General features: G+C 40.1%; 1 protein-coding gene across 2 annotated transcripts; it reads left to right on the forward strand.

Annotated features, from left to right (window-relative positions):
- The first annotated feature begins 23,631 nt into the window (after positions 1-23,631).
- On the forward strand, positions 23,632-97,250 carry LOC127581643 (protein tyrosine phosphatase type IVA 2-like). Of its 2 annotated transcripts, none has more exons than XM_052036202.1 (6): positions 23,632-24,422; positions 72,238-72,806; positions 76,376-76,468; positions 89,166-89,296; positions 90,627-90,701; positions 92,134-97,250. In XM_052036202.1, exons 2-6 carry the CDS (start codon positions 72,711-72,713, stop codon positions 92,243-92,245), a joined length of 507 nt encoding a protein of 168 aa, XP_051892162.1. In that variant the 5' UTR covers positions 23,632-24,422; positions 72,238-72,710; the 3' UTR covers positions 92,246-97,250. The 2 variants fall into 2 exon arrangements, with proteins under 2 accessions (XP_051892162.1, XP_051892163.1); XM_052036203.1 differs by lacking the exon at positions 23,632-24,422 and adding an exon at positions 68,222-68,308.
- The last annotated feature ends 46,929 nt before the right edge of the window (positions 97,251-144,179 follow it).

The raw sequence follows: 144,179 nt of genomic DNA on the forward strand, positions 1-144,179 counted from the left end.
ACCAAAGTTCCAAATGCCTGGCTTTTTAATTCTCCATCCCACTCTCACCACAAGCCCTCTGGCCTCAGTCTCCTATACTGGTTCAAGCTCATGATAAGCTCAGGGAACAGCACCTCATCTTTCTATTAGATATCTTACAGTATTATACATTAAAATTTAAGTTAAATGTTTTTCTGGATAGGAGCTGTTGGTTTTGATTCTCACTTTCATGCAGTTGACATTGTTTTTCCTTACCTGTCCATTTGTCTTGCACAATCACTTCTGTTACACATCTCCCCTTGTGTTTTATTGACCTTCCCCCATTCCCAGTCTTTGTGCTTGCGTTACTACTTTCATACAGTTCCGATGAAATGTTGTCTGCCCGCAGTATTAACTCAGACTCTTCCTCCGCAAGTGCTGTCTGATCTGACGCGTATTTCCAGCATTTCCCGTTTATTTAACAGATTCCCAGCACCTACAGGGCATTGCCCTTGTAGAACAATCCTCACCTGATCATAGTCTGATCACCACTGCAGGAGTGCTGCTGTCAATCCCAGTGTTCCAGGTCAAGCCAGCAACTGCTCCTTACTGGTGATCACTGGTTCCTGCTAATGGAATGAAATGTTACTATCAGTTGAACTTGGCTATTACTTCCATTGCCTTGCATGACACTTGTGGACCAACACAGCATGTGACAGATAACTTTCTGGGTGAGTTTGACAGAAAATGTACCTCAGCAAATCTCACTGCCTTTGGAAGAAAAGTAATTGGGGAACAGAAATCACATTTGTATTTCTTTAAGTTGCAGATCACTCCACTGCTGGGAACTATGCTGTCATTTTCCCCGTTCCATCCCTTTATAGTCAATAACATACCATATTCCAAGATGTTCAAACAAAAAAGCCCAACTTAACGGTCTGTTTTTAAGTTGTGGGTGCCTTGATTCAAGTATAATGTTGTTTAAAATGGATCATCCAATTATCAACAACAATGAAGTTTTATTTAAATGTGTGAGAACTGGAGGTGGTGAACGTATTCTTCCTTACATTGCAATATTAATAATGTGCTCTCTCTGATCACCAAAGAGGTGACTTTGACACCATAGAAATTTTTTGCGTAAGTAGTCTTGGAATTTCTTCCATCGCCTCTAAGATGCTCTTTAAAATCTGTCACTTTACCAAACTTCCAGCTACCTGTTATAATACATCATTATGACTCAGTGTCAAATATTATTTGATAATGTTCCTGTGAAATTCCATGGGATGTATTTGTAACTTAAAAATGCTCTATAAATGCAAGCAGTTATTGAACTAAACAGGGTTCTTGTCAACAAATAGGTTTTAGGGGTTGTTGGAAATGCAGGAAGAAAATAATTTGGATCAACGGTTAGAGATCCTCTTCCCAAAACTATCCAGTGAACAAAATTATGGCCAGAATTTTCCATTGCCCAGTTTTTATTGCCAGCTTCTGGCATGCCGTTTTGGGGCTTGGACAAGGATTTTATTTGTCTCAGGCCAGATTACATCACATTACAGGTACATTGGGACAAACACCACAAACTCTGAGCCCCAGGTACAGAACACATCTGGATTGCCAATGCCAGCACATTGTTGCCTTAAAGACAATCAGATGGCCTGCACCACATTTCCAAAGCCTCTCTTCTAACAAGATATTCTGGTATACCTATAAGTAGGTTTTCTTCAAATAGTACCATGGAATCCAACTGAAGGGAAAACACAAGGCTTCCGTGTAATTGGACGCAGGAACAGCAGTAAGTCATTCAATCGATGATCTGCACCTGATGCCTTAGCTCTTTGTCATCAAAGATGTGCACCTTTGACCTTTGGTAAAGTAGGGGCCCCGGCATTTTGGGGTCCCGCTAACCACAAAGTCCCTTTAAATGGTTTATAACGGTGATGGAATCAGTCAAAACAAACCTGATGCTAACTGACAAATTTCAACATTTAAATACTTGGGATATTTTACCATGATGTCATAAATAAAATGAAATTGTTACTGATATTTTTCCTTTGAGTTTTTGGGGTTGTATTTCTCCATGGCGTTTAATGCTGCAGATAAGTCCTGAAGAATAGCCATAGTTTTAAATTTTCCAATAAAAGTTTAATTTTCTCATCATTGGATTTCCTTGGTCATGTTGGACCTCTGACAGACCCTTCATTATGAACCCATGAAGTCGACATGGTGCTTTCACCACTCCTGCGTAAACAGCGGAAGGAGAACATCACCTCACAAACTACCCAACCAGCCACTCCATCAGGCACCTCCAGTCTCTCCAACAGAAGAGTCTGCTTTCCACCTTACGACCCACAAAACCGGAGCCTCAATCCTGAGGGGCTGCCTGAGATGAAGCAACTCTGCCCAGCCTCTGTGTACTTGTGCATTGGGCCACGAGGTGGCACCAAAGTAATAAATGTTCAAACTAACACACATCACAAAATACATCAGGGAGTAGAACTGAGAAGGTGCAATGGGAATGGGCATCATTGCATAGTTAGCATTAAAGCCATTGGAATTTGATCATATATGAAATGACCTGAGATTATCAACTGTAGCTAAGTGGTAGATTCGAATCAGAAAGTCGTGCATTTAAGTCTCACAGCCAAGACTTGAACACAAAATCTAGGTTGCAGCCTTGAGGGAGCATTGCACTTCCTCAGGTGGGCGTAAGAAATCCCATGCCGTTATTGAAATAAACTCAGGGCAGGTAAAAGTGTTTTGCAACTCATTAAAATGAATTTGAAAACTTGTCGCTGCTGTAAAGTAGGGAATGCAGACGTCCCTCTGCATAGCACGAGTAGTGAGACTCAATCGCCCTACCTGTGCTCACCATCTACAAATCTACTGCAGCCCCACTTTCACAGCTCTGCAGGTCCAGCTGTTCACAAGTCCCGGTACTGTGGCCATCTCACAGGGTGGCACAGTCTGCAGGTGTCAACTTGCCCAAGGTGGTTTTTGGTGAGGCTCTGATACCCAGACACCCTGATGGCCTTTTGACAGACCTCTGGTGATCAGACATATCCAAAAACTGTCCAGGTGGTTTTAAATATTTAAAAATATAGTAGATTCTAAAAAACATTGAAGTGCTAACAATTAATTTAAAATATTCAGTAAGATTATAGAAAAGACATCATTAAGCTGGAAAGAGCACAGAGAAGATTTACAGGGATGCTGACAAGACTCAAGTTATAGGGAGAAGTTGGACAGGATAGGACTTTATCCCTTGGAGCGTAGGAGACTGAGGGGTGACCTTATGGAGGTGTATAAAATCGTGAGGGGTATGGATAGAGAAAACACACACAATCTTTTTTGCAGGGAAGGAGAATTTAAAAACTGGAGGGCATAGGTTTAAGGTGAGAGGGGAAAAATTTAAAAGGGACCCGAGGGGCAGTGACTTCATGCAGAGGGTGGTGTGTATATGGATTGAGTTGCCAGAGAAAGTGGTTGAGGCAGGTACAATAACAACATTCAAAAGACATTTGGATAGGTACATGGATAGGAGGGGTTTAGTGGGATATGGGATAACTGCAGGTAAATGGGACTAGCTTGGTGGGCACCATGGTTGGCATGGACGAATTGAGCCGAAGGGACTGTTTCCATGCTGTATTACTCTGACTCTATTAACAAAACAAGGTCAGTGATCCCACGAATTATGCCATCCACAGCTGGTGTACAACCCCTCAAGGAACAGTACAGTTGTGCTCCACCCCAGGACCCGGTGCTGAATCCAGAGGCGGAGTGGGAGGTCAGCAGCTGGGTGTCCCTGACTTCCATGTCGCAAAGCTTAGGCATGGAAGTCAGGATCCACTGACCCACCGGAGCTACGGACTAAAAAGTTCGTATTTTCTGAGCAATAAACACCATTCTTTTAGTATTGTCGTTGAGGTGTAGGTATAGGCTAGAACTCCTGGAAGAACTTCACTTCTTTAAATAGAATCTAGGAATTTGTAATATCGAACTAAGAGGTTACATAGAGTTTTGGTTTAAGTCTGATTAAAGTATGGCACCTGCAACACTGCAGCACCCCCTCAGGTCTGCACTGGAAGGTCAACCGAGATTCCCTATTCTAGATGGAGACACAAGAAACTGCCAGAATCTGGAGCAAAAAAACAAACCGCTGGAGGAACTCAGCAGGTCGAGCAGCATCTGTGGAGGCAAAGGGGTGATAGACATTTCGGGATGGGACCCTACATCAGGACTGAATATAAGGAGGTGGGAGAGAGGGGTGAGGTAGGGGCTGGCCGGCGAAAGGTGGAACCAGGTGAGGAGGGAGATGATAGGCAGATGGAGCCACTGGAGTTGGGAGACAACAGCTAATGGGTGATGTGGAAACACAAGAGGCTGCAGATGCTGGAATCTCTTGTAAGGAAGGTGACAGGTGGAACCAGATAAGGGAGGGATAAGGAGCAGGTGGAACCAGTGGGTGGGTGGTGGGGAAAATAGGGAAACCGGAAGGCGTTGTGCGTGGGCGATCGGCAGATGGAATCACTGGTGGAAAGTGAGAGTCCAGCCAGGAAATCACTGGAATTAAATTTTTTTAAAAATTTTATTTACAGGGTGGTAACAGGCCCTTCCGGCCCAACGAGTCCGCGCCGCCCATTTTAAACCCCCATATTAACCTACCCGTACGTCTTTAGAACGTGGGAGGAAACCGGAGCACCCGGAGGAAACCCATGCAGACACGAGAGAACGTACAAACTCCCTACAGACAGCAATGGGAATCGAACCCCGATCGCTGGCGCTGTAATAGCGTCGCACTAACCACTACACTACTGTGCCGTTACTATTACTGTGGCTGTTTTGCTGAGATGAGCAGGTGTCCTCACCACTCTCAGGCTTGAGGTACAGGTAAACAGTGTTTCTCTTTCTGCCTCCTTTACCCAGGTCATTCTGGCATTGAGAGCAGCACCTCCATTTCGCAAGCTTAACCTAGTCATTTCTGAGCCCAGAGTTAAGAGTTAACAAAAATTCTACTGCACCCAATATCCCTAAGGAGCTTCCAGACTTTTCTATTTCTTGCCTTTACAGCATAAGGTCTGCTTAGTTCAGGCCAGGTGCATACATGCCAAGCAGCAGAGATCACAGTGTCACTAGATCCACACCAAGTTATTGACTTGATTGAATGAATGCATAGACTGAACCTCCAGACAGGCTAATAACATAGAATTTTATGTAATTATTTGATCTAGGTGCTAACACTATATGGTAATTATATGGTATGGAGACAGTGATGGGGGGCAAAAGCTCTCACTATTAATTAGGAAACTTGCTAGTTGCTATATAATGTGAGTAAAAACCTTTCTGGGTACCCATTCTAACCTGACCCAACTTGGAAAAAGCTCCCATCACATAATTACTTAGAACTGAGAGTTAATAAACCTGTCAGTGAAATTCTGACATCTTATTCTAGTAAGTGTGTACCCTGCCCATACATTATCATGGTTATGATACCATACTTAATTCTGAGAATGAGTTCAAATCCCATTATGCGTGTTTGAGTAGTTAAATTCAGTTTATAAAAAAAGCTGGTAAAAGTGTCCTTGAAGTGTCAAAAGTCAAAGTCGAGTTTATTGTCACATGCACAGATGCAATGAAAATCTTACTTGCAGCAGCATCACAACCACATAGCATAATTTAAGCAACAGTCACAAGAAAAACAATTTATACACAATTTTTGCAAGAAAAAAAAACACAATTAGAACAGAAAAAAACAAAGTCCATTGCAGTACAAGGTGGTCGTAGTGTTGCTATACTGAGGTAGTGATTAGGGTTTTGCCGGTTGGTTCAAGAACCAAATGGTTGAAAGGAAGTAGTTATTCTTGAACCTAGTTGTGTGGGACTTCAGGCTTCTGTACCTCCTGCCCGATGGTGGTTGCGAGAAGATGGCATGGCCCAGATGGTGGGGATCTTTGATGATGGATGCTGCCTTCTTGAGGCAGCGTCCCCTGTAGATACTGTTGATGGTGGAGAGGTATGTGCCCGTGATGTATTGGGCAGAGTTCACTATTCTCTGCAGCTTCTTGCATGGAGGTATAGTAAACTGAGGAGGATATAGAGTTTAAAGAGGTTTGATAGGCTTGTAGCATGGGTGAATAGGTGGTAGGTGAAATTTATTGCTGAGAAATATGAAATGTTACATATAAATTAGAGGACACATTTTTATCAAGCGTACTTGAAAGAGATTAATTCTACGTGTTTTGCCAATTTATTCTATCCTTTAACCCTCTTTCTACCCTCCTTTTCCCCCAACACAGGGAAAAGGCACAGCCTGTCACCCAGAAGAATCTTCATCTGCACAATTTGATAGATGCAGGTAACAAATTCAAGGATGGAACACGTTGCATGGATAAGATTAAACCAGTGTGGGGACTAGAGGCCAGGCACTTGCTGACAGGAAGGCCAGTGTGGTCTAGGTGACAGGACCTTAAAGTTTACAAATGTGGCTGGTTTTTTTGGCAGGATTGCCCACATTGGTCTTCTGTTCATAAATAAAAGGTACCAGATATTTTAAGTGTCCAAGAGCAAATAGTTGGAGATCTGAAATAAAAACTGGAAATGCTGGAAATACTCAGCAGATCAAACAGCATCTGGGGAAAATGCAAGAAGAGTTAATATTTTATCAGACTAGAAAGAGTTAGAAATTAAACAGGTTTCAAACTGTAAAAGGGTGGAAAGATCAAAAGAGAAAGTCAGTGACAGGCCGGAAACCAGGAATGATTTAATCTGATATTGAATCTATACTGGTAGAGCTAATTAATTTCAAGGACTAGCTTTATGAATGTATTTGATATTGATTTTGTTTTTTTTCAGGATGTGGGCCTCAATGGTAACCCTAGTTACGATGAGAAGGTGGGAGTGGGTCTTTGTTCTAAGGACTGTAATTCATTTCAGAGGAAAGTTGGGAATTGTGTTGGTATCAGACTGGAGTTATATATAGACACTGGCAACAGGAGGTTTCCTAAAGGGGATTCGTGAATCAGTTTGACAATCTGACAATTTCATGGATCAACAAACAATCTGCTGAAGGAACTCTGCAGGACAAGCAACATCTGTGGGAGGAAAGGAATTGTCGACATTTCGGGTTAAAACCCTGATTCGGGATATTTTTCTACACAAGTAACGGTAGTGCTGCTGAAAGAGGGTGGTGAAGGTATGTCAAGAGCATGCATGAACACATGAAATGTGAAATATTAGAAGAGAAAGCATAGCTAGCCACATATTTCAGTTTCTAGAGTGAATCTTTGAGATATTGATTTCAAATTTTGCATACCATTCAGTTTTGTGGAGAAATATTGTTTAAAATTATACTTTGCCTAATTTACCATGAGGAATCTATGATATAATGTTAGAAATAAAAATCAAAAAACTCCTGAATTCTGTTTTTTTTTTATCTGGCTCAATGGAAGGTAACAATTGTGAATACCCAAATTCCAACCTTTCATTCTTTAATCAAAAGAAGCATAAAGTGTACATCATAACACTGATCCGCCAACCACTGAACCTTGCAATTACTTTTAAAAGTGTTAATTTCAGTTCAGCTACAGAAAACAAATGGTTTTGAGCACAGTTTCTCCTCCCTTTTTCAAGGAACTGGGGAATGCAATAACATCTACGCCGGATCATATAGTATACAAAATACTTCATCACCTGAGTGTCAAGCAAGGTAATATTGACTACAAACTTATTTTCTGCATATCAATCCATGAATGTTGGCAAGTCATTATCAGCAGTCAAACAATGACACATCACAATTATAACTTGGTTTTTCACTATATTGAGATAAAGTTGTTTTCCAAGAACTATTTCTTTGTCAAAGCTGACAGTCATTGATCAGAATCTGTTTGATCAGTTGTCACACTGTTATTTGCCTGCTACCAAGGAAAGGGATCCTTCTTTTATTGGGTGAGTTAATCTAGGAAGATATTTAATATGTCTCTCAGAGTGTTTTAGATTGTGTTGTACAAAGGAAAATTGCAAAGGAAATCTCTTTTGATAGGAATCAAATGTTCACCTGTCAGTCAAATGATGAACATGATCAAAAAGCACAATAAAAACACAAAAATCTAAGGATCTTTGAAACTAATACTTGCATGAGTGAAACACTACACGAGTGAGATTGCTTCACATCTAGTTTTATAATTACCAGTACTGCTTCTATTATCTTCTTACAAATTTCTCCCCTTTCCTTTGAGTCCCCTGCTTTTGCTGGGGCTTAGTTCCACACTTAATGGACATTACTGTCTACCTACCTAACCCGAGGATTCGTTGTTCATGTAGAGCTGAGAGCTGGAAGTCTTTATGACTGTTAAACTGTGATTCTCTTTTAACCTAACAGCCGTATGTGCAAACATAAGAACTATTAGGCAAAGAAAAGTCCATCTTTTGCACCTTCTGCAACCCAGGCAGTTGCACAATAATAGTTATTGAATAATAATTGAAAAGAATCACCACCAGGCAGTCTTCAACAGGTCCTTAGAGAGGTGAAGAACTCTTCAGTGTTGGAGAGCATGAGTAGATCCAAAGTCACTTTTTTCTCACATGCACACAATGTTACAGGCCTTGTGCAGATATATATCATTGATAAGGAAACAGAGTAGGAACAAATCAATCTTTTTCCAGATGGCAGGCACAGGGATCAGTGCCTGGGCTCCAGCTTATTCACAATACACATATAGCAATGACTTTGATGAGGAAACTAGATGTAACATTTCCAAGTTTTAGGCAGAATGTAAGCTGTGAGAAGGATGCAAAGGCTCCAATGTGATTTGGACAAGTTGGGTAAGTTGGGCAAGTTGGGCAAGTGCATGGCAGATGCAGTACAATATGAGGTTCTCTGTTTTGGTTCTAAAAACAGAAAGGCAGATTATTATCCCAAAGGTGATAGATTGGGACAGAGGAAGATGCCACAGGAAATTGAGTATCCTTCTATACAAGTGGCTAAAAGCATGTGTTCACATGAAACATGTAGTTAGTATGCTAGCCTTCACTGCAATAGTTGTACACAGGAACAAGCATGTCATGATGCAGCTTCAAAGGGCCTTGGTGAAACCCCAACCAGCTTTTTGTGTGCAGTTTGGAGAAGAATTTCCCTTATTTGGAGAAGAATGTTCTTGCCATGGAGGGAGTGTAAGGAAGGTTTACTGGACTGATCCCTGGTATAGTAGTGCCGATGTATGAGAACAGACTGGGTCAATTAGGCTTATATTTATTGGAGTTAGAATGTGAGGGGATCTATAAAATTCCAACTGGAGCAGATAGACCAGGTCCATTAGGATGTTCCAAACGGTTGGAGAATCCAGAACCCAGGGTCACAGCATATAGGGATGCCACTTAGAATGGAGATCAGGTTAAATTTCTCCATCCAAAGGGTGTTGAATTTGTGGAATTCTCCACCTAAGAAGGCAGTGGAGGCCAAGTCATTAAATATATTCAAGAAGGAGCTGACACATTTCCTAATGCTAAAGGGATCAAGGGGTGTGGAGAGAAGGGGAGAGATGAGAAGGAGTACTGATGGTCAGCCATGATCACATTGAATTGTAAGCAGATTCAGAGATGAATGGCCTACTTCTCTTATTTCCCATGTTTGTAGAGAAGAAAATTATGCTGAGATGCAAAACAAGAAGATACTGGAAATTTGTAATAAAAGAGAATGCTGGAAATACTCAGCAGATTAAGTAGTGTCTATGAGAGGGGAAAACGGAGTTAATATTACAGCTAGATGATCCTACATCAAGCCCAACACAAGCTTAAGGAACAGCACCTCTTTTTCTGTCTTGGCACGTTGCAGCCTTCTGGACTTAATATTGAATTCTGCAACTTCAGGTAAGTTGATTTCCATCTGTGATATTCGCTCAGCTTATTTCTCCTTTTTCTCCTGTTTTTTTCTTTTCTCTCTCTGGGAGTGGAGGACATGCTCAGCCTGACCTGCTGGGCACATCTCCCTGCTCTGCATTTCACAACTCCTACAGTCTTTTGTACTTCTCTCACTCTCTAACTCACTCATTGACCAGATAACCTTGTTTACAGTTTATCCCAATGGCCAACCCAGTTTTACCCTATCAGATACATCCCCCTCCCCACAGCATGACAAGCTGCTTTTGTCTTCTTCCCAGGTCTGATGAAGGATCTTTGTCCTGAAATGTTAGCTCTGTTCCTCTTCCCACAGATTCAGCCTGACCCACTGAGTATTTGCAGCATTTTATGTTTTTAATTTCAGATTACAGTTCTCTGAAATTGTTGGATTCAGTATTGTCCCAAGGGTTGCAACATACCTGGAAGTATTATGAGATGCTGTTCCTCAAGTCTATGTTTAGTTTTGTTGGATGGTGTAGGAGCCCAAATGTAGAAAAGTCACAGTGCAAGTGGATTGAAGAATAAAGTGAAAGACAACTGGAGGCTCCCAGTAGATCTCACACACTGAATAGAAGGGATTCAAAGTGGTCACTCAATTTGATATTATTGTCAGTTACTTCAGCCATTACTCAACATGACCCTCTGCTAAGAGAAATGGGTCCTTCCTATTTATACCTCTTTATAACCTCAGGGAAATCTCTCCATAGCCCACTGTTCCAAAGAAGACAACCTCAACCTAACCTATATCTTTACTAGACACATGGAGAATCGAGACTGGCCAGGCTGAGTGGAAGCAGCAAGGACAGCCACCAGCCATTCTTTGCACAGTCACATCATGGCAGCCATAGGTCTGAAGTCATATAGGAGTCTCCTCATCACAACACAGGTAGCGAACACCACAGCTGCATCCTCTTGCAAGGACATGTGGCAGGTACAAACTGGATATTTTGGCTTTGCTGTCAACATGCATTATGCCCCTGGGCAGCTCCCTGGCAATATAAGAGGGTTCAGCCACTTGAAAGCACTAAACCAGCTCTGTTCCTAAGTCAGCACATTAACTGACATGGCAAAATGGAAATACTCCAGCAGACCCGAGACATGTGCCCACAGCAAGAGGCAGACCACACAATATCTTTTCACTTTCCCTCTGCTTGAGAATGGCCCCTGCATGATGCCAGATCATCCCAGGGTCAAATTACAAGCATTAAATGTATTTGCCGTTGGAAAGAAATATGATTTTGCTGGATGGAAATGGAAGAGTCTATGCAATGTGACACGGATAAGTTGTGCAATGTTAAAAAGGCACCAGACTTGCAGCTTTACAGGCACCATGGACTCGGTTTTAGAGGCACTAGACACACATTATGAAAATCCAGCAAAGTTACAGGCATGGTGTATACGATGGTCCAGATATTAGTCTGAAGGTGATATTCATACTGCTGTGCTGGTGTAAGGGGTGGGAAGAATACTGTCTGAGGAATGGTAGTGGCAAAGGTCTGGTGATGGAATTTCATTGGCAAAACTAGGTCAGAATCTGTAAGCTCAATTATATCAATTAATTTTCATTCACGTTTCATATCTTTAAACCATGCAGCAAATATGAAACAGTTATATTTAAGAGGAGCCTTCATAAACAAGTATTGAATATTTCCACACCGAATGGTAGATACAGATCAAGGCCAGCACCCATTTCTTGTTGCAGTTAAAGCTGACTGATTTTGCTGGCAAGAAAAGTTACTTCAGCCATTACTCAACATGACCTCACCTCCTGATGGGTGAATCAGGACTTGTGTATCCATGACCTCTCGGTTTTCTTCTGAATGTCTAGTGGCTACAAGCCTAACTTGTCCAACCTTTCCTCATAAGGCAATCTGTCCATTCCAGGTATCAGTCGGGTAAACCTTCTCTGAACTGCCTTCAACATACCGTACTTATACAGTTCCTTAAATAAGGATATCAATATTGTACACAGTACTCCAAATGCTATCCCACCATTATCCTATATAACTGAAGCATGAGACCCCTATTTTTTGTATTCAAAGGGGCAGGGAAGTGTGTGTGTGTGTGTGTGTGTGTGTGTGTGTGTGTGTGTGTGTGTGTGTGTGTGTGTGTGTGTGTGTGTGTGTGTGTGTGTGTGTGTGTGTACGCGCGCGCATGCATGCGTGTGTGTGAGAGTGAGTGAGTGTCAGAGGGAGTAAAGGATTCAGAGAGAGGATAAGAGATAATGGAAAGTGGAAGAGAGTGAAAGGCAGTATGAGAGAAAGCAAGTAACAAGAGGAAGGGAGAGAGAGGAAAAGCAGTAGACAGAGTGGGAGAGTAACAGAGAGAGGCAGGGAGGAGAAGAAAGCAACAAAGAGTCTCCCTCTTGGTCAACTTCTGAACCAGTACAGAGTTCACTAACAGAAATGAACATGAAAATGAACAGAAAGCACGAGGAAGAGGAGGATGACTCCGTTAACTTCTTTGGCAGTTGGGGCCAGACTGAAATGGATGGACCCTTTGGTGAGCTGTTTTCCAACAGCAGCAGCAGTGAGAATCTCCCATACAAATGTCAACTTTGCAGCAAGCATTTGGCAGATTTTGAAAATGATTTGCAATGCATTGCAAGTACACTGAGTAATGAAAGAAAGACATTAATTACCCTTGATGAAAGCTCTGAAGTAAATGGCAAACCAGCTGCACAAAAATGGGAAGAATGCTGTAACAAGCATCATGGAAATTATACAAGTATATAACTCCCTCTCTTCAGCAATACTGCTAGGACAAGTTCTCAACACTTACAAAATGTTGTGGACTAATGCCATATGTGTGCGTTAATTCTGCAAGCTAAATGCTGAAGCTCTTCTCTGATTTGAAAGAATTGAAAAAAGGCTGAAGGTTTGGCTGTGTTTTTTAACAAATAAAACTAACGTATGTTGCTCAATACTGCTAAAAATGGAAAAGCACTCTGAACTGAACTAAAAATAAAAAGATGAAAATTAAAGAACAATGATAAATGTCTTGAGTTTAAATTTTCGATGAGCAGGGAGACTTTGGTATTCACTTACATAAATTTTTCATGGTGACAGAACAAGCCGATGGTTCAAAATCTAAGAGTTTACAAATAATGGGCAAGATATCCAGAAAATGGATCATTGCTAAGTAGAAGGAGTACTTCTATGCTGGATTGTTAACCAGTGCCTGCTAATGCACGTGCAGCTTGGATACACTTCTAGCCTGCAACTGTGTTGAAAACTTGGGGACACAAACCCCTTCTCATGTGGCTGTTTGCACAAGTCCTGGCAATGACAGTTAAACTTAGTGCAGTTCATACTTTCTTGCACTAATTCACACTGTTCCCAATCCTTAGAGGGCACTCTCCCTTAAACCACATCACCACTGCACATGTTTGCTTTTAGCTCTGACCAAAAGCCTGAGAGAAGGATTGGGGAGTCTGCTTCACTGACCATCACCTAACCATTGTGGTGGATGAGTTGGAGTGGAAAAGGGATGTCATCCACACCAGGGTTGTCAGGTGGCCAATCAGGGCCAATATCAAGCAGGGCAGGCAGAAAGTGGCAACTGAACTATTCAAATGCAGAGGCTTCACCTTGGAGCATGGCAGAAAATGGTTACGCAATCTGAAAAGATACATCATGATAAATACTTTTCACTCCTCACTTATGCTAGTTTCAACTACAATATTCAAAACCCCTCAGATAACATACACAGGCACAGAAATCCATTAGAACAGGCATATCATTGTGGCACTTTCGAAATATTATTTCCCAATGTCTCCCTGGATCACCAAAGACTGGTACCTTGCCCAGTGTGAAAGGACACTGACCCACCACATAGGCCCATCAGGTTGGATAAGGATGTCCTCCTCCTGATATGCCATGGCACTACGCAAATCTGCATGCCCGCTCAATTGAAGGAAAAGTAGAACAGGCAATCTTAGGGATAACATGCATATATGGTTCAAAGGACATCATTAGCCCAGATACAGTCTGACCAGTTAGAGATGAAAGAGATAAGAAAGCTATCTATTTTATTCTCCCAGTGATTCAGTTTGGGACAGAGAGAAATACCTCATCGTCATCACTGGAACTCGATCTTGCAGATAAGTAACCATGTACAAAAAGCAACTGGAGACCAAAGAGACTGCAAATGCTGAAATTTGGAGCAACAAACAATCTGCTGGAAAAACTCAGTGGGTCGAGCAGCACCTGTGGGGGGGAAGGGAATTGTCGATGTTTTGGGTTGAAAACCTGCATCAGAACCCTGCTTGACCTGCTGAGTTTCTCCAGCAGATTGCTTGTTACGAGAAACAATTGACTATTTTTAGGAAAATGTGGTATTAATGCAAAGCCTGATCTTGCACTTGGATGAGCAATTTTCCCTCAGTGCAAGTGAGTGCTGGCATGTCAGGTATGTGGTAGATTTAATGTCCTTGTGCAGGAACCAGGATACAACACTGAGTATCTAATGTATGCGTACACACTTCTAACCGTGACCCTGAGGCATCTTGTAAATTTCCACAATACAAATAGTTTATTTACGATTGTAACCACAGGAATGGAACTTGTTGGAAGCTGTTCTACCTAAATGTTTGATCAACCGCATTTGGTAAGTGTTGTCATGGTGAATAATCATAAAGCCCCATTTGACCCATATTCTTACATTTCCCACATTACTGAAGCTGCTGTGTGGTTAAAACTGACAAGGCAAAAGTCATAAACAACAACCTGCATTATTAATCAGGCTACTTAAAATCTCACTGTTAATCTAAATGCAAGTTTATGTGCGAAACCTAACATTTCAGGATTATTCACAATTAATTTTCAAACTTGAAGTCTCGCTTTGTTGAGTCTGAGTTACTTGTGTGTAGTTTACAGATTATACAAGTGTCGGTAATGTGGTAAACACACAAGAGAGTGGTTGCAGACATCAGGAAACAAAAAACCTGAGGAAAAATGTGGATACATGGCAGATAAAAATTTAATGCAGCACTGCATGAATTGATATATTTTGGAAGGAAAATTAAGGAAAGTAAATATAAATTGAATATTATACTTTTAAGAGAAATATCACAATATAATTTAACATTCAATTTGAGAAGAGCACAGTTCAATTGAAAACTAGAGTCTTGAACTTAAATAAGGTTAAATTGGCTAAGACAGATTGGAAAATTAGATTAAAAGCTTTGCCATTAAATGAACAATGACAAATCTTTAAAGAAACATTTCATAATTGTCAGCAAATGTAAATTTCACTGAGAACTAAGAACTTCAGAAGTGTCTATGGCTAACTACAAGGTACTATGGGGACTAAAATCAGTGTATAATGTGCTCTACTGGATTGGGAGAATTTTAGGAACCACAACATATAACCAAAAAAGTGATAATAAATCAGAAGATTAAAGTAACCTAGCAAGAAATATTTTGTAAAGGATTTTCAGAGTTCCTGCAAGTATATAAAAAGGAATGAAGTGCCAAAGGTAAGAGGCAAGAGAAGTTATTATGGGGAATAAAGAAATGATTGGGGAATTAAACAATTATTTTGTATTTGTCTTCACTGAAAAAGGGGAATTAAGGGTCGATAATAATAAAGAATTCAAAAGTAATAAATTAGCAAATGGAAATTACTGGAGAAATTGAAAGGAATAAAAGCCAACAAATTCTGAACTTGATAGCCAGCAGCCTAGGGTTCTAGAAGTGGTAGATGCACGAGTGGTGATCTTCCTGCATTCCAGAACAACACTAGCAGATTAGAAGAAAATAAATATAAAGTTCCTACTCCAGAAAGGAGAGAGAAATAACAAAATAAAGAACCGGATTAGTGTGCAGAGGCCTGGATTATTGATCTGGAGACATGAATTCAAATCCCATAACAAAAGTTGAGGAAGTTATATTCACATACTTGAATAGATCAGGAATAAAAAGCTACATCAGTTATGATGAAAGTTTTCAACTGTTTCACTGATGACCTTAAGGGAAAAAAATCTGCCATTTTTTACCTAGTCTAGCCGAGGTGTGATCCTCAACCTACCAATGTGGTCGACTCTGAAGCAGCCATTTGTTTAGGTGGCAATTAGAGATGGATAATTATGCTAGCCTTGCCAGTGTTGCCCACATCTCATGAATGATTACAGACCAGATACCTGTCTGGAAAATGCTAGATTCCATTGTTAAGGATATGAATCCTAGAATCATACATGGAAATAGCCCATTTAGCCCACTGAATCCACTCCATCAAGCACCCATTTTCACTGATCTTATTCTCCCCACATTCCCATCAACATCCCGATTCTACAACTCCCCTACGCACTGGGGGCAACTTACAGTGGCCAATTAACCTACCAACTCATTCATCTTTGGGATGTGGAAGGAAACCAGAGCATCCAGAGGAAACCCATGAGGTCACAGGGAGAACGTGATAACTCCATACAGCATCTGAGGCTGCGATTGAACCAAGGTCACTGGAGCTGTGAGGCAGCAGCTCTACAAGCAGTGCTACTGTGCGGGGAGTTGCCAGAGTTTTAACATGATTTTATGAAAGAAAGATCAATTGACAAATGTAATAGAATTCTTTAGCAAGAACATTTGAGAAAACCTGTGGACATAGTAAATCTGGATTTTCAAAAGACATCTGTTAAATAAAAGACTGTTACATAAATTAAGAGCTCACAGGATTGACAAAATCAGACCAGAGAAATCTAGGATGTAAATAGAGGATCTTTAGAGCAGGTAAGGTTAAAATCCAGAGGGGACATTAGGTGGTCTCTTTTATGCAGTGAATTGTTATAAACTAGAAAGGACTGTCTGAAAAGGTGCCAGTGATTAACCTTCTAGAAGTAAATGGATATATAACTGCAAAAGAGAAAGCTGCATTGCTGTGAGATAACAGCGAGGATGCAGCACTAATTGGAGACCACCATCATATGGTCAGAATATGCACAATGGGATGAAGGCTTCTTTTCTGTGGTGAATGGTTCAATATATCTGGTACCAGCCAGATTATGTATGCAGCATAAGTTCACTAAATTGATTTCTGTGATGAGGGAGCCACTCTATGAAGAGAAATTGTGTAAGGTTTGCCTATACTCACTAGTTTAAAAGAATAAGAGGTGATCTCATCAAGAATCCGAGAGAGCTGACACAGTAGTTGGTATTGAGTATCTAGAATGGGGAGACATCATCTCACTGTAAGAGTCAACTATTTAGGACTGAGATGAGGAGAAATTTCTTTTGAAAATGGTTGTAAATCTTTTGAATTCTATACCACAGAAAGCTCTTAGTGATCTCTGCTTTCATACATTCAGTGCTGAGATTGACAAAGTTTTGAGGAATAATAAAATCAAAAGATATGGGCATCAGATGGTAGGTGTGTTTAAGTGAAAGAGTAGGCCAAGGGGCCATACAGCCTGCTCTTGTTTCTGTATTTTGTATCTTCTTGCTAGTTTATCGTTAACTGAAGACAAGGTGCTCTCCTGTAGGGAGTAATTCCAATGACTAAATATAGTCAAAGCTATCATGTATAATTGTCCCTCCTGGAATCTTCTTGAGGGTCTGGGAAATAAAATCCGCAAGCTATCAGCCCACTGATTTGAGTGATTATTTAGATGTGACAACAGGGAATTTTCAGCTGAGGATAAGCAAATACATAAAAACATAAAAAATAGTGGCCTTTCATCAGGATCATGGCTGAGCTTCTACTTCAACACCATTTTGTTGCACTATCCCCATATCCCTTGTTTCTTCCATGAACAAATATCTTCTCATCTCAGACCTAAATAACCCCATGCCTTATTCTGAGACAAGGATCCTTATTCTAGACTCCCCAGCCAGGGCAATCATCTTCACAGCCTGTCAACCCCAAGTGTATTGGTGCAAGGCATTTGGGGGGGGGGGAGGGGGGGTGGAGAGAGAGAGTGAGAGAGAGTGAGAGAGAGAGAGAGAGAGAGAGAGAGAGAGAGAGAGAGAGAGAGAGAGAGAGAGAGAGAGAGAGAGAGAGAAATGGTATTATTACCAAGAGGATAAAAACAATAAAGTTTCAGGTTTATCTTTAACAAGATACATAGTAACTACAAGATATAAGATATTTATTTATTAGTTACATGTACATCAAAACATACTGTGAAATACATCTTTTTGCATTGCTAAGAGTGTGCTGGGGGCAGCCCGCAAGTATCGCCACTCTTCTAGCACCAACATAGCATGCCCACAACTCCTAACCTGTACATCTTTGGAATGTGGGAGGAAACTGGAGCACCCGGAGGAAATCCACACAGACACGGGGGGAACGTACAAACTCCTTACAGACAGCGGCTGGAATTAAACTCAGGTCGCTGGCGCTGTAATAGCGTTACGCTAACCGCCATGCTACCGTGCCTTCTTCTACCTATAGCTCTGTTCTGTATAGTGTATGCAGCATCATTCATTAAAATTATGCAATTACCACTCATCTTACATTTCTCATGATAAAAGGAGGCCATTTGGCCCTTTACATCTCTACTAGCTTTCAGAGCATTCATATCAGCCCCATTCACCCATTTATTTTCCTGTAATCTATTCCCTCTCATGTACCCATGAACTCCCACCTAATTCTACAACTCCCCACCTGCACAATGGGTAATTTATAGTAACTAATTAACCTACCAACCAGCACAATTTTGGGATGTGGGAGGAAACCGGAGCACTTGGGGGTAACCCATGTGGTCACAGGGAGAACGTGTAAAATCCATACAGGCAATAGCAGAGATCAGGATGGAACCATGGTCAGTGGAGCTCTGAGGCTAACTGCAGTACCACCTTAAGCTGTACAAGCATTCCATTAATTTACAACTGTGCGATAATCCAAGAATTGATTTTTGCATTTTGTTTATATACTAAGACTATAATAGTTTAAAGAGAAAATAACAGATTTATCTAACCGAAGAACTTCACTGAGGGTTGCACTAGAAAATCCAGATATACCTTCTTTGAAAAATAATTTCTTCTCTACCAACCTTTGGTTCTTATTTTTCATTTGACCTCCTCCATAGCATCAGCATCAACATCACAAAAATCAACTTGAAACTTGTTGATTGCAAAATCTGGTTGTGAATCTATGAATATATTCTGGAGTAAGAAAACCATTTAGTTTATCAAGTCTGTTCCTTCATCTTTCATATACTGTGGATGTTTCTATCATGACAGGCTACTCATACCTTTAGATAAGCAGGGAAAAAAAAATCTCAGTATTATATCCTGTGATTTGCTAGATTTCACAGCATTTAGAAAAGCTGCATTCTTGTCAAAATATTCATTCATACCACAGTATAAACAAAGAAATTCTAACCAACTACTCTGCTAATATTTTTTAAATATGATCAATGGCAACTTTGAACTAGTTTATGGCCAAAAATTGTATAATTTTCCAGCGAACTCTCTAATTGTACTCAAGTGTCACAACTACTTCGAATCCTAGAGCTTAGTGTGATTCTTCCGAACATTACTGCCACTCTTTAGCAATCTTATTGTCTAAAAGCACACTTTTAATCTTTCTTTACTTGCTTCCATCTCTCCACTACTTTAATTAATTTAATAGCCAGTTTTATTACATCAGCTTTTCTTTCAGTTTAGCTTGCTCTGTTTATTTGCTTTAGGGAATGCAAAATGTATGTTTTATGTTGAAAGCCTGAAATGTAATTAGCAATATTTTGGCAAAGGTAGAATGAGCTCTTGATCCAAACCATAAATACAGCAGCTCAACTAGAGCTGGTAAAATAAAAAAAATTATCTTGTTTTAGAACTTGCTATAAATTTTCTAGATAATAGGTTCCACGTACTAATTTACCTTCTGGCTTCAAAGCATAGTTTAATCAACATCTCAACCTGCACAAAACTCAGCTGCTGCGACATGACATAATGAGCAATTATACAAGTTATTAACTTATGCCAATTGGAAACTGGCCAATCTAAAGTTATTTTTTGGTCATTGTACCTTATGTTGAAAAGTATTAAACATTTAGACATATCTCATCATTCCAGTTCTTCAATTCCCTGTCTTGTTAATGTTTAGATTGTCATTTCAATACCAATACTGTTTGAATCAGATGAATTATTTTTAAATGTGATTTTTTATTTTTACTTCATGCTTGGTGAAGAGGGTAATACTTATACCTCTTAATAATGTACATTTCATTTTTAGATAAAAAGATAATTACTTTGTGTTCAATAAGCTAACTCACACTGAGCACTCACTATACTCACAAATGAATACCAAAGGAAATCTCAGAATGTATTGGTCCTTCTATAAGAATATTACATACTTGAGTATGAGGGATGAGTTTGTTTACAAACTAGAAGCTCCATGTCAAAAGATTCAAAAAAAATATGGAGGTGCTATCACAGAAGTCCAGAGGGCAAATATGTAAGTTAGAACTCTTACTAACAGATCCCTTTCATTCAAGCAAAATGAAGTGTGGGATTGAAATGGCCAAGAAATATAAACAAAGAATATATATTTTGCACACCTATATTTTTAGAACAAACTGAATTTAGACCAGGATTAATTGTCAGAGCTGATGGCAAAAGAGAACACAGCCTATGACAGGAATCCTTGATCAGGGTGAAACCAAACATCAAAGTTACTGTGAAATACTTGTTTGCCTTCAATTAGACAACCATGTGAGGAGCAGAAATATAGGGAAGATTTGAGTTACGTAAAGGCATACAGATATTAATCTCTGATTGTACAGGAGGGTTATCCAGCAGCAAAATGTACTGTTGTGTGATCATACCATCTACTACTAGCCCATTGTTTTTATTATACAAACTACTTCAAAATGATGGAGGGTTTTCAATGTGACACCTCTGTTCAAAGTAGAGATTAAATTGTAATTACAGATCAGTTGGCCTAATGCTAGTTGTTGGTAACATCTCAAGAATCCATGATTTGAGATCATTTAGAGATGAAAAGAATAATCAAAGATGGCCAGAGTGGGTCTGTTAAATGCAAATCAAATTTCTGGAAAGTTTATGCTGTTATTAAAAGAAGTGACTAGTTATATAGATAAAGGGAATACTAGAGACATGGTACAGAGAATAACTTCTCTACCATTGATGTTAGACTCACCTGCTTGTAATTATCTGGCTTACTCCAGCTGTCCTTCTTGAATAAGGGTATATCATATTTGCTATCCTCTGGTGATCTGGTACCTCACCTGCGGCCAGCAAAGATTTCAAAATCTCTAAGGGACCCATCAATTTCCTCCAAAGCATCCTAGAGCAACCTGGGATACATGTCATCAGGCCCTGGGGATTTATCCACCTTTAAGGCTGCTAAGATATCTAATACCTCCTTTTTAATTATAGAAAGTTCTAGAATTTCAGTGCCCCTTTCCTGAATTCTTCATTACAATATCCTCTTTAGTGAATATACATGAGAAGTATTCATTCAAAACCTCACCTATGTCCTCTGGCTACACACACACACCATTTTTCATACCTAACGGGCCCTACTTTTTCCCCTGGTTATCCTCTTGCCCTCAGTATACTTATAAAATGTTTTGAGAACATAAATTACATCTGTGGAAAGAGAAACAGAGTTAAGTTTCAAGTCCACAGTTCTTAATCAGAAATGGAAAAGAAAGAAATCAGATTAGTGTTAAGTTGCAGAGGGGGTGGAGGAAAGATGGATAGGACCAAGGGAATATCTTTGAAAGGCTAGTCCAGGATTGTCAAGGTGACAAGCTGTTGATGAAACCAACTGGTTAGATAGAAAGGTGATTGACAAATAGGAATCATGGGGCTAGTATGGGGCTAGAGGAAAATAGAGGGATATGGGCATTCTGTAGGTAGGAGGGAATAGCTATGTCGGCACAACATTGAGGGCCGAAGGGCCTGTTCTGTGCTGTACTGTTCTATGTTTAGTATCAATGTACATTACTCAAAATAGGCAATTATTGGAGGGGGTATGGCACAGATCTCAATGTTGAACCTACTTTTGATCTGTATAATGTGTAAAGATATTTGATTTACATAAAGGGAATATGATATACAAATCTACTGATGACACAGGTACTGGCTGAGCCAAATACTTCAGAAGCAACTAGGAGATAAATAAAGTTTATCCCTGTGGAACATTACAAACATAGAGATGTAGACTGGAATGATGCCCAACAAATGTTAAGCAGACCAACAAAATGGGCCAAGGGTACAATATGGAGAAGTGAGGTAGTGTGTTTTGGGAGCAAAAACGAAGATGTGGAAAACGATGGTGTGGAAAAATAGAGGCACAGATCTAATTCCTGCAATGCCCACTCACTGGTGGATAAAGCATTAGAAAGGCTTTTCCTATGTGTTTTCCTTAGTAGGGACCAGAAAGAGGCTATAATAAAACAGCAAAATAGAACAGAATACACCATAACTTTAATGCAATTTTATAATGATCTCATTATAAAATAACATCAAAGTCATAAAGTGTTGATTCAGTTTGATTACACTTGGGATGAGAAATTATGGTTGTAAAGAGAGAATTGTGATACTGGGACCATTTATTGTGAAATAAAGAAAAATAAGATGAGATTTATTTTTAAAGTTATAAAGTCTTTATTAGATACATAGGGTTTTATATTAGATATGTTACTTTCATTTGGTTTAAGAATCAATGAAGAAAGGTTACTAGGGTAACGGAAGTGTCAAGATGTTTTGGGAAATTTAGATGAATGCACTCAGTATTTTTCCCAGGGTTGGGGAATCAAGAACCAGAGGGCATAGGTTTAAGATGAGAGGGGGAATATTTAAAAGGAACTATAGAGGGGCAATTTTTTTTTTACACAGAGGATGGTACGTATATGAAATGAGCTGCCAGTGGAAGCTGTTGAGGCAGGTACAATACAATTTTTAAAAGACAGTGGACAGGTACGTGGATAGTAAAGGTCTATAAGGATATGGGCCAGACAAACAAATGGAACTGGCCTGGATGGGCATTTAGGTCAGCATGACCCAGTTGGGCCACAGGACCTGTTTCCAGGCTGTCTAACTCTAAATTCCTTTGTATAGAAAGTTGTTAAAGTATGGAAGGCTTTGCCAAATGGAGTGGCTGATCAGAGTGATTCACCCATGGAATGGACTTCAGAAAGAGTTCCAGAATTATTTTTTTAAAAAATGATCCTTCAATGGGAAAATATGTTTTCCAAATGGATAAACTAAAGACAAATCAGATGGTTCTCCTAATCCTTAATGTATTGTGCTAATATTACTTTGCAAGAAAAGGTGGACTGCAAGTGAATCAAATGCAGGTTAAATAAAGTTGTGTTTGTGCAGCATCTATCACAATTATTCCAAATGATGTTACAGTCAATTGAGTATACTTGAGGTGTAGTCATTGCTGTAATGTATGAAAAAAAGTAAATTTTTCACAGTGAAGTTCCACAAACATCAATGAAATTATGACTGGACATGTTGAAAGATTTGGCTGAGAGATAAATGTTGACCCATACACGGATGAAAATTTCCCTAATGTCTGGAAGTATCTGTGTTCACCTGAGAGGATACACAAGAACTATGGTTCAAAGTTTTACTTCTACGACAAAACTTTGACAGTGCTTTTGAGAGCGTTAAACTCCACTTACATGGGTGATGTACATATTTTGAGCCAGAGGCTTGAGTGCAGTACTTTCTGACTTAAAGTTAGTATTATATACTGAGCCAATGCTGACACTTAACCCAATTCTCTTTGCCACTCAGGTGGAGTACTTAACTGAAGCATCACTTAAATTATATGTATTATTTAGCTAAAAATCAGCAATTATTTATACCTGATTGGAATTGGGAGCGTGTTTGCAGAGACGCAAAAGTGGAATGGTAGGTGATGGTGAGGAATGAGGGTCTGTCAATCCCGAATGTAAAGTATTACTGTAGATGGTCAAGGGGAAGCGAGAAGCCGCAGAGATGAAATGGAGGTGAACTTCGTGCAAAGAATTGGAAACCATGGGAGGCCGCAAACCTACATTAAGTATAGAGATTTCTGATTTCCTTCTTTTCAGTGGAAAGGAGCTTGAATAAATTGAAACATGATCTCGGGCCATCCGCTGCAGATGTAGACGTCTACAATCAATGAAATAAAATTGGCTCCTGCACGGTAACGGGCGGGAAAACTTGCCTTTCCCTCCGGCCAGGATCACCGGGGCCATTCGACTGGAGCCCGGGGTCGGTTACACACCTTCTCTCGGTACAACCTCATCTTTTATGCCAACCGGCATTACGATTGAAGGAACTGAAATGAGGATTTAGTAATTAATCTCCTTGGCTTTGAGCTCGATGCAAGGTTGGGTGGAGCCGTTCGACGACGCTCGGAATCGACGAGGCCCGCACGAACACCGCATCCGTTCGGTTCGGCAGCGTTGGCGTTCGGAAGGCGTCGGAAGACGCTCGGCGTGGTTCGGCAACACTCGGCAACCTTCGGGCCCAGTCGTGGACTTTCGGAGATCTGGACCCGCCAGCCGCTCTGAAACCGTGTGACGCTGCGTACGAGGCGGTCTGTGTCGGAATCGCTGCTCGGAACCGCACGGCTTTTAGTAGTTTTCAATGAACGGGCTGGTCGCTGTAAGTATGTTAACCCTACATGCGGTGATTAAGCTGGATTGGAGTGAAGGCGGAATCGCCATTTCCCCTCAGGGAGGCCGGCCCGTGCGCCGGTCAGTCGCTGGCCCAAACCCTCTGAAGCGAGTTGTGGGGCAGGCGGCGGCGTGGCTCTCACCATGCTCATGGTCGCAGCTGGCCGGGAGGATGAGGCTTGGGAGACTGCGCTGGGTTGCGGGGCCTGGTTTAATGGAAGGGAGAGAGGGAGAAGAGTTAGTGGAGAATGGGTCAGCACGACGGACAGGCCTACAAAGGCACCGGGCGGCAGCTGGGCCGAGCAGAGACGGGCAAGGCACCGACCACATCAGAGCCGGTCTGAGCTGGGAGTAAAATACGAGGGAGTGACTCCTGGATTGTTTCCGGGTTACTAAGGGAGTTAACACAAGCTGTGGCTTGGCCGTGGAAGAGGAAAGGGATGCGGGCTGTTGCTTGGTTAAATTTTTGTGGGTCTTTGAATTCTTTTGTGGAGTGGGATGGAGTTATGATAGAGCAAAGTTCATCAGATTGTCTTGATTAGACGTATAGGGCAGAAAGATATAACATGCTTGGGCGGAACGAACTACTTCGGGTCTCTTTCCAAAAACTCACGGAACTTTTTCTGTCTGTCTGAGCCATTTATACACAAACTGACAGATTTATTTTTATGCAACTACCATAATGTTGGATGATTAAACATTTCTTAGTGTCTGTATGTGTATGGTATAGGTAAAGCTTTGTGGAAGAAATGGAATATGGTGGGTCTGGAGGCAAAGTAAGAAAGATGCACACATATGGCTTTCTTGTAGACTTGGTTCATTAAAATTATAAATCTATAGAATAATAGAAATGTGTCTGTGGAGGAGGGGAACCATTTGACCCATCAATCCAATGCCAATTTGTAGAACAATTCAGTTTTATTTTCCTCTTTGTAGATGTGCAAATTTTCCCCCAAGTGCTTGTCAAATTCCACCTTGACAGCCCTAATTGTCTTTGTTTCCACCACTTTTCTAGATAGTTCCATATAACAACAGTTAACTAAATAAAGTAAGTTCTCCTTCACCTTTTGTCCCCAACTCTCCAGCCTTTGTCTTCTTTCCTTTCATGCCTCCCTCATACTTTCACTTAAAACTGTTCCCCATTGGTACTTGAACCAACCTGTAATTGGAATGGCTTCTATCTATTTGCTGTATCTGAAGTCTATCAAATTTCCTTTGCTCCAAGAACAACCACACTCTTTCCAGTCTAACCTTGTAGCTGAAATCCTCTGAGTCATTCTAGTCAATCTTTTCCTCACTCCCTTTACAACCATCACAAACTTCCTATAGTGTTATGACCAGAAATGGATAAAGTACCCCAGCTATGATCTAATCATTGTTTTTCTAACATGAGAGAAGTAGGATTTTGGATTAAAGACTGATGGAAGGAAGAAGGGTCACAATTATGCTCTGATCCTGGGAGGGCATGTGTATGGTTTGAGGGTTCCTGTATCATGACAAATGCCAGATAAACATATTACTAGAAAGAAAATTATTCACTGAATGATGGCCTGGAATAGAATAGGCAATGTTTCTACGAAAAAGTTTGGATATAGTTTGACTATCATTTTACTGTATCTAGCTGAACCTTTACACTGACAGCATTTAAGAGACGGGTCAGAACATAAGGCAAGTAGAGGGATAGTTAAGAGGTGGCAGTGTCACTAGATCATCTTTCTCACAAAGAAATAAGTACATTTTTACAGTACCATGATATTTTTAAATTTTAAAATTTATTTAGCTACATATTTCAAAGAAATGGTGATTGTGGTGTAATTTCCTGAACTTTTCTCTGAAACTGCTGTTTTGACATTATGCAGATGAAAGTATTTTTAGCCATGAAAGTTGCTTAAATTGTTGCTGCTAGTATGGTTGGGTTACTGAAATTTAGTACGTTTAAAGGTGCTAATGATTTCTGCAATAAAACAGGATACAGTAAGCACTTTCTTGTGAAAAGTAAATGTCCACAAAACCAAGTGTCATATAAATTCATGCTTTCAGTATTTTAAGGGTATGTGCCTTTGGACATACTGTCATTTGCAATTCAGTGCTTGAATGTGTTTCATGGTATAGATTGGAAACTCCTAACTGCAATCCATTGTTTCTGACCACTGGAATGCAATCCTAGTTCTTGTCAGATAATAGGGTTTATAGTCTTTCATCCTGGTGGCATTTGAAATGAGGCATGCCTACTAGAATGAGATGCTAGATAGACCTTTCTGAGAAATGATATGCCAGAACTGGACTTGTTTAAAAATGAAGATGGTAGGGTGAAGAACAAGAATTACTGAGAAGTAAAAACAGAAATTGCTGCTTAAGAGGTTTCTTCATGCTGTCTGGTGAGAGCAGAAACAAAGAATATAATAATTAGTTTTGGGTGATTGTAAAATAGTGGTTTATGGAGCATGACCATAAAAGATCAACAGTTTTAGTGAAAGGTACGCACTTGTATAACTTTCACATCCAGGGAACTTCCCAGTGACTATGGAGACAACAAAAGTTTAAAAAAAACCAAAATTTTGAAACCCCTCAGCTACTTGGACAGCATCTGTGAAAAGAGAAACTGAGGTAGAAATGGTTAATATTTCAGATCCAAGATCCTTTATCACTTCTGATGAGGGATCTTCAACCTTAAGAGTTAACCCTTTTTCTCTATCCACAGATGCTGCCTGACCTGAGTGTTTCCAGGATCCGCTTTTATTTCAGGTTTCCAGCATCTGCAGTTTTTAATTTTTCGTATGCAGGCAACAAAATGCTTTTTGATGTGTAGATGAGGCCGTGATTTGTTTCCTAAGATTCCATTGCTGCCATCTTTTTCATTGTATGCTGTAAACTTTGATCAACCAACAGAATGTTATATGGAATAGCATAGTCATAGGAAGACTGATGTTTGTTGATATTCTAAATTTATCAAACAAAAATGTATGGTTGTCTACCAAGAATGGTTAGTAAATGAGCTTCAGTGACTCAAGGAATAATCAACCTCATTAAAACACTATTATCAACATTAAGAATCTCTGAATTTTTTGCTCTGATTGTCCATCAAATCATGAGAAAGAGAAAATTGTTGTAATGTGACTATTCAGGATAAATCTGAAGAAAGTACGACTATTCTAAAATACAGGATGCATTTAGCACATTGAACTGCTTTTATTACATTCAGTTCACTGATTTGATCAGTGTTGTACTGAAATACAAACATAGAAGACTTTTCAATCTGATGGTGGTATTTGTAAATTACTTAGACTTGTACATTAAAGAGTACGTTCGTTGAAAGATGCAAATTATAACATTGCCTTTCGTTTTAGCTTCAGTTAAGTATGCTTAAACCTGAATAACCAAGTTGGGATTATTGGTAGGGCTGCATATTTGACATACCTTGTGCTCCTAATGCTTGGATCTCAGTGGGACATTGCAGTTTTATGGATTACTCCTATAACAAAAGTGAAGTATATTTTTATTTCTGTCTTAAAAATTCAGGAACTATTTGCAAAACAGTTCCAAGACTGAATGAATTATACAGGCTTACAGATTCAATTATTAAGTTCCATATGAAACAGATATGTTTTTCCATAGGACATAGTTGAACCTTCTAAACGTGACCTACATTTTGGGAAGTATTTTTCCTGCTTTCACTCTTCAGGTGGATCTTTTGTTGCCATTTGGATTTCAGTAAATTTGTCAGGTGAAACTTCAAACCATACTTTTTTTTCAAAAATCTTCCAGCCCTGAAGGATTTTGTCATTCCAAACTGGAGTACAATTGATCTATAACACCAGTATAATGAATTGCACTAGTTGAATGTAATATATGATGAATTTGGAATATCGCAACAAGAACATACTTGATGTCTTGAGCTTAATTTTTCCTGAGAGAATATTAGCACTGGAACTCTGTTACCCCAGTAAGAAAATTTGAGTAATTTAGTGATTCTTTTCTACTGTTTTTACATTTGACAATACTAAATGGCAAACTGTAACTGAATAATGTAAGCTTTGAACATATCGTATCTGTTTGTTGACTATGTTCTATAGGAGATTTCTGTCTGCTTTCTGTTCACATGGTCTCTTTTTCCTAAAGCTGAACACTTCATGTGCCGGATATGTTAGGGCAAGTGTTCAGCACTCAGTACTGTTTGGCAAAGGATCTGGGAAGCTCTTGAGTTAATGAACAAAAGTTAGAGGATAAGCTATTACTTATACAACAGCTAAAGATACAAAATAAGAGAGTTGAAGCGTATCTTTGTTGGATGAGCACTCTGCGTTCACTTGCATAAGAGCAACACAGTATCAGTGTCAGAAACTTTGGGTATGTCCAAGCTAATAACGTCATAAGTCAAAATGTTTAAATACATAATGCATGACATGTGTTTGGAATTCCTAAACAGCGAGGCTTGGGTTTGGAAACTTCTAGGTCACTTCTCTGCTTTAAAAAGTTGTGCTGCTGTCCCAACTAATAATGAGATGGAAATAATTCAGAAATCTATTCCGTGTGATAAACACTTGCAGCATTTAAATGGGGCATTTACCAGTGCTTTCACTGCCTAGGTTTGTTAATACAGTATCCTGGTTAGCCATCAATGGGAAAAATTACTTGCCTTTTTCTGAATCTGGGGGATTAAATTGAAGTGGGCACGTTTCAAAGTTTAAGTTTTTACTGCTTTGTGTTCATAGTGAAAATGTATTTTCTATAAAAGATTTGATTTCCTCAGAGGGAAAAGTAAGCATGTTGTCAAAATGATTTTTTAGTATAGAAACATTGGATTACGTGAAAACAAAAATTCATGTCTAATTCAAGATGTGTATGGGATTCAACATCATCCATCTGAATTAAAGTATTTTTCATGCTGGTCATTTGACGAAGTTAAAAGGGGTTAGTTCTCATGTCTGAGACCTGGAAATGACATGTAAAAGCTAAACTTGGTGTGAAAATATGGAATATGCGTCACGATTCTGAGTGTGCTGGCAGAAGAAGGATCCTTATTGTATAAGCATAGTTCACAGGAAATAAAAGCAAGAGTAGGCCTCTGATGCCTGCTCATGCTTCAATAAGATTGTGGCTGATCTTTTATCTCGTGCCACTTCTATGCACTAACCCCATATGCTTTGATTCCCTTAATATCTATAAAAAAAATCTATTACTTTCTTTCTTGAATATGCTCAATGACGAAGACTACACAGTCGTCATTGGTAAAGAATTCCTAACATTTACTATTCAGTGGGTTAAGACATTGCTTATTATCTATCCTGAATGGTCAATCCTTTACTTCAAACCCCTGGTTTTGGACATGCCAGCCAAGGGAAGCATCGTCACTACATCTACCATACCAAGCTACATATTTTCAGTGAAATAACATCTCATTTATGTAAGGGAGAGTTTGCTTAAGTTCTCATTAGACAAACCCACCATCAAGTGAATCTACATTGCACTCATCAGTCACAAGCATTTCCTCCCTTTGGGAGGGAGATCAGATCCTCATACTGATTTGATTGTCATCAGGGCCCTATATAACTGGATCAAGCTGTCTCTGCTCTTGTGCTCAAATCCCCTTACAATCAATGAAAACAGACCTGCTCCGTGTCTTCCTATTTGCTATATCTGCATGATAACTTCAAGCACAAGAGCACAAAAACAGAAAATGTTGGAAAAACTCAGCAGGTCGGGCAGCATCTGTGGGAAGGGAAACAATTAATATTTTGGGTCTACAGCCCATGTATGAACACGTACAAGGAACCCTAGTTTCTCAGAATAGCTATAAGTTGAAGACTTTCACCATTTTAAAAAAACTTGCCATTCTATTTTATCCACCAAAGTGGATGACTTCACATTTTTGCGCATTGATATTCCATCTGCCCAGACAGGTTAGGTGAAAATGATTCTCTGAAGGCTCTGCATCTTCTCCATAGCCCATAATATCAATCAGTTTTCAATCCAAATGATCACAATCCCTGCAGCATTCTTCAGACCACAACCTCCCAACCTGAAAATGATCCCATTTATTCCTACAGTTGTCTGTCTGCTAACCAAAGCTGAATCAATACCAATACCAATACCACCCCACTGCCTGCAATACTCTGCATCCTAATGTTGTTTAATAACCTCTTATGTGGCACTTGGGGAAGGCCAGAAACATCACATCAACTGGTTGCCCTTATCTGTTCCAGTTACAGATTTGTCAAATGTGCTTTCCCTTTCATAAACTTATGATGGCTCTATTCAATATTATTTTCTAACAGTCCTATCACCACTTCTTTGGGAATGGGTTCCAGCACTTTTCCTATCACTCTAAATTTACTTGGATCACCAAGCCCAAGTAAGTCTATTAGCTGTTGACATAGAGGGATTATGGTTATGTAGAGTTCTGCATTATATGCACCTGACATTTTGATAAAGCAGGGCCAAAAAAAACGAGACATCTGCAAATTATAGGTGTGTTGTTAAAAGAGAACCTCGCAAAGGGTTGCACAAAGGCACAGTGGTTAGTACTGCTGCCACACAGCTCCATCAACCCAAGTTTGATCCTGACCTTGGGTGTGATCTCTGTGGAATTTCCCCCAAGTGTTCCAGTTTCATCCCACATGCCAAAGGTGTTTGGTAGGTTGGCTGCCGTAAATTGCCCCTAGAATAAGGGGGAGGGGTTGATGAGGATGCAAGAGGAAAAGAAGGATTCGTGTGGATGAGTGCTTTGGTCAACACAGACATGGCTAAAGGGCCCATTTCCATGTTCTGTGACTGACTCAATGACATTGATTCATTTTTCATTGCCATCCAAGTGAGGTTGAAGTTATGCTGTGCCTCTGGCCATGGGGATCGAAAAGGGTGCTAATGACCTTTCAGACTTACAAACTGTAAGGAGTTTGTACGTTCTCCCGTGTCTGCATGGGTTTCCTCCGGGTGCTCCGGTTTCCTCCCACATTGCAAAGGTGTACGGGTAGGTTAATTTGGGTTTAAAATGGGCAGCGCGGACTCGTTGGGCCAAAAGGGCCTGTTACCACGCTGTAAATAATAAAAAAAAGTCTCAATGTGGCTCACTGTAGTTATGTTTTTGGTATAACCATATGCCTTTCTCTACATGCTGACTTAATGCATGTGGGCTGGTATTATTGATCACTTCATTTGGGGTCCCTCTGGAAGATATCTTGAAGGAGCAAAGTGGTCCTTGATTGGAAAAGCTGCTCACGAGATGCTTACTTATTGTGCTAGGCTGTGGAATTACTGGCAAGCTGTACCTCTTGTAGGACTGATGGTGAGCTACGGCCAGATCTTCATTTGGTTGTGTTACCCAAGCTATGCCCTTTCAATTCAGAAAAACAACTAACTTGATATAATATTGTATAAAACGCAGATTTTAAGAGGTTGTATTTAAACAAACATTTTAAAGACTAATGTGATCTTTGGTGTATTTTGTTTTGTTTATTTCAGTTTTAAGATTTACTAAGTTGTAAGGCAAGGTTTTCAGTTGACCAATTCATTCCTGAAGGTTGGTTATATTTTGAAATGGAACTGAAGACCTTGTGAATGAAACATTTTTTTAATGCTTTGATGAAATGATATACTGAGTAAGATCTGTGGCTTGATGTTGGTTTAAAAAAATAATGGAAGACCTTGTTCATCAGCTTAAATGATGATTATTCAAAAATTGTGTATTTTTGTTAAGTATGGTTCATTGTTGAAAACTTTAGTTAATCTCTAATATGTAAATCTAACAATTTAAAGGAGAGTCCATATCTGTAAAATTGTCTATATATGTGCCATTGTAATTTTTTGACAAAGGTGCAAAGAACATCTGGGGGCTTTGTAACGGTCCATTTCCTAATAGGGAAAGAAAGTTGTTTTCATGTTATAAAGGTAGTGAATAGCAAAAATGGTTTGGTTCTTGACAATGCTGCAATAAAAACTGAAACTAATCAGCTGATCTTAATCAGACTACATGCTATCTGCTGCTGTGTTGGTGATAATCTCCAGTGGATCACTGTGCTGACATTCAACGTGGCATGGTGATTCTATTAAGCACTAGAGTTATTGTTGGGGGGAATAGAAATTTAAAAGAAACCTCGAAGTTTTTCACAGGAAGATGTTTCCTGACTCTTTTATGTAGCGAAGATGTAGTCACTATGAAACAGAGAATAAACTGCTTGATTAGAAGTGTCATCTATGTTACAACTGATACTGGCAAAAATGTAATAAGCATATAGATCAGGGGGCTGCTGATCTTTAATAATGACATTTTTGACCAGGCTTTCTGTTAGTAATTTAATTTGGAATGCTAAGTTCTCAAAGACACCCTTTTGAAACCAAATATATTTTGGAGTCTATCCAATAGTGTACAGGTTATCGAGGATTAATGCACCATTTTTAGGAATCAGTGATTGTCTGGCATGCAGCAAAAGGTGTGGGCTGATTTTTAACTTATTTACAGTTAGCACAGTGTTAGCTACAGTTATGCATGGGAAAGGCTCAATGGTTTAATTTGGAAGCCTTTTTTTTTATAAAATTGTTCCAATATATTTGCAGGGAGGGGAGCATTTTGGATCCTTACCATGTGATAGCAAGTGTCCCAATTAATTTTTGAGAAATGTGTATGCTATTTTGTAGATTTATGCAGTATTTGCTTTTACCTGATGAAGCCATTTCAAACTTTACACTTGACTACTAGGAGTGAAGGTTTTTAGAACTTTTGGTGTGTATACAGTTTTACTAATTATCAATAACAATCAAAGGAAAATGTATTTAGCAAAATAATGATTTTTATTTTTGTAATGTGTACCTCTTGTATGATTTAATTAGTGTGGATGGAGAAGTACCATGTGTTATGCCTTTAATTCTTTGGGGGCAGAGGGAAAGGATCCATTATCTGATAATTAGCCTTTCAGTGGAATACTAATGCACAATCCACTTTTCTAGCATTTTATATGAAAATGCTTAAAATATAGTCTTTCAAGTAATATAAGAATACAAGGGGAAAACAAAATTAGGATATGGTCAGGAATTCTTTCATATGCATTCTTTTGCATTTTGATTTGCGGGTGGTGAATCTCTGGAATTCTTTACTGGAAGGTGGTATTGTCTGCTAGAAGGAAGTAGGTAAATGTTTGAAAAATTTGGGAACTGGGGGCTATGGAGAACTGTCACAGAAAAGGAGATGAGGCCTGGGGCAGATCAACCATAATCGTATTGAATGGCAGGGTAGGCTTGAAAGGTCCAGTGGCACACCCCTGCTCCTATCTCCTTGTATTCTTGAGGTCTGAATTTATGCTCTCTTCCTTTCTTAATATCCCAGCTTGAAAATAACTAATTCAAGACTTCCAGTTATTTTCATTGTGTACACTAAACTTGCATGCCCATAGTGAAAATTTTGCACATAAGTAACGGAGTCGCTTATCAGAAATGGTCCTTTAAATGCCCTTATTTATAAGCCTTTGTATTTGGCCCAGAGTCCATTGCAAATGTGTTGTAGATGCATACTCAAGAAGGGTTGTAGGCCTGTAAAAACAAGCATCTCTGCAAGTTTGTAGAGCTGCACATTCTGGAAGCCACTTTGTTCATTTGCAGATTGATCTCTACAGGCTCATTATGAAGTGTAATAAATATTGTGGTTTATAATGTGTTGATACACTCTTCCTCACCAAATAGATAGCATCAAAGTGGTTTGAAGAATGTGTAAACCCTTTAGGTTTGAATGCATTTCTGTAATATAGTTTCACTTCCAGCTTGGCTGCCTTTGCTTGCATCTATCGCCTTACTATCTTTGCTAATATGGAATGTTCAGAAAATATTACTGCATCAGAACAGACCAACTTAAACCACCACAAAGTGTCTAAAAACATTTGTTTTGGCCTACCAATGGCATAATAATTCAATGAACTGTTGTGTACCAAATGGATTCCTTGCAGAGGCCCCGAGTCACAGAATGAAAGAGCAGACAATTATCGCCATCATTCACTTAAGGAGTGGCCATGGTAGATGGTGCCATCTTACTTTTATCTTCCATCTGTAGCGTCCCATCTGTTTATAGAGCTCCCTGCTCACCTCACCAAGTTCTGCATGTAAATCCCACCCCACTATTACTACTACCACAAAATGTCCTGATCTGGCTATGACACTTATTTAATTTGTTTCACTAATATTTTATGAAGGAAGATAACCCTTAATATTTAGTTTTGTAAAATCTTGTATTGAATTTTTAAAATGTTTATCAATATGTGATTATAGGCATATTTTTCTGCACAACCAGGTTATGATCATTTGAAGATTAATTTGGTTGCAACTGTGGAAGACGTAAAATTAAAATGTATGCATCAGTTTGAAGACAATAATTGTGAAAGCTGGAAATTATCTGCCATTTGAGTACTTACCTATTTTTACTTATTCCTGCTGTGCAAAGTGTTTGACTGAAATATGTATGTCTTATGCAGGCAAAAGTGGCCAAATTGGAATCAAAACATTCAGTCAAGAAAGGCTTTTTATTTGTGTATATGTGCAGAGATAATAAATCAGGGATCAGGTTAAAAGATCTATATTAAATAGAGCAGGTACCATTTGAAGAAGGAGCTCTGGATGAATGTGTAGAAGAGGAATAAGTGGATTGTTTGTGGATAAAAGATTAGAAAGTCTCGAGACTTTAGGATAAATGTTGCACGATTAATTGGTAGTCGGGTCTGATTTAATTGGAACATGAGAATTGTAGAATGGCTTCAGCATAGAAGGAAGGCACTCAGCCTGTCGAGTCCATATCAGCTCAGTTCAGAAGCGATCCAACTAGTTCGACTCCCTTGTCCTCTTTTCCCATCACTCTTTGCTTTCACATACCCATTGAGTTCCTTTTTGAATGTTGTAATTGAATCTGCCTCTGTTATCTTGGGAAGAGCATTTCATATCCCACCCAATACCTTAAGTTGTTTTTCCTCACCTCAACTTGTGAGAAGCAAGCGTAATTGATAATTTCAGAAAAGAAAGTTGCTAAACAAAAAGGAGTTGCATTGGTAGATATGTAAAGGTAATTTATCAACATGAGAGGAAGGAACAAAGTGTGCCTGTATGAAGAATGAGATTACAACAGAGTTGGTTACACAAGGGTTTGAGTTGTGGACAACTGCAAAGACCAGTTCCCGGGTGCATTAGTTGGTTGGCAAGGACTAAAAATGACAGTCAATTTCTTGTGGTGTTATACATGGAAAATTAAGGTCAGGAATAATATTGGGTGAAGCAGGTTTGGAGTCAAGGTATACAGAGTGTACAGAAATAGTTTGTCACCAATAAAAGCTCATTCACTGGTGCAACACCTGTCCCTTCACTTCCTTCCTCAGCACTGCCGAAGGACCCAAACAGTCCTTCCGAGGTGAGGCAGAGATATGCACCTCCTCCTCTACCCCGATCTGTTGCATTCAGTACTCACAACGTGGCCTCCTCTATGTCAGTGAGACCAAGCGTAGACTAGGCAACTGTTCAGGTTGCATGTCATTTCAACTCCCATTCCCATACTGATCTGTCTGTCTTTGGCCTTCGCCATTGCCATTGCTGAGACCAAACGCAGATTAGAACAACACTTCATATTTTGCTTGGGTAGCCTACAACCCAATAGTGTGAACATTAATCTTTCCAATTTCAGTTAACCCACACCCCTATATTCCTTTCCTTTCCCACTTCCACCTGTCCATTCAGGTTCTCTCTCCCTTTGTTCATCTTTTCCATCCCTTCCGCCCCATTAACCAGACGTTATCTCCCCCCACCTAATTCCATCTGTCTGTCACCCATATACTATCTACCTGGGTTTCTTCTCCCTTGGTTCACCTTTCCTATTCCCTCCCCCACCTGGTTCCATGTCTCATTCATTCTTCCCTTATCTGGTTCCATCTATCACCTAGCAGCCTCCGTCTCAACCATACCTCTCCCTGATTTGGATCCATCTGCCCATCATCACCCCCTCATCTGGTTGCACCTATTACTTACCACCCTCTGTCTTAACCCTCTTCTCACTTCTATATACTGGCTGTCTTTCCTCTATACTCTCAGGCCTGACGCGTGTCTCAACCCAAAATGTTGACCATCCCTTTGCCTCCACAGATGCTGCTTAATCCAGAGTTTTTTCAGCAGTTTTTGTTTTGCATCAGATGCTAGCATCTGCAGTCTCCAAATCTCATCCTTTCTGATTCTAGATTATATTGACGCCAAGGTATATGTAAATCATTAAATAATTTGACTGTTATGAAGAGGCAATTACCTAACATGAATGCAAAGGGAAATCCCAGCTTTAAACCAGAAGGCGATCTTTGCCTTTCAGTCTTGGAATTTAAATGGAACTAAAGGGTGACAGAGTGCACAGAATACTTTCCATATCAAAGCCAATATTGGGATTTTTTTTACACACATCAGATGTTTAATTTTGTTGAGGTGTTTCTATGTGAGTGTGCGAGAGTGAGATCATGTTCACCCTGTAATGATCTTCAATGAAAACTATATTCTCAACCAAAGGAATAATTTCTAATTAAACTGCAGGATTGCATATATTGCCAGATACTCTTACCCTACAATCCTTTATTGCAATCAAGATGGATTATCCTTTCTAATTCACTTCTTAAATGTCGACTGTTCATTTCCCTCCATAGATGCTGCCTGACCTGCTGAGTTCTCCAGTATTTCTTGTGTGTTGCTCCAGATTTCCAACATCTGCGGTCTCTCTTGTCTCACTTCTTAAAATGCTTTACCATTTTAGGAGGGATGTTCTTTCTGTAGGTGTTGCAAGCAAGTTTTTTTTAAAAACACAAATTTGGCTGTGTATGACCTATTTTGTTCAGGCTAAAATGCTTCCAGGAGGATTGATAACTGCTGAATTACTGGTCTGTCTGGCTACAAATGTGGGGGTCCTAAATCATGTCTAAATGAGTCAGGTATTACATGATATCCCATTTGTGTTAACTTTGATTTAGGGAAAATTGTAATTGACACTATCTTGAGAAAATAAGAATGAAAAGGACAATACTTGTAACATTTTTGTCAGCTATGCACTGAATTTGAATTTGTCATGTACATATTGAAAAGTTAGACAGAGAAAATCTAAAATTTTAGGTTAACATGACTGCTTCCATGGCGAAATACAATTCCATTTATCCATTGACCACAAAATACTACATTTCAAAACATGGGTTTTGTTAGTTGCCTTTTCAGAAGACCATTGCAAAAGTTGCTAAATCTACAACTTTATCTGGCACAACAAAATCATCAGAAATTTTTAAATTTTAAATTTTATTTACAGCATGGTAACAGGCCCTTCTGGCCCAACGAGTCCACGCTGCCCATTTTAAACCCCTATCAACCTACCTGTACGTCTTTGGAACGTGGGAGGAAACCCACGCAGACACGGGAGAATGTACAGACTCCTTACAGACAGCGGGAATCGAACCCCAATCGCTGGCGCTGTGATAGTGTCGCGCTAACCGCTATGCTACCGTGCTGCACAAAGGAACTGTTCCCTGACCAGGAAATTGTGTTATAAAATCCAAGTGAAAAACAAATGCCTATGATCTAAGATATAGCATTGACCATATCTAAGTGTTTGATTAAGAGATGTGTATTAGCATTTCAAACTTTTGAAATATCAGTGGTATACTATGCTTGTGAAACTTATTTTTCCAAAAAAAGACACAAGATGGCCTAATTTAGACTTTGAACAATCTTGAGTGCTTTCGATGTTTATTCTATTCAAAACGAGCATTAATGGTGTAAGATCTGAGCTAAAACAAAACCACCTAATTAAATCTATTTCAAACTCCCTTATTCCATGATTGTTTTTTGGCTGTTGAGTCAGTAACTCTAAATATGCAAACAGGATATAGGGTGGTGTATCTTCAGTGGTTAGTTCTATATCTTTTGGAATTTGCTGTTTTTTAATATTAATTATGTGTATATTTAATGTGAATTATGTGTATAACTAATAATGTGAATATTTAAAGTTAACTTTCTTGGGGAGGGCAGATGTCCCTGGAATTCTGTAGAAGCTGAAATTTTTAAGGAGTTCATCCAGAAAAAAAAATTATACTGAGTAAAATTAGAGGAGAATATAGTGGTTAAGTTTGTGGACTTGTAGCCAGAGACCTGAACTGTTGATTTGGGATGTTTAAATTGAACCCAGGTCACTGGAACTGTAAAGCAGCAGCACCAACTGCTGCATCATTTTGCTGCTTTTAGCTAGTCTGCCTAATATGTGACCCCAGGCTGCTGACTGTTAATTAACTGCTCTCTGAAATAACCTAGCAAGCTACTCAGTTAATGGGAAAATTAACGACTGATATTAAATGCTGGCCTCACTAACGACATCCACGTCTCATAGAACAGATTGGGAAATCCCCATGAAAATTAATTTTCTGTATAAATGGATGATTCCTGAACTCTAGTTTTGTTGGTCTCGCCTACACTGGATTTTGCAAAGCTTCCTGCCGTCAACTTCAGTGGGAAAGAATAACGAGCTGCTTGAGGTCCTTTGTCTTGTTTTTTTTTGTGGTGCCTCTGTCAAGTGACTTTATTTTCCACATGAGGGCCAATACTTGAAGTGCCCATTTTGACGGTGGATGGGACAGCTAAACTTGTCTGTCTTAGGCAGACTAAGCCCGCTTTCTTAAGCAGGTTTCACTGGATAAACAGTAAGGAACCCCAACATACTTCCCTTTTTCCTTTTAGTCCAAGAGGGCAACTGTAGGGATCAAGCTGAGGAAAGTTACTTTGATATTTGTGGAGAATGGAACCAGGGACCTTCTGGTATGATTTAATGTTATCCTGGACTTGCCCAGTAGGGTAGTACATAAATGACATTATCTAATAGTTTAGTACACTTTTGGTTATACGAATGTGTGATTTTTGCCAAAACTGCATAATGCTGGCTAAGTTACTTGAAACAAGCATTTTCGTACTAAATTATGTAAAGAATAGAAGCATGTGGGTGCTTATTGTTTGTTCAAGCATATTTGTTGTTGTTCTGTGATTGAAATGCTCTGTGACCACTTGGCTGCTCAGTAGGAATTTGGGGAAATTATTCAAGATCAGTTTTAATGCTGATTTTATTTTCCCTCATTGAATATATTCAAATCTTTGTTTGTAGTGTCTAAGTGAAAACTAAGCAAAAAAACTAGATATTTAAATAAAAAAAAATGTTAGAATTTTGATTGGTCTGTTGGTGGAACTTAGGGGAAATAAGTGACAAAAAAGATAAATTGTGCTGAATGACAAAGTCCATACTTCTGTTGACTTTATGAAGCAGTATTTATTTGCCCAAGTGCCCCCCCTTTGCCATATCTTTACAGTTAAAAAGTTTACTTTTATTATATTGTTTGCTTATAGCAGCAGATAATTTTAACTTTTTTTGTAATATTATTCCTCAAGCCATGGACTTGCTAAATCAAAAGTGTTTTGATTATTTGCTCCAGGAATAGATTAGTGATTTAATAAACTTTTTTTGGATTTTATAATGGCCTTTTCTTTTTTTGTGGACACTTCTATGTTGGTTATTTTGAAAATCAGTGACAGTTCCATTGCCTTAATTCAGTTCCTAATGACAGGTCCGTATCAGCAACTAATAATGAAGACTAATTATAATTTTACATCATTTTACGAGCCTGCTCAAAACATATACAAAAATGTCTGGTTAGAGAAAGTTGGTTGCCTTTGATTCTGCCCTGAACTCAAATTACCGAAGCTTGGTAAATGTTTCAACTCCTGCAGTTGATATTTATTCTGCATTTTCTCAGAAATGATTTTTATTTTATCTTAAAGCCTCTCAGTTTCTTGGAAGGGAAGTTTTCATGTTTTGATGTAAACATAAAATCTATTCATCTAGCTTTTCAGAGGAATTCCAGCAAGGAGACTGAAATGAACCTAGAATTAAAATGTGCTTTACAATATTATTGAAAACTCTTTCTTGGTTAGTAATTTACCCACTCCCTTTAATTTCAGAGGGAGTTCTTGCTTCCTGTAAGAATTTGGCACTAAAAATCGAGTCCTGAGATCCTTGGGTAATTGCTCACAGCGCATGATGATCGTGCTGCTCATTGCACACATTGTGTGCTTGGGGATAATTATCCAATTATAATGTTGAAAAGATTTTACTCCAACTGGTAATGTTCCAACTGCATGTGCAAACACAGACTCGCAACAATTATTGTAGGAAACTTTACTTCCTTGTTTTTGGCATATTTTCCAATTATTAATTGGCTTACTGCAATTGTGACAGTGTGTCAGATATTGGAGGCATGTATACATGAGAAATTCAATGTCTAGGTAGTTTATTTTAAAAAGTTGGCACTTCAGCTGCTATTTATTTAACAAATTATTTTGGTAAAATATTTGCATTTGTTCCAATTGAACCTTGCACTACTTAAAATGATTAATAAATGGAAGTTCATTGTTAATTTTTCTGCCAACATCTGCGGAGAGAAATTGGATTGGGTGACTGAGAAGTTCACAAGTAAAACTCTTGGTAAATAAAAGTTGTAACTAAATTAAGAAAAGTCGAGCTTTAAAAACATATCCAGGATTTTTTTGTTGGCACTAACTATATTTCATATTCACTTTAAGGAATTTTTGGAGTTTATCTCACCAGTAATAATACCTATAATCTTTGGCTGTTGATGGGTAATTGCTCACGGCACATGTTTGTTACATTGTTAAATTCAAAGTGTACAAAGAATAATTGAGTACCAGGTAAATAAGTCAATGGATAGTCAGCAAAACTCTGATAATCTAGCATGCTTAGAACTTTGGTGGTACCAGACTAGCTGGTTTTCTGAATGTTATTTCTATTGATACTCCGCATTTTTAATTCACTTTTTTTTAGATGTTACACAGTATTATATTAAAATTTCCAGTGAACCATGTAAGTTCAAGGGGAATGTAACTGGCCTCTTGGTCAGTGGAAAAGGAGTGCAGAAAATAGTACAATATTAATCTTTTATCTCGGATATATGGAAAATAAAAGCTTAACTGGGCTGACTGCTAGAGTAAAACTCCGATAATCAACAATCCAACTATTCAGCAATCCCATTGGTTTGGCATCTGGTTCATTGGATAACGTTCACTATCTTTCCTTTCCACCCACTGGGGCCGCAGTTCCCTTGCTCCCTTTCAACTTGTCAGCACCCTGGTTCCTGCGTGCATAATTTAATTGTTTATTAATGGATAAGTTGTTACCATAACTATTTTAAAAGCTCTTTAGAGTAGTGTGTATTTACTTTACATTCCAAGTCCTTGAGTTTCTTTTTAAATACTCTCATTAAAATTGAGCAATTAAGAATTGGGTATATTAGTTGCAAAAATCCTGTAGTGCGGTTCTCGCTACTTTTGTATTACAGGGGAAAAAACGCTGCTTGTACCCACTTTAACCTGCAGGTTCTGGTGCTTTTAAACTTCATTAAATGAGTTTATTTCTAACAACATTCTGTGGAAAAAGTCTATTGAGGCAAGGCTGCATGTGATGGTCATAAGTGCGATTTTTAATTTCCATCTTGTATATGCATGTTTGTAATTTGTTATAACACTCTCTTCTGAAGTGGTTCTGCTAACAAGACTGGCCTCTTTCCGGTGAGTTCCACAGGTACCAGAGGAAGGCAATTCTCTGAAAAAGCAAAAATGGATTGATCTTAAGCATCCTCTTTTCGCAACTAGTATGAAATAATGTCTGTTTTTAAGTGTTTCTGGAGACTGTCAAATAGTTGTGCTTGTAAGGTAGTGTATAAAGATTCTTTTGGGCAGACACTCAATTCGCATGCTGAATTGAAGTAGGCGTATACCAAGGAGGATCATTGAGCAATTCAGAGATCGTGGAAGATGCGACTTAACTTTCAGCAACGATTGTTTACTCCATTTAACAAAAGTGTCAGTATGATTTAAAATTAATAATTGATAATATGATTGCAAGCATCTACCATTCTTTGTATGTGTAAATGTTTCTTAATTTCATTCCCAAATGACCTGGCTTAATTTTTTTCAGCCTATTTATTGACGAACAGTGAGTTTGAGCAGGGCAAGAATATGTTTTGCAGCAAACAAAAATCTATTAACTCATAAGGTAGAGGTCTAAATATCTTTGCGCAACTCCAAAACAAAATAGTGCTGTTCAGTTGAAAATCAGCTTAACCTGGAGTTGAGAATTGTTGCATCCATTTGAGTGTCGTAGACATTTTGTTGTACCAGCACCTTTTTCCATGTAAAATTTCCCTAATTGAAAGTGACAGCACTGCAGTGCTCAAGATTCTGCTTCAGTGTGATTATCAACCGTACTGAACTGAAAAATGGCAGTTCTTATTTGCACATAAAGGAACATATTTACGAACACTTTTTCTCTTGAACCCATGCTATGTAAAAAGCCCATCTTTAATCTGCATTCTTCTTGTTGTCTTAAGATCTTCCTCATATGACCTCAAATACAACCTTGTGCGTGCCCGAACTGCTTTAACTGTGGAGTAAATGTCACTGCTATTCTCTGATTCTTACCCTCTGTTATTCCAAGCTGCTGCTTATCTCAGCCATATCTCTCAATTTGTGCTCACCTCTACATTTGGCAGGTCACCCATATTCAAAGAGAAGACTTCATCTACGCTTCCATCAGCCCCAGGAGTAGGCAAAGTAGGGATTTGTCTACGTGGCCGTCTTCAAAGTGCATAAGTTGCTCTTGTGCAGTATTACTCCTTTAGCCTTTCTGCCTAGAAACCTCCTGGGAGGAGCACCAAATTCCAACCCTGAATGGTCTCTGTGGCCTTTTGCACAAAGGAAGTGCTTCATGCAGGCAGTTTCTTCACCTTGTGCAGATTCCACTGACCCCTGAGTGACATCTTCTATCTACTTTAACTTGTAATATCCATTCATTAAGTAGCAACACTACCCTGCAGCTGGAGGAATGGTAGTTGAATGTCCATTTGAGAGCTGGCTGCTGTGATTGTTGCTGGGAATACCAGAAGGGGCAAAGAATTGTAATGGTTTGGTATAGTGACACTTTGAAACTAACACAAGGTTATACACAGAAACCTGACAATGCTGTACAGTACTACCAAATTATCCTTCCTCAATCCTTATTGTTAAGGCCTTCTCTCAATTGCAACTCTTGGGGAAAATATAAGTGGTGCAATGCTCCAGGTAGAGCCTTGACTGCAATTTTTTCTCTCTCACACAGACTGAATTTTTTTTAATCTTGTCCAGCCGGTGCCTTGGTCTCACCTGGACTGTCTGTCATCTTTAACTAAGGCCAGTGAGTCTTAATTCAAGGGCTGCATTGGGCCAAGTGTCACATTTGTTCCTCCTCCAGTCCTGGTTTGAGAGGGGAGAATAGATTCCAAACTCCCTGCCATCAATGCCATTTCAAGCCGTGTATTCGTCAAAGCCCTGCGTGACTTTTGTGCTCCATCAATATGTACAATATGCCATTTGTTGCCTAATTTGCCTGCTGTACCTGGATAAATTACTTTCTTCATCACAGGAGCCAGTGCACCAAGATCCCTCTCTACTACACATTACCAATTTCTGATCTCTTTTTAGGCATTATGTTGTGGATAACCTCACATTTTTCCACATATTTCTGGTACTTTGTCTATTCATTTCCTGCCTATCCATCTGCAAGTTCTTTTCCTCAAGCTCACTTTCTCACCTAGCTTTATACATGCAGCAAACATTTTTCACTTGCTGTGTTTTCAGCTAAGCCATTAATATAAATGCTGAACAACTGTGGGCTCAGTACTGAATTTGTGGAACCCATTAATAACAGTCTTCCAACTTCTAAAGTCCTGTTTAATGCTGTTTTTTTTTCTTTTTATCACTCAACTAGTTTCATGCAGTTTCAATCCTCTTTGGAAATCTAGATATGCTGTGTTCATGGTATTCCAGCCCATTTTATCTTGACTGTTAGTTACACCCTCACGAATACTCTTAGGTTTATTAAACATAATTTTTACTTTATAAAGCCATGTTGACTTTGCTCAATATTATGATTTGCCCTGTTAATGATGAATTCCAGGCAACAGATATTAGGCTAAATAATCTATAATCCCTTTTTTTCCCCTCTACCTCCTTAAATGACAAAGTTACATTTGCTGCCTTCTAATCCGCTAGGGCTGTTCTAGAATCTAGTGAACTTGGAATCATTTACTACCTCTGTGGCCACCTTTTGTAGAACATCACTGGGCATGCTATCATGTCTGGTTTTAATGAATTTAATTTATTCTGTACAGTAACATTAAGTTCCTTAATGCCATTGGACTTTTTGTTTTGTACCACTTTTTGTGCATTAATTGACTTCTTCAGTGAAGACATACAATATATTTGTTTAATGCCACTTGTTTTATGGTTTTCTTGCCATCACTTCTATGGGGCTGATATTCAGTGTTGCTACTATGTTCCTCTTTACAGATTGCTTTTTTTTAGCAGGTTGAACTATTGTCCTTAGTTCTGCACACTTTAAATTAACTTTTGAAAGTGTTTTGATGATGATCTATCTTCATTTGCCCAATTTATTATGAAAGCCTTTGCACCAGAAAATTGGAGCAGGAATAAGCCTTCAAGCCTGTTCCTCCACAATATGATTATGGCTGATCAATGCTGGCCTCCACTCCTGTGCCATTTCTCCATATCCTTCTGTTCCTCGATCTATCAAATATTTATGCACCTCCACTTTAAGTGCTTATCCAGCTTTATCTCATCAGGTTGATTTCAGCCTTGCATAAATCTAGAATCTTTAGCTTCTTTTGACCAACGCATTGAGCTTGTATTGTCACAAATAAATGTACATGTACCATTGCGCTATCAACTAAATCCAGCTCGTAACTAAATCAATATATCCTGACCACTTGTTGGTTTTAGCACACATTGTTGCAGATGATATTCTGATCATGCCTCAGAAAATCACTTGCTTTCAGGTGAGCTAGTCTAATATGAAAGCCTGGAGAATAGCCAGTTCCTTGTTAAGAAGGGCAATGGGGATAAACCAGGAAATATTGAACCTGGTGAGCCTTTCATCAGTAGTAGGAACATTATTGGAGAAGGTGCCTAGGGGTAGGATTTACTCGCATCTGGAAAAGCATGGATGACTTGAGGACAGTCAGCATGGCTTTGTGCAGGTGAGGTCATAGAATTATACAGCACAGAAACAGGTCCTTCAGCCCGACTTGTCCGTGCCAACCAATGTGCCTACCTGAGCTAGTCTATGTTTGGTCATCTCCTTCTGAATTTTTCCCATCCATGTACTTGTCTAAATATATTTTAAACATTGCAATTGTACCTGCCTTTGGCAGCTTGTTGCATATACACACTGCCTCTATGTAGAAAAACTTGCCCCTCGGGTCCCCTTTAAATCTTTTCCCTCTTGCCTTGAAGCTATGCCCTTCAGTTTTACACTCCCCTACCCTGGGGAGAAAGACTGTGACCATTCACCTTATCTATGCCCCTCATAACTTTATAAACCTCCATACAGTCACTCATCATCCTCTACACTCCAGGGAAAGCAGCCCCAGCCTATCCACTCTCTCCTTATAATTCAAGCCGCCCGGTCCCGACAACATCCTTGTAAATCTTTTCTACACCCTTTCCAGCTTAGTGAGGTCCGTTCCTGAAGCTAGGCCACCACAACTGCACACAATACTCCCAAAGTGCAATCTCACCAACGTCAAATGCCACCTTCACCACCCTGTCTATCTGTGTCACCACTTTGAGGGAACTATGTACTTGTAGAACAGAGCGCCTGGGTGTACAACACTCTCCAGGACCCTGCCATTTACTATGCACGTCTGGCTCTGGTTTAACTTCCTAAAATGCAACACTTCACACTTGTCAGAGTTAAATTCTATCTGTCATTCCTTAGCCCACTTTCCCAGTTGAAGAGCAGACTCAGTGGGCCGAATGGCCTAATTCTGCTCCTATGTCTTATGGTCTTGATCCAGATCCTGCTGTAATCTTAGATAACCTTCTTCACTGTCCACTACACTACCAATTTTGACGTCGTCCACAAACTTGCCAACCATGTATTGCAAAGTTGATTGAGTTTTTTTTTTGAGGAGGTGAGGTAGATGATTGAGGGTAGGGCAGTGGATGTTGTCTATGTGGACTTCAATAAAGCATTGAACAAGGTCACTCATGGTAGACTGATCCAAAAGATTAAGGCACATGGGGTGCACAGACACTTTGCAGATTGAATTCAACATTGGCTTTCCATAGAGAGTGTGGTGGAGATTTTGACTGGAGGTCTGTGACCGGTGGTCTTCTGCAGAGATCAGTGTTGGGACATCTGTTGTTTGTGATTATATATGAATAATTTGGATGAAAAGGCAGGTGGGCTGATTAGTAAATTTGCAGACATCATGAAAATTGGAGTTGTGGATATGAGGAAGGTTGTCAAAGGATTCAGCAGGATGTAGACCAGTTGTAAATTTGTGCAGGGGAATGGCAGATGGAGTTTAATCCAGATAGTGTTAGATGTTGCACTTTCGGAGGTCAAATGTAAGGAAAATATACAGTAAGTTGCAGGACCTCATGAGCATTGATGTACAGGTGCAAGTCCCTAGCTTCCTGAAAGTAGCGACACAAGTAGATAGGGTGGTAAAGAAGGCGTGTGGCGTACTTGCCCTTATGAGTCAGGACATTCAGTGTAAAAGTTGGCAAGTCATGTTGCAGCCGTATGAAACTTTGGTTAGGTCTCATTTGGTGTATTGTATGCAGTTCTTGTTGCTGCATTACAGGAAGGATGTGGAAGCTTTGTAGAGAGTGCAAAAGTGGTTCACCAGCTTGCTGTCTTGATTAGAGAGTATTAGCCATAAGGAGAGGTTGGACAAACTTGGATTGTTTTCTCTGGAGCGTCAGAGGCTGAGGAGTGACCTGAGAAGTGTATACAATCTATGAGAGGCATAGATAGGGCAGATGGTCAGGGTCTTTTTCCCAAGGTGGAAATGTCAAATACTAGAGTGCATAGATTTGCAGTGAAAAAGGCAAAGCTTAAAGGAGATTTACAAAGCAAGTTTTTTTTTATATACAGAAACTAGTTGGTGCCTAGAACATGCTGCCAGGGAGGTGATAGAATAGCAACATTTAAGAGGCATTTAGAATTGTACATGAACAGGCAGGGGATGGAGCGATATAAACCATGAACAGGCAGATGGGATTCATTTAAATTGCCATCATGGTCAACAGATACATTGTGGGCCAAAGGGCCTGTTCCTAATCTGTGCTATGTTCTATGTAAAGTCCCTGGTTTTAAACAATCCTCTTTTGCTAAGTTTGTGTCTAATTCCTACATTTTGTACTTTGCCACATCACAGCTGCTAACAGGGACCTAATACACAATTCCTCTAGGGTATTCAATCCTGTAAAAGGTCTACGGGGCACTAAATTTTCCTTTCATTCTCTGCCCTTTAAAGATTTAGGTTGGAATAATTTAATTATAAAGCTTCTTCTCCCCCTCCAGCATTTCATATCTTTTTTTGTGTAGATATTTCTGTCTTAGAGCATTGTGCTTCTAGTTTTGACCATTTTGCAGCAAGATTATGTTATGATTGCTGTTTGAATTACTTTTTATACACCTTTTGGTTGTCTACTCAGTCTGACTCGTATCATGACCTGACCCTTTGTGGTAAAGTCAGGAATGGCTACCACGTCGTGCTGTCCTTGTTGAATTTGCTCGTGCTCCTAAAATTCTTAATGTCAGAGTAATCTAGAATTGTAGATAGGATAAAATGTTGTCTCTGAATGCAGTGTGTAACATTGGTTTACCCAAGAAGTCTGAGGCTGATCATTGACAAAGTTATCTCAGAACCTAGATGGGTATTGGTAAAATCTTAATTTTGTGGAAGAGCTGTTCCTTTTGAAAATATGCTGTAATCCAACACCCTGGGTGCATCTAGACCTACCTTGGAAAAACAGAAAAACGGTTTAGTTCTGTTTTAAGGAATGAGTGACTCCTTATTTTGAGGCTGTGACTCCTGGTTCTAGCCACTGCTATCATGTGAATCATCAACTCCACATCTACTCTGTTAAACCCCATAAGAATTTATTATGTTTCAATGAGATAACTTCTCATTCTTCTTAATTAAAGAAGAACCGTCACAGTCTGTTTCATGGCATGATCTAGTTAGATTATAGTGATCTTTAATAGAACAACCCTTTCAAGTATATAGATAAGTCCTGTTGGATTTGAAAAGTACATGCATAACATTTTTGCTGGAATATTTTGGAAGTAGTTTTTTTTTAAATATCTATGTTATCATTATCAAGTTTGATTAGTAGCCCATGCACCTTTAAACATCATCCCTTCTGCCAAAGGTCATTATGATAATAAATTGCCAAGACCTTTTCAACAGGACTCCCAGATCAATGAGATCAACTACCTGAATAAAGTATTGGGTTGGTGACATTCACATCCCAGGAGTGGATTTAAAAAGCTCTAGGCGTACCAAGTCCTCCTCAGGTTACAACAGAGTTCTTTTCCTGAGAACTGTTCATAACCTGAACAGTTCACAGGTCAGAAATGTGGCTGGCTGGTAACATGTTTAAGTAAAGTCATGGGCCACCCAACGGCAAGGTGTAGTTAAACCAGTGCATTTAACTTAATCATTTGGGTTTCTGTGCAAGATGCAATTATATTGCCATGAACCAAGTTCCCACATGGCAAAAGGTACCTGCAACCTCACAGCAGCCGGCAAATCTATCCCGCCAATCTCCTAAATGCTCATCCGTATATACAAGCTGTACGTAGGTCGGGCATTCATAACCCGGAAGGTTTTGGGGGGGGGGAGGGGGGGGACCTGTATGTCTATTTTCCTTATCTTTACCGTCACTCTGTGTTTGAATCATGACAGTTGATCCTATGACAGCGAACAACTTCACTACCAGACCTGATCTCAGTCTCGGCTGCCTGTCACACTAGGTACTCTAGCAGTAGTGAATGTAAAGGGATAGGAGTGACAGATGTAGCAGATTTGGGCGTCCCTAATTTGGGGAATCTGACTCTCTACAGCATGAATTTTGGCCAAGTCAGCTGGAGCAATAGGTCACCACATTCAGGGATTTAAACTGGTCTCTTTCCAAATACTCTAAATAGCTGAGAGCTGGAAACTCAACCACCGAGTCATCTGACAGCTGCTTATTGGTTTCTTGAAAATTCTGTAGTTGAAAGTCAAGTTGAAGGACAAAATGCACAATTACAAGGATTAATTAGTTCCCAAATTGATGACCTTATGGACTTGTCCAGTTGCAGCTCTCTAAATGTTTAATTGTTCAAATTAAAGGTACTGTGTGAAGTTTCCTATTAGAAATGTAATTTTTGCAAGCATTGTGACCTTGGGGAAAGAATGGATGTGATGCTGTTAGGAGATTATATCATGGATCTACTTCAGTAGCCTGGTTAACATAATGGGAAATGACTCACCAACAGCATGTGCTGTATCTTGTGTCCAGCCATTTAGTAGCCTGCTTTGAACTAAGAGCCAAGGAACTGTTCTTAAATCTCTTGATCTTGGTTTCCTTGATCTTTACACATTTTTTTTCACTATAATTGACTAGTAGAATACAAAATTACACCTCAGAAAGATCATTTGCCCCATGTCCATGCCAGCCTCTAATCCTAGTGGTTGAATTTTGTCTCCCTCAATATTGACCCCTCTGCAAAGGGAAATGGCCCCCCTCTCTTCATCCTGCCAAAGTTTCTCATTATTTTATACACCTTGGTTAAATCTCCCTTCAGTCTTATTTGTTCCACAGTAAATAATCCCAGCATACACTGTCTCCATAGATCTAAAACTTTCCAGTTCTGGCAATGTCCTTGTAATTTCCTCTAAACCTTTCATGGTCCTATCACATCTTTCCTGTACTCTAGCTGTAGCCTAACTATTATTTTATATAGTTCTAGCATGACTACATTGTGTGCCTCAGATGAAGATCCCATAGTCTATTTTAAGCACCTTAACTACATGCGCTGATACCTCCAGGAGTATTTGGACATGCACTCCATATTCCTTCTGTTTCTCAGCAAGTCAGGCAGCATCTGCGGGAAAAGAAGCAGAGCTAATGTTTTGGGTCAAACTTGGACGTGCACTCCAAGCTCCATCTTTTTCTCTTCCCACAGATGCAGCCTGACCTCCAGAGAATTTCCAGCTTTTTCTGTTTTTATTTTAAGATTTCCGGCATTTGCAGTTTTTATTTTTCCCTCTGTTTCTCCACATTTTTTTTAGAATATAACCATTTATTGTATAATCCTTTTATCTTGCTTGCTCTCCCCAAATGTATACCTTGCATTTCTGTAGATTAAATTTCATTGCTGACCTAACCAGTCTGTTAATGTGTTCCTGCAGCCTGGAATCAACAGTCTTGCCCATCAGCTACACTGCCAATTTTGAGAGCATTTACATTCATCCTGAGCTAGCCAGTTTTGAATCTTTGGGAAGGATATCCTGGAGGGATTGGCAAAGAGGTTATATGTGTAGAACTTGTGAATAAGAAAGGGAAGTCACTTTGGTGTTATACTATGGGCCTCCCAGTAGTCAGCGGGAATTAGAAGGGCAAATCACAGATGAGGGTAAAAGCAATAGGGTTGTAGTAGTTGGGGACTTTCTTTCCATACCTTAACTGGGATTGCCTTCGTGGGGAAGAATTCATAAATTGTATTCAAGAGGGTTTCTGCAGCAATATGTAGAGAGTCCTACTAGGGAGGGGGCTGCACGTGACCTTATCTTAGGAAATGAGGACAGTCAAGTGATTAGTGTCTGGAGGAATTTTCTGTGCTCAGTGACCACCATAGTTCAGTAAGCTTCAAGATAGTCATGGAAACAGATAAAGTCAGTCCTCAAGTTAGGCTGCTAAACTTGGGGAAGGCGGGTTTGAATAGTATAAGACAGGGCTTGGGAAAGGTAGATTGGAAGTGGCTGCTGGGGGAAAAAGCATCTATTAATTGGAAGGCATTTAAAAGCAAGGTAGTAAGAGTTCAGAGGATATAGGAAAAAACTTAAAGAAATTAGGAGGGCAAAAAGGGGCCATGAAATGACCTTGGCAAGTGCATAGAACAGTACATCACAGGAATGGGCCTTTTGGCCCCCAATGTTGGTGATGACCATGCTAATTTTAATTAATCCTATCTGCCTGCAAGTGGTCTATGTCCCTCCATTCCCTGCCTGTTCATGTGCCTGTCTAAATGCCTCTTAAATGTCGCTAACTGTTGCTTAAATTCCAGCATCTGCAGTCTCTTGTGATGCCATGTGCTCTAACCTTGTTGACCAACCTCCTCTGTGGGACTTTATTGGAAACCTTCTGAAAATCAAAAAACTCCACATCCACTGGTACCCCCTTATCCATTCTGTTCGCCACGTCCTCCCAGAATGGTATGACATGAAGTTGTAGCATTATGTATATGTTTGAAATTTATACTTGTATAGACTTTAAAGAGATCTCCATGACTCTTGCCTTACAATGGAAAGCAGTAAATCTCTGATCTTTGTGATGAAGTGACAATAAAAGTAAACTTTATAGGAAGTCTCGGCCCCAAATGTACACTGTGCTGCAATATACAAGTTCCTCATTTTAGCTGAGGAATTAATCTGAATTATGCATACATAATTCATATTGGTTCCTCATCTTAAAGTGCTCGAACAACAGAACTGATTTTAATGACTGGGCTTTAATATTTAACAGTTTTATGATTGGGACCATTCTTCAAGCAGATTCTTGACTGTGCACTTCATTAGTGTGGATGTCTATTTGCAAGTAATTCCTGGTGTCTACTTCAAACTGGTACATCCCTAACAGCTGCATAAAAACTTATACAAAAAATCCAAAAACTAAAAATGCTTGATGGGTTTGAAAAGGGTGACTGAAAGATTTTGTGTTAGTGAAAGGGCAAAGTACATTCTGTTTCAGATTTGTTTCCTTCTAACAAAAATAGAATACCCCAAATGCTTGAAATCTGCAGTAACAAATACAAATACTGAGAGTGCTCAGCAAGTCGGGCAGCATCTCTGGATCTGTTAGCGTTGCAGATCTGAAATGTCACCAGACTGAAATGTTGTGTTTCTCAATCCAAGGATCATGTTTGCTCTTTTTAATTTCAGTTTATTAAAATTTTGAATAGCCTGTTACTCCTAATTTGTGACACATGATCAGTTGATTGCCCTATAAGGCCACGTGTTACAGGCCACAGGTGGGCTGACTGTCCCCCCGACCAGCTAATTATGTCGAAGTAGATTGGTAATGCACTTTTGGATTAGACCAAGCTTGGACCTGAGTTTGTCTTGCAGAGATGAGACCAAAGCACAACAAGAACATTTTGCCAAATGCATCATGCCTTTTAACAGTTGCAGTCATATTTTGTTTGCACCTATGATGAATTTTTTTTTCCAATGTGCCAGCTGCTCTCAAATTCTACCATTCACTGATCATCTGCAGCACAGCCAGCTGCAGAGCCAAACATAACCCATGTTATTATAACGGATGCTGCTGTTAGCAAATGCTAAAGTTGCTTTCATCAAAATGTTTGGATCAAATTTAGCCACGTAACCTTTTTAAAAGTTGTTTAAAATTTTGGGGTAGCTTTCTTACACACTCTTCCTGGAATAACTTCTGCCAAAAAATCATTATACTTCAGTGTAGTACAAAGATTACACTGTTGTAAAATTTAAATTTTTTTGCAGTCCAAACTATTTTATGACCTTTGTGGTAGTTTTTTTGATTTCTTCTGCTTTTATACCCAGTCTAGACCCTATTGGGAAATGCAGCCATACTGCATTAGTTTTTCAAATCCACTGCAAACTATGTAAAGTCATATGCAAATCATGTCACCAGTACAAAAGCATTCCTTTCACAATTTTCAAACTGAATGCATGTAACCCACAACATTAGAGGTAATTATTGAAATTGTTATTTTCAAACCTAATAGTTGAAAGACAAAAGTTCTTGGAAATTGGCTTCTTAGTGTTTGTGACATAGAAGTGCTGGTTTTTGCAATTAAATCTTCTCTGGTGGCATAGGAAGGCAGGCCCACCCCCAAAACTTTCTTGGCAGCTGACAAATTGCAGAATACGTTGCCAGCAACCAAACATACTGATTTTTAACACTGTGTAAATGTCACTGCTATTCAGAGACATTTTAAAAATGCTTAACATTTAATAAATAGTAATTTATTTTAATTTTAAGAAAATGAAATTGATTAAAATAGCTAATATTGATTATACATAATTTTTTAAAAAATTGAATGAAGAAAATAACAATCCCTTTGCAGCCACTGAGGCATGATCCTGCACCAGATTTAACCTGGTGCTGAATACAACAGATTCAAACACATTGGTTGTAAGACTGGGTTCTGTTGTTGGACCTCATGGAATCCATGGAGCAAACTAACTAATTCAACCATCAGAATTCATCATAACCTGCAGTACCTGTCCCCATATTTTTGGCTTTCTTCAAACCTCCTTTCATATTGGTGACTTTTTCCCTAAAGGAGAGCTTTCCACCAGATCGCCCTTCTCTGACTAGGGTGAGGACCAGCTGCTAATAATGCCCTCCACCACAGTTTTGTTATATTTTGATTTGACACTTTCTCCCACCACCTCAGTAAACTTTATCTCATGCACAATTCTGCCTTCCATACTATAATCCATACCAAATTCTGCCTGCTATATCCCCAGTGTTTACTAAGGTTAAGGTTGAAGTCCACCAGTGCCTCAAAGCTAAAATTCTCATTCATGTGTTCTAATAACAATACGAGCTTAACTGGTTGGCAGAGCTCAGTTAATTTACATACAGAGTGCTGCCTGATGCTACTGAATAAGCAGGAACGGCATCTACTGTAACTGACAATGTGAGTAATCACAGAATAAACTAATGTTTGTAAATGAATGGCATAATTTTCTGATGCACAAATACAATAGATCCCAAATTGACCAGTATCTGGAATATTGTCTACAAGTAACCTAAGAATATTTGATGTTATTTATAAATGTAAAATATTGTGTTTTAGTTCTTGTATTGAGCTGTTTAACAAAGCTCTGTGTACTCATGATTGAAATTCCCTTTGGTGATCAGATGGCAGTTCACATTTGATGCTATTGTGAAAATGTTATCAGCAAAGTAGTTGCCAACTTGAATTACATATACAGCTAGCTAAAGGTTTTTGATACCATTCATAACTTTGAGCTGGTGAGAGCATTCAATTCATTGTACTGTCATTGCAGAATCAAGCCACAACTGGAGTGGTTTGTACACTGTCATTTAGTAGATAAGTGGTGTATAAAATTATGAGCTCAACTGTGGGTGGACTCATCCTTAAATATACATGTTACTCTATAAACTCTGCACTCTCTGTGACATTGCGTCTTCCTAAATAAGATGTGCATGTAACTACTGTGCACTTGATAGGTTAAAATTTAGGTGCAGGAGTGGGTAATTCATCCTCTGGAACCAGTTTTGAGTTGTCGCTCAACTCTATTTACCTTTCATTGATACAGTTCCCTTAATTCCGTTATCTAACAAGAATGTACAGTCTGTGGTCTTGGAAGCTTCAATTGGCCCAGAATCTACATCCTCTCGGGAACAAATTCCATTATTTTCTTTGCTATAAGTAAGGCAAATAAAAGCTACCTGATTTTACATCTTCAGCACAGACGTATCCATGTTTCTCTTTGTATACCGTATTGAATTCCTTAAATCATTTTAAATGTATAACTCAAGCTCAATGTAACCATCTTTTCAAAAAAAAGTGTTGATTAAAGAATTAATGCAGCTTTCAGGTGAATTGTGATAGATTACCTTGATGTTTCATATTCTTAAGTACTTTATATAAAAGAAAGGAGTAAATCCAAATAATTTGAAGTGTTGAGTTTTTAAATTTAGAAATTATTTCTGAATTAAGAGCAGTTCTACCTTTTCACACTTCAGCACACTTCTCAGCCAACTATATATTTGCAATCCCTTTTGTTTAAACTTGATTTTCTTTTGGAATTAATAATCAATGGGGGCACAGAAAATTATTATTGAAATGAGCTGGCTGAAATATTGCTGCTGGTAGATTCCATCTGTCCACAGTGAGTGCTTTAGATATTCTTTAGATATGCTTAATTTTGTCTAGATCTGTCTAGGCTATATTTGTGCTGGCGATGAACTCAATTTAGCCTGTAATTTTGCTATTTTTGTCCCATTGAATTGGTTCTGCATGACTGGAGTCTGTGGATTAGTTAGTCTATTGTGCATTCACTAGTAATTAGCGATCTATTCCCAGTAAAACAAAGTTGTTGCAGTTGCAGACTTTTAAGTAGTTGTCTCGCCACTGTGTAGCAAGTGAATGTTTCTTTGGAAGAGTGATAGGTCTAGGTGAGCTAGTTGTAAATTACAAAATGTAGATTCATGAATGTAGTTTTTATTAATGTACAGGGTAATTTTGGGAAAGAGACAAGAAATTTGCAGCTAAAGCCCATGCATTCATGTAAAGAAGCTTATCTGTGTCTGTATGCAGTAAGATCTGAACAACACTCAAGTCACGGGTGATAATTAACAAGTAATGTAGAAACATAATGGCATAGTTGTAGGCCATTCAGCCCATTGAGTCTAGTAGAGAAATTATGGGATGTGCCCCCTTGGTTTTTGAGCCTGCTTTATTGAAAGGGCTTCCATCTTTTATTTTATCTTATCTAAACTAGTCTTGATCTTGTACTTCTATTAAATGTACTTGCGATGTTTTCTCCAAGGCAAACAACCCCAATGTCTCCAGTCTAGCCTTGTCACTAAAATTCTTCATCCTCAGAAGTATTCCAATAAATCTTTTCTGCACACTCTCTAGGAGCATCATATCAGTGGGACATGATAATCCAGTTGTGGCCTAGCCAGTAACTTGTACAGGTTTCACACAACTTCCCTACCTTTGTATTCTATATCTCTGAATTCTATGATCTCATGCTTTATTAACCACTCTTTCAACATACCTTACCACTTTCAAATACCTGTGCATGTGTGCATGCAAGTGCCTCTATTCCTGCATGACCTTTAGTCTTTTGTCCCTTTCTGTGTTAGAGTAACACTTCACATTTTTTTTCCTATGTTAAATTCGTAGGCAACCACTTTGCCGAGCACCTGTGCTCCATCTGTCATAGCCATCTGGATCTCCAGGTTGCTAGCTATTTCAGTTTCCCCCTCCGTTCACACATTGACCTGTCTGCCCTTGGTCTCCTCCACTGCCAGGGTGAGGTCAAACACAAACTAGAGGAAAATCAAAGTTGTTCCAGCAGCAGCAGACATTTAAGTAGGTTTTTGCAGCAGCTTTTATGAGCACCTCATAGTCCACCTGGGTAGTCTGTAACCTGACGGCATGAACAACCCTGCTCCCTACCCACCTAGTCCATCTGCCCATCACCCCCACACTCCTTCACTGGGACCCACTCCCCATTGATCCCATCTTCCCACCCCTTATTTGGTTCCATGCTCCACATTCCTTTCCTGTCAGGTTTCATCATCTGTGGCTGTTTGTTGCCTCCACCTATCACTTCCCTCACTATCTCCACCCTTCCCTCTCCCACCTGACTCCATCTGCCAATCACCCTTCCTCACCTGGATCCACCTGTCATTGTCAGCTCATGCCCCACCCCTCACCCTCACCTCTCCATACTGGCCATCTCCCGTCTACCCAAAATGTCGACTGTTGATTTCCCTCTACAGATGCTACCTGACCTGCTGAGTTCCTCCATTAGTTTTTTTTTGTTATTGAGTTTTTTTTCGTTTAAATCCGGTGTGGTGTTTTGGTGTTAGTAGGCACTGAACATGGCAAGTGAGACAGCACTAAAACATGGATTTAGTTCTTGCATTCCCACAACTAGTAGAATACAGAGCTTAAAATGCACTATTTGATGAGTCACAGACCTATGTATACTTGAAATATGTAGTTAGTGGAGATTGTGGTACTTGTGCTTCAATCCAGTGTAATTTTGACATTTAATTATAGACAGCAAAGGGAAATAGGAACATACTAAATTTTAGCTTTGACTCAGATGCAAAACTTTTGCATGCAAGTCAGAAGGTTATGGATTTGTCTCATTCCAGAGAATTGAACACAATATCCAGACTGACACCCTAATGAAGCCTCCTATAGAGTTTGGCACTTTCAGATCTGACATTAAACCAAGGTCAGCAGGTGTAAAAACTCCCATGTCTTTTATTTGAAGAAGAGCTTGGAAGAGCTGAATCTGCTAACTACTCTTTGTCTATAATTGTGTTCAATCTAAGAACATCGACTTGGGAATGGCCATTCAGTTACTCATGCCTGCATTGCCATTCAGTTAGATCATATTTGATCCCATGTTAAAGTCTCATTACTTTTAAACCTGAAAGGTATCTGATTTATTTTTATTTAAATAAGTCTCTCAGGAGCTCGAACGTAAATCAAATTCAAAATGTTTTTTCCTCAAAATTTTAAATTTTCTTAGTGGCAGTGGATGCGAGTTTTCTTCAATCTTTGGTTGTGGTTTGGAATTCTTCGGCCACTTCCGCTGTTAAACGCGAAGCTGTAAGTTATTTTGAAATGAGCAGAAGACTTGAGTTATGTTGCGAGTCCATTGATGGATAACCAATCACTTATATCCACAGGATGTAATACGTAGAAGGCAGAGAATCAAAATAAATACATCTTTTTCAGACTGGAATTATGTAATTAATGGTGTGCCCCAAGGATCAGTCATTGGCCCTCAATTACTTAACATTTACACTAATGACTTGAAAGGGCGAACACAGTGTATGGTGTCCAAATTAGCTGATTTGGACACCTTACACTGGTGCAAAATTGGGTGGGAGAGCATGCTGTGATGAGAGCATGAAGAGAGACTGCAGATGTGCAGAGTAAGCAGATGTTCTTGTGCATAAACACAAAATGTTAGCATACAGGTGCAGCAAGTAATTAAGAAAAATTGACCTTTATTGCCAGGATGTTGGAGTATAAAAATCGAGAAATATTTTTGCAATTGTACAGGTTGTTCGTGAGTCCACACCTGGGCTACTGCAGACAGTTTTAGTCCACTTGGTTGTTAAGAAATACACTGGCATCGGAGGCAGTCTAGAAGAAATTCAATGATTCTTGGCATAAGAGGATTGTCTTGTCAAGAACGGTTTCAGAAAAAAGTTGGATCTATTTTTTTTGGAGTTCATAAGAATGATATTGAATTGTGTAAGATCCTAAGTGAGCATGACAAGGCAGACTGAAATGATTCCACTAGTGGGAGATTTTCAAACAAGGGGACATAGTTCTAAGATAAGGCAGTAGTCATTTGAAACTGAGGTGAGTAGGAATTTCTTCTCGCAGAAGATGATGAATCTCTGGTATTCTCTACCCTAAAGGGTTGTAGGGGCTAGAGCACTAGAGGTATTGAAAGAAGAGGGAAATACCTTTTACGAGAGGTCACACAGTTGAGGACGATGTGGAAGTGGCATAGAAGAGAAGTTGAAAGAGGGTAGATCAGCCATGATATTGAATAGTGAGCCAGTCCAGAAGGCCTAGTGGCCTGTTTGTGCTCCTGTTTTCTTGTGTGTATCAGGCAATAACAATGTGTGGATTTCCAGAAATATATCTAGCTCCAAGCAGTCATTGACTGTATCAAGACAGACTTCCAAAATGTCAGGACACAGTGCACGATTAGACAGCCAAAGGCTGCAACGTGACAAGATATGTCCTGGTTTTGCATCAAGGATTTCTGTAATTATTTTCAGGGAAATGTTTGAATGGTTATATCAAATGACTCATATTTGGTGTTCTATAATTTTGTCTATTATGGAATAAAGCAGATTTCTAATAGGGCTGAATTTACTTAGCCTACTTTGGAACATCTTGTCCCACATTGAAACATTGAAGGAGTGTGTGTGTGTGTAAGCTCTGATACAGAGCACCAAGAAGTTCATTTGTTTATTCTCAATTTGTTCCCATATTTGGAATTAGGACAGGAGGAGTGAATCTCAGGAAGAAGCTGATGACCAGATGACAAACATTGATTCCAAGTAGTTAACTGAGAGACAATCCCTATGTGATTGTGTGGTCTTTCTGCCCATTGGCTGTATTCCTCATATCTACTTTTTTTTCTTGAAAGTATTTGTTTATATATATAAAAAAAAGTTAGACATACCTTTGGAGTTTATTTGTTTAAAATTGTTTACAGTTGTTTACCATTTTTAATGCACGTTTGTGATGGTCCAAGATAATGAGAAGGGTAAATCAGAATATAATTTTCACACCTTCTAAAGAGATGAGGGTGAAGAAGACACAACAGGGAAAAGTTATAGGCAGCTTTGGAAGACCTGGGCCACCACGGCATTGATAAGACTTTTCGACTCAAGCTTTTTTTGCTTGTTGAAATGACAACTTGCCAGTTGCACTGAAGTAGTTATTTCCCTGCCCAAGGGAGTACATTGTGCTTGTGGGCATTCTCCATTTGTGCCTGTGCAGGTTAAAAACAGATTGAATCTCCAGGTACCCAATGGGATGCTAATAATATCTTGGTCATGTGCACTGTTTTCATCTTTGTTTCAGGTAGTTGTTGCGGCTGCACTATTTTCAGTGAACAGTTGTCATAAGAATAACTATTTGGTTTAAACAACTCCTTCTTCTGCTACTTTCACAACCATCATCACCCCTGCTGCACTTGCAGCCTAACACAGAACCTCTGGATCTCTCCCAGAAAGCCTTGAGAGAATTTCAGCTGCCCACCCAGTGCTGTTGTGTCAGCAGGTTATGGTCTCCCAGTGCTCTGTGAGCATGTTGGTGGGTCCCAGCACGCAATTTCCTGGCCTATAGAGGTAGACAATTAAACAAACCTCTTTGCTTCTTTCTCCAGTGGGAGAATCAGTCTGAGAATTACATCGCTATGTTCCTGAGTCAGTTCTATTATGTTTGTTTTCTGCCGTGCTAAGTATCAAAAAGATTGGAAAAAGTTTCTGCAAAATGTATAATACAGATAGCTGGACTTAGTTCTGGGGAAATGAACAAGTACTACTGGGAAAGCATCCAGAAAATGGTGAACATAATATCACAAGTTTTAGAATAGTCCAGGAAATGGATATTATCCACTAAAGATTTTTTTAAAAGTCTATTGAAGAAGGATCACTTTTAACAAGGCACAGCTTTTTGGCCTGTGTAAATTAAGATCCAAGCTTGGTAGGCAAAACAGTAATAGAACAATGGAAGGACTTTGAGGTGGAGATGTTTCAGTTAAAGCTGAGGTGCAATCCCATGGAAGAGAAGAATTGGTAAATTGAAGTCAAACTTCCCTGTATGATCAAAAAAAATGGGGGAATAAAAATCATGACAGAATAAGAAATGGGTTGATTAGAACCAGTTCGGAGGAAAAAAGGAGAGACAATAGGTTAGTATGAGAAAAGATTGCCAGCAAACATCAGAGGAATTCAAAAATATTATGTAGATATGTGAACAGAAGGGTTGCAGAAATGAGATCTAAAAGGAAATCTGCCTGTGGAGCCAGAGGGCACGACTGAGGAACTAAATTAGTACTTTACATCATTTTTTTGCCAAGGAAGATGTTGCAGCAAATGTATTCTGAATGGGCTAAAAATTCAGAAAGAGGATATGCTAGAAAAACGAACTGCCGCTTAAAGCAAATATATCTGCTGATCCTGAAGAGAAGTGTACTAGGTTGCAGAGGGAAGTCAGCAGGGAAATTGCAGAGGCCTATCTGTAATCTTCCAAATATCTGTAGATTTGAGGGTGATGCTGGGGGACTGGAAGATAGCAAATTTTACGCCTTTGTTCAAAATAAGCATAAGTCCAACAACTATGAGCCAGGCATTTTAACCCCCGTGTTGAAAAAAGGTCTAAAAGCAATTGGGGCAAAGTTGGACAACTGAGTCAGTTCAAGAGAGGGAAATTTTCTCTAACTTGGAGTTTTTGATGAAGTTACAAAGAGGGTAAATGAAGGAATTGAAAGTGTGTCAGTAAAGTTGAAGCCTATCGAATAAAAGGGTCTGTAACACCATGGCTAGAAAATTGGCTATGTAATGGGGAACAGCTAGTGAAATGTTGGTGGATTAGAGGTAAGTGTTTAGTAAGGGTTCCCCAGGGGTTGGCAGTCATATTAACATACATTTGTGACTTTAACTTGGATGTACAGGATGCAATTTCCAACTTGTACAGGACGCAAAACTTGGTAATAAGCTAAGGAGTTTAGTAAACAACCTCAAGGAAATGTGGACAGCTGCTGGAATGGCATATAATTGACAGCTGAGATTTAATGCTGAGAAATGCAGTGTGGTATTTTGGTGAAAAGACTGAGAAGAGCCATTAAAAACTAGAGAGCACAATTGTAAAAGAAATGTACAAGAACAGAGAGAGCTGAGGTTATATGAACATAGTTTGTCAAAGTGGCAAGAAAGGTTGAGGAGGTGATCAAACAAAAGTATGCAGAATAAATGGAGATGTAGAGTGCAGGAGGAAGAAAGTTGTGATGAATCTTTATAAAGCACTGATTGACCATAATTGGACTATTATCCAGCTGTGGGCCTTAGGAAAAATGTGTAAAGCCTTCAGAAAGGGTGTAGAAGATTCATGTAGACCATTCCAGGTATGAGAGACTTGTAAATGAGGAAGCTGGGGTTGTTCTTCTTGGTACAGAACAGATAGTGAGGGAATATGATGGAGATATTTAAAATCAAGGGCGTGGACAGAGTCGATAAAAAGAAGTTCTTCCCATTGACAGAAGAATCAGGTGACATAAAGTGAACGGCAAAAGAACTAGAAGTAACATTAGGAAGGACTTTTTAAACACAATAGGCCCGTAGGGTCTTGATTAGACTGCCAGAGATGGTAATGGGAGGCAGATTCAATTGTAGCATGCGGAATTGGATAAGTATCTAAATGGAAGTAAATTGCAGGCCTATGAGAGAGAGGGAATGGAACTAATCGGATTGCTCTTGAATAGATTGTCTGCAAACTCAATGGGCCAAACAGGCTATGATTCTGGATACAACTTATTTTTGTAACACCAGTACTATTTAAATGATGGAAATAATTAACTCCTGAGGTTTTTCCTTTTGCTATCTGTAAATGAGAGTAGCGGTGCAAGTTTCAGAAAGATGGTCTGGATCATGTGCTCTGTTTGTATTGCATAAGTTTAATGAACAACGGAGAGGAAGCATGTACTACTGCACAAGCTGTAACCTGTTCAAAAGCAAAATACTGCAGGTGCCGACAATCTGAAATGAAAACAGTCTTGGAAATACTCCAAGCCGGATGGCATCTATGGAGAGAAAAACAGGCTTAACATTTCAGATCAATGGCCATTCATCAGTAGTAACTTGTGCTTTACCCAGCAGCCTGTGAGGCAAGGGTCCAGCTGATTTAGAACATTTTCTTAAAAAATTATCTCTTCCCTTGGTTTTTACAAACCCAAATTTCGGGAATCATTTTAGAAATGCCCTTTTCTTTCAATGTATTTTATTCACAGAACTTGCATAATAGGGTACAAATACATATGTCACAGTCATTCTGTTTATTCATTCTGTTTATTAGATTTCCATTACGTCATCGTGTCATTTACTTTTCCTTTATGTATTTCCTCAAGCAAACAGTCTGTGGTTCCAGCCTCATCATGTGCAATAGGAATGGGATCTTAAACTGTAGCCTTCCTTCATGGAGCCATTGCAGCAGCTGCATTAACCTTTAGTGTGTCCTCCAGCAATAGTCCTGAACCTTGGAATGTGCCAGCCTGCAATATTCGGTTGTGGATAATTCCTTGCACTGGAAGAATGGCAAACTCCAGAAAGACCAGAGGGTATCTATAATAGTTGATAATCTTCCAGCAGCAGTTGCTGTTTGTTACTCTGGAATCCTAACTTTCAAATGACCTTCCTTAACGAAAGGCTGAGCATAGCCAGAAGGTGTGATCTTTGCTGTTTAAAGAGACTATCTTTTTTTGGTGGCTGGTTAAGTGTTGTTTGCGTCTGTCAGTTCTAATTGGGGGGGGGGGGTATTTTTTTTCACTCATTTTATACTTGTGACCATTGCTGGTCATATGTTCTAGTTAAACTAACATTGATTTATGGGATATTGGAATATCTACATGGCCTTATAAAATGAAATATCAGTGTAACCAACTTACTAGTTCAAAATGTAGAGTGTCCTAAAGTTGGCTTCAGTGTTGCCTCACAAGTTGTTGCCTGCTGCTCATTGATGAGGTATGGTGATTGGAAGAAAGTGTGGGTGTAGAGAGGTGGAAATGAGGTATTGCCTCAGTGCCGGCAAGCTACCTCCTGTGTCATTACAAGTATAAAACATGAACATTTTCTGTAATTAGATTGGAATTCTGTCTTTAATCAATTCCCACTTAATAAATTTGTGCTTCTGCATTCATGTACATCTAGACATGCGGATTTTAAACTTCACTGCAGTTTGAGCTGCATTGATTTTCCTTCCTTGCTTTTTGATACTTTGTCCACCACCATTGTGTTGCATAGCTTTTTATTCTTTCTCACAATGTAGCAGAAGGGCATTTGGCCTCTGGAGTCTATGCCAAATCTCAGAGCAATCCCATCAATCCTGTTCCTCCAGTTATTTCCCTGTAACCTATTCTCTCTCATGTGCCCATTCACCGCATCCTGATTCTCCTACCATCCATCTATACTACGGGTAATTTACAGTGACAATTAACCTTCCAACCAGTATGTCTTTGTAATGTGGAGGAAACCAGAGCGCCTACAGAATCACACACAGTCACAAGGAGAACATCCAAACTCCACATAGCCTGCATCAGACATTGATTGAGCATGGGTCACTGGAGCTGATGCAGCAGGATTACCTAATATGCCACCTGATTATGCATCCAATTATTAAGCATCTAATGGTAGTAGGAGGTTTTAAGAACACCTCCATCCATAACTATGGTGGAATACTGCAGGAAGGTACCAAAGATAAGGCTGAAGTATTTGGAATGCTCTTCAGCCAGGACTGTACAGTAGGTAATATATCTTAAATTGTTCATGAGGCTCCCACCAACAGAGGTTAATCTTCAGCCAATTTGATTCATTCCACGTGTTGTAAATAGCTGGAAGTAGGACAAATTCAGTCTGGTTAATTATCACGCAGTTGGACCACTGTCAATCATCAGCAGTGGGTCATCAATAACACTATTACTTGGCACTAGTCAGATCCAAATCACTTGCATTTTGTCTCAAACAAAGGCCAAAGATCTAAATTCCTGGGGCAAGTTGTGTGTGACTGCCCTTGACGTCAAGGTATCGTTTGACTGTGCCCTTCAAGGCATGGTAAAACTAGTCAACGGAGCAATGTGTATCGGGGGAAATACTCCCTTTGTTGGAATTGTACCTCTCACAGAGTTAATCTTGAGTTCTTGGCCCAAATATCAATGACCTTGGGTTTATTATGAAGTGGGAATGTTTGGTGTTTATTACCCAGTGTACAGTTTCATTTGCAATTCCACAGCCAATGAAGAAGCCCATTCCTGTATTCAGCATAATTTAAACAACATTCAGGTATGGATTTGGAATTACCATTTGTGCCAGACAGTGTCCATCTCCAACTAGACCACCTACCCAAGATGTTCAATGGCATTAGAACATTCCCTACCATCAATATCTTAAGGATTGCCACTGACTAGAATTTTAACTGAACAGTTGCATATTTGTCCACAATCACAAGTCAGATTCTCGTTATTCTGCAGGGAATAACTTGCACTCTAACAACTAAGAAACAGGTCAGGAGTGTGATGGATTGCCTTTCATTTGCCTGGATGTGTGTAGCTCCAACAATATTTGTCACCATGCAGAAGAAAGAACCCATCTGAATAGCAGCACATTCATATCTAAAAGTTCATTCCTTGTGCACCATAACTGCACTCAAAATGTACTGCAGTTATTGGTGCATGATACTCTGGTATTTCCCAAAAAGCAAAACCAGCAAAAAGCACAAGAGCTGTAGGCATCACTGGGTCTAAATCTTGAGCAGCTCCATTGTTCAGCAGAAGAACCCCCACTGCCCCCACCAACATGTATAATGTGCGGGAGTTTGTAATAGTACACAAAAGTATTGAAAGGTGCAGATGAAATCATGCATGTTAAGGTTTATCAAAATTTCAGAATCCCATTGCGTGCTGCTGCTTTGAAGCACATTCACTAATGTCTTTTGTTTTAAATTCCTGAGCAGTTTATTCAAAGTATATATTTTGCAAACAATGTGATCTATAATATTCACTGCAGGGAAAAATTGTATGTGTTTGCCACTGTCCAGTTGCTAAAATGTTATAGCTTAACTATTTCAGTTTTTATGAATATAACTTGGAAGTCTGCATTCAGGCAACTGGTTTGAATTTTACTACATTTATTACAGTCTCTAAGACATTTTTCACCTAATTTAGTAGTTTCATTGTGATAGGTTTGTGGAAATAATTCCTAAAATCTATGATTTTGCTTCTATATTTCTGAATTTGCAATGTGTATGGAGTTGGATTCCTTTCAGCTTCAGAGGCTAGTGAGGAAGAATTATGAGAAACAGCCCAATGAAACACTTCCAGTGCTGTGCTCTGCTCTAACATACAGGGAGTTTTACCAGCTATTTTGTAGACTGCCTCCAACAAAGCTTGTAAAGTACAGCATGTACATTTTTATAAGTCTCCAATTTTTTTGTTGCCAGACCAATGATTGCGTTTTGCTTTCAAATGCAGCAGTGTTAATTGTTGGGTTCACTTAGATTACTTATGTTTGTTTGAGAAATACATGGAATCTTTATTCATTGGGTTGAGAAGTGGAGAATATCAAGTTTGCTGGAAGCACCAGGAATTTTAAAATGATTTTAAAAGAACTTGAGAGCAACAAACCTAATTTGAAGAATGGCTTTGTCTGTGTTTGAATTTAAAGTGATTGCACAGTGAAAGTGTTAGAGAAAATCCTCAACTGTGAAATTAGTGCACAGACTAATTGATCTTCATTAATCTTAATTTAAGTAAAGCTACTATGAGGCTAGGAGTTAGCGTCATACAGTGGGAAACGTCCTTTGGCCCACCATGCCCATGCGAACCATCAATTACCCAGCTACACTAGTTCCATTTACTAGCATTTGGTCCAAAGCCTTCTACGCCTTGGCAATTGAAGTGCTAGTCTGAATGTTTCCTAAATGTGGTGAGAGTACCCATTTAGACAGTGTGTTCCAAATTCCAACCGCCCACTCTGGGGGGGAAAAATTCTCCAGATCCCTTGTAAACCTCTCTCCCCCTTACTGTAAATCTTTGTCCCCTAGTTTTTGACACCTCTGTTATGGGAGAAAGTTTCCTAATATCTATCCTGTCTATGCTACTCATAATGTTGTACACCTCAGTCAAGTCCAGACTCTGCCTCCTCCACTCCAAAGCAGACAACCCAGACTCTCAATTTAACTAAAACACTCCATCTCAGTTATTGTTATCTTGTGGCAATATATGATTGCTGTTAGTTAGAACACTGAATATACATTTTGGCAACTTTTTAAATGAACAACCCTGTCATTCCAGTGCTGATTACTAGCAAATGAGAATATCATATTTTAATACTACAACAAATTCTGACCTGTGAGAAGTGTTCTTTCACTCTTCCTACAGGCTGGTTATTCTGCATTTTTTTTTATTCCCTTTGCTTCCTTACCATCTTCCACCCCACTGAAGCATTAAGTTGGGTAGAATCAGGTAACTGGAGAATATCGTCCAATGCACATGAATAATAGAAGTCTATAGAATGGAAGAAAGCTACTCAGCCCATGTGCTCATGCCAGCCAAAAATTAAAAAAGATCAATCCCACCCCCCTCCCACCCCCTCCCGAGCTCTTGTCCCATAGTTCTGCAAATAGTGGCTCTTCAATTCATTCCTGCATTTTTTTAGAACTGTTCAGGATGGTGTTCACTGTCTTCCAAAATAGTGTTTTGGGAAATTTTGCATACAACCAAGTTGTGCCCACAACTTAACATCACATCCAAATGATAGTACTTCTGATGGTACAGCATTCTCACTGTCCTGCATTGAGGTGTCAAACTAGATATCCTGCTCAATACCTCCAGCAGGAGTTAAATCATATCCTTAAATCTTCATAAAGGTTCTCCTTTTGAGCCAAGCCTGAGTAATAAACTACCTTTGAAGTCTATTTGATGTGAACACTCGGAGAGAAAGCGGAATGTGTAAAGATCAATAAAACCTCAGCTCTAATGTCAGTGTAGGAGGAAAAAGGATATGTACACTGAAAATGATTCTAATACTTAAATGCTTTTTGTGTTTGGGTCTCTTAAAGAAACTGTGTAATATTTTGTTTGTTTAAACTCACCATTTTGAAATTTTAAAATGTACTTCATGGTATGATTTTTTTTAAATGCCTGATAAGCAGGCTTTCTGTGTTCATATTTTCATTCTGCCATAAGAATGTTCATCAGTAATAAGAGAGCAGTTAACTAGTGGTATCATGTAGATTTGTCCCTTCATTTGTAAGCCCTCACAAATATTCAGGAATGTATATAGATAAGTTTGATTTTTTTGAATAGTCAACTTTGAATTTGACAGATGTCAAAAAAAAAATTAGAATAGGGCAGCAGCATTAAAGTTTAGACTATAAACAAAGTGTGATTACTTTCAGATGATTGAGGAAATAAAAATTTCAGTTCAGAACCATAATTTGAGACCCAAACATAAACCACAGTAAAACAGCATATTAATTCTTACTCAGAATTTCGCAATGCTTCTGATGTAAGTTTCTAAGCTGTTGCAAAGGTTTATGGTTATGATTTGTTGAAGCCTTTTTGAGTTTCCCATCTGCACTTCATGAATTCTAGGCAGCAGCAGTTATTCTCTTGCATCATGGAGGTGAGGTAAAACACCATTAATTCACAGGTAAGAACCTGCTCATGAAAAAAAACTTCTCTCTCTGCCTTCAGTGAAATTTAATTACAGGAGTTTTCAATATAATAGTATGGCATTTCAGTCTAAAACCGCAATTCATGGTCCTTCCAGTAAACAGACTGTTGGAAATTTGTTGAACTGGTTTCTTCAACAGCATTTTTCTTTATTTATGAGGCAAGTCTATGCATATAAAGGTTGCTGCTGAACAGTCAAAGTTGAGTTTATTGTCAAATGCACAAGTACGTATACGCTTAGGTGTAATGAAAAACAGGCAAATGGTATTAGATGAACAGAATTCTCAAGGAAAATATAACTTATGTTTAATTTATACACAATTTTTACAAGAAAGAACACAATTAGATCCAAAAAAAGTGTCAGACATTGTAAACTGTTTTATAATCCAGATGCTGAGAGGTGAAACTGATGAGTCTCCGAGCATTGAGTTGGAGGAAGTGCTGATTGTCTATGTCTTTGAACTGGGGGTTTTACAATGCTGCTGTTTATCTACAAGTAAAGCACAATTTTCCTGAACTGCTGGATTACATATACTCAAATGAGCTACATTAAGAGCAGACACATTTTGTATTCAAGATGCAGTTGATGTGCAGGTTGCTTTATAATTTTCTGCAGTGAGTTTTGAAATTTGAGAGCTATTTTTATTCATGATGTGCTCATGTATGACTAAATTGTGGAGTTATTCACCTTTTTATAATTGATATAGGTAACTTCAGAGTAGGGAGAAGGAGAAAAGTCTGTTTCCTAAGAAATCTTACTTGGAAGATTCCCATTTTCCACCCCCTCATCTTCACAGCAATACAGTCCATTACTAATAGCCCATGTAGGACCATACATGTAGACACCTAAGTGAAATACTGAAGAATTACCACCACTTCCAGAACCTTTTCTACATATTTTTATTTTTCTATATTTCTGAAGATCGAAATGTGTCAGGGTAAAGATGTATGGTGTCATCATCCTAGGGTTGACAGCATAAGTGTTGGGTAGGTGTTGGAAGGCGCTTCAATCAGTAAGTAATAGCAAAGGCTGGTGATATTTAAACCTGATTTATGTGACTCGTTGGTAAAGATCAAGTGTCAAAATTATTTGACCGGTTTTCTTCCGAAGCTGAATGCTAATGCCCAGCTGATATTGCTGCTGAGATCAACTAACCAGCACAGGCTTAATATTGACATTTGTTGCCTCTTCCCTTCTGTCTTTATGCACATTCAGGGTTCTTCTGAATCTGCTGCTCCGTGCTCTCTTTAGCACTTTTTCAAGTCTTTCCCTTTTCAACATCTCGTGCATTTCTTGTATATACCAAGTGTCTTTTTGATTACTCTTATTATGTCCCTTGATCGTTTGCTCTTCTGCCCCTGATTCTTGCTTTAGCACTTAATGGTTCATTCAGTAGATCTTCCTGCTTGTTTTATATCATTCAGCTGTAATGTTTTCCAGTTCTGAGGAAAAGTTTTCACCTTAAATAACAGCCAGCTTCTCATAGTGTCCTTAATGTAAGAAAGTGAAACAAGGAACATGTTAAGTCAAACTGGAAATCAAACCAAAGGAGGAGAAATTAGGAAGATGACTTCTGTTATGTTGACCTCTTGTCTGACATGGACTTGTTACAAACTTAAAAATCCAAAAGTTGATGTTAAGAAAAATATCTTATGGTGACATTTACGAAAATACCATTGATGTGAACTGTTATGTGAACTGACTTCAGGATTGATTAATGTATATTTTTGAAATTGCGTTAATATTTAATATTTAGCCACATTTTAGTGGTGGTTGCTGTAGACTGTAGTGTGTACCAGGGGATTTTTGTATAAATAGGGCATAATGTTCTGTCTTGAGAAATGTCTATTACATAACCAGAATGGAATGATGCAGGAAATAAATTTGGTAATTAGTAACCAGAGAAAACCTTAATTGCAGGTTACAGTAGCTGAGCCAGGATGTTCCAGGTTTGTGGAGGGAAAGGGAGGGACAAAGTGGCCCATTTATAGCGACCAGTTCAGGCTCTGATAGCCCAAGGACAACAGTAAAACAATGTGCACAAACCTGCAGCTGCACAATTGCTTTAACAGTTTTGTCTTATTTCAGGCTACTCTACTTGCCCAATAGAAGTCAGCTGACTAACTAGGTAACTCGAATTTCTCCTCAAAAGTCTGCAAAGCAGGCTGAGTTGTTTAATTTGTTGCAGTGAAAATATGGAGGCCTATGCTGCATGTAGCTATATTTTTGTTACATGAGAGTGCTGCTTATAGATGCAGCAATTTGGCAATGTCTTGGGCTTTGAAGGCAGCATCAGCATTGTTTACTTTGAGACCCTTCTTACAAAGAATATTTTAACCCAGGTGCAGCCTGGTCTCCAAGTTGTCATTCTTTAGACAAGTTCCATATTTTCACTGGTGTATCAGCAATCTCCTGCCTCAAAGAATTGTCATCTTATACAAAAAAAGTTTATAAAATAACCCATGTTATGACAATCTCCTGCCTTTGTATTGATTTTCTACATAATCTAGATTCTCTCAAATTTCAAGTTTATCTTTGGGATAAGTATGTGGCTGTGTATTGAGAGGTGTATGTTTAATCTGCCACTTCGCTTGGGTGTGCAGACATTCTTGAAAGCTGATCTTTGTAACTTTATTGAAGGACTGACATACCATAAGAGCGAAAATCACTCAAACATCAACTATATTGCTGAGCTTCGTATTTTTTGAGTTCCAGTTAACAACTAATGCTGAAAGGCTGTGTGCATTAAGTGCCATGTAATTGCAGAACTTAAAATTCTCAACTTATTTCACTGCTGCAGATCTGAAAGGCAGTTTAAGTTGAACCTTGGCATACATGGTTAGTGTAGTTTATTTTAATCTGAATAATTCAAACTGCTGCCAATACAAGAACTGAAGTTTCCTGTCTACCCTAAGCTTATGGGCTGTTTTGATTATTTTGCGGCAGAAATTGGCAGTTTTATTTCTTTCCTCCTCCTGATTTTGGTTAAGGTTTTTTTTCCCCCATTTGATATCCATTAGAAGTTTGTATATTTGCATTTTTATTACTGCAGTAGTAGTTCCGTATATCATACATCATTACATTTTTAAATACACACCGGATACAGAGAGGAATCATAGAATTGTGGATATGTGCGTCTCCAGTGGCACAACTAAGTTTATAAATCTACAGAGGGGAGTGATATTATACATTTATTTGGCATTGACGTCAGTGAAAACAAGGCTGTTTCCTTTATTGCTGCTGAAAAGTGTGTACATTTGTGGTGAGGACAGTATTGGCTTTGGATGTAATGCTAGCCCAAGCTGACTCATGGCAAGAATCACTGGCTTGCTAAGTTTGTACATGAAGAATAACCAGCTTGGATAAAGTACTAAAGGAAGCCTTGTAGAACCCCAAGAGTCACAGTGGCTCCAAGGGAAACTCAAGGGAGGAGTTAAAATCGGGTCTCATTAAAGAGAGGTGTATGTTTTCCAAATACTTTTCAGTTAAGTTTTATCAAGTAACATTGCCAAACTCTGTAATCCAAGATATCGAAAAGCCTAGCAAATGCATTGGTCAAGGCAAAATTCCATTGAAAGGTCCTGAGGAAAGCAATTGTATCTTGTCAGGAATTGGGTAAACTGCTTAAATTGTTTGGATGTCCACTAAATAACGTTTTTGGAAGGAAAGTAAGTATTGGAATGGAATTGGGTTGGGATGAAAATTTTATACACAACTAACAAAGGGGTTAAATGTTGTGGCATGTTTCTTAATTGTACATGTAAAGTCTATTACTGCTTGTGTTTATTTAGCATCATATATCAATATTAAACACTTTAACATATTAAGAACAACTTAATATATTTTTGCTTGTATTTTGAACAAGATGTACCCCTTTCTGAGTGATTCTTCCTCTTCTTCAACAGCAATTCAGCGGTATTTCCGGTTGCTCATTTATGGAGTTTCTGAAGGGCAGCAGAGACTATTGCCAGGCACAGCACGGCCTCCTTGCAGACAAGTGAACTCTGGTCTCTCTTTTCAACTATTCCATTGGGAAACCACCTTAAACGGAAAAGTGGCATCAACAAACTGGGATTCTTCTGGATACTGGATTTAAAAATTGGATAATTTTTGAGAAGAGGACGGTTGTTCTTTCAATGACCTTGTCTGGATGGGGTAACTCTACCTGTGTTTTGTGCACTTGGATGCTTTAAGAAGCACCATTGCACAGACACCAACTTGAAAAGTGCCAGGTTAAACTGGACTTTATATCCCACGCGCTAAATTCACCTGAGAGTGAGCGGTGGTTTAAAAGCACAAGTACCAACAGTGAAAACAAACACAGTTCTGCTTAGAGTGTCTCTTTTTTTTAAATTTGAAATTAAGTATTGCAGCCACAATGAACCGCCCAGCCCCAGTAGAAATATGTTCTGAGAGTATGAGATTTCTCATCACACACAACCCAACTGATGCTACTCTCAACAAGTTCACAGAGGTAAAAGTAAATTTATCTTTTAAGCCAACTTAATAAATATTTAGATGGACTGATTTATTTTTTTTCTCTATGTATTTTTGTCCTTGCTTGGTTTCTAGCTGATATCTACCATCAAAGGAGAGGTTAGAAGGAAATAATGACAGTGATAACTTTTCATCTTATGGATTTCAAACCCAGCTCAGATGGCAGAGAGTCTCTTTATAACCAATCTCCCTTGTTAAAAGTCCTGGAAATAGTTGGGAGGCACTTACTGTCAGTATTAATTTGTTGCACAAATTGTTCTTGACTGCATGATGAAGCAAAAACAGCAGCATTTCCTGACTTCTGTGTTTAATTTTGCAAAACTTCCAGCCACAATTCTAATCTGTAATATTAAATTCTAAACAATAAGGTGCAAGTGTCTAAACAGAAAAGACTTAATTGTCACTACTAAAATAGTAGCCACAGCTTGTTAGACACTAACAACTTGTTTGACACTTCTGCAATGTACTTGTGATTTTGTTTCCCGTGGGTGATCATGCTAAAGGGTCACAAATTACTGGTTAGAAAATAGCCTTGAGTAGGTGCTAGAAAATTAATTCTCAAATGCATTGGCATCATTAATTTTGAACATTAATGTAAAAAAAAGTTAATGTTTTAAAACTTTAATTTAGTTGTTCTTGTTTTATGCTTTCCTTTTCCACCCCAAGAAAAGGGCCAGAAACCTCCAACTAAATCACCCATCCTCGTGCCTGCCCTCCTTGCCCACTTATTATGATTTAATATAATTAAAGTAGTAGTTAATTTGTTCCTGATAGGAATTCCAGAATCTGTCTAACAAAAAAACATTTGATTATATTTTACTTTAGTCCTACCCTGTTGTGCCTTCCAACCATACCTATACTGCTGCAGATGCTTCCATTGAAATGTTATTCTTGTTTTGCAATATAAAAAAATAATTTTAGTGCAGGCTTGTCATTTTTGCTGCCCTATGTGGTGGGGTTCATTTTACCAAAAGTGTTTTTTGTAGTCATTACTGTTTATTAGATAAATTAATTTTTTTGCATAAAGCCAAAAGCAATTCAAGAGATTCTTATTTTAATATATAATTATATTAAACAATTTACTCAGTTTTGCAACTTGTAAAAGCTACACAAGCATAATTTCATATCAGAAATAAATATGCATTTGTATTGTATACTCCTTTGCAGTCATGAGCACGTTTAAGATGAACATTATTTAAGTAACAATAATCAATTTATTATTTATAAATTGTTTTGGGTTTCAGATTTTTAATTAAAGATGTTGATGTTGAATAATAGATTAGAAATCTATAATGAAGTGGTTTAATTTTAGAATCTATGGACTATATATGTGAACCATACTTGCAGAAATCATCAAGAAATTTCTAAATTGTCAACAAATGTGAAATATTTTGAAAATGTTCAATTATAACTATACTGTTTTTTGCCTGACAAATCAGGTTTCTGGGCTAAGTATGTCTCAGCATCATAGCTTGAATTGAATAATTACTTAGTAGCAACACACTAGAATTTTTAGAAATATAAGCATTTGCTTGCTTTTTGTTCTCTGTAATCACCTATCTGCTTATTTTTTGCACAATGTAATTAAATATTCTAAATTTTTAATGTTTGGTAAATGAGATTTTTGATTTTTGGCTGTTAAGCCCAACTTGTAGTCGATTAATCAGGCATTCCGTTCAAATAATGAACCTGCTTAGTAATAATGCCTCCAGGAGTACAGCCTTTGGAAGGAAGAAAAGGGGGATCTTTGGAAAGAAGAAAGAATCCTTTGCCTAATGGTTTTAAATCATATAAATCCTTAGTTTGAAAGGTACATAGGAGAAAAGGGATTGTACAGATGCATCAGCAGTATCCATGGTGCAACTTGGTTGAGTTATGGATGGTGAGGAAGGTTGTCAGGGGGTACAGCAGGATATAGATCAGTTGGAAATTTGGGCAGAGAAATGATGGATGTAGTTTAATCTGAACAAGTGTGAGATGTTGCACTTTGGAAGGTCAAAATGTAAGGGGAGAGTGTACAGTAAATGGCAAGACTCTTACGAGTATTGATGTCTTGGGGTACAAGCCACTTTTAGAGAGCTATGCACAACTTCAGTGGTAAAGAAGGCATATGGCATGCTTCCCTTCAACAGTTGAGGCATTGTCTACAAAAGCTAGGAGGTCATGTTGCTGCTGTGTAAAACGTTGGATAGGCCACATTTGGAGTATTGTGTGTAGTTCTGGTTGTCACACCATAGGAAGGATGTGGAGGATTTGGAAAGGGTGCAGAAGAGGTCCACCAGGAAAGGTTGGACAAACTTGGATAGTTTTCTCTGGAGCATTGGAGGCTGAGGGACAACCTGACAGAAGTATATAAAAGTATGAGAGGCATAGATAGGGTAGATAGTCTTTTTCCCAGGGTGGAAATGTCAAATACTAGAGGGCATAGGTTTAAGGTGAGGGAGGGAAAGTTTAAAGGAGAAAGGCAAGTTCTTTACACAGAGAATGGTAGGTGCCTGTGACACGCTGGCGGAAGAGGTGGTAGAAGCAGATACAATAGCAATGTTTACGAGGGATTTAGACGAATGTGAATGGGCAGGGAGTAGAGAGATATGGATCATATGCAGGCAGGTGGGATTAGTTTAATTTAGCGTCATTGTTGGCGCAGACATGGTGGACCAAAGGGCCTGTTCCTGTGTGTGTTCCATCGAGTTGCATTGACGTTATGCTGGTCAGTGATTTTTCTACTGAGAGGGACTGACTTTATCAGTCTACTCTCGTATAGCAGAAAAACAAAACATTCCAGATACTGAAAACCAGAAATCATGACAGAACCTGGTGGAAGCACTAAGGGGGTAGGTGTCAACTGTGAAGAGAGAAAATTAGGGTAGTACTGATTGTGACAAATGGTCGGAAACTGAAATGTTGACCACACCCCCAACTCCCCTTCTCCTTAAAAACAAAAATGCTGCTCAACAAGTGTTTCCAACATTTTGTTTTTGGGAGGCTGGTGCACTTCAGAATGAGTTTGCCAAGTGCTTGGGATGATATCTTTTCTATCAAAGTTTTATATCCTGTGAATATTACAAGCACTTGTTTCAGTGATGGGGTCTCCTTTTTAAAGTAGCTCTGGACCTAAAGTCGCTGTTTTCAGTTGACCACTTTGCCTCTTCAGTACGATGTCACTCTTGCCCAGGACTAATTTCAAAAGGTTAAAAAGTCAAGAGGGAGCCATAGACTTTCATCTTTGTGCAATCCTTAGTAATGTACACTCTCTTTTGGTCTGCTTGCCTACATAGTGCATCAGTAAATTGGAGTTTAACTTGTTTTTCTCTTTTAGGTTTTTCCCTTTTAATGTTTTGGGGAAAACAAAAGAAAACTTGAATTTCAGTGAAGCTTACAATTACATTTTATTTGTCAAAAAAAATCATCCCAAAGTTCTAAAGTCTTTGGTTTTGTGGTAGCATGAACCACAAAATTTATTCTTTGGATCTCATTTAAGACAGTACTGGAACAGAGACACTTGTCCAAAATCTTTTTGATGTGAGCCATTATTGTTCCTTCCAGGAGCTCAAGAAGTACGGTGTTACCACGCTGGTTCGAGTTTGTGAAGCCACCTATGACAAAGCTCCTGTTGAAAAAGAAGGCATCCAGGTTTTGGTGAGTAGTTATTGCAGATTGTTGAAGCACGTCAGAGTGCAGAATTTGATGTGAGATGCTCTGGAACTGCAAGGTCCTGTTATTGAGGGCTCTGTCCCTTAGAACAATCTGAAAAGCTGCAGAATAAAGCTGGGAAAAAGCAATGCTTAAGGATGATCATTTGGTTCAGAGAGGCCATAAGTAACGATGTGGAGGGGCAAAAAAAAGGACAATTTGTTTCATTCATCTAGCCCTCCTTATGTGGTCCCATCTACCCTGGTTCTGCAATAACCACAAACTCTTCCACTAATGGAGCAAGCAAGTGGATAGTTTGTGAAGTTATGCACTCGTTCTGCCACTTTCACTGGGCTTCTGTGTGCTCCTGATACATCACAAATGAGTGAGAAGACTGCTCCCGAAATGCCCTGAGAGGTTTTTACAGCCAAGAAATCTGAAGGTGAAGCTGTGATGTATGTTAAAAGTTATAATTGATTTTTGCTCATTCTTGAATGTCTCTGACATTTTGAGAAACTTACAACTATGAAAATTGAATTAAAAGCAGAAAATTATTAAAAGTCGAAACACCCAAGACATATATAATTGGAAAATATAGGTGAAATAATTCAAGATGTGTTTGCATTTCCATTACCCCCCAGTCCCCAGGTGTAATACTTAATGTGGAATCCAGAGATGGAACAAATAGATTCAACATTCCAGATTTTGTTAGCGAGTCCCAGACTTCCATTTTTGATAGCACATGCATGGAAGTCCATGATGTAACCGCAATTTCAATAGCTGAGTACTAGCTTATTCTGTTTGTAACCATTAGGGTCCAGTCCATTTTTTTCCCCCCAATTTCAGTTGAATGAGTATCCCCTGCTTCAAGGATGATATGTCAAGCAGAATCTAATATGAAAACAAATTATTGCAGGTGCTAGAAAAATTGAAATGGATGCAGGAAATGCTGGAAATATTCTCATTTGTGATTAGAAAAATCAATGTAATTTCGGTCAGTGCCCTTCCCTTTCAGAATGGAAGGGGAATTTGATGTCATGGTTAAATTGCTTGAACTTCGTTCTTGGCCTTCAGCATTTCAGCAAAACCATTTTTTAAATCTGTGTACGTCATCCTCTCTGCCAGCCATTTCTCCCTCTTAAATAAGAGCATTATTAAAAATTTTTCAATAGTTAAAAGTCTAACCACATTGTGTCCAGTTCTGGGCACCACATTTTAGGGAAGATCTGAAGAGGGTGCAGAAGAGATTTACTAAATGATTCCAGAAGAGGACTTAATTACATGGGTGTAATGGGGAAGCTGGGGTTGAGATGTGATCTAATAGATGTATTTAAAATTGTGGAAGGCTCTTGATAGAGTAGACACAAACTGTTCTCATTGGTAGAAGGGTGAAGGACCAGAGGATATGAAGTAAAGGTGATTGCCAAAAGAACACAGTGATACGAAGAGAAACTTTTTGTGCAGCAAGTGGTTGGGGTCCGGAATGCACCGTGAGAGATGGCATTGGAGGCAAGTTCAATTATTGCAATCAAAAGGGAGCTGGATAAATACTTGAAAGAATTTGCAGGGCTTCAGGGAGAGGGCGGGGAAGTGCAACTAATGGATTGATCTTCCACTGAGCCATTATGGACTGATTTGGCTGAATCGTCTCCTGGGTTGTAATATTTTTGTGAAATACCAGTTGATTATACATCCAGATTGCAGCACTTTCTTTGAATATTTGCCACCTGAATGATAGCTATGTTGCATTTTATTTTGTTAACTGGAAGCAGCACTTGCTAGATCTACAATTGAAATGCCACATACTCAGCATTTTGATTCAAATACATATAGCAGACTGGCTCTAAAGCATCCTGACCACCTCAGGATATTGCTTTTACAGTAGTGATGCTTTCTATTGGTTGGATAATAAACAAAAGCTGTGGAGCTTTAAGGAACTTGCTGAAGATCACAACTCTACACTGTTTATTACTGAATAATCTGTGAACTTCCCCCTCTATTACACTAATTTTATCAGATTTTAACTATTTTGTGATAGTTTACTTAAATTGAGATGAATGTAGTGGGTAGGCTGACTTGGTGCTGCTCTAATGTTCAGTGAAGGACACTCAATATGCGAAATGCTGCAACATGCTGAAGGTGCATGCATCCACATCTGCTGTTTCACACCTAGCCACAAATTACTAATTACAGTCGTGCCACTTTGGGCAGTTGTTCAAGTACTTTTCTGTCAGGAGGAATTAGTTTTATCCTGCAGTACTACTTAGATTCCTTTCATTTGCCCTAGGGTAGGTCTTGCCCTCAAAAATATTTTGGTTAGAGAGAGCAAAGGAGGAACAGCAGCAGCTCTGAGTCCTCATTTGATGAACGTCATACAAAGATATGAGCTGTGAATAGTAACGCAAAATCTCTTGGAGAACCCAGCTTGTCTTGGGCTACTGACAAGAAAAATCAATGATTATGTGGACTTGTGAGCATCATAGGATCAGACTAAAATCTAACAAATATTTTTGGTGCCATCCTATCAAAATATTTTTTGAACTTTCTGATGTGTTGTATTCATAGTACCACAGAATCACCTTAAGTAATACTTGCCTTGATGTTAACACTGCCATCACAGAGTTATAAGTGTATACCACCAGAGACTAGAACTCATAATCTAGGTTGATGGTTAAATGCAATATTAAGGGAGTTGGGCAGTGACATGCTTTCAGATGTGATGATAAATAAATTGGTTTATTATTGTCACGTATACCGAGGTACAGTGGGGGGACAAAAGGGCATGAGGTTTTTTTGTTTTCCTTTTAAAAGCACTTGTGTTAGTTTTGAGTTCTTTTCAGAATAGAGAATGTTGTTTTTCACCATTAATAAAGTTTTGCTATAAACTGTTTCTGGAAACTAATCTGGTTTCCCCTGGTTAATCAGGTTGGGTTCTTTGGAAACCACATAGATGAAAGATATTTTTGTTCTATTGATAACCTGTGTTGTTTCTGGAAAATGGTTAGTCAGTTAAATAACTGAGCTGTGATAAAGGCCTTCTGTTTGTTTTCATTTCCCCTAACTTTTTTGTATCTCTACTCAGTCGAGTGATTGCCAGTTTGTAAAAATCCATGCCTAGGGGTTGAATGGTTAGTTGTCTATGGTCCTGTGATTTGCATATGGTGGAGATTGGATACTAAATTAGTTTACATCTTATTTTTAGATAAGAATGTCTGCTGTTAGCCAGGAAGGGCAAAGTACAACTTTGCTATAACAAACATTTTTGTACAAAAGAGCAGTTGCTCAGTGTTGCACTGAATAGACTCTTTTTGCATGCATCCTTCCTGAATCATTCCAGCAAGCAATGCCAGTAGTGCTGTAATCTTGGCTACAGAACTACCTGAACAAGTCATCTCCGGTATTCAATTGATGCTTTGCAACTACTTTTCAATGGTACAGCTTAAGGAAGGCAGTAGATTGACAGAATATCAGCAATTATTTATTAAAAGGAAGGCATGTTGAATTTAACAGAAGATCTGAAAATTTTCATTTAATGTTAGAGAACTCGTAGAAAAAAGTTGACACCATTGATGCTGCAATATGTCAGGAGTCTAAAACTGTGACGGCCAGTCCAGCCTGTCATAACATTAAGACCCGTCAATAGTTTTACAAGTGAAAAGCTTCCAATCTATTAAAAAAACTCATAGTATTTATAAAGTAACAATCATAGTAACATGATTCTCTCCCAATCAGTAAATAAAATTTAGATTGAACTTTGTAGCTGATCAGAGTTTCAGATAAAGTCTGGGTATTTAGCCATTACCTGCAGCAGTGATACATTAGAACGTGGAAGGAAACACTACAGTATGGCTTCTGTTCAGTTATCTATTTAAAATTCCAAGACATCTGCACAGTGTGTTAAGTTAGAAGTTCTGTATAAAGGTTAGTTGCCTGATGGCTCTTCCAATGAAGAAAATCTAATGTCTCGTGTTAAATCCCCAGATTCTGTTCTCAGTCAGGGTATTAAGAGCTAAGGCTGGTATTGCCTGCTCAGTGCTGCATTGGTGATGTCCACTTGTTAGTTACAAATTATCCAGATACAGTTCCTGTTTGCTTTTTTGTTTGCTAAGTATCTGTTTAAAAAGAAATCCTGAATCTGAGGAATGAATGGCAGGTTTGCTATGGTGGTGCGAGAGGGTTTAAACTAGTTTGCGAGGGGGATGGGAAGCAGAGGGGTAGGTCAGAAGAAGAAGTGGATGTGGAAGAGTCAGATCTAACATGTAGAGAGGCTTTAAGGAAGGAGCAGCAGAGTACAGGGTATAAAAGTAGAAAGGTGGATGGGCTAAAGTGCATTTACTTAAATGCAAGAAGTATCAGGAATAAGGGAGATGAACTGAGATCTTGGATAAGTACATGGGACTATGATATTGTGGCTCTTGCAGAGACTTGGCTATCACCAGGGCAGGAATAGATATTGAATATTCCTGGATTTCAGTGTTTTAAAAGGGATAGGGGGCAGGGGAGAAGAGGAGGCAGGGTGGCATTACTGGTCAGAGATACTATTACAGCTGCAGAAAGGGTGGATAATGTAGAAGGATCCTCTCTAGAGCCAGTATGGGTGGAAGTTAGGAACAAGAAAGGAGCAGTTACTCTACTGGGAGTATTCTATAGGCCCCCAGGTAGCAGCAGGGATACTGAGGAGCAGATTGGGAGGCAGATTTTGGAAAGGTGCAAGAATAACAGGGTTATTATCATGGGAGACTTCAACTTCCCAAATATTGATCGGCACCTGCTTAGTGCCAAAGGTTTAGAGACGGGGCAGAGTTTGTTAAGTGTGTCCAGGACAGATTCCTGTCACAGTATGTTGACAGACTGACTAGCGGGAATGCCATATTAGATCTAGTATTAGGTAATGAACCGGGTCAGGTGACAGATCTCTCGGTGGGTGAGCATTTGGGGGACAGTGACCACCACTCCCTAACCTTTAGCATTGTCATGGACAAGGATAAGAGCAGAGAGGACAGGAAAATATTTAATTGGGGAAGGGCAAATTATGAGGTTATAAGGCTAGAACTTGGGAGTGTAAATTGGGATGATATTTTTGAAGGGAAATGTACTATGGAGATGTGGTCATTGTTCAGGGATCTCTTGCAGGATGTTAGGGATAAATTTGTCCCGGTGAGGCAGCGAGAGAATGGCAGGGTGAAGGAACCATGGGTGACGAGGTGGAACAACTAGTTAGGAGGAAGAAGGCAGCATACGTAAGGTGTAAGCAGCAAGGATCAGATAGGGCTTGTGAGGAATATAGGGTAGCAAGGAAGGAACTTAAGAAGGGGCTGAGGAGAGCAAGAAGGGGACGTGAAAAGGCCTTGGCAAGTAGGGTTAAGGAGAATCCCAAGGCTTTTTTCACGTACGTGAAGAGCAGAAGGATGACGAGAGTAAAGGTAGGACTGATTAGAGACAAAGGTGTGAAAATGTGCCTGGAAGCTGTGGAAGTGGCTGAGGTTCTCAATGAATACTTCTCTTCAGTATTCACCAAAGAGAGGGGCCTTGATGATGCTGAGGACAGCGTTGGTAAGGATAGTGTTCTAGAGCATGTAGATATCAAGAGAGAGGATGTGTTGGAGCTGTTAGAAAATATTAGGACAGGTAAGTCCCCGGGGCCTGACGGAATATTCCCCAGGCTGCTCTGCGAGGCGAAGGAGGAGATTGCTGAACCGTTGGCTAGGATCTTTGAGTCCTCCTTGTCCATGGGAATGGTACCGGAGGATTGGAGGGTGGCAAATGTTGTCCCCTTATTCAAAAAAGGTAATAGGGATAGTCCAGGGAATTACAGACCAGTGAGCCTTACATCTTTGGTGGGCAACCTGTTGGAAAGGATTCTAAGAGATAGGGTCTATGAGCATTTAGAGAATCATGGACTGATTAGGGACAGCCAGCATGGTTTTGTGAAGGGAAGATCATGTCTCACAAGCCTGATAGGGTTCTTTGAGGAGGTGACCAGGAAGATTGATTTTAGTAAGGCGTTTGACAAGGTTCTACATGGTAGGCTTCTTCAGAAGGTCAGAGGCCAAGGGATCCAGGGAGGCTTGGCCGTGTGGATTCAGAATTGGCTTGCCTGTAGAAAGCAGAGGGTTGTGGTGGAGGGAGTGCATTCAGATTGGAGGGCTGTGACTAGTGGTGTCCCACAAGAATTGGTACTGGGACCTCTACTTTTCGTGATATTTATTAATGACTTGGATGAGGGGGTGGAAGGCTGGGTTAGCAAGTTTGCAGATGATACAAAGGTCGGTGGTGTTGTGGATAGTGTGGAAGGCTGTCGAAGCTTACAGAGGGATATTGATAGGGTGCAGAGCTGTGCTGAGAAGTGGCAGGTGGAGTTCAATCTGGAGAAGTGGCAGGTGGTACACTTTGGAAGAACTAACTTCAAGGCGGAGTACAAGGTTAATGGCAGGATTCTGAGGAGGGTGGAGGAGCAGAGGGATCTAGGGGTTCATATCCACAGATCACTGAAAGTTGCCTCACAGGTGGATAGGGTAGTTAAGAGGATGTTAGCTTTCATAAGTCATGGGATGGAGTTTAAGAGTCGCGAGGTAATGATGCAGCTCTACAAAACTCTGGTTAGACCACACTTAGAGTACTGTGTCCAGTTCTGGTCGCCTCATTATAGGAAGGATGTGGAAGCGTTGGAAAGGGTGCAGAGGAGGTTTACCAGGATGCTGCCTGGATTGGAGGGTATGGATTATGAGGAGAGACTAAAGGAGCTAGGGCTTTACTCTTTGGAGAGGAGGATGCAGGGAGACATGATAGAGGTATAAAAAATATTAAGAGGAATACATAGACAGCCAGTGCCTCTTTCCCAGGGCACCAATGCTCAATACAAGAGGGCATGGCTTTAAAGTAATGGGTGGGAAGTTCAAGGGAGACGTCAGAGGGAGGTTTTTCACCCAGAGAGTGGTTGGTGCATGGAATGCGCTGCCGGGGGTGGTGGTGGAGGTAAGTACGTTGGTTGAGTTCAAGAGATTGTTAGATAAGCATATGGAGGAACTTAAGATAGGGGGATATGTGGGAGGAAGGGGTTAGATAGTCTTAGGCGTGGGTCAAAGGTCGGCACAACGTGGTGGGCCGAAGGGCCTGTATTGTGCTGTATTGTTCTATGGTTCTTAAGTGCAACTGTATTTGCTGAGATTTCACATTGGTTTATTATTGTCACATGTACCAACATACAGTGAAAAACTGTTTTGTCGTGCCATCCATATAGATCACTTAACATCAGTTCATCATGGGAGTACAAAGAAAAAGCAATAACAGAATGCAGAATATAGTGTTACAGTTACAGAGAAAGTGCAGTGCAGGTAGACAATAAGGTACAAGGCCATGACGAGGTAGATTGTGAGGTCAAGGGTCCATCTTATCATATGAGAGGTCTGTTCAATAGTCCTATAACAGCAGGATAGAAGTTGTCCTTGAGCCTGGTGCTGCGTGCTTTCAGACTTTTGTATCTTCTGCCCTTTGGGAGTGGGGAGAAGAGAGAATGTCTGGGGTGGGTGGGGTCTTTGATTATGTTGGCTGCTTTTCCAAGGCAGTGAGAAGTGTAGACAGTCCATGGAGGGAAGGCTGTTTTCTGTGATGCGCTGAGCTGTGTCCACAATTCTCTGCAGTTTCTTGTGGTCTTGGCCAGAGCAATTGCCATACCAATCTGTGATGCATCCAGATAGGATGCTTTCTGTGCTGCATCTATCAAAGTTGGTGCGGTCAACGGGGATATGCTGAATTAAGAGATAATAAATGAAGTTTATGAGAATCACTACTTGATTTTTTTTCTGTACTCAGACCTTCCCTACACCCTTCACCTTTTAAGGCTAAATGGGTAATTTTTCAAACCTGTCTTAGTCCCTGTATCCAAGCACTAATTTAAATTTAGCGAGTTAGTGTGGCCGAGCTCCTACTTGATAACTCTTTTAAGACAGTAAAATTGTTGGTATTTGGAATCTACCTCATTTTCAAGAGCTAGATAGACGTAGAGAATGGGCCGTGGATCCCTGACAAATGGTGATGGTCTGAAAAGTTAACAGTGCTCATGAGGTATTGTCAAAGCATTGGTATTTCACGTTTTGTTCTCACTGGCTGGAGAGATTTAATACCAACTTTTCTACTAAACAGAACGGTTTTTTGACTGACCAAATGCCACAGCCATTACTCTGTAGGAGTTTCTAGTGCAATGTCACTAAGTAATGAACAATTAAATATTGTATCATTTTGACTGTTTTGTTAATGTTGATAAGTTTTTGCTTTTTTGAGTTTGTACACATTTATCTAATCTATTTATCATTTTGGTTTGTGGGGTAAGGAAGCATATGGACAAGTGAGGCTTCAGCTCAGCTTTTTTTTTGTTTGTATGCTCTTTCAGCCTGCAAATTCATAATTTGGGTATATGCAGTGTTGAATCCCGACATTTAATTGAAATGCATATAATTAAGTGGGGCCTAGACTGAATGGGAAGGCAGGCCCTAAGCTTTGCAGAAACATGAAATGGTGCCATTCTCTGTGACTGGCAAGTCACACAGATTCTCAGCAGTCTTTTACAGGTGTCCTCTTGACCCTTGGGAATTTTAATCATCTGCCTTACCAAATGTCCTCGGTCGCCAGTGATGGGTTATATCATGCTCTTGAATTTGAGCCCCAAGCTCCATAGAAAAATTACATTGTAAGCACACTACATATTACTGTACATACATCATTTCCTTGGACTTTTTAATACATGCTTAATTATTTCCAGTGCTTTCATTTATTGTGTTTTATATTGAGGATTGAGACCAAAAGGTCTGAATGGTTTAATTGATTTGTTTCTATGTGCCCTTCCAGTTTATCATTTAAGTTCAATTATTAGTCTTTATTCAGGTATTTTATGCAGAACTCCAAATGCTACTCCATAAACAAGTCCATATTCACTATGAAGCAATGCAGATTTATAGGCATTACATCCAATAATGTAGTGTCATCCTGTTGTCAAACAATTAGTGAAATAGCAAAAGAAACTCCAGGCCACAGGATTTAATTGTTAAAATTTAATTTAAAAAGAAAAAAAAAATTTATTTCAGAATTATCAAATTCAAAAATGAGAGCAATTCAAAAATGAGAGCAACACAAAAGGCGCTGGAGGAACTCAGCGGGTCAGGCAGCATCTATAGAGGGAAATGGACTGTCGATGTCTCGGGTTGAGACCCTTCTTAATATTTTCTCCAGAGCCCAGTCCAGATGAAGGGTCTTGACCCAAAACATCAACTATCTGTTTCCCTCCTTAGCTGCTGCCTGACCCGCTGAGTTCCTCCAGCACCTTTTGTGTTGCTCCAGATTCCAGCATCTGCAGTCTCTTCTGTCTCTCAATTCAAAGAGAGACATGATATGTCAACTCTAAAACCCACACCTATAAAAAATTGTACGTACAATTTGCCTAAGCATCTTTAAATATTTGTCTCTTAATGAACTGGCTGACCCTATCTCTTTATTGTGATGTTTAAGAGCAACTGACCAATAAGCTATCCGTACACGCCGATGAAAGCTTCAGCCACTGCTCCCAGTTAACCAAAGTGGCAAGCTGATATTCAGCTGCAAGTTTTTAAACTGGTAAACTTGCAGGGAGGACTGTGTAAGAATTTCTAATGAAATTGTTGCCAATAGCATTTTGTTTTTAAAAATTGCTCAAGGCAGCCATTGTCATGTGTCTAATTCAGTTTTGTTGTTCCAGTTTCCAGTGACATTTACAGATGTAGTTTCTGCACCTGGTCCACCATCTAATGACTTCTGTGAATATTGTATTTTGGTGTATTTTAAAGGGTCTGTCAGGATGTCCTGATATGCTGTCAGGATGTGAACTATAACAGAACTTTATTTATCATAACTGCTATATCTTTTGATTTGTAGAATTTAGTATGGATTAAGATTGGATCAAATTTCAACTAGTTTGATGTAAAGTTGACATTTGCATTTTGGCACAAAACAGCCCTTGGATTTGAGAAGCAAAGCTGAAATTATTGGGAAATTCCTGTAACAATACTGACCAGAAGTGTCATAAATTAGCCCTATAAGCTTAAATTGTTTGCTCAAAGATCTACTGGAAATTTTGTGTGAATGTACTGCAGCAAGGGTAATGTTTAAACTAGCACAGGTGGTGGATGTCCCTGCAGGATAGGGAATTCATTCAAACAGTGAATTCAATGAAAGATTTTTTTTCCATTTCAATTGTGCTTTTTTATATTTAATCTGGGCTAAAATCTGTTCTGGTATTCTTTATTTTCTTTAACTGGTCTCCCAGTAAAATAGTAGCAAGGGCCAGTAGATGAGTGCTAAAGACCTGACTGAAGCATGTTAAAACACGAGTACCTAATGGAAAATTACCTGGGTGTGTCCTGTCCACAGAGGCAAAAAAACAGGACAAAACCAATCCAGTTAATTACCTCCACTGAGTCTGCTCACAATCGCCAGTAAAGTAATGGAAGATGCTGCTGTCAAGTGGCATGTAGCTTGTAAAATGAATCAACCCCGAATACAACGTGACCTGAACAATATCAGGCAAGGGCTAATTCATTCATGCCATGCTAATGCCAGGTAATGACTATTTAGTACATGCCATCTCCCATTGATAATTAATGGCATAGCAACACTGAATCTGCCATCATCACCAGCTTTGGGGTCACCATTGAGCTGCCACAAATATCTATAAGATACCATTTTAAAAACCTACCTTTTCTGCCATATCTCACTCTTTACCAATGTTATTGATTTTTTTTCCCCTCAAATTCTGTTCATGGTTCCTGAAAATCAGCCTTTTTCTCAAAAGTTTATCTTGAACATAAGATTTATTATGTTATGGTCGTTGTTACCAAAGTATTCCCCTACTTTTGTTTATTTCAATTTGGCTCATTCTTCACTCAATATGGGAACATGTACTTACTTATTGATGGTTTTCTTTTTGTAGCAGCACCGTTCCCTTATCCCTTTTTACCTAACTCCTGTAGCCAAGCAATTTCTGGATAGTTCAAATTTCCCATGATTTTTTCTTCTGTCATTTTCCTAGCGTATTTACATTTCTTCCACTTTTTTCCATCTTAATGATCTGTGGACATTCCTATTAATGCGATTAACCCTTTTTGTTTTATAGATATACACTTTATACTTCTGTCTTATTGAAGTTTACATCAGATTTTTTCTACTCTGTTATTTGAATACAGCTGTTCCACCTCCCTTTATTCTCAAATGTGCCCCACCATGTTCAACTCCATACTTGATTTTTCTGCAGCCCCATTTTGGTAATCCCAGGCATATTTCATTGATTGCAGTGTATTGTTCTCTCCAGTTTTTCACTTATAATACAGATGCGATTTTTGTGACAATTCAACTTTTTTTGACAGCAAGTCATTTAACATTGCTTTTAATTATCTTTTTATGCTTGGTCTGAACAAAGCTGTCGAGCATATGTTTTCCTGTTTAAATTTTTATTTGGGTCTGTTTTATTATTTGTAGAATTGCCCCTGATATCCTCCATGCCAATCTTGCAAGTTTAAATTCTGTCATTTCTTTATTTATGCTCTTCTCTAAGACATTTATGGAACTTTCCCCTTTAGATCTTTGCTGCTGAGGTACTGATTAATACCTGTATGCAAAATAACCCGTTTAGCCACATGCTCATTTTCCTGTTCATATGTCAATTTGCATGTGACTCAGCAGTAGTGCAGGTTATTTCACCATGGGTTTGTTTTTAATTCCGTTCTTAACTCGTGCTCTGCTCTTGCGGGACCTCCTTCCAGTTCCTGCCTAAGTTGTTTTGTTGCATCTTGGACCACAACAACTGGGTTTTCCTTTCCAAATTCCTTTTCTGTTGCTTTGAGAAATCCTTTACCTTGGCACCAGGTAGGCACCTCGCCCTGCACAATTTGCAATTGGTACTGCAGAGGTTACTGTCTATTCCCCTCCCCCCCACCACCATTAAATGTCTGTCTTCTACCACATTTTGATTCTGTTGTTGGTCAAGCAAAAAGGTTGTCTTTGCTCTGAAACTGAGTGTGCTAATTGTGCTTGAAAAGTTAAGCAACTGAATTTAGTGGTGTTCTGTACAGGTGGAGTTTTGGTGATAGTGTGCCCAATTTCTGCTGTTCAGTATTTTGGGGGAAGATCAGAGAACACCTGCCATAGCATCCTTCTGTTTTGAAGCTTTTGCGGAAATATAGTAACGTGAACCAAGACCACTTTGACAATGTGTAAAGCTGGCGAATTATATTCAACTGAGTAATTATTTATGAAGTTACGTTCCAGTGACAGTGTGTTGTGCAGACAGAATGTAGAATCCATGCCTTCCTTAGTATTGGAGTACAGTATTAATCATCTTTTTACAGCTTGCCTCCATTTGACATTTTAAAAATTTCATATGGGTCAATAAGAAGTGATGTGACAGAAGTATGCTACCATTTCTCTTTTATGCCATTTAATAGCATACTATTCAGAGGAATGTGCTTCTAATTGCAGGTTTACATTATTGGCACTTGCTAAATAACATGTTGACTTCCTAACAGCTTAGCATTATGTACTGCATTCATGTTAAGCAACCAACACTAAGTTGTTGGTCTGCATTTAAGATGAGACAGGAGTGGGCAAGGGATCCTTTCAACTGCAGTATGTGCTGCAACAATTGGTTCTACAGAAACCTCACATTTCTCTTCTGTTTTAGGATTGGCCTTTTGATGATGGAGCTCCACCTCCTACCCAGATTGTGGATGATTGGTTGAATCTGTTGCGAGAGAGATTTCATAATGAGCCTGGATGTTGCATTGCTGTGCACTGTGTGGCAGGTCTGGGACGGTAAGGAAGAGACTAGTTTATATAGTGAAACTCCCCATGGGAAGCAATGCCAGTAGCTTGTTCTAGGTCCCTACTGCTAATGCAATGGTGTTGCATATTTTGCTATTTCTGCTTATGAGGAAATGTTTGTCCCAACTACCACACAACCTGATCAAACCAGCCAAGACTGGAAGTCATACATGCCATCCAGATCCTGTCATTGTGGGTGCAACAAGTTATATGAACAGCTGTCTTTTTGAATGTTAACTGATATATTTTGGTAACAAGCTATTTTCCAGAGCTTTGTATCTGGTTCTATAAAAATCTTGGAAATGGGTAACTGTGATACTGATATCATAACTTTAGAAGTGATCACCTGGAAATTATTCCTATAATACAACAAACACTGTTCCCTGTTGTTTTTAAAAGATGAATTAATACTGATGACGGTAAGTATTCAGCCATTAAATAGCTGGAATCCTAAAGCTTTGCCAAACTTTTCTTTTTGAGTTTGGGAATCATCAACTCAATACATTGTAGTTTAGAAAATGTGTGATTTATGTCATTTAGTAATATGTTTGATAACCCATTCTGTGACCAAGAGCACCAATTGAACACAAGAGATGTGTATTTTAGATCAACAAGAACTCGAGTGAACTAAAAGAAATTAATTGGAGAATGATGGAAAGCAGCATAGAATACCTTTTAAAATTGCAATATTGAATTTTGCATCATTAGCAACTATCAAAAAAATTAAACTAAACTATTCTGGCAATTATTTTTTGGCAAAGTTGAATAAAAGAAACTTCTACATAGCCTACTAGAATTAGGAAAAGGGAGTTGGGGCAAGTGTGTAAAACAATTGCTTAAAAAGAATCTTCCAAGCACTATTAGAATTGCAGAGAGACCCTGAAGTATACTTAGCTGAAGATGATAATACCAATATTAAATCTAGTAGGAAATTAGAACTTAAAAGGTGTGGATTAAAAAGGATGAAGAGTTGAAACACTAATATTTTAGCTACTTGAAGTTTTGAGTTTTGTTTGATCATTGCACCACTTACAAATAAAAGGTAGAGAGGAGCAAGGAAGACTGGTCCCAAGTTATGAGGGAGACAATTAATTTGACGCTTAATAATAAGTGGTATAAATTAAATAAATCCAGAATATTGCTTTTAAGTAATATGGTGTATAATTGGGTAGAATAATAGAAGGTATGTGGTTTGTGAAGTACTGGGATGTTGAGTTCTTGGCATTTAACTTGTTCCTATTCTCCATTCATGATTATGATATCACAGCCTCGCTGAACAAGGACCAGCATTACTCAGTCTATCCATTTTCTTGCACTGCAGAGCTCCAGTTCTTGTTGCACTAGCATTGATTGAATCAGGAATGAAGTATGAAGATGCTGTTCAATATATACGGCAGTAAGTAAACCATAGTTGTTGTTTGTGAGGATGTTTAAAATTTTGTTTAATAGGTAGTGGCAGCATGCATTAAATAGTTTCTTGTAGGCTATTCGTGGATTGTCTAATGTGGAACTGAATCATACATATTATAAAGTTTGGAGTTTTGATTGTCAATTATCTGATCATCATTCATGCTATTTTACTGCATATGTTCCGAAGGCCTTCATGTGATAAGATCATTATCAAAGTGCAGTGATTTTCATAAAGGAAAACAGTAGTTAATGTAACCCAGCAACGTCCCACAAGTTGCTGACTCAGAGGTAAGTTGCTGCCAATTATGGCAACGCTTGTGTACTGATTGGTGCAATGATATTGGTAGAATTCTTCTGAGACTGAGTTCTTAACCATCCCAGACTCCATATTTTTGCAGAAATATTTTAATTGCTGGCATAAAGGTTCCAATGTGAAATCCATGTTACTAGTCCTTGGTGGATATGCATTAACAAAGAAACTGCCCCTATTATATAGTTCACTTGGTGCCTATAGAATGAGTAATGTGGGGATTAGAAATGTATCTTGTAATAACGGAAGCTGTTCTGAACCTTTATCTTTTGAGGCACATAGTATAAGCAAACCAGAAATGAAAATGTTTTACTTTGTGTATAAGAAGGGCAGTTAAGAATATATGGTCAGTTTCAAGAGAGTGCTCTTGTGACAAACCGTGTGTGGCCCTGTTCTAAGGGTTGGAATTGAGGAATTTAGTCTGCACCTGCCCTGATGTGGGAGTGTTTGATTTCAAAACAGAGCCTGAAATAGTTTGATTCCCTGGCACAACCTATAATTTCCTTAAGTATTAAATCTGCCACCAAATAATTGACATAAATATGATTACAGCTGTTTGTACAAGTCAGTAATAGGCAGCTGTAGGGATTTTGTTGCTTAGTGTGCTATTGAAATCCAGTTTTATCATGTTGCTGGAAAACAGCTAAACTTGGCAGCATTTTTACCCAAGTTTATTCGGCTACCTTATGTATGCAACGACTCCCAAAACTGTGTCCAAATTATCAAATTGATACCTGCAAAACCAATTAATTTCTATTCAATTCTATTTAATGTGGCAGATGATTAACTTGCTAACTACAAGAGCTGCACTTTTTAGTAGCTCAAGGAAGAAACTGCAAGCAAAAACTAAGAGTGCAGGGTCCTGGGGTTTTACTCCACACCATTTCCAAAACAAACATGGAAATTGACTTCTCTTGTTATAGGAACAATCAATTGTGAAGTTAAGTAACTAGTGTGTGTTTAAAATTTAATGTTACTTCAGAAAATCTCGAATGCAGAGAAGGGAAGCCTTTGTTTAAAAAAAAGTTATAATTATGAAGTACAGTTTGCTTGTTTTAAATTGTGAATCTGCTGAAACCATATCTTTACACTTCTTTTTGCACTTCAGGAAAAGACGTGGAGCTTTTAATTCAAAGCAACTACTTTACCTCGAGAAATATCGGCCAAAATTGCGTTTGCGCTTCAGAGCCTCTAATAGTACCAGCTGCTGCATCCAGTAGCATTCTCAGTCCGGACTTTAGACATCCTGGTGACACGAACACACAATTGAGATGTATCCACGCTGTGGTGAAGTCAAGATCGTCAATCTTGGAGTGAATTTTTAAAAAAAAAAGAAATCTGTCTTTGTGGTGAAGGAATTGTGTATGTTTCATATTATGATTGATCTTATCAGAGAGGTTCAAGGAGTCTATATAGAAAGGAATTCACTGCCTCTGTGAGCAGGAGGTTAAGATTATGTCTGTGCAAAGCCCCACACTCTGTCACCTCACTTTGTAAACCTCACTTGTATTGCACAAAAACTTGCTGAGGATATGGTTTGATGCAATAGTTTATTCTTCTGGTTGCTACAGGTAGGCAAAATAAAAGGTGGAATCTGGCACTGTAATTGTTTTGTATTTGATTTCGGGGAAATAATGCCAACCCTTAGGAGTAATCATTGTTTTGATTTATATATATTTTAGAAAACACAAGAATTAAATCTGGAATAGTATCTGTATTTTGAATTTTTTTTAATCTGCCAACATTTTCATCCAAAAAGTTTAAGAAACAAGGAAGTATCTGTCCTTTTTTTTAAACAAAAATTGAACAATTTTTGGTTTGGAGCGCCTATGCAATGGCATTCTGGTGTATGTGAAACATTTCCCAAAATATGTTTGTTAGAATTTTCAGCATTGGCTTTGGGTTCCATTTCTGGGAAATGCTGCAACTAATATGATTAGAATTTTTATAGCCAACTGGATAATATTTCTCACTTCTTTGTTCCCTGGGTAAGGTGACTTGATCGGAGGAGGAACAGAGAAAATTATCACACTGGCTTTTGTGGGAAAACAAGATGGCTAAGTGTCACTTGGTCAATGTCTCGTATGTGTTAGAAATCCTCGCAGCAGGGCTTTTAATTGGCAAGTGTTCCCTGCTGGACATTTTGCTGTTATGTATTTTTCTGTGGTCCTCAGCACAAGAATGATGCCACAGTGATTTTTAATCATTGTTGCCAATTCATTCTAAATAGAAAAAATGATGAGCAAGTGAAATGGATTGAGATGGGCTGTGTGGTGCCAGTGCTGTAGAAGGATCAATCCACTTCATATCTGAAGAACATGCAGCCCAAATGGATTTGCCAACCAGCTAAAAGAAAGCTTAAGAGGTAGTAAATAACAGAGGTTTAAACAAAAAAGGTGGAAGTGCTGGTGAAAAACACATGTCTAACAACTATTTTGTGCTCCCATATAAATTCATAATTAAAAAAAAATTTTCTGGATAGTTTTGTTTGTATTTAACACTCATCCACCTTAAAAAAAAGAGAATTTATTATTTTTTCTTATGAAACTATTTTCAAGCCTTTTGCAAATCATAAAGCAAATAAGTGAACTGGATTTATTTTAATTTTTATTCGCTTTCATTGTAGTGAAAGGGCGGGAACTTTGTGAGATGGCTGGTGTAAAATGAAAATTATCTATTATGTAATCCTTTGGGAAGGGTGGCACCTTGCTAGTTGTGTCCAGCAATCATTTTAAGGTGAAAATGTTTCTGAATTATGGTTAATTTTTTTTTAGTTTTTCTTTTAAGTTAATGTTTTCAGTTTTTATCTGTTGCAAACCATTATTTCTGTACGGGAACTTTTTGTGTTACGGGAAGTGTCACTACTGGATGAACAGCAGCAGATGTGCCAGCCAAATTGTTTAAAGCAGCTTGAATTGTTGCTTCAGTAAACAGTTTTGCAGTTTTATTTTAATCCTGCAGGTGTGGCTGGTGCAAGAGCTTTCATCACTCGTGGCCAAATATGCAAAGTTGCACTGCAATGCATTTACAATGAAGATTCTGCAGAACTAATGGGCAGCCTTTTTATAATGTTTTTTAGCCCTTATTCAACTCTGGGTAGTAATGTTACAGAAGGAGCTTCAAAGTTCCTCACTAAATGTGAGGTCAAGCTGGCGATTGCCTATGCAAGGTAAAATGACCAGAGTCTGTAACTGAAGTAACACATTTGATGGAAGGTTTCCTGTTTTTGAAACACTTTAGGATCCTGCATTCTGCCTCTTGCTGCCATCCTTTAGCCATGACTTGTATGCTCAAAATACACCTTTGTAGGGGTGCAGAAATGTACTGTGTAACAAAATTTATATCCACTAAAAACACCTGATAAATGCTTTTAATTCTGGTTCTGTTGTTGGGAGCATTTGGTTTTGTGGCCAACCTCGTGTCACAGCCATCTTGTAATATGCAAAATGTAACACATCATGAAAAGAACTGGGTAGCTAGGCCATACCAGTTAGATTGGCTAAAGCCTGGCTAATCGTGAACTTGTACTGCTTTTTAAACCTGATTCAAATCATTTTTTTCTGCACTGTTGAACTTGATACAACCTTGAAACAGTGTTAGTTTTAAAATTGCCCTTAACTAATTCATCATGGCTATTCTTGTGTGATTTACCTTTTTTCCAATACTAGGTAAGGCTCTTGCAGAATTTTCTAAACCATTTTTTATATCTTTGCAGTTTTTTAAGTGCATGTCACAGGAAATTTGTTATTAGGTGAATTCCCATGCCGCCTCCAAAAAAATCCAAAGGATTTTGCCTTAATTTGCAGCACAATGAATGTGTCAGAATTCTGATTCTATTTAGTCTTAGAAATCCCCATACACACTGTTAAATGTCATCAGTGGGAATGACTTCAGAAGTAGCTGCATCGTTAAGAAGCACACAGACTTGAATCAACTGAACTACATGTTACTGAGACAAAAATCTGATAGCTCTGCATTCTGGAGCATTGCACTCTGACATAGGCATTCTGGGTAGCTTTGTCATTAACGTGTTTTTACATTTGAGTTTATTTGGAACATCAATTACATATTAAGCTAAACTGGGTTCTTTCGGTGCCTTGCGTTTACTGACTTAACTGTGGGGAATGAATACAAGTCAGTAAGGAGGCCCTTATGGGATCTGTGAAATACACCTGTGTTTAGTCAATAATATGGGCAGACTGTTTTGGGGCAAACCACTCTTTCTTGCAAACCTAAAAGGATCAGGAAAGAAGAGAGCAGGTTGAGGTTGACAGAAGGAGAGGGGAAGCAATTGTACCTTCTCTGGAAGGAGGTGGTTTAATTTCATTTGCCCTTTCTTTGGAAGGACAATATCAAGATCCCCTGTATTTAAGTGTTACAAGGACCTACAAAATTCTGCCACATTGGACTGTGCACTAATTAGTCAATTGTGACTCTTAAAAACTGAACCAAGTTCACATGGTCAAATTAGCCGCTATCTTCAAGAGCCTAACCAGTAAAATTTTTACAGGTCCTAGCACTGAGAGGGTTTGGTAAGGTGTGGCACCTAATGCATCTTGTGCGTTGGAAATGAGTTGAGGCTCTTGGCGAAAAATGTTTGCAAAACGTTCATTAACACAAATGTTTAGGTGATTTTTGTGTGTCTTGGAGCTGGTTTGTATTTTTTTTATTTGTCTACAGCTGTCAGCTGGGTACTATTTTACTTGTGTACATCTCATGATAGTCACTAATGGAATTAAGAAATATAGACCAGTAGGAGTAATGGACTGGCACTTACAAGCAAGGTACTGCAACCACCAGCTCGTTGTTGGAAATGTCTCAAAGTGAATTTTACCCAGACATTTCCAGTGATGAGCTTCGATATCCCAACTCCTATACACATGTCCAGATTTTTCTGTTGATTTTCATGTTACCAGACTTGTGCTTTTGGCTGCTAAAATAAATGCACAAGAGTGAAATGATAACATTCTTATCACAATTTCAAACTGTTCACGTTTAAGATCAATATTCTGTCATTTCAAAATGAATATACTATTCTAAATGGTGATTTGTTGAAGAATTTAGTGATGCCTGTCCTAGAAAGACTGCATTCCTTTCAATTGGCGCATGTTGTTTCTCAGAGGTAGCTCAAATTGACAAAAATAATGAACCAAATCTTAAGCTCGAGCGGGCCTTGGCATGTGATATTTCCTGTTTAAAGTGGGCACCTTGAGTGAGAGAGAATGCTGATGTTTTGTTGCTTGTGATTTGAAGTAAGCTGAAAAGTGCATTCTTTAAAGTGACTGAGTGACATGAAGCTCATACCTATCCTAAATCATTCTGTGTCAAGGACACTGATCTGCCTTTTCTGTGTATGCCTTGGGGGGAGAGGGGGGGCTGTTTGTGTGTGTGTGTGTGTGTGTGTGTGCATACTAGCAATCACTCACTCAGCTTTATATAAAAAAAACTTAAGCCAATTATGTTCCAAGTATTTTTTTTCTCATTTTGCAGAACAAAATAGCATTGGAAATGCAGCTCATTTTTGCAGGAAAACTGTCCCTGCTGTGAGCTGCCTTTTACCTTCTTTGTAGACCAAAGGGATTCAGTCTTTCTGGATTAGTATTTCTGGTATAAATCCTGCTTTTGTTGATTTGATATTAAAGAGATCAATTGACTTCAGCTTTAGAGCTCTCTTACTGTGTTTTTGTTTCATTGTTTTTGCAACTTGGGCCAATGTTTGCCAATATATCCATACTGTTGGTTTTCTTTCTGGATTTAGTAATCAAGATGCCAAAAATCAGATCTGTCATCTACTTATCTTCTCAATTTGTAGCAAAAAAAGGGTTCCTCCCTTGTAGGCTGGTTAAAGCCTTGCAACTTGTTGCCTCTATAAGTGGTCATGCTTGTGTGTACACAGGAACTGATGGAAGTGAAGGATACATCCTTGGGTCTGATGGAGGAAACCTTCCTTCACAACCAGTAATGGTGGAATAGAACATGATGGAAAGAGAAATGTCTTTGTATGGCATCTTTCACATGTATGACTTGAGCTCATTCTCCTGACTCGAGCAACTGCATTAACACTGAGACATGCCTGATACTTAACTGATGTGGCTATATTGCTCAGTTAGGTCAGTCAATTGTGGCAAAAACCCATCATAAGCCTTTGTATCAGGTGACTACTTCCACTGTTTTCGATACGTGTTGAAAACATTTTAATAAAATTAAGTACTTGTTTCCAAGCAATTTTGTGAGATTTACGTATAATATTTCTAAGCTGCAACCAATGCTTCAATTTGGCCATTGAGTCATAAGACTTGTATCAACAAGAACACATTACCCAGTTTTTTTTTTTGCAAAATCTGGGACAATCAGCACGAGCCATTATTCAGTTAATTGAGCAGCTGCAATAGGAGAGGTACTGTCGATGTAAGAATCTCTGAAATCAAAACAGAAAATGCTGCATACTCAGCAGGTCAGGCAGTATCAGTGAAGAGAGAAACGCAGTTGGTGTTTCGGGTTGATCTTTCATCTGAACTAGATATTTGCAGCATTTTCTGTTTTCATTTCAACTATTACTGGGGTCTGCATATGCACAGTTAAACTTAATTGGATTGCAACTTTTTGAGCTTTTCCTTCTGTGCAAGCTGCAGGTCAGTTCTCCCTCAGAGATTTGGCAGTTAAGTGCAAAGATTGTGTTACAGTACTTAAAACAAAGCTCACTAAACATATGAATAGAAGTTAGGGCTAGTGAACGTTAGATGGTGTGCTATCTTATTTATGGCCAAGGACCCTTCCTGGCTTTGAAAGTTAAATCTGATGTCAATGTATCTTCAGCATTATTGTTGGGCAATTTTAAAAGTTAAAATAAATTAACCTTTTTCCTGTCTCCTTTTGTATTTCAATCCACTCTTCCCCTGATCACTTTGCTTTGTGTCATTGATTTTAACTTGAATATTGAAATTGATAATTCCTAGGTGTTGCACTGAGAATTTTTAAGTGTGATTTATGGATGTCAAAAATCCCCTATAAAGTACCGTGCTATAACAAAATTACTTGGTACTATAAGTAATTACTAAGTTGCCATCCATAAGCCTACAAAATGGCTGGGCGTTTGTAATTGTCGTCAGTGAGCTGAGCTCCTTTGCCATGCAGTCAAATCTAGGCCAGTGCTTCTGTTATATCACTGAATAACCTTTGGTCTCCAGCAATACACTAATATATCACAGCTCAAATTAGAATATTAGTTTTAATTGCCTGACTTGGGAAATTCACGGGTGTATTTACAAATAGTATAAGCAAGTCCCACCACGGTATTTCTGTCTCGGATTTATTGGCATATCCCCAAGTTTTGAGGCCATTGCTGTAGTGAACAATTTGTGTGGATCAATTTTGTGTAACAGATTAGATCAGGGTGAAGTTACAAAACTGAATGAGACTGATTTCCTTTATAACATCGTTCATTATTTTATCGGTTAACCGAGAATGATGTTGATTAACCTAATAACATTTATAGTCATTGATTGTACAATTGGTGTAGAAATTAATGCTTTTATCAACCAGCCCAACCTTGCTGCAGCCTATGAGGTTTTGTCCTCCTGTTCCTCTCGTCATTTTACCTCAGTTTGAGCCATAAGTTCAAAAGCTATTCATTCCCTGCATTCACATTATACTGTAACAGGATATAGAGTTCCAACAGGTCAGCATACCAAGTGTACATTCAAGCATCAGTGTGGTAAACCAGATCTCAGTGAACAGTATGTTGCTTCTTCACTTCGCCTTCCTAGGGAATAGTTAAAAACCATAATAGTTTGACGCTTTGTTGGATCCCAATGAGGCCAACTGTTTAACTTGGTGACTATCTGAAAAGCATTACTGTTCCACAGCTGTTGAGTTCATCTTTGATTTCATTTACTGTGGTGATGAAGGCATTACACAATCGTTGTCAGTGCAATTGGGTTGGGGATAAGTAAATAACCAGCATTCCTGCCCCAGATCTCTAACATGTGAATACTAGCAAAAGTGTGCCTACTGTGAGTGTGTGATAGGGACACAACTTGTCATCCATGTGCAGAACTAAAATGTGTATGCTTGAGCGATTGAATATGCTAGTGAAACCACATGTCATCAAGGAGTGAAGTATTACTGGTGCTCTTGTCTAGTATATGCTTGTAAGCTGCGTTTACTTCCTATTATCAAACTAATCCCAACATTGATCCATGCTAACAATCTGACCCCTTTGTAAGGGGAGGATAGTTGGACGTAATGATTTTTTTAAGCATGAATGGTGGTTTCCCTCTTTTATTTACTCAAATGTAGACAAATAGTGCAAGCTTCTAATTTAGGAATTCGTGAGCCAAACCACACTTCCCAATCAAATCACTGGAATTTAGAAACGTCATCACTGAGCAAAATGAGTTGTTTGCACACAAACCCCCTCCATCTCCACCCACAGCTGCCTTTTGTATGTTGTTTCTGCAGTTGATTAAATATCCAACTAAAATAAAAATGCTATAAATTCAACATAAACAAAATTAGCAAATAATCTTTGTATATTAGCTTTTCACCAGAACTTTATAAATAAATTCATTCTTAAAGGTCTGCTTTATCTCTGCCTTGGAAATGAAAGGTTGGAAGATATTGTTTTGTGCTTACAAAGAGAAAATTATTGTTTTGGGTGTGTGCTCATCTGAAACAATTTGGACTTGTACACACGTCAGTGCCGTTTCTTCTCTTCGGAGATGCTGATCGTTGTGTTTCCATGGCATTTTTACATGTAATCCTTTTGGGTTGAGTTTTCAGGAACTTGCTATGAAAGCTGGGCAGATCCTTTTGAGTCTTTGCACAAGAGATTTAGATTTCACATAACTGAACTCATCTGTTTGACCTTTTTTTGATACTGGAATACAGAAGCTGCAGGTTTTAATGGGTGAAGATGTGACAGATGGGATATAATGTGGAAAAAGGTAAGGTCATCCAATTTAGTGGATAAATTAGAAACTGTTTTTAAGTGATGAGAAGTGTTGCTGTTCAGATGGATCTGGGGGTCTAATGTGAGAGTTACTGAAAAGTAACTTACAAGCGTAGCAAATAAATAGGCAAATAGTATGTTGGCCTTCATTGCAAGATTTAAGTTGCAGGGGTTGAGATGTCTTACTACAACTGGAAAAGTGTACAGATCTGGTGTCCCTCATAGAATGGGAAGGAAGGATATCACCAAAGTTTGAGGATCAACAGTCAGGTTATGATGAGTCAAGATCGTGCACCGAAAAAAAACTTAAGATACCTCGCAACATTCAGCAGAAGTCAACACTTCAGTCCATAGCCTCGGAAGACAGCTGAATGCACAGCCACTGAAGAAAATCAATCACGGGAGTTGAAGCCTTCTGTCAATTCTTATTGTGCACTGCCTCTTCATATAATGAAATGAAATACTAATGTAAAACATTTCAGCTTGTACTGAACAGGTATCCAACAACTGTCTGGAAGTAAATTGTTTCATGAAGCATAGTGCATAAGGAGCAACTTCTTGGCTTAAGTGTTCGAAACAAAAAATTATTGTTATGTAGGTTGCTGTTTAATAGCAACTGGGATATCGTATTGAGCTTGCACATTGTGGAGGGGGGGGGGGAATTGAAGAAAATTTGCATGCACAAGCCATGCAGTACAGAATGGCAAGTGAATGTACAGGCAGCCCACATGTTGGACAAGGTGGCGGGGAGAGAGAGGAGGTTGTGTTCCTAGAAAATCGCCTGCAACATGATTTTCAGTCACGTGAAACCATGTCATCTGCACGTACGTCAAGAAATGTGAGTTGAAAAGAATTACTTATCACAAATTTCTTAAGAGTGAATTTTTATTCCATATCCAGATTGTTTGGTAGTGATTTGTGAATTCCACAAGGGTTAACCTCTGTTACCTGAGCTCCAGTAACACAGGGTTGCCTGTGTTGGCCTTTTTAAACTTGAAGTTAAAAGCTAAACCAAGTTCAGAAAGCAAAAGTATGTATATCAAAAACAACATAGTATATTTCATCTGTGCTAGATCAATGCCAGAAAGATGCTTCATCAATGATTTTTTTTGTCATAAAGTCAGATGTGGGGACGTTTGCTGATGATTGTAAGTTATTTGTTTTTTTGTAACTCTTCAGGTAGTTTATCACACACAAGTGCCATGAGGTAACAGTCCTGAGTGAGATAGTCTAACAATCTTCCTGTGATATCAAACATTACAAGAGAGCTATGCCTGAAGTATTCAACCTGAAGTGGTTAAGGCTTAGCAGCCTTGAGCTTTCTAGTCTCAGAACCTTCCAGGCATCTGCACCTGATCTATGTCATGTCACAGCTTGCAGCCCACTGCTGCATTTGGGACTTTATGAAGGCTCTCTGGAGGAGAAAGGAGTCATCTACTTGAATAGAGAGCAGCACAGTACATCAAGCATGATCTAAACAAGGTTATGGAAAAGTTAACAAAGTCTGCTCACCAGGAACCAAGGGTTCCAAGAACAGGATATTAAATGGATCAAGAGGAAATGAGAAAGTGATGACACAGGATGGTGAGGGGGAAATTGAGAAGCAAAGCAAGACAGGCTGGGGCAGAAAATGTAAACAGAAGTACAGAGCAAATCCAGAGTTACTAAAAACTAAAAAAAAATCAAAGCTTAACAGCCTTCATTGGTAGTGGTGGACCAGAGGGCCGGAAAGTTTTAGGGATCAGCAGCAAAAACCAAAAAATAAACTCAAGGGAGTAAATTGTTTTTGAGAGAAAACTTGCATGTAATATCAATACAAACAGAGTTTTTATGCATATATACATAGGAAGAAGGTGGCTATTAGAGAAACTCACAAGGCTAAAGGCGGACAAATCACCAGGATCCAATGGCCTGCACCCAAGAGTCTTAAAGGAAGTGGCTACCAGAGATAGTGGACTCATTGGTTGAAATTTTTCAAAACTTGCCAAATTTTAGGAGGGTACCAGAAGATTGGAAAACAGCCAATGTGACTCCCTTGTTAGAGAAGGTGGGGAACTACATGGTAGTTAGGTCAACATCTATAGTTGGCAAGTGCTAGAGTCAATAATCAGAGGAAATAACTAACCATTTGGAAAGCTGAATATAAAAATACCTAGTCAACATGGTTTTATGAAAGGTAAACCATGTTTGAGAAATTTGCTCAAATTCTTTGAGGATGTAACAGGGAGAGTTGATAGTGAGGAGCGTGTAGATGTAGTGTATTTAGATTTCCAAAAGGCATTTGACAAGATGCCACATAAGAGGTTGGTGCATAAATTGAGCCCGTGGTATAGGAGGAAGTGTTTTGGCATGGATCGAAAACTGGCTGGCACATAGAAAACCGAGTTGGGATAAGTGACCCCTTTTCAGGCTGGAGGGATGTAACTGGTGGAGTATCCCAGGAATCGGTTCTTGGCCCTCAACTGATTACTATTAACATTAATGACCTGGAGGAGGGAATGAAATGCAAGGTTTCCAAGTTTGCCAATGATGTGAGAATAAGTGAAAGGGCATGTGATGAGGCCATTGTGATTCTGCAACAGGATATAGATAGATGGATTGGAATTTTATGCGGGGAAGTGTAAGGTCATGCACTTCAGTAAGGGGAATGAAGGGACAGATTATTATGTAAAGGGAGAGAAACTTAAAATGAGTTCACAGGGATCTAAATGTTCTAGTGCATGAATCACAAAAAGTTAGTAGGTAGGTCCAACAACTAGTTAAGAAAGCAAATGGCATGTTGGCCTTCATTGCAAAGGGGTTGGAGTCTGAGAATAGGGAGGTTTTGTTAGGGTTACACAGGGCGTTGGTGAGGCTACATCTGGAATACTGTGCACAGTTTTGGTTACCTTATACCTAAAAAAAAAAAGATATAGTAACATTGGAGGCAGTACATGGGGAGATTCACCAGGCAAATTCCTCGGATAAAGTTGTTACTCTACCAGCAAAACCCTAATTACTGCTACAGTTTAGCAACGCTATGGCCATTCTGAGCACTAAAATGGACTTTTTTTTCTAATAGTGTTTTGTTTTTCTTGTGAATGCAGCTTACATGATGCTATGTGCCTGTGATGCTGCTGCAAGCAGGTTTTTCATTGCACCTGTGCACACATGTACTTGTGCATTTGACAATAAACTCCACTTTGATTTTGAACTTGACTTTGATAAGGTGGTTGCCCTATCAAGAGAGGCCAAACAGATTGGGTCTGTGTTCCTTGGGGTTTAGAAGAATGAAAAATGCCTTTTATTCAAACATATAAGAGCCTAAGGGCATTTGATAGGGTAGATGTTGAGATGTTCCCACTAGTAGGGGAGTCATGAACAAGGGGACATAGTTACAAAATAAAGGGCCGGTCATTTAAATTTGAGGTGCATAGAAATGTCTTCTCTCAGAGGGTGGTGAATCTCTGGAATTCTCTGTCCCGCAAGAAGCATGTGGGGCAGAGATTAGAAGCCAAATCAATGGATATATTTAAGGTGGAAGCAGATCAATATTTGAAAGATCAAAGAATAGTGGGTTATGGGGAACTGACTCAGAAGAGGAGTTGAGGCCAGTGTAGATCAGCCAAGATCATATTGAAAGTTGGAGCATACATGAGGTGCCTGGTGGCCTACTCCTGCTATTTTCTCTGCTTTTCTAATGAATTTCTATACTTGGAGGCACGACCACAAGGAACAATTTTTGTAATGATACATGTCTCTGAATTGTTAAAGTGGCTTGGTTGCATTGTTACACGGTGAAAGCATTATGGTAGCTTGATAGGAATCGGGCATAAGCCTTTTCTATTGATGATATTGTGCTTGGCTATTTTTTTTGCTACAAGATGCTCTAATGTAGAATTGGTGTGCTGCCACAAAGCACAGAATAGTTTCATTACACAAATGATCCTCATCAGCTCTACATAAGAGCAATCCAGGTAGTCCTACTCCTCTGCCCTCTCTCCATAGTCCTACAAATTCTTTCCTTTCTGATGCTCACCCTGCCCACGTTTGAACACTATAATTAAATCTGTCTCCACTGCTACTAACGGCACTGCCTTCCAGACCAAAGCCACTCGCTGCATCTAAATGGTTTTCTTCATGGTACATTTAGTTCTTTTTCCATCGCCTTTATTCCATGTTTCCTGGTTCCTCCCCAATGAAACACTTTCTCTCTATCTACTCTGTACTCTGCGATTTTTACATACCCTTGTAACCATCTCTGTTTCAAGAAAAACAACCACCTCCAGTCTGTCCATATAACTCTAGTCCCTGATCCCTGGTGTCATTTTTGCAAATCTCCTGCATTGCTCAAGCTTTTATATCCTTCCTAAAGTCTGATGCCCTGAGCTGGACACAGAATTGGTTCAAGCACAATTGCAATGTTTTATAAAGGTTCGGTAGGACTTCCTTTCTCTTGTACTCTTAGCTTTCATTGGGATTGGTTTATTATTGTCACTTGTACTGAGGTACAGTGAAAAACTTGTCTTGCATACCATTCATACAGATCAATTCATTACACAGTGCATTGAGGTAGTACAAGGTAAAACAATACAGAATGCAGAGTAAAGTGTTGCAGCTACAGAGAAAGTGCAGTGCAGGTAGACAATAAGGTGCAAGGTCATAATGAGGTAGATTGTGAGGTCAAGAGTCCATCTTATCATACTAGGGAACTATTCAATAGTCTTACAACAGCGGGACAAAAGTTCCTTGAGCCTGGTGGTACGTGCTTTCAGGCTTTTTGTATCTTCTGCCTGATGGGAGAGGGGAGAAGAGAGAATGTCCAGGGTGGGTGGGGTCTTTGATTATCCTGGCTGCTTTACCAAGTCCATGAAGGGGGAGCTGGTTTCTGTGATGTGCTGAGCTGTGTCCACAACTCTCTGTAGTTTCTTGCGGTCCTGGGCAGAGCGGTTGCCATACCACACAGTGATTCATCCAGATAGGATGCTTTCTATGGTGTATCAATAAACGTTGGTGAGTGTCAAGGGGTACATGCCAAATTTTTTTTTAGCCTCCTGAGGAAGTAGAGGTGCTGGTGAGCTTTCTTGGCCATGGCGCCAACATGGTTGGACCAGGACAGGCTATTGGTGATGTTCACTCCCAGGAACTTGAAGCTCTCAACCCTCTTGACCTCAGCACCATTGATGTAGACAGGTGCATGTGTACCGCTCCCCTTCCTGAAGTCAATGACCAGCTCTTTTGCTGACATTGAGGGAAAGGTTGTTGTCATGACACCATGTCACTAAGCTCTCTTTCTCCTTCCTGTACTCCGACTCATCATTATTTGAGATATGGTCCACTATGGTGGTATCATCTGCAAACTTGTAGATGGCGTTAGAACAGAATCTGACCACACAGTCATGAGCGTAAAGGGAGCAGGGTAGGGGGCTGAGGAAGCAGCCTTGTGGGGCAACAGTGCTGAGAATAATCGTGCTGGCGGTGTTGCTGCCTATCCTTGCTGATTGCGGTCCGTTGGTCAGGAAGTCGAGGATCCAGTTGCAAAGGGAAGTGTTGAGTCCCAGGTCTTGGAGTTTGGTGATGAGTTTGCTTGGAATTTACAGTATTGAAGGCAGAGCTGTAGTCAATAAACAATAGTCTAATGTAGGTGTCTTTACTGCCCAGATGCTTCAGAGATAAGTGTAGGGCCAAGAAGATGGCATCTGCCGTAGACCTGTTTTGGCAGTAGGTGAATTGGAGTGGGTTGAGGTTGTCTGGGATGCTGGAGTTGATGCATGCCATGAACGACCTCTCGAAGCATTTCATGATAGTGGATGTCAGAGCCACTGGGCGGTAGTCATTAAGGCATATTACCTTGTTTTTCTTGGGTTCCATGATAGTGGTCTTAAAGCAGGTGGGAATGTTGGATTGAGGCAGGGAGGGGTTAAGAATGTCTGCAAATACCCCCACCAGCTGATCTGCACAGGATCTAAGGACACGGCCAGGGCCACCATCCGGGCCAGATGCTTTCCTCAAGTTCACTCTCCGGAAGACTGATCCTTCTATCCATAAAGAACAGACACAGGATTCTTGATGCTCTGCAACCATTCTCTTTGAACATTAGAACTTAAGAAATAGAAGCAGGAGCAGGCCACCCTGCCCCTATTCTACCACTCAATAGGACACTGGTTGATTTTTTTTTAAAAGCCTTGGTGCCCCTTTCCAGCACCAACCTCCTAGCCCCTGATTCACTCAATATCCAAAGACGTGGATTACTTTCTTTAACATGCATAGCAACAGAGCCTCCATCCTCTGCTTATGTAGAAAATTCCTAAGATTCACTATTCTCTGGATAAATAAATCTCTTCTTTCTGTCTTAAATGGGGTCTTGTTTTTTTTTTGAGACTGTGATCCCTTGTTCTAATCACTTCAGCCAAAGAAAACATCATCCCTGCACTGATTCTGTCAAGCACCATAAGAATTTAGTGCATTTCAATGAGATTGCCTCGCTTTTTTCTTAACCCATAGATCTAATAAGTGGCGGTCAAAAAAACTGCAGGTGCTGGAGATGCTCAGTAGATGAGACAGCATCTATGGAAAGAGAAGGAGTTAACACTTCAGGTCAAAGACCCTTCTTCAGAACCGGGGGGGAGAGAGAACAAATTGGTTGTAAGTTGTAGATGGAGAATGGGAGAGAGATGGATAGGACAAAGTAAATATCTCTAAGGGGAGGCCAAGCTTGCTGTGAGGATAAGCTGTAAACGGGGTCATCCAGTTTGTGCATTATTGGGGGCAGATAAAAAGAGACAAACTTGTGAAATGCAGGGCAGTAGGACATGCCCTCCAAGTCAAGCTGAAGTTGCATCTATTTCCTGCAACTCTGCTCCCATCCCCTCCTCAACCACACAAGATAAACTTCCCTAAGGTGTTGCCTTCCATTGCACCAGTCTTCACACTCAATTAATGTCCTTTGCAATGGCACCGGAGCGTGGCAACTCATTGCAAGCTGCTCTCTACAGATCTACTCCCAACAGATCTACTCATTACCCTTACTATAATTGTTCTGTCAACAAGATTCCACTGTCGGACACATCTTCCCATCATTATTTTGAATAGGCTGTTCTCTCTGCTACTCCCTGGTCAGTTGTTTCCAACATTCCATTTCTTACGGTACTTTCCCATGCACCTGCAGGTGATGCAACACCCGTCCTTTTACCTCTTCCCTTCCCATCAACTAGGGACACAACAACCCTTCTAGATGAAGCAGTGTTTCACTTGCATTTCTTCCAGTATAGTGTTTAGCATTCAGTGTTCACAGTGTGGTCTTCTGTCCATTGGAGAAACCAAACACAGATTTGGTTAGCGTTTTGAGGAACCCCTGAGCTCAGTCTGCTGGGGTGACCCTGAGTTTCCTATTGTCTGCCACTTTAATTTTCTGCCCCATCTGTCTGTGAACTCTCTACTATTATAGGCCCCAAGAAAATGTGTCACAGTTCCTCACCTTCTGCCTGAGCAATTTACAGCATTACTTAGAATATAGAACAGTACAGCACAGGAACAGGCCCTTCGGCCCATGATGTCTGTGCCGAATGTGATGCCAAATTAAACTAATCCCTTCTTGTCTGCAGGTGATCCATATCCCCTCATTCCCTACCTATTCATGTGCCTATCTGAAAATCTCTTGAACCTGTTATTGTATCTGATTCCACCACCACCACCCCTGGCAGCCCATTCCAGGCACCCACCACTCTGTGTTTCTTAAAAAAAACGTGAAAACTTGCCCCCTCAGTTTAAAGCTATGACCTCTAGCATCTGACATTCCTGACCTAGGGGAAAAGTTGAAATTTCCACTCTGGGGGGGAGAAAAGGCCTTAACAACTCACCATTGCCTTCTGGGCTTGATAGCAATTTTGCGCGCTCTATCTGCATCAACTGGCCTGTCTATCCATGATATTCTTTAGTTTTTCCTCTCTCTGTAGGCACAGCCTGACCTGCATTTTGTAGTTTCTAAGTCCCTTTATTTGTGATCCCACTCTCCAACTGTCCTCATTTCTTAGCTTTTGTGTTCCTTTGGTTAATGAGGGTAGTGTGAAGAGCCCAATCAACCAGATGACTTTGACAGCTTCTCCCCACGGAACCCTGACCTCAGCTTTATAGAGATATTCCCTTTGTCCCAACATCCCTCTGACACCCTCTCAACAACTTAAAATCAATCTTTTTTTTCCCCCAGTTCTGACAAAGAATCTTTGACCTGGAACATTGACTCTTTCTCTTTCTATAGATGTTTCCTGAGCTGCTAAGTGCTTTTTGGTATTTTCTGTTTTTATTCCAGATTGAAGATTCATTTTCTATAATCTCTCCTCGAGCAGCAAACCCACCATCCCAGGAAACAATCTGGTGAACCTTCTCTGCACTGTTGTTGAATCTGTAAATCTCGCATTGTCATCTTAGCACACCCGAAAGTCAGATCAAAGCAAGGCTTGGTTTGGTTTATTACTGGTTTGGAAATTATGTTCCTACCTAGGATCGAACAGGAGACCTTTCGCATGTGAGGCAAACATGAGAACCGCTAAAGAAACTGTCCTAAAGTATTAGAACTGCGAGCAAGGTGGCAATCTTGATCTGCAGGCAGTCTCAAAGAGGAAGATTGTAGGGAAACATACATGTGACCTTTTACAGAGAAAGATCTAAAAATGATTGGTTAATTTGGTTGAGGGAGGAATGTTGACCAGACTATCAGGAAAATACCCTTTCTTTTAATAGCAACACAAGACCTTCTGCATTCACTCAGGAGTGCCACAGCTACTTAACAGCAGTGTGTGGCTTTGGTAGCAGTTTAACCAGACCCGATATCCTTCACTGCCATCCATGTAATGAGGAAGAAATGCTTGTTCACAATTTGAATAATCAACAAGAAGAACTTGCATTCATACAAAAGAACCTAGGATATTTCACTGGAGTAGAGTAACTAAATTTATCCATGGGAAGTGATATTAGGGCTGACATGACTAAAGTCTCACAAGAAGGTAGGTTTTAAAGAAAAAAAAGTCAGGTAGAGAAATGGGACTGAGTTCCAGAGTTTAGGACCAAAGTTCTTTCACAAGTTGTAACTTCCTTTGCTTCCTCCTTTTCCTCGTCCCTCTCTCCCCCTTCTTGGCTCCGTCCTGCCTCCTCTTTCCCTCAGCAATTTATAAAGATGGTGGTGAATGGGGAACCACTCTGAAGTGTTTAAATCTGAAAATCGCTAAGTATTTCTAGAGCATGCCAATTAAAATGAGTAAAATGTAAATTTGAGAAGATAGGAATGGACTTGCATTTATATACAGTGCTTGTCACAACTGGAAGCTGTCTCAAAGCATTGTACAGCCAATTAACTGCCTTAAAGTGTAGACATAGTATCTTCGTGCAGTCCACGACAGTGAGAGAACATCTTGCTCTAACTTCAAGAATCCATGGGGTCATTTCATCCAGAGAACAGGACTGCCAATAGTGTTGTATTCTTCAGCACTGGAGCCTCCGTCTAGATCAGCTATCTCCATGCAGTAGGGATTGAACCCAGAACCTTGTAGATTGACTGCTGTCACTGATGTGAAACTGTCACCAAATCGGGGAGGAGTTCTTCACTCAAAGAATGCTGAATTGCTGGTTAGGGCAACAGATCCAAAATCGATGAGGTTCATAACCAAGTGGAACGCAGAGTATGGACTGTCAAGGCTCTAGAGAGATGGGCTTCTAAAGAGTGAGCTATAACCAGTCTCTGATTATTTCCTCATGATGTACAGGTTTGCTGTAGATGGGTGACAACATCATTAAATTAGAAGGCATGGGAACACTTTCTGCATTCATCACTGTTAGTAATTTCTAGCCTTGCCTCTGGGGTTAACAATAAAAATAATTTCTGGAGCCTATTTACATGCTGAAATATCAGTTGCATTGGGTGAACATCTAGCTGCATCCACTCTTAAAGCATAACAGGAGCCCACTCACTGCACAGAGAACCCAGTCTTGCCACTGACAAGTGGGCCCATTGAAATCTCTCCCTCTCTATCCTACTTCATATATTTCTCCCCAATGTCAGAGGTCAAATGCAGAAAACTTTATCATTGTGCATAACTTATAAAGTGATTCATGTTTGTTTTAATAGAACTCTTGTGAAAAACCACTCAAGCAGCCCAACCATTTCAGGAATGGAGAAGAAGTAAAGCAAATGATTGTGGGACCAACCCTTTCTTGATGCATTCCAAACGTAATTTACTTTTAGTTCCCTTAGCCTGCTTCTTCCTGCCTTTGTTCTTCCTGGAACAGTCTGCATAAACGAGGCCACAGACTATTGCAGGAGCTTCTAATTAAATGACATTCCAGAAATTCCTGCCACAGGAGCACCGTCACCATGGCGGCAGACAGAGACTCAAAGGTCCTGGTAAAGTGGCCTCATCCCTTACAACCAAAGACAATGAAGCCAGTACCTCATTCAAAGCATAGGCTGGTTGGAGCTCTGGTTCAGTGTTTGACCAAAACTAGCTTTCACCTGCTTAAAAAAATAATTGTGTCTTGCCTTTAATTATCTTGCAACATTCTCAGTGTTTGTTTGCATTATCTGATCAAGGCATTGTGTTGTAAGGAAATCTAATGAGTAACTTGACAAGAGCTCCTTAAGGCACAGGCAACTATCCCTCTTCTCTTCCCTCCCCCACAATAAATTCAGATGGCATTGTATTGCAATAGTTGTATACAGAAAGGCTATGGTTTCTGACATTTCCTTTATGGCAAATGCAAGGCAAATAAGAAAGAGTTGCACTGCATTCATCGCCATGGATGAACTGATTGTGATTTTCAAAACAAGAAGTCTTGTCCACTGATGCAAAATTATACTGTTGCATTTTCAGAGGCATTTAAATACATAGCCACCAAGACATCATTAATGTCATAAGGCTGGTGGGACATTACCTCTATGAATATGCTATGTCTGTATAATGTATGCTACACATCACTTATAACAAGTGACATGGTGTCCGCAAAGGAGGGAGACCCAGAAATTTACTCTATTCTTAATATATACAGTAAATACAATCAGGGCATGTCTTTCTCTGTGTTCATTGTACAATCAATTCAATAAATTCTCTTATAAGGAAAACATATAAAAGTGCAGATGCTGGAATCTGAAACAAAAACAGAAATGCTGGAGGAACTCAGCCAGTCAGGCAGCATCTGTGGAAAGAGAAAACAGTTGAACCGCATTCATCACCATGGATGAAGGTAGGATCAGAAGAAATGGGTGGTTGATGGTCTGCACGGACTTGGTGGGCTGAAGGGCCTGTTTCCGTTCTGTATCTCTCTATGACTCTACGAGAGTCTTTGCGGTGACTGCACCAAGCTTCAGTGCGTCCCTCAGCACGTACCTTCTATACCTTGGAATGAGCCACTTGGCGAGTGACCAGCTAACCTGTTTGTCACTTTGCTCAGGTGTAAAGAAAGTTTATGCATTCATTTATTCAGCATCTTTCACAAGCTAACAAAGAGCTTTATAACCAATAAAATGGATTTGGAGGATCAAAGCTGCAACCTATGAAATGAAGCAGTGACTTTATGCAGAGCACAACAGCACTGTTGTAATAATCAGATATTGTGTTCGTTAGTAATGTTGGTTGAGGGGTAAATATTGGAAAGGACACCAGGATAAACTCCTCCATTCTTCCTTGAATACCACCCATAAGAGGTTAAACAGAGCCTTTTGTAAGGTCTGAGGCAGCTAGACTGTGATAACCTGCTGTGCATCACCCTCAAAAGACTGTGTGTGATGTAACTGAACTTGCTTGCTAACTGTACATGAAGACCCTATCTCTACCACTTCCCACCACTGATCATGTAGCTGATGTGTAGAGGTCCAGGCTGGAGATGGTAGCAGGGGAAGGGGTGGTGGTGGGGGCGGAGGGTGCAGAGCCGATCGATAGGGAAGACCAGGGTGGGGTGATGAAATGAGACGGGTGGAAATGAAGGGGTGTGGGTGATGATCATGGGGGGGGGGGGGGGGGGGGGGGGGGGGGGGGGGGGTGGTTGCTTGGGAGATGACCAGGAGTTGCAAATGATCAGGAAGATGAATGGGACTGAATGGGGGGTAGGGGGAGGGTTGTGTTTGGAGGAGATGATTGCTTTTTTGGGGGGACAGTGATGGGAATGAGCCCATTGACAAATGGAGCAAATGGAGATGATCATTTACAATAAAGAAGAAACAGAAGGACAGCTGGACTTCCTGACAGCAGCCCAGGTAATTTTAGGCCCTTTGGCTTTCATCAAAGCAGCCCTCAGTTCTTTGATGTAAACTGCATCATTGTGTGAGATGCATGCTGCTTTTAGCTTGTGTGCACAAGAGGATTTTGCACAAGTGATACATGCTGGTCTTGTAGCCTGTGTGTCTGCATGTCAAATGCAGAGAGCGGGCAGATCAAAAATCCAAAAGCATAACACCACCACACAAACATTTTAAGGATAGAATTTCCAGGCTGCTGAAGTTTAACCCTGTCATAGCTCTGGTAGATCCATATTGGAACATACGTGTGTGTATATATATATCACCTCCTTCAGGAGAAGGTCACGAGAATGTGCCCCAGAAATCCCTGTGACTTGGATAGAAATTTGAGCACACTTCTGTTTGGCAAAGCAGAAGAAGGACATGCTTTGATTTGAGGACGAGGTACAGTATGTTCAGGTCAATTACAATGGTGATATATTCAGTAGGGATACTAAATGAGGTGTGCTCATATGTACCAGGTGTGCATATGGATGACTAATTAGACGCAGAACAAAATGTTGCTTTCCCAGAGCTGATGGGTATCCCTGGATCTGCCAAGAGAAGCAGTATACCCTGGGCCGGGAATCTGATGCAATATTCTGCGGACCTGGGAAGTAGATGCAATGTTTCCAGATGTGGAATTATATGCTAGAGTGAGCAGTCATTGCAGCATTCCCTTACTTGGGTTACAAGAGCAGCATTCCCTTGTCTGGGGACCAGGTGCAGTATTCCCTGGGCTGGGAAATATACCCAAAGTTCTGCGGCTGGATACTTGATGCAGTATTTCACAGAGTGAGTACTGATGCATCATTCCCTAGATTTAATCCTTTCTCCAGGTTTTCCCGAGCTGGATCCTGAATTCTCTGGTCTGGCTTTGAGTTCCCCTGTTGTGGGGAATGATTTGTATTATTCTCTCAGCTGGTACTGTAGACTTTCCTAGACTGGGTATTTGAAGCAGTACTTCCTGGGTGATGGAGTGGATGCAGCATTCCTTGGATCAGAAACTACCTGTAACATTCCCTTGGCTGTGCACAGGTTCATTATCTTCTGGATTGCAGACAATGTTGGGCATTGTTTGGGCAGAATTCTGTGGACTGGTTACAGGTGGCAGAATTCCTTGGGCTTGGTATTAGAGAATCACATGTAATATTGGATACAGAATTCTGTGCTGGCTGCTGGATACAGAATTCTATGGCCTGGATAATGAATGCAGCATTCCTCGGCCTGGTATTGGTTTATTATTGTCACTTGTACCAAGGTACAGTGAAAAACTTGTCTTACATACCAATCGTACAGGTCAATTCATTACAGTGCAGTTACATTGGGTTAGTACAGAGTGCATTGATGCCATACAGGTAAAAATAATAACAGTACAGAGTAAAGTGTCACAGCTACAGAGAAAGTGCAGTAGAACAAGGTAGATCGTGAGGTCAACCGTTCAGTAGTCATATCACAGTGGGGTAGGAACTGGGTACTGAATGCACTATTGCTTGGTCTGAGTACTGAGTGCAGCATTCGCTGGTCTGGGTATCAGAAGCAGTATTCCCAGGATTAGTTACCAGCTGCTGAATGCTCTGGTTTGGCTACTGGTCTAAGTATAGCAAGGTTTTGATCAAAAACACAGTGATGCTGGAGGAACTCAGCAGGCCAGGCAGCATCCCTGGAGTAAAGCAGGCGGCTTTTGCTTGACCGCTTGCTTTTCTCCACGGATGCTGCCTGGCCTGCTGAGTTCCTCCGGCATCACTGCGTTTTTCAGCTAGCCCCTGCGGTCCTTTGCATCTCCTGCAAGATCTGCACCCCGTCGTCCGGCACTGGGGGCAATGATTGACAGGTCCCTGCGGGCCGTCGAGTGAACACGTGGCCCCTCCCGCGATCACGTGGCCGCCGCCAGGTGGAGGCGCGGCCCCGGACGGGAGCGGTGCGCGTGCGTGAGCGGGGGCGCGCGGTGTGACGGGCGCGGCGGCGGCGGGAAGCTCGCTGGGCCCAGCGGGTGCACCACACCGACCGCGATGGCTGGAGCTTCCTGAGGTGAAGTCAGTCAGGCGAGCATGAGGAACTGCAACTGCTGACATACCGAGGGAGATGGTTAGCTGGCGTCTCCAACCATTGCTGGAGAGATGTTGGACGTGGCTGCACTGGCCAAACTGACCACTTTCACGGTTTAACAAACAATCTGCTGGAGGAACTCGGCGGGTCGACCAGCATCTGGGTGGGGAGGAATTGTCGACGTTTGAAAACCCTGCATCAGGACTGATGATAAACCACTTGGATGGTTTACTTGGCTCATTCACGGTGCGCAACAGCTTAACCAAGGGTGTAGAAGGGTCGGTTTCCATCATGTCCCTTGGACAGTTTCAGTCACCTTCACTTGGACTTAACCTTGAGTCTTCTTTGAATAGATCCTTGTCTAATCCATGTAAAATGTCGTTGAGTTTCCACTGGCAGTCCATTCCCAATACCCAGTACTTTGTGGTTGAGAGGACACAATCCTTGTGAAGTCTAGTTTCATTTAGGGCTTGGCTACTTCTTTGCATATCCTCTTGCCCCCGTGTATTGTGCTCATTTATCCACTAATCTTTACGGTCACAATTTATAGTTTAATACAGTTTAACAGATTGTTATTGAATCTCCTGCTACCTGTAGATTCACACAGCACAGAAACAGGCCCTTTGGCCAATAATATCCATGCTAACCATCATGTATACTATACTAATCCCATTCAGTGGTACTTGACCCATTGCCTTCTATGCCTTGGCAATTTAAGTATTTCTCTAGAAACTTCTTAAAATACCATGTGAGTACTTGCTTCCATCACCCACTCAGGCAGCGTGTTCCAGATTCCAACCATTTTCTAGATGAAAATGTTCTTTCTCCGATCCCTTCTAAACCCTGTGCCCTCAGGTTTTAGATAGAGGTCCTCCCCAGATTATGAACACCTGACGTATGTACAGCCTGTGAATACAAACGAGTGTTCAGGAGACCGGAAGGATGGATTTGCTGGTTGCTGCGGCATCTTCTGCCGCCTCAGAATTCAGATCGTGGCTGCATTTCTGACTTGCGAACAAACAGTTCACAGGAACAGAACCCTGCCGTAACCTGGGGAGGACCTATATCTCTGCTATAGGGAAAGGTTTCCTGCTACCTGCCCTTATCTATGCCCCTCATAAGTTTTATATACCTCTTTCAGGTCCCTCCTCTACTCCAAGGAAAACAAACCCAGCCTATCCCGTCCCTCCTCACAGCTGAAAAACTCCATTCCAGGCCACATTCTACTGAATCTCCTCAGCACCCATTCCAGTGGCTTGTATCAGGCCACTTGAATATTTCATGATTTTCTTATTTATCAAACTCTGTTATTATGGTTGTCTTTATTACCAGTTTTATTTCATTTTTTTTCATATTTCATTACAGCATAGAATGCCATTCAGCCCATCAATGCCAACTTCCAGAGCAATCCCATTAGTTCTATTTCCTCACTTATTTCCCTGTGACCTATTCCCTCACACTTGCCCATTAACATCCTAATGGTTCACCCACCAGCCAGCTACTCTAAGGTCAGTTTACAGCGGCTGATTAACCTGCCAACCCACCATGGGAATGTGGGGGGAAACTGGAGCACCCAGGAGAAACCCACCCATTCACAGGGAGAACATGCAAACCTCATAGAAACAGATGTCCTGACGCAGGGTTTCGACCTGAAACGTTGATCATTCCTTTCCCTCTCTAGATGCTGCCTGACCGTCTTGAGTTCCTCCAGCAGTTTGTTTTTTGCTCCATACAGACAGAAGTAGAGGTCACAATTGAGCCTGGGTCTCTGGGGCTGTGAGATAATTGTACTTCCTGTAGTCCCGCCATGCCTCCCAAATAATTAATAGTTTTAAGATTTGCCTAGTTAAATCTTAAGTTGGATGTATAAGCCATTTAATAGTCATATCTACATTCATCTGAAGCAGATTAAGGCTTTGCAGAGGTTCTGTGTCTTAAAGCACTGAATGTTTAATTATCAGAATCAGGTTTATTATCACTGACGTATGTCATGAAGTTTGTTGTTTTGTGGCAGCAGTTCAGTGCAAGACATAAAAAATACTATAAATTACAAAGATAAATAGTGTAAAAGAGGAATAACAAGGTAGTATCATGGGTATATAGTCTATATTCCCATCTCCCTGGGTCTGAGCAATGGACTTCTCTCCCAAACCAAGATTAATAATTGCTGACTTCAAATCAACAGCCAGACACTCTCACAGTCCAGAATACCTGAAGGAGTGCGAGGAATGCAGTTTGGAGAATTGTGGCCCTGACAGCAGTGTTGAAATGGGATAGGCAGATTGTGATCATCATTTGTGTTATAAGATGACAGAGTCCAAAATCAAAATTGAGACTGAGCTCTGTTTATAATGCAAGTTTTTTCGAGAACAAGCTAATCACGTGGCCCATCATTGCCTTTCAGAGGCAACTTTTGACAAATACTTTTGATTTTTGAATTTATAGTAATTAATTTACACTTAAACCATGTAAATTAGAAAGTGGAATTCCAAGGGTTAGAGTTGAAGTGCAAAGAGTGTGCATAAAGGGGGATTTCCCCTCAGTGACGGGGGGAGATAGCAGACAAGGTTACTTAAAAAAAAACTTATAGCAAAGCAATGAAAGATTATTTATTGCTATAATTTGCTTTAAATGTTTCCTCACAACTGGTTATCTTTTTGACTCTCAGAAATTATCACACAAAACAGAGGCAATAACATATCCCTAATTACCCGAAAATATGGAGAGAGCTTCTAACTTGTCACCAAACGAGCAAGTCATAGAAACAGTTCTGGCTTTACAAGTTGATCCTACAGAGAGCACCTCAACTGACTCATCATCTGAAGAGAAAAGGCCAGACTGCACAATGTTTGGGGGTTACACTGTGGATACAGCAAAGGTAGAAGTTCCAGACATTACTCCAGCAGTATCACAAGAAGACTGCTTTCCCACAGAGGCACCCTGCAGCATGAAGCAGAGGGAAAAACAGTTGTCATTGGCAATTGTAGGATGTGGCTCTCAGGAAGAAGTAATTTTAAATGTCAGAGGCCTGGTGTCAGAATTTGCAAAAAAAGAAGCAGATCTTGAGGAACTTCACCAAAAGGAAAAGGTGAGAGTGCATCTACAGATTCATTCAGACAGATAAAGTTCAGGTAGATAAAGTGTTATAAATGAAATGTTGGATGACAAAGGTATTTAATAAGCTATTTAATTTGGAAAAAGGTAGTTAACTTTCAGTTCAAGACTAAGGAAAACTAGAAAATGCATGAGTGATACTAATAAGATAATTGCATATGTCTGCTAAATGGGTAATATTTATAGGTGGTATGTAATTGCGATGTAATGATATAAAACTAATAACCTAGACATTGTCCATCCCGAGTTGCAGCTGCTTTATGAATTGACTATTAGGGAAAGCAAAAATGGAATGGAAATATACAATAAATGGTAGGAATGGGCAGGCACGGTAGTGTAGCGGTTAGCATAACACTTTACAGCGCCAGCGACCGGGTTCAATTCCCGCTGCTGTCTGTAAGGAGTTTGTACGTTTTCCCCATGTCTGCGTGGGTTTCCTCCCACATTCCAAAGACGTAGGGGTTAGGGAGTCGTGGGCATGCTATGTTGGCGCCGGAAGCGTGGCGACGCTTGCGGGCTGCCCCCCAGAACACTACGCAAAAAATGCATTTCACTGTGTTTCGATGTACATGTGACTAATAAAGATCTTATAGAATATGAGATGTATAGAAGAAGAATTTTGGAGTACATATCCACAGATCTCAGAATGTAGAGGACAGGTAGATAAGGTGTTTTAGAAAGAATATGAGAAATTTTCCTTGTTCAGGGTATAGAAGAGCTGGGAGGTCATACCAGAACTATATAAGTACTGGCTATGCCATAGCTAGACTTCTGTGTACAGTTCTAGTCACCTACAGGAAAGATGTGATAACAACAGAAAGACTGAAGAGGGGTTTGAGGCTGCTCCCAGGCTAGAGAATCATTGTTACATGGGACTGATTAGGCTGGGGTCGATTCCAATGCCACAAAGGAGAATGAGAGAAGATTTAATTGAAGTGTACTAAAATCAGTGAAAAGCCCAGACAAGATGAATAGCAAGAACCAATTTCCCTTGGCAGAGAGGTTGTTGTGTAGTGTCACAAACCAGCAACAAAAGAAACACACTGAGCATGATTCAGTGTTAAAAACTATTTTATTAATCACTACTTATGATAATACGTAAAATAAAAGTAAAATGTAGTATGTTAGAATTCAAAAATGTTAAACCTCGAACGTTAACCCCAAAACTAAACTCGTCGTGTGTGTGTGTGACAAAGTCCAAAACTCCCAGTTCCTGAATGGTTCTTAAAGTTCAGTTCCGCAAGCCATAAGGTGAAACATGAGCAAGGGCTTCTTCAACAACCACCGTTGTCTGAAGATAAGATGTAGATGTAGAAAAACATAGAGAGAGTACATACGAAATCCAAATGTTCCACGATGGAACCCAAACGACACTTCAGTGTTTACTCGGTAGTGACTTCCTCACCCCGAAAAGCATCCGAACCATGGTCGTCCACATACAAATACCTGTTTCCTTCTACAGGTCAGCAACAAAGTGAACTCCACCAGATTACTTCCAACTTCCATACATGGATTTCAGTGGCAAACACAGTTATTGTTTCTCATCCATCGATAGAGAAAACCAGCAGGCTGGTGTCTCTCTCCCTTCTCTCTCTCTCTCCTTCTTCTTCTTACTTCTTCAACAACATCATTACGTCCTTTACCTTCTATTGACGTAAGCACGCCCCACACACACATACACACACACTCTCTATCTTAAAGGGACTTTCACTGAGTCCGTAACAGTAGGGAATGTGGAATTAAGTTCATTGTTGTCAGGGTTATAGGGGAGAGGAGGAAGCATTATTATCCTCTAAGTGTATTAGAGGTCTGGAATTTGCTGCTTGAAAGGGTGGTGGAGCCAGAAAACGTCAGCACATGAAGAACTTTAACCTGGAAGGTTATGGACCAAGAACGAGGATGCAGAAGTAACCCAAAATAGCTCTAGTTTTGGCCTGCATGAACATGTGAGCCAGGAAGGTCTCCTGCCACAGAGAGAAATTTCTTAGAGAAGGACTTGCAGAGCCTTTGCAGAGATTTTTGCTTCTTCTCTGACCATAGATGAGGTTCCAGAGGATGGCAGAGTGGCTAATGTGGTACCATTGTTAAAAAAGGGTAGCAAAAACAAGCCAGGAGACTACAGGCCAGTGGGTCTGACATCAGTGGTGGGTAAATTGCTGGAGGGGATTCTGAGTAACAGGATCTACCAACATTTGGAGAGAAAGGGTCTGATTCGGGGCAGTCACCACAGCTTTATGCATGGGAAGTCATGTCTGACAAATCTCTTGGAGTTCTTTGAGGAGGTGACCAAGAGGGTAAATGAGGGTAGGGCATTGGATGTCATCTGTATGGACTTCAACAAGGCCTTTGACAAGGGCCCTCATGGCACCCAAGTCTGGAGGGTTAGATCACATGGGATCCAGGGGGAGATAGCGGATTGGATTCATAATTAGCTCAGTGGTACAAAGCAGATGGTGATGGTCAAGGGTTGTTTCTCGGACTGGAAGCCTGTGTCTAGTGGTGTGCCACAGGGGTCGGTGCTGGGACCTTTGTTGTTTGGAATTTATGTAAGTGACTTGGATATGAATTACAAGGCATGTTAGTAAATTTGCGGATGACACTAAAGTAGGTAGTGTTATAGATAGTGTGGAAGATTGTGAAAAATTATGGGGATCTTGATCAGCTGAGGGCTGGGAAATGGCTTTCAAACCAGATAAACGTGAGGTATTGCATTTTGGGAGATCAAACCAGGGTAGTGCTTGTACAGTGAATGGTTGGGCCCTGGGGAGTGTTATGGAACAGAGGGACCTAGGAGTGCAAGTGCATAGTTCGTTGAAAGTGGCATCACAGGTAGATAAGGCGGCGAAGAAGGCATTTGGCACCCTGGCCTTCATTGGTCAGGGCATTGAGTATAGGAGTTGGGAAGTTATGTTGCAGTTATATAAGATGTTGGTGAGGCCTCCCTTGGAGTATTATGTACAGTTTTGGTCACCCTGTTATAGGAAAAATGTTATTAAACTAGTGCAGAAAAAGATTTACCGGCATGTTGCCTGAACTTGGGGGCCTGAGTTACAAGGAGAGGTTGTATAGACTAGGATATTATTCCCTGGAATGTAGGAATTTGAGGGGTGTCCTGATAGGGGTATATAAGATCATGAGGGGCATCGACAGGGTGAAAGCAGATAGTCTTTTTCCCAGGGAGAGGGTGCTAAAAACAAGAGGACACTGGTTTAAGATCAGAGGTGAGGGATTTAAAAGGGACAAGGGGGTTATGGAAGATCTGACTTATGGAAATCCAGCTTTGTGCAAATTCTCCCAGACTCTGCTCTCAGATGCAGAGATCACATATAGAAAAAAGCCAGTGCTTTCTCCGAACTCTCCTTCAGGTAAGATCAAATGTGACAAATCCCAAGCCACTTCTTGTTAGGGCACACTTTCTTTTATCAAACTGCACTAGTTTTCCTCATCAGCAGATCAGCTTCCCCCATCACTCCACCCAGGCTGCCTTCAGACAAACATTTGTCACTGTTGACTTGCTGGTAACAACCCCTATCACCTACACTGAACTTTTTCAGTCTACTATTTGCAAGTCAAAGGGCTGTCAAGGTTAAAGATTTGCAATTACAATTTTGGGGGAAATTGTTAGTTTCTGACTTGTGGAAAATTCAGTTTACAGAGAGTTCTCAGGAACAGAACCCTTATGTAACCCAGGGACATGTACATTCTCAGCATTGGTCATGAGTTTTTTTAAGATTGATGAGAATGCCTTTGGTGCAAAATCATTCCTGCTGCCTCGATAACCCGTGTTAGGGTGAAGGGCAATTTGCCTAATCTGCTGACTGCCACCAAATACATATTATGGAGTTTGTTTCAAAAGTTTTGCTGCCTTGTGATTGGCAAGTTCCTTTGATGTAAAATCCCCTTTGTACTTTACCCTTTTCCTTGAAGTGTATATACAGGTCACAGATTTAGCATTTGACTTGCCCACAGGCATGAAACTGTATTTGTCAATTAATGGACCTAATCCCCCAGCACCTGGTGATCTGCTTCTGGCAATTAGACATCCTCAAATGGAGTAATTTGTTTAGATTGATGGCAAATTTGCAGATAATTGCACCAAGCCATATATTTAAATTGTTTATGAAAATTGTGATCCCCACTAATGACTGGTCTCCAATTAGATACAAATCTCTAGCCATTAACCCTAAGACATTCAACCAATTCTCAATGCAGTGCAATACATAACCACTAATTGCAGAAGATGTTTGGAAGTCTAGATAAACAGTGCCCACTGGGTTTGCTATATAGGCTGTACTGATGGATTCTTCAAAAATACAATCATGTCCATAAGACACAGCCTTCTTGTTTAGTTGCTATTTTGGGTAATTATATACAGACGTTACATCTCTTTGATACCCTTGAGCATCTTGCCCATTACCATTACTGTTATCATAGAATCGTACAACACAGAAGCAGATCCTTTAGGCCCACCGTGTCCATGCCAACTATCCATGTTAATCCCATTTGGCTACATTATGTCTGTATCCCTCTGTACGTTTCCTGACTGAGTACCTGTCCAAAAGCACTTTAAACTTTGTAGTTGTATCTACCTCTACCACCTCCTCAGGCGGCTCGTTCCAGAAAACTACCACCCTTTGTGTGAAAAATATACCCTACAGATAATCTTTAACTTTCTCCTCTCCAACCTTAAGCCTGTGCACTGTAGTTCTACACTCCCCTGCCCTAGGACTATCTATCTTATCTGTGCCCCTCCATAATTTTATAAACCTCTCGAAGTTAACCCCTCAGCCTCCTATTGTTATCCCGATTTTGAAGTCCCCCTTCTGTCTGCTGGAAGACCACACAGTGCCACAGGTTAATTCAAATGCATTTATTTAGCAATATATCGCTAGGGAGAAGTCTCATTACTCTCAGGTAGAGTCCGCAGCGGAGTTCTCCGAGATACAGAGGGGGCAGACTGTAATTTATACAAATATTGTCACGCACACTTTAATGAGTCAGGCTCTGGAGTTCTTGGTTGAGCAGGAAATGAACAAAGGGCTACTGCAGGTGGACAAAGAGCAGCCTCATGCCCCAGGTTCAGCTTATCATTTTGCAATCGGGTGAGACAAAGGCAGGTATCACCTTCATTGTTTGAGACAGCCTTCCCATTTCCCATTAAGCTTGACTATCATCCCTATAGTCAAACATAATGGGAATCCAATTAAGTTCCAGACACAGCAATTACCACACAGCACCCAGCCCAGGAAAGCAGTGGTGTGGCTGTTCTGGCCTGAAGGACACTTTTTAAATCAGTATTTCGAGCAGCCATAATTCTCATCCGTCTTAAGATATGAATACAGTTATAGTTTATTAATCCTACACTTCCTCACTATGTTCCTTTGTTAGAATAAACCCAAACCCAGCCCCAGCCTATCCAACCTCTCCTGATAACTATAGCCCTCCATTCCAGGCAGCATCTGGGTAAACCTTGAACAAAAAACAAATTTCTGGAGGGATTCAGCTGTTCGAGCGGCATCTGTAGGGGGAAAAAAATCGTCAACGTTTAAGGTCAAGACCCCGTATCAGGACTGAAAGTGGAGAGAGAAGATAGCTTGTGTAAAGAGAAGAGGGGGAGGGGTGAGAGGGGCCAGTAGGTGAAGGATGAGGGGCAGATGGAGCCAGGTGGCGGAGTGGACTTGGGAGACAGGCGGGTGGGTGATAGGTGGAAACAGACAAGGGAGAAAAGGCAGATGGAGGGAGGAGGGGGTGAAGGTGGAGTCAGCTGCTGGAGGGTGATAAGTGGGGACACAAGGGCTATCACTGCTGGAATCTTACAAGTAAGGAAAGTGATAATGGCAACCATTAGGGGAAAGGTGAAGGACAGATAGAACCAGATAAGAGAGGAGATCCAGTGGGTGAAATCTGTGGGTAGTAGGTGGATGGAACTAGCAGGGGGAGCAGAATGAAAATAGGTGTTGTGGGGGGGGGGGCGCTGGAGGGCATGTATGGGAAAGGGAACAAAAATGGAAGGAATGGGTAGGTTGGGAGAGAGAGAGGGGAACACAGGAGGTATTGTCCCGATGAAGGGTCCCGGCCCGAAATGTTGACTGTTTATTTCCCTCCATAGATGTTGCCTGACCTGCTGAGCTCCTCCAGCATTTCATGTGTGTTGCTCCAGATTTCCAGCATCCGCAGTCTCTCTTGTGTCTCTGTTTTGCTACCACATCCTTCCTGTTGTGTGGCTACCAGCACTGTGCACAGTACTCCGAATGGAGTCTAACCAATGTATTGTACAGCTGCTACATAACGTCCCATCTCCTACACTCAATGCCCCAGCCTATGAAGGCAAGCATACTAAATGCCTTTTCACCACCTGATCCACATGTGTCACCACTTTCAGTGAGGTATGGACTTGCAGTAAGACTTAAAGATCTGTAGCTGATTGGAGACCAGTCATCAATGGAGATCACAATTTTCATTAATAATCTGAATGTATGTTTTTGGGCAATAATCTGAAAATTTGTCAACAGTCTAAACTAGTTACTCCAGTTGAGCATGTCCAATTGCCGCAGGCCGATTACAATGTGCTGGGGATTAGGTCCATTAATTGATAAGCAAGTGAACTGTAGTTACCTCATTCTTCTTTATCCTTCTTTCTAAAGACTGGAGCTCAGGAAGCTATTAAAAGCATGAGCAAAGAGCTGGCACCGAATTTGCAATATCTCTTTTACGTCCCTTAGTGCACAACATCCAGAGTGGCAGCTCAATCTACGTTAAGGTTCTTTCTAAAACAATATATCTGTTTTAAAATTATTCAATTATTAATGATTTCTATCATTGGGGCATTATCTTCAAGAGTGAAGATCAATTAAATTAATAATTCAGCTAATTAGTAATAAGCTACTAGTAATTCAGCTATTTCCTGAGAATCACTTCAACCCTATCAACTGTGGTCAAAGTGTCAGTTGTGGCTCTCTAAGCTCTGAGTCAGGAAGCTGTGGAGTCAAGTCCCCCCTCCAGCCACCAGCAAACAAAAATCTAATTCACCTCTGCCCTCGATGTGCCAGCACAGCTATTGGACATTTGAGGAACAGGGTATTTGAAGACCTCAGACCTGACACACCTCATGGCCTAGGGGACAGCAGTGGTCGCTGCACTCCTTCATGCTTCTGAGATCTGGACTGCCTTCAACAGGCATCTCAAGGCGCTGGAAAGTCACAACCAAAACTGTCTCCACGAAATCCTACCAATTCACTGGAAAGTCAAACAAACCAAGCAAAGCTAATGGAGGCAAGTGTCCTCTCCCAGACCAATGTCCCCAGTATTAAGGCCCTCGTTGCACTCAGTCAGCTACATTGGGCAGGCCAGGTCGTTCACATACCCAACGCCAGATTCCTGAAACATATATTCTGTTCTAAGCTCTATTATGGGAGGAGATTACCTTTGACTGAGGAGAAGGTTCAAGGATGTGCTCAAAGCTTCTACAAAGAAATGAAAGATTCTCACTGACTTCTGGCAATCTCTGGCCCATGACCACTCAAAGTGGGGAAAGAACATATGGGACAGTATTGAGGACCTCGGTTCCGTGCATTGGGAGCATGCAGGAGCTCTGCATAAGAGACAAAAGGAGCGCATCACCTCACAAACTACCCACTTGCCTGACCCTATCTGTGGAAGAGTCTGTGGTTCCCATACTGTCCTCATCAGTCACCTCGGAGCAGCAGTAGGTCATTGTCAAACCCCTAAGGACTGCCTAAGAAGAAGAATTGAGGGAGTGCTGTACTGTGTGAACTGTTGCTTTGCAGATCGAGTGTCAACTGCAGCCTTGACCATTCTCTGAAGTGGATGTAAAAGAGCCCATGACACTATTTCAAGGACAGGAGGTTATCTGCAGTGTCTTGTACAATATTTATCCTTCTATCAGAATTCCTAAATGCAGACTTTCTGGTCAGTATCGCATTGTTGTTTGTGGGAGCTTCCTGTACTTGCATTGACTGCCATGTTACCAACATTTCAATTGTGACTACACTTCAAAAGTACTTAATTGGCTGTAAGGCACTTTGGGTTTGATTGCCAGGTGAAATATCTATATCAATGCAAGTAAGTTTTCCTGTGATTGAACGTCTTTCACTGGCCCTGTACAATCTATGGAAGTTTTTTGAACATTTGCATAACTGGAAAAAAAACTCTTTCTCCATTGCTACCACAGCTCCCTGTAATCTGTATTCATTATCGTTGCAACAATATCCACATTTCAAAAATAACTTATTAGTAGTAATGTTCTCTGGGGTGTCCTGAGGTCTTGAATGGCACCATATAAATGTAAAACTTTCTTCTGTGTGGTTCATGGACCGTTCAGAAATTTGATGGTGGAGGGGAAGAAGCTGTTTCTGAATCATTTAGTGTGGTACCGCCTCTTGAAGATGTCCTTGATGGTGGGGAGGGTTGTGCCCGTGATGGAGTTGGCTGAGTAGCAACCTCTGTGGTTTTTTTATATGATCTCATGCGTCTTCACTATACAAAAGCATTTTTGTTTAAACCTTCTTTAATATTACACATGATTATTCAGCCACTTGGGTTGACACTCCCCTCTCACCCAAAGGTCGATCTACTCAATCCTCTGCCATCTCTGCAAAATTTGTTCATTTGAAATCTGAAATTAATTGTGGGTTTTCAGTCCAATGTTTTCCACAGCTTCTTGTTTATGTTAGGTGGAATAGAGCTATTAGTTACATTATTGGCGTTATTGGTTAGACCAGTGGATGGATTTACAATATCATTACAGCTTTACATCCTGCTTATGCGATATTATGCATTTCCTCTTATTCAGCATGGTGTTCACGGTTACTGTAACAACGGAGTTCTGGCTGTGTACTATGTAAGTTTTTGCATTATTTAATTTCTATTTAATTTGGTTTGCATTTCATATATTTGAACTGTCTGTGTGCTTTCTCTTTATCTGTTTGAAGAAAGATGAACTAATAATCCATCAGTTAGCCTGACAATCCAGGCACACAAACCAGTTGTGAGGTTGGTTTTAACTTACTCATTCCTTCAGCGAGACTGGATTGAATTCACTTTCAACTTACAAAGCAGATCATTCTTTTCCACTGGTCTCTGAAGCACATCACTGTAAATTGTTGGATGTTTGGCTTCCGGAAGGCTTACTTCAGGTCCAACTAATAGGATACGGGTTGAGGTTCTACATTGGTTGTGGAAACTTTGGAATAGACTTTAACCTTGTGCATCTTGGACCTTAATGACCAACATTTGGGATTACAGTATTTCTAATTGGTAGACGCATTGATTTGGTATCTACTTTTGGGAATACTTCTCAACATTTTCCAGCAGAGACATTAAAATTCAGGCCACGTGTGTTGATCAATATGTGTCAGTGTGTAATATGATTATGTATCTCAAATAGTTCTGATGAAGGATCTTCAACCTGAAACATTTACTGGTTTCTCTTTCCACAGATGCTGCTTTACTGGCTAAATTCTTCCAGCATTTCTGTTTATGTTTCACATTCCAGCACCTGCAATTCTATTTGTTTGCTATCTCAAATGTATTGCCTCAACCTACCAGAAACAAGTCATGTGCAAGGCAGTTGCAGGCTGGTCTCTAAACTGTGTTATGCATGTCACAAGTTGGACTTGAAACAACTTCTGTGCCTGAAGTTTGTCAATTCCAGGAAGCAGAGATACCACAAGTGTAGAAGGAAACCTATTTGGTATTGGTATTGGTTTATTATTGTCACTTGTAGCGAGGTACAGTGGAAAAACTTGTTTTGTATACCGATTGTACAGGTCAATTCATTACACAGTGCAGTTACATTGAGTTAGTACACAGTGCATTGAGGAGTTAGTACAGAGTGCACTGAGGTTTCCCCCAACTCTCAAGTTGCATTAATTGTAATATACCTAAAAGTAGTTCTTCTAGAACCTAAGCTTCACTAAGAAGACTGCACCAGTACTCCTGTGCAGTCCTGGTATTACATTGCTAAGATACGGATGACTGCTGGCTTGGATCTTTTAACTTGGGGCTATGGCTGTCATTTGGAACCTGCAGGCCAATAATGCCATGCCTGCACCAGATTTATAATGGAGTGCGCAGCAAACTTTGTGGAACAGTTGGTGGCTTGACAATTGGGCAACATATTTTATGCGTCAGGATGAGCATAAGGGCTGAGTGGAAGGGTGCATTCCAGATCCAACCACAGCACAAATAAATTGAATATTCTTCTGAATTGTCTTTGCATGAACTATTATTCACAGTGCAGCACAGGAAGAGGTTATATGGCCCGCTGAAACCAAGCTGGCTTTTACGTGGCCTGGCCTGGATGCTTCCTCAAGCTCCCTCAACTGAATAACTGTATTTGTATTATTCTTCTGGGGTTAGGCTGGGGCACAGATTCAGAGACCTGATTTATTTTCGTGTGATATAATTTACATGAAAGCTACCGAGCTAAAGCTGAACACAAATTCTTTGTTTTTGTCAACCTTTACTGTTCTATTCCAGAGCTCTGTAGGTATCTATCTAGGTAAAAGCTATCATTTACTGAACTTGCTAAAATTGCTGTGCCTAGAAGTATCTGAAAAGTCTGTGGATTCTTTTGTTCATTGTTTACTCTGGAGCATAATACCAGTGCCATAAATCTGCACTCACCACCAATGTACAGACAGACCCAACGTATAATTGGTCATACTCTGACTACATTTATTTTTGATATTTATGAGAAAGGATTGTTGTGATGTCTGTTTTTTGTAAGCTTATTAAGAATTGTAAAATACTATAGCACGTTTGGCCCAATGAGCTGCACAGGCTCATTTCTCTGCTCTTTCTACACATCACTGCAATTCTTTTCCCTCCTTTGAGTATTTATTGAGTCCCATTTTAAAGCCTGTGGAAACCGCTACTCTCTCAATCAGCACATTCCAAATCCTATCTACCTGCTGTGAAAACAATGATTTTTCCTCAGTTCTGACTTATTAGGTCCACATTAAATATGGATCCTCTGGTTATTAAACACTGAAAACAGTTTCTCTTTATTTACTCTATCCTGCTGCCTTATGATCTTAAACACATCCATCAGCCTTCTCCATTATAAGCAAAATCAAAGCTCTTCAGCTTACCCACATAACTGTATTTCCTCATCCCTGGAAGCATTCTGGTCGACTTCACCTGTACCTCAGCTGTGCCTCTGCACGAATAGATCTACTTTTGGTCTATAATCATCCCAACTGCTGCTCTGACAATCCTTTTGGTGTTATTTTTACTATAGAAGACTTCTGGATTTTGCTTTATTTTAACAGTCAATCTATTCTTGTACTTTCCTTTTGTCCCTTATTCTCCACATCTCTGTACGTGTTACATGTAACACGATCTTTCCATGTGTTATCAAACTTACATCAATGATAAGTTACTGTTTCTGTTTCATCCTGCTCTCAGTCTCCCAGGTTATTCTGCCTTTGACCTCTTTTCCCCACGTGTGAATGCATTCAGATAACACCTGAACCACCCTCTCATTAAAAGGTCATCCATGGTTTCTTACATTTCCTCCCTGACAGTCCTATTTATTTATTTATGGCAGTTGTTCAATTGCTGAAATTAGGCTTTCTCCAGTTAAGTAGTTCTTACACTAGATTGTTCCTCATTCGCTATGACAAATCTAAATGCTATGATAGTGTGATCACTATGTTGCCCAATTATAAATCTTCCCTCCTGAACTACTTCATTTCCCAGCATTAGATCCAGAAATCCTTCCATCTCCATTGAGCAGGAACCATACTGATCAAGAAAATTCTCCTGAAGACTTTTAAACTCTTTCCCTTTAATGCCCTTTCTGCCCTAAGATAGGCTCAAACAATATATTAGGAGTAATATAATCCTCCATTATCACTATTCTACTATTCTTGCACCTCACAGTAATTTCTTTTGTTGCTATATTGTGGCCAACAAAATGCATTGAATTTTAATAGTTACTGACTTTGGCTCTCAAGTATATGTCTCTTGTATTGTAATGTTTTTGTTAATCATAACTGCTACCCATTCCCCCATCTTTCCTTGCAATATTTTTCTTGAAGATCTTGTACCCAAAAGGATCTAATTGTACGCTTTTTTGAGGTTTGATTATTGCCACATCATTTTTATAATGTGACAAGTGTATAATTTGCATTGAATTAACTTTGTATTTTCTGTGATCCCACCTAACTATACATTTTTGTTGACTCTTTCACGGTCCTCCGTGGCATCCTGTTTCCATTTTTAAACACTGCATCTTAATACCCAAACCCTTGCTGAATTATTTTAAACTTTCCCTCGTGGTACTAGTTAATCTGCCCACAAGGTTATTGCTGTTTCTTTGCTCAGATGCAATCTGTCTGTTATGAACAAGTCCTGCTGGAGAACTAGCCTAGATTTCTCAGGAATCTAAAGACATCCTTTTGTACCATCTCTTTAGCAGGCACTGACTTGTCATACTCCTCTATTTCTACTCTCATTAGTAAGTGACTTGGAGAAATCCAGAGATTCCTGCTGCTGTCATTCTTGCCTTTTAACTTCTTTAAACTCTGGCTGCAGGAACTTAATCCAGTCCTTCCCTCTGTGGTTAACTCCAAAATGGGCCAAGTAATCTGGTTTTTCTCTTTTCCTGTCTGAATGTCTTTCATCCTCACTGTGATACTACTTATCCCAGCTTCATGAAGGCAATGTACTGTAGCGGGTTCATATCAATGGCAGCTGTACTGATGGTAGACGCCTAACTTAAAAATCCCTAATTCTTGCTATGTTACTATACCATCCCACTCTGTAGTCCTTTGCCTCTCTATGGCAGGCTTAGAACCACAGTCCTTCAAAATGTGTTCCATTTTCTTCATCTTGCCTTAATCTTCTCTTGCTACTTATGTGTCTGTTGAATACTTAATTTGTTTTTATGTTGGTTTTCAGTTTCACAGTCCAAGTACATTCCCTGCTTCTACCTATCTTTTCAGCTGCCTTGCTGTGATATGATCATATGGATGCCAACAATGTATTTCAAAGATGAGCAACAGCTGGTGATGGCAGAAGCAGTTAAACGGCAGTGTTTGACAGCTTTGATGTCAAAGCTGTTCAACTTTGACATCTGGTTTGTTCAACGATGTGGTTTGGCCATTTGTTGAGAAGTTCCGTTTTGTGGGGGAAAGAGCTTGTGTGTTCTTCCTATAAGGACTTCTGGCAGTTCCTGGAATCTTCCACCGGAAGGATCATTCTAAGGGAAAGCTTCAATTTAGAGGACAAGTGATAGCCCGTGTCAGAAAAATTTCAGGTCAGCAAAAGCATCGCACACTTATTTTGCCCAAGGCAATCAATTTTTCATGTAAGTACAGGTGTTTCATGCAACACGGTAGTGTTGGCAGCCCGATGTGACCATCTGCTAGAATATGTGACCTACTAACACTCAGCAAACTGTATTTCGTGCAGTAAGTGCAGCTGGATCTCAGTGAGATCCAGAATGTGTGTCACTGAGTATGCACTGACCGTTAACCACCCATTTATACTAATCCTGCATTAATCCTTTATTTTGTTCTCCCAACTACCCCTTCTGCCCACATGCCACCACTCACCTACACACTAGGGGCAATTAACAATGGCCAATTAACCTACCCATCTACAATTCTTTGGGATGTGGGAGGGAGCTGGAGCACCTGGAGGAAACCCATGCAGTTACACGGAGAACATGCAGACTTCACACTGACAGCACCAGTGGTCAGGATTGAACGTGGGTCTCTGGCAATGTGAGGGAGGGGCTCTGCCTGCTGCATCACTGTGTTTGAGCATCTGGGTCATTTCCTTCAAAAATGGCACCCTGGGATACATGGTCCATTCTGATGTTTCCACAAGGCTCAGGAATTTCAGTATCTTTTGATTACTTAATTTCATATTCTACTTTATTTTTGAACTTATTTTCAACTCTGCTGGCCTTTTCCTGATCCCATTCAGCATCCTCTCCTTGAATGTCTGTGTACTTTGTGTATCCATTTTTATTTTTGGTTTTAACTTCTTTCCTTAATTTATCCACAATGTTTCATAAATGGCTACTTGAACTTATTTTTCCAGCAGATTACATTCTGAACTCTGGCGATTACTATTTTAAATATTTTCAACAGTTGTTTTTTTCTGTCATCTTCACTTCTCCAGTTCCATTAGCATTTTAAAAAATAGCATTTTACTTATCTTGGTCATGGTCCTTTTTATATCTTTCTTAACTCTGAATACTGTAGATTTTGGCAATCTATAATGAAACTGAAAAATCTGTAAATATTTAGCATTTTTAGGTGAAGAGAGAAATAGGAGCAATGTTTACTATCAATGATCTTTCACTAAAATCATGGCATAGTGACGCACCTGGTAGTTCCCTACTCTGCTGCATCAGAGACCTAGGTTGCGTGGAGTTTGCATGTTCTCCCTGTGACTGCACGGGTTTCCTCCGGGTTCTCCGGTTTCCTCCCACATCCCGAACACATGTGGGTTGGTAGGTTAATTAGCCGCTGTAAATTGCCCCTAGTGTGTAGGTGAATGATAGAATCTGGGGGAGGGGGGAGTTGATGAGATTGTGGGGAGAATAAAAAATCAGGATTAATAAAGAATTAGTCTAAGTGGGTGGTTAATTTTTGGTGCGGACTCAGTGGGCCAAAGGGCCTGTTTTCATCCTGTACCTTTATTTGACACTACGTCTCTAAAGTTGAATAAAGTTAGAGAAACAAGCGCAAACGCAGGGAAAAAAGGAAAAAAAATAAAAGGGAAGGTGCTTGTGTGTGTAGGAAGCAGGAAAGATTGTGGCACTAGAGATAATGGTATGAGTCAAAAGGGATGAAAATGGAACCTGTGAAGAAGTAAAGAGTGATCTGGAGGAGCGAAGTGGGAAGAACAGAATCATAACCAATAACTGCTCACTGGGAAAAAAAAAGGGAACAGTGGGTTTAATCCCAAATTGTGTGAAAATGAAGGTTGAGTCTGGAAGGCTGTAAGTTACCCAGAAGTATAGGATGCTCTTTCTCGTGTTTACATAATGTTCTAAAGAACCGTATCATAGACTGAAGATGGTGAGACCAGAGAGGGAGTGATGTGGAGAATTAAAGTGACAGGTGATCATAAATCCAAATCCATACTTGTGGACTGAGTGGCATCGTTCTGTAAAGTGGTGTCCCAACCTGTGTTCAGTTGATCCAATATAGAGGAGAATGCATGGTGAACAATAGATTACATTGATAGAAGTACCGTTAACTCACCATTTCACCAAGGAATATTTGAGGTCTGGATAATGGGAAGGGAGACTGTAAAAGGGTAGGTATTGCATTCCCTATCCTTGCACCAGAAAGCAAATGAGGTGTTGGTTGGTGAGAGAAGAGTGAACCCGACAGAATCAGATTTATTATCACTGACTTAAATGATATGAAATTTGTTGTTTTGAGGCAGCAGTACAGTGGAAAAACGTAAAATTACTATATATTACAAAAATAAATAAGTAGTGCCAAAAAAGGAATAACAAGGTAGGATTATTCAGAAATCATAGGATTGTTCAGAGATCTGATGGTGAAGGGGAAGAAGCTGTTTCTGAATCGTTGAGTGTGGCTCTTCAGTACCTGCTTCCCGATGGTAGTAAGGAGATGAGGGCATGTCCTGAATGGTGAGGGTCCTTAGTGATGGATGCTGCCTTCTTGAGGCACCACATCTTGAAGATGTCTTGGACAGTCCCGGAAAGAATGGTCACTTGAGAATATCGAAGAGAGAGGAGACAATGCATTTGGTGTTAGCAGCATGTTGGAGGTGAAGGAAGATGATCTGTTGAATGTGGAGATATAAAGAAATAAAGAGGACATATCAGAAGGCTTTGTCAGTCGTGTTGGAATGGAATCCTTGGATCATGAAAAGCTTGTGCTTTTGAGTTTCACCTTGCAGAGTCAGGAGTTGGAACAAGATTTGGAGCGGGAGCTTTGAAAAGAGTTGATTGGCTAATTAACAGCAGTGAATAAAGGGAAGGTATTTATAAGTGGAGTGGCCATTTTGGGAGTGGACCAGTGTTAGAATGGAGCACTTGAGGCTTTGACTCAAGAGGCTTCGGTGAGAGGAGGCTAAGGTAAGTCTCTGGTAAGTTTCTTTCTTCCTTTGATATTTCCTTTAGTGCCAGGCTAGAGTAGTAAGAATGGCTCCAGGGTCAGTGGTGTGTTCATCTTGTGAGATGTGGGAGTTCTGGGAGACCTCCAGTCTCCCTGATAACTACATCTGCACGAGGTGCATCCAGCTGCAGCTCCTCACAGGCCGTGTTAGGGAACTGGAGCTGCAGCTGGATGACCTTCAGCTCCTACAGGAGAACGAGGAGTTCACAGATAAGAACTACAGGGAGGCAGTCACTCCTAAGCTGCAGGAGGCAAGTAGCTGGGTGACTGTCAGGAGAAGGAAGGAGAATAGGCGGGTAATGCAGAGTACCCCTGTGGCTGTTCCCCTGAATAACAGGTATACCACTTTGGACACAGTTGGGGGAACGACCTATCAGGGGAAAGCCTCAGTGACCAGGTGTCTGACACTGAGCATGGTTGTGTGGCGCAGAAGGGAAAGCGGGATAAGAGGAGAACAGTAGTGATAGGGGATTCAATAGTAATGGGAGCAGACAGGAGACCTGTGGACATGAAAGAGATTCCGGATGGTATGTTGCCTCCTGGGTGCCAGGGTCAGGCATGTCTTGGATTGAGTCCACAGCATTCTGAAGTAGGAGGGCGAACAGCCAGAGGTCGTGGTACATATTGGTACCAATGACAGGTAGGAAAAGAGATGAGGTCCTGAAGAGGGAATATAGGGAGCTAGGTAGGAAGCTGAAAAGCAGGACCTCGAGGGTAGTAATCTCTGGATTGCAGCCTGTGCCATGTGCCAGTGAGGGTAAGAATAGGTTGATTTGGCAGATGAATGTGTGGCTGAGGAGTTGGTGCAGTGGGCAGGGTTTCAGATTTGTTGATCATTGGGATCTCTTCTGGGGAAGGTACAACCTGTACAAAAGGGACAGATCAGAGTTTGGTGCATTTAGTGTACAAGTAGATGCAGCATGTAGAAAGACTGTGAGGAAGGATAGGCAGTTGAAAGGGCAAAACTGTAGTCAGTTGGATGGGCTGAAATGTGTCTAATGTGAGAAGTATCGGGAACTAGGTTGATGAACTTAGAGCATGGGTAAGTACGTGGAACTACAATGTTGTGGCCATTACAGAGACTTGGCTGTCACAAGGGCAGGAACGGCTGCTGTATATTCCGGGGTTTAGATGTTTCAAAAGGGACAGGGACAGAGGTAAAAGAGGTGGGGGAGCGGCTTTGCTGATCAGGGACAGTACCACAGCTGTAGAAAGGGAGGACGTCCTGGAGGGATCGTCTACTGAGTCAGTGTGGGTGGAAGTCAGAAACAGGAAGGGAGCGATCACTCTATTGGGAGTATTCTACAGACCCCCCAGTAACAGCAGACACACTGAGGAGCAGATTGGGAGACAGATTTTGGAAAGGTGCAAAAATAACAATGATTTCAAATTCCCTAATATTGATTGGAAAGGGGATATATAGGGCAGAGTTTGTTAGGTGTGTCCAGGAAGGATTTCTGACACACTATGTGGACAGGCCAACTAGAGGAGAGGCCATACTGGATCTGGTACTTGGCAATGAGTCTGATCAGGTTTCAGATCTCTCAGTGGGAGAGCATTTTGGAGAAAGTGACCATAATTCCTTGACCTTTACTGTAGCCTTGGAGAGGGATAGGAGCAGACAATATGGGAAACTACTTAATTGGGGAAGTGGGAATTATGATGCTATTAGGCTGGAACTTGGGACTGTAAATTGGGAACAGATGTTCTTGGGGAAGTGTACAACGGAATTGTGGAGGTTGTTTGGGGAGTACTTGCATGGGGTTCTGGATAGGCATGGGTTGAGGCAGGGTAAGGGTTGTAGAGTGAAGGAACCATGGTTGACAAGAGGCGTAGAATATTTTGTCAAGAGGAAGAAAGAAGCTTTCCAAAGGTTTAGAAAGCATGGATCAGACAGGCTCTGGAGAGTTTCAAGGTAGCCAGGAGGGAGCTTAAGAATGGACTTAGGAGAGCTAGAAGGGGGCATGAGAAGGCCTTGGTGAGTAGGATTAAGGAAAACCCCAAGATGTTCTACATGTATGTGAAGAATAGGAGGATAACTCGAGGGAGGATAGGACTGATCAGGGATAAAAGAGGAAACATGCCTGGAGTCACAAGAGGTCAGGGAGGTCCTTAATGAATATTTTGCTTAAGTATTCACCAGAGAGTGAGGATGGCGTACAACAGGCTGATATGCCAGGGCATGTCGACATGAGGAGAGAGGATGTGCTGGATTTTCTGAGAAACATTAGGATAGATAAGTCACCAGGGCCAGATGGGATATATCTAAGGTTATTACGGGAAGCAAGGGAAGAGATTGCTGCGTCTTTGGTGATGATCTTTGCATCCTCACTGGCCAGAGGAGTAGTGCCTGATGATTGGAGGGTGGCAAATGTCCTTCCTTTGTTCAATTACAAACCAGTGAGTCTTACTTCAGTGGTGGGAAAATTACTGGAGAAGATCCTTAGATGCAGGATTTATGGGTATTTGGAGAAGCATAGGCTGATTAGGGATACTCAGCATGGCTTTGTGAGGGGCAGGTCGTGCCTCATGAGCCTGATTGAATTCTTTAAGGATGTGACAAAGTACATTGATAAAGGTAGAGCAGGGGATGTGGTGTACATGGATTTTAGTAAGGTGTTTGATAAGGTTCCTCATGGAAGGCTCATTCAGAACGTCAGGAGGCATGGGATCCAGGGAAACCTGGCTGTGTGGATTCAGAATTGGCTCGCCCATAGAATACAGAGGGTGGTTGTAGATGGAGCCTGGAGGTCGGTGACCAGTGGTGTTCCGCAGGGATCTGTTCTGGGACCCCTGCTCTTTGTGATTTTCATAAATGAGTTGGATGAGGATGTGGAAGGGTGGGTTAGTAAGTTTGAAGATGACACAAAGGTTGGTGGTGTTGTGGACTGTGTCGTAGGTTGCCGTAGGTTACAACAGGACATTGATAGGATGCAGAGCTGGGCTGCGAAGTGGCAGATGGAGTTCAACCCAGAAAAGTATGAAATGATACACTTTGGAAGATTGAATTTGAAGGCAGAATACAAGGTTAATGGCAGGACTCTTAGCAGTGTGGAGGAACAGAGAGATCTTGGGGTCCATGTCCATAGATCCCTCAAGGTTGCTCCGCAGGTTGATAGGGTTGTTAAGAAGGCGTATGGTGTGTTGGCCTTCATTAGTCGGGGTAGTGATTCAAGAGTCGCGAGGTAATATTGCAGCTCTATGAAACTCTGGTTAGACCACACTTGGAGTATTGTGTTCAGTTCTGGTCGCCTCATTATAGAAAAGATGTGGAAGCTTTAGAGAGGGTGCAGAGGAGATTTACCAAGATGCCACCTGGATTGGAGAGCATGTCTTATGAGGATAGGTTGAGTGAACCGGGGCTTTTCTCATTGGAGCAAAGGAGGATGAGAGGTGACTTGATAGAGGTGTACAAGATGATAAAAGGCACAGATCGAGTGCACAGTCAGAGACATTTTCCCAGGGCGACAATGGCTAACATGAGGAGGCATAATTTTAAGGTGATTGGAGGAAGGTATAGGGGGGATGTCAGAGGTAAGTTTTTTTACACAGAGTGGTGGGTGTGTGGAATGTACTGCAGGCAGAGGTGGTAGAGGTAGATACATTAGGGACATTTAAGAGACTCTTAGATAGGCACATGAATGATAGGAAAGTGGTGGGCTATATGGGAGGGAAGGGTTAGATAGATCTTAGAGCGGAATAAAATGTCAGCACAACAGCATGGGCTGAAGGGCCTGTACTGTGCTGTAATGTTCTATGAAAAAGGAAAAATTATTGGAAGGACTGAGTTAGAAGCTGGTCTTATCAAAGAGATGGAGGAACTGGGAGTCTGGATGTGGGGTGAGGGAAAGGATAATCAAAGTTATGGGAGTCAGTGGGTTTATCGTGATTATTAGCTAATGGCTTAACCCCAGAAATAGAAGTCAGAGGATGTAATTGGAAATGGGCCATGTGAGGGTTTACAGAGTTTGGAATCAATGTTGGTGAAATTTTCTAGTTGTGAACAGCATCAATATAGCCATCAATATACAAGAAAAAGACGTGAAGAAAGGTTCTAGTTATCCCACAAAACAGCGAACATAGTTAGGCGTCGTGGATTGTTATAACAACAGCTGACGTTTGGAGGAAGTAATTGTTCAATGTGAGAACAAGTTCAGCCAGGCAAAGCAGGGTGGTGCTGCATGGGGACTAGTTGGACCTGTTAAAGAAGAAGCAGAGGGCCCCCAGGCCTTCCTGAGGGGTGGGTGATGGGGGATGATAAATGATCAGCTGTGGAGATGTAGTACCCTTGACCAAAGAAGTGGTGGATCAGTGACAAAAGAAAAGATCAGCGTTATACCACAGTTCATTGTGGAGGGGACATGAGTGAGTGAAGTTGTGGCTTGTGCCGAGGATTGATCATTCTGAAGCAGAGAGGAGATAATGAAAACAAGGCAATGTCTGAGATTGGAAGGAGGGATAGAGAAATAAAATCAGAAGAACTGTCCAGAAGAGCAAATGTATCCAGGAGACGTTAAAGCTTGTGGTCATTGACAGAAAGAAAAAAATAAAATATTTGTTAAAACAGTTGTTATAATTGCAATTGCTCAAATGTTCCTGGTTGTTCATTTCTCTTCTCTGCTCTCGTTCACCTTCTATTACTAGATAGAGCAGTGATTCCTTTCTTGTCATAGCTGAATACAACGAAAGCTATTCCATTTTCCCTAGTTCTTCTTACCAGTTTATTCTAGGTTAAATGAATTCTTCCTTCTTTATTATATGATATTTCTTTTATAAATTTCCTTCGCAGTATCACTTCAGTTATTAAGTAATCAGTTGGATACTCCTATTAGCATGATCAATCCTTTTTTGTCATTAACTTTAATCCTTATGGGTCCTGTTTCATTTTTAATGATAGTTATGTACCAATTAGTTCAACATTCTTTCATGCTTTCTTATTGCATTTGTTTCCGAAGAGCACTCAGTTACTTAGGAACCAAGTACATCATATTTTAGGTCCTCCTCCCACCCACAAAGTTCCTGAGCAAGTCTGGGTAAAAGGCTCAACAAGCATTTAAGACGCCCAGCTGTGCTAGGTTACAACTGACAGGAAATACATTTCATTCAGTTCCATGTAATCTGGGAATGCTGGCTACTTGCCCCTGGATCTTGCTGTTTCTGCCAGTTACGCATCAGCCTACACTCAAGAACTTGGCATAAGATCTCTCCCAATATATTTGCCTGCATAACTGTGGGGTGTCTTATAAGTCTGTGTCCATTTCAGTTACGTTTTCTGATTAACCAGGTTTCACTACCCTGACTCCCCCTCCCTTCCCTCATAACCCCCTTCCCCTTTCTACTTCCTTCCTCCTGCTGCAACCCTCAATGATTTAAGTAATGACTTTTGTCTGCAGTGGGGCTTAAATCAATGGCTTCTCTTTGTAATAACATTCCACCTGTAATGGTGTCCCCTTTATGAGATTTATCTGCAACATTCTTTCTTGTTAAATTCAACTTAATTCAGGATATTGTTGCTTGGTTTCAGGTGGATAAGCCACCTGTGATCCAACTGCTGCGAGCCTGTGACCAAAGTACCCAACTTGACCTGTTTCTATGTCTGGAAGATACAACTGAAACAGGGACTTGGAACGACAGTGTGAACAGAAGCAACAACTCTAAGATGACAGAACAAGAGGTTGGTATGCAAAAATAGGTGGTAGACTTCTCCTTGGAAAAGTAAAGGGAAAACTTAATAGAAATGTTCAAACTTATGAAGAATTTTGACAGCATAAAGCAGAAAGAAATTGTTTGACAATAGTACCACTAACCAGAGGAATCAGACTTAAAACAACTGGAAACTGAGAAATAGAGATAAGATTAGAAAAGTGTATTTTACACTGTGAATTGTTACAATCTGATTGGACTGGAGAAAGGGTGATTCAGTTGTAACTTACAAAAGAGAATGGGATGTGCACTTGGAGACCAAAAATTGCAGGACTGTGAATCATAGAAATTTATGGCAGAGCAAGGAGCCCATTCAGCCCATCATATGGATGCCATCCAAAGAAGGATCTACTCAGATTATTCCTTGTTCCATTTCCCAGTTCATATCCATGTAACTTGTGTGTTTTTAAGTGCTCATCCAGGTACCTTTTAAAGAGGGTTGTGGAGGCCAAGTCATTGGGTGTGTTTAAGGCAGAGGTTCTTCATTGGTAAAGGGGTTAAGGATGGGGATGAAAGAAAAAAAAACTTTCCTATATCTTATGGTCTAAACTGATGAGGTCTCTGCCTCCACTACGCTTTTAGGTCTCCAGCACTCTGTGGATGAAAATATCATTTCCTCAACTCCCCTCTAATCCTTGCACCATTTAAATCAATGTCGCTTGGTCATAGATCTCTCTGGTAATTCCTTCCAGTTTATCCTGTCTAGAACTCTCATAACTCTATGCAACTCAATTAAACCTCCCTTAATTTCCTTTGTTCCAGAGAAAACAATCTCTCCAGCCCATCATATCCAGAACTGTACATGGTAGTTGGTGTTTTATACAGTTTTAACATCACCTCCCTGCTCTTGTAGTGTATTCTCAACCATCAAAGACTGGTTTCCCTTGTGCCTTCTTAACCACATGATCTCTCTGTCCTACCACCTGCAAGGATTTGTAGACGTGTACCTCCTCTGTTCCTCTACACTCTCATTTTATCATGCATTGCTTACCTGTTTGTCCTTCCTTTTGCCATGAAAAGTGAGCAACCTACTACTGAGCCCTTCATAACCCTACACCAAACATGTTTCCAGTCACAAAAACTCCCCTCGACCTTTGCTTTCTCCCAGTGAGACAATTTTAACTCCACTTCATTGTCTTCCCTTGGATCCCATGGGCTTTTACTACCTGAGTAGTCTGGTGAATGAAACATTGTCAGATGCCCTTCTAAAATTCATGCAGCAAGAACAACCTTCCCTTCACAAATCCATGCTGACTGTCCTTGATTAAACCCGTGCCTCTCTAAATATTCACTTATACTGTCCCTCTGTATTTTCACAGTGCTTTGACCACAACTGATGTTAGGCTGACTGGCCTTTGGTTACTTTATCTATTCCTTTCTCCATTTGTAAACAATGGGGCCACATTAGTCATCTTCCATTCTGGCACCATGTCTGTTGCCAAATGATGGTCAGAGCCCATACTGTTTTCTTTACTGCTTTCCCTTAGGCCTAACAATATATTCACTTTTTTAAAGACAGTAGAGCCTTTGGTTAGTTCATTCTCTCTGTCTTTATCAAAACCCAATATTTAAGATACTTGATCTTTAATGTTAATGTCTATATATCCCTACTTCCATAAGAAAAATGCATGATGTTTATTTAGAACACGTGTCCATTTCCACACTCAGGTTACAGCTTTGGTCTCTAACAGTCCCCACTTTTTTCCTTTGTTATCCTCTGTCCCTTTATGTATTTATAAACACCTCATGGTTTTCCTTGATTTTACCTGCCAGTTGTTTTATTCATTTGCTTTGCCTTGCTATGTCCTTCTTAATTTTACCTTTATGCCTTTTCCAAAGGAAAATACAGGTAAGTGGTGTTATTTGGATAGTTATTGCAAAGAGCTGGGACAGGTAAAATGGGCAGTGGCTTCTTTCTCTGCTGTAACATTCCATGATAGGTATTAATCTGCACTTCATCCTGAGTCAATAACAAGAGCTTTGAGCTGATTTGAAGATCCACAACTTTCAGAAAAATGAAAGTGTCCTTCAGCTTCAAAGCTATCGAGCATTGAAGTTGAATATTAACAGTATCCTCCTCCACCCCCCCCCCCCCCCATGGGAAACTTTTATCTTTCATCACTTGCAGTAACTCCGTGATATAGTGGTGGCTGCCCATTGTCTGTAAAATGTGGTTCAATTGACCCCACTTCCAAGTTTGTTTCCAGTCCAGATGAAGGGTCTTGATCCAAAATGTTGACTGTCCATTTCCCTCTGTAAATGCTGTCTGACCCGCTGAGTTCCTCCAGCTTCTTGTGTGTTACTTCTAACTACTTAAGTAGAACTAAGTTTCAGAATTGGAGCAAGCACTACCAAATTGAATGTTAAGTAGAAGTGACCAAGACTGAATGAAAGAAAATGACTGTGTTCTGTTGCTTTTTTGAATACTTTGTCGTTTGTGAGCTTGGACAGTGACTGTCAGCAGACTCTAGGGCTCCAAAGCCCAGTCTCCTCCTCTCCTGATCCCCACATAATGGGCTCATTTTGACTTTGATGGTGTAAAATTGTGTCAACATGTTGTCCTGTTTCTGTAAGTTTCACAGTTCTGATGTTGAATAAACTACCTCTTGCATGAAAATGAGAAGCAGGTGAGATGTACAATAGGCACTGATCAGATTTTGGCTCATCTACACTGTTGCAATCTTTCCTCAACATTCACTGCATGACAATTGAAAAGAAGCGTATTGGCTGATGTTTTTTTTTCCCTTCTCAAATCCAAAAGTACAGAAATCCAACAGAGAAACCTTACACTGAGGTTGGGTAACTGAGCAAGGAATGGGTGTTAAAGTTGGGCGCTTTGTGATCTATATGCTTTGGTGGAAAACTGGACAGTCTATACTGGGAGATCACAGCTTCCTTTTTGCTTTAGGGCAATAGAGTCATAGAGTTATACAGTACGGGAACAGGCCCTTCGGTCCAACTCGTCCATGCTGACCAAGATGTATATCCCAGCTAGTCCCATTTGCCTGCATTTAGCCCATGTCCCTCTAAACCTTTTCTATCCATGTACCTGTCTAAAAGTCTTTTAAACATTGTAATTGTATCTGTCTCTACAGCTTCCTCTGTGTGCTAGACAGTCAGAGAATCTATCTTTTATATGAGATGGTAATTTGATCCCTGTCTGCCTTCCAGGTGAATGTAAAGATTTTTGCCACTATTTTTAAGAACTGGGGAGTTTTCTCAATTTCCTGGCCAATATCTATCCCTCAACCATAACATCACAAAAGCAGATGATATGGTCATTGCTGTTGGCAGGAGTAGATTAGCTGCTGCATTTTCTATGTCATGACAGTGACTAAAGGTCTTCACCACCAAGTTTTAGGATTTCACTGAAGTTTCCATCTGCTCCCGAGGCTTTGTTATTTTTGAGCTCACATCTGGCTTTCCTGACTTCTTGTCAGTTGGGGGTGGTGGCAAACTGGTGTGAATAGGTTGTCGTGGGATAGAGTCAAAGGGTGCTCACATCAAGGATAACATTACAGTGAGGAGGTCTTGAAGTGTTTTCTTCCAGCTGATGTTTGATTGTCTCTTTGTTCCTCATGAGTGAACATCATCTTCACTGCACAACAACCTCCAAGAAAAATGTTCAGAGCCGCAAGCAGCCACTATGCATGGTCTCTTTTCCTCACCAAAGCTGACTCCATCGATCAGCAGGGTCTGTGGGACACCCTTCTCAAGTTCGCTGGCCCACAGAAATCTGTCTCCATTTTATGCTTTGCTCAACAACAGTATGTAAACCATGGTACCAGCCAATGGATCAACAAGCAGAACCAGTCTCATTGAAGACCAGGATCAAAGAAAGAAGCATCGTTGTCCTAGTACTTCCCTCACTGCAATGTTGCACCTCACTTCCAACAAACCTCTCATAAATCTTCAGAACTAATGGAAAATGATGGTGACCACACTCCAGACCCAATGTTACCCGAACCACAGCTGTCAAGCTGCAGTATGTAGGAGGATGCTTGTATTTGCACATGCTCAGAGGCCAAGCTCCAATACATCATCAACTCATTCACCAAAGCATTTGAGAGAACAGGCCTTACACTCAGCATCCACAAGATCAAGGCCCTCTGTCAATCAGGCCTGCTATACCTCACTGCCCTTGGACAATAAAGTTTCATGGCAAGACTCAGGAAAGAGTGGACCATTTCCTGTACCTCAGGAGCCATCTCGGCAGGACATCAGTGATGAAATTCACCACAGCCTCCAATATACCAGCACAAGCCTTTGGTCAACTTGAGGAAAAGGGTTGTTGAAGATCTGGCACAAAACTCATGGTTGACCAGGCAGCAGTGATACCCTGCCCTCTTCAGTGCTTCTGAGACCTGGACTATCTACAGCAGGTACCTCAAGGCACTGGAAAAATACCAGCAAACGTATCATTGCATAATCTTCCAAATTCCTGGAAGGATGAGTGAACCAGCATCATTCACTACTAAGCCAACATCCCCGGCACCAAAACCTTAATTTTGTTGGCAGGCTATGATGCTCAGCAGACTCCCAAAGCAGACAATCTGTTCCAAGCTCTGTTATAGGAAGAGATTTCCAGGTGGACAGAGGAAAAGATTTAGAGATGTGCTCAAAGTCTTCTTGAAGAAGTGCAACATCCCCACTGACTCCTGGGAACCTCTGGTCCATGACTGTTCATTGAGAACTTGAGCACACAGAAACTCTGCCTATCAGAAAAGTGCAACACCTCACAAACTAACTAACCACCCACCCACCCACCCTGTCAGCCACCTCCTGCCCCCTCTGTGAATGAGTTTTGTGGTCTCATTAGCCACCTCAGGACCCACTACATTGGAGTGGAAGAAGTAATTCTCAATCCTGAGGGACTGCCTAAAGAAGACGATAATGCCTAGGCTTCAAAAGGTCCATCATTTTTGAGGTGCATGGGCCTTGAAAAGTGCTGAGCCCATGGA

Source organism: Pristis pectinata, chromosome 22 (assembly GCF_009764475.1).
Source record: "Pristis pectinata isolate sPriPec2 chromosome 22, sPriPec2.1.pri, whole genome shotgun sequence".
In the NCBI taxonomy this organism is placed as follows: Eukaryota; Metazoa; Chordata; class Chondrichthyes; order Rhinopristiformes; family Pristidae; genus Pristis; species Pristis pectinata.

Excerpts from the sequence above, each read along its gene's own strand:
- LOC127581643 (XM_052036202.1), top strand. The coding sequence starts at position 72,711 with ATGAACCGCCCAGCCCCAGTAGAAATATGTTCTGAGAGTATGAGATTT. Across the intron at positions 76,469-89,165 it reads AAGAAGGCATCCAGGTTTTG|GATTGGCCTTTTGATGATGG; the intron begins GTGAGTAGTTAT and ends CTTCTGTTTTAG. Across the intron at positions 89,297-90,626 it reads TGTGTGGCAGGTCTGGGACG|AGCTCCAGTTCTTGTTGCAC; the intron begins GTAAGGAAGAGA and ends CTTGCACTGCAG.